The sequence below is a fragment of the Marmota monax genome, unplaced genomic scaffold (genome assembly GCF_021218885.2).
Source record: "Marmota monax isolate L192 unplaced genomic scaffold, Marmota_monax_Labrador192_F-V1.1 WCK01_AAM20220418_F8-fsc00101, whole genome shotgun sequence".
NCBI lineage: Eukaryota > Metazoa > Chordata > Mammalia > Rodentia > Sciuridae > Marmota > Marmota monax.
In genome coordinates, this window is record NW_026692786.1 from 708,329 (window position 1) to 845,859 (window position 137,531).

At 44.0% G+C, this 137,531-nt stretch overlaps 5 protein-coding genes, 1 long non-coding RNA gene and 2 pseudogenes across 8 annotated transcripts; 2 read left to right on the plus strand and 6 right to left on the minus strand.

Moving 5' to 3' along the window:
* Positions 1–9,000: 9,000 nt before the first annotated feature.
* On the minus strand, positions 9,001–17,052 carry Upk1a (uroplakin 1A). Its single transcript, XM_046448117.2, has 7 exons — positions 16,972–17,052; positions 15,680–15,880; positions 13,119–13,193; positions 12,914–13,021; positions 10,981–11,160; positions 9,463–9,546; positions 9,001–9,386 (listed from the first exon to the last, which is right to left on the minus strand). The coding sequence occupies exons 1-7, from the start codon at positions 17,050–17,052 to the stop codon at positions 9,342–9,344; spliced, it is 774 nt and encodes a 257-aa protein (XP_046304073.1). The 3' UTR covers positions 9,001–9,341.
* Positions 17,053–30,411: 13,359 nt separating this feature from the next.
* On the plus strand, positions 30,412–32,160 carry LOC124094918 (receptor-binding cancer antigen expressed on SiSo cells-like; annotated as a pseudogene).
* Positions 32,161–35,431: 3,271 nt separating this feature from the next.
* LOC124095022 (cytochrome c oxidase subunit 6B1) lies at positions 35,432–45,148 on the minus strand. Its single transcript, XM_046448138.2, has 4 exons — positions 45,006–45,148; positions 42,731–42,847; positions 41,358–41,458; positions 35,432–35,619 (listed from the first exon to the last, which is right to left on the minus strand). The coding sequence occupies exons 2-4, from the start codon at positions 42,834–42,836 to the stop codon at positions 35,566–35,568; spliced, it is 261 nt and encodes an 86-aa protein (XP_046304094.1). The 5' UTR covers positions 42,837–42,847; positions 45,006–45,148; the 3' UTR covers positions 35,432–35,565.
* A 5,216-nt stretch (positions 45,149–50,364) lies between these two features.
* Etv2 (ETS variant transcription factor 2) lies at positions 50,365–52,664 on the minus strand. The gene is made up of 6 exons (XM_046447927.1): positions 52,595–52,664; positions 52,420–52,494; positions 52,126–52,185; positions 51,415–51,876; positions 50,854–50,966; positions 50,365–50,565 (listed from the first exon to the last, which is right to left on the minus strand). The coding sequence occupies exons 1-6, from the start codon at positions 52,662–52,664 to the stop codon at positions 50,365–50,367; spliced, it is 981 nt and encodes a 326-aa protein (XP_046303883.1).
* Positions 52,665–55,963: 3,299 nt separating this feature from the next.
* Rbm42 (RNA binding motif protein 42) lies at positions 55,964–64,626 on the minus strand. Of its 3 annotated transcripts, none has more exons than XM_046448050.2 (10): positions 64,384–64,626; positions 63,999–64,143; positions 62,289–62,373; positions 62,110–62,184; positions 60,355–60,420; positions 60,100–60,254; positions 59,330–59,662; positions 58,955–59,072; positions 56,289–56,483; positions 55,964–56,196 (listed from the first exon to the last, which is right to left on the minus strand). In XM_046448050.2, exons 1-10 carry the CDS (start codon positions 64,509–64,511, stop codon positions 56,084–56,086), a joined length of 1,413 nt encoding a protein of 470 aa, XP_046304006.1. In that variant the 5' UTR covers positions 64,512–64,626; the 3' UTR covers positions 55,964–56,083. The 3 variants fall into 3 exon arrangements, with proteins under 3 accessions (XP_046304006.1, XP_046304005.1, XP_046304007.1); XM_046448049.2 differs by having other exon boundaries at positions 60,100–60,275; XM_046448051.2 differs by lacking the exon at positions 60,355–60,420.
* Positions 64,627–74,532: 9,906 nt separating this feature from the next.
* Haus5 (HAUS augmin like complex subunit 5) lies at positions 74,533–83,515 on the minus strand. The gene is made up of 19 exons (XM_046448003.2): positions 83,361–83,515; positions 82,843–82,905; positions 82,722–82,754; positions 82,562–82,586; positions 81,851–81,956; positions 81,617–81,776; positions 80,495–80,564; positions 80,328–80,404; positions 79,644–79,701; positions 79,370–79,494; positions 79,119–79,182; positions 78,905–79,035; positions 78,526–78,688; positions 78,260–78,340; positions 78,013–78,158; positions 77,682–77,793; positions 77,465–77,597; positions 74,964–75,096; positions 74,533–74,837 (listed from the first exon to the last, which is right to left on the minus strand). The coding sequence occupies exons 1-19, from the start codon at positions 83,492–83,494 to the stop codon at positions 74,720–74,722; spliced, it is 1,932 nt and encodes a 643-aa protein (XP_046303959.1). The 5' UTR covers positions 83,495–83,515; the 3' UTR covers positions 74,533–74,719.
* Positions 83,516–87,291: 3,776 nt separating this feature from the next.
* On the minus strand, positions 87,292–90,952 carry LOC131424302 (uncharacterized). The gene is made up of 3 exons (XR_009227086.1): positions 90,899–90,952; positions 90,232–90,337; positions 87,292–90,157 (listed from the first exon to the last, which is right to left on the minus strand). It is a non-coding gene; the product is annotated as an uncharacterized LOC131424302 (long non-coding RNA).
* A 19,343-nt stretch (positions 90,953–110,295) lies between these two features.
* LOC124095009 (ferritin heavy chain-like) lies at positions 110,296–111,225 on the plus strand (annotated as a pseudogene).
* The last annotated feature ends 26,306 nt before the right edge of the window (positions 111,226–137,531 follow it).

Consider the following 137,531-nt stretch of genomic DNA (forward strand, 5'->3'; position numbering starts at 1 on the left):
TCGCTGGGATTACTGGCCTGCGCCACCGCGTCAAGCTATTTCAAGTTTTAATAGATATCTTACTTGGGTAAGTGGCGCGCCACCAGCTGGGCTCAAAATGGCCATCACTTGAATGTGAAGAACTAACAGCCACTTACTAGTCACACAGTCCAGTAGGAATGAGAACAAAATGAGAATCAGGAAGCCCTAGGCTGAAGCAGCGTCCCTCCGGCGACCTCTACTGGCAAGGCCAAACATGACAAGTGGAACTGAAAGGAAGAAATCGGTAACTTGCTCAGGGGGCGGTGGGGCCTCTAACATCAATAAAAACAAGAGCGATGTCAATGGCTAACGCTGAATTCTTTCAGTGCTTTCCCAGTTATTTGTCACCCCGTCGTCTGGAGGAAGTTTGGCTGAGGGAGGGAGTAGAGGTCATTTCTGCGCCCCCCGCCCCGTGTGATCACCCGTCCCTAGTCTCAGGGTCTGAACATGCGCTGGTCACCGACAGCTGGGTCACCGCTCGCGGGCCGGACCAGGAGGATGGGACTGCCAGGGTCCTGAGGGTAGGTCAGGTCTGCGGCAGGGAATGGTCGCTCAGAACTTTCCATGGCCCCCCACACGGGGTTGGGAGAGTACTGGTTCCAACAGGGACGACAGGAACCGACCCACGGGGACACCGCACTGCTGGGATGCACAAGACAGGCCAGCAATAAATATCAGAATGACTGAGTCTAGGACCCTGGCGCTGGGCCAAAGCCTGCGACTCAGGAGATTGAGGCAGGAGCATTGCAAAATCAAAGCCAGCCTCAGCAACTTAAGGAGAACCTGTTTTTTTTTTTTTTTTTTTTTAAAGTCTTGGGATTTAGCTCAATGTCAGGGTGCCCCTGGGTTCAAGGGAGGTGGGCAGGGAATGAGTCAAGGATATTCACAATTTTGCTTAAAAGATATTCACAATTTTACCACCTAGGACCCGGACCTCACTTTAATAGCTCAAGCTATTAGTGATCTCTCTGCATTAGATAAGCTCTCTCACATCTGCAAAGTTCACTTCTTACCATAATATTGCTCTTAAATGGTCATGATTGACACCACCATTCTCAAAAACCTTACATAAAAATGTAAAATTTTCCATTTAAGGAGGTTGACCCCCTCTGGGCTCTCCCAGATCTCACTCAAAATTCTTATCTGCAAGGCCACCTACTGGGGCAACTGCGAGTCACTGGCCATATTTTCCAGAGAAATATTTCTGCCTCTAGCTTCCTATCCTTCTGGAAAGCCGGTTCCCTGCTCTCTGCTCTGTCTCTGACTCAGACTCTTAGCCTAGTGGTTTCCAGAGGACTACAATCAAAAATCCATTTTTTCTACAACTTGAAACCATTTGGTTAATGCTGTTGGAAGCATTTGATCAATTCCATAAGTTGGCCACTTGGTAACCTGAATGTTTGGTGAGTGGGCTTTTGTGAATTGTCCTGTTCCCTCTACTCCATTCCTCACTGTAAGGTCCTTCCTTAGCATCTGGAGGGCCATCTTAAGTGACAGCCGCCATTTTAAGGAAAATTTCACTTTCCTGCCCAAGGGCATTGCTGAGAAAGGCTCACCACTCCCTCTTACCAACCCCACCCTTCATGGCCCACATTAGGACCCTCCAGGCTCTAATCCCTGAGCCTGGCCCGTAACCCCCCACCCCCACCCCACCCCCAAGCCTGTTGGCCTCTCTCTATGGAGAGATGTGCCTTTATTTGTCAGCTCTAACGAATAAACTCTCCTGTGTATGTCTGCCTGGTCTCCATCTTTCATTTCTCACTGCCCATCTCCTGGTTCCTCACTTTCCTTTCAAAGACATTCTAAAATCATGTCATCAGATAAAAGGTTTCAAATAAAGATGTACTGGGGAATGAAACCTACCAGATTATGTTATGTCCTTGTATAAATATATATATATATATATATACATATGCATATATATACACACATATATTTTAATTTCTGTGACTATGTGTGTGTGTGTGTGTGTGTGTGTGTGTATAACACAATAGAAGAGAGACCAATAGAATAGCAGATAGGGAAGGGAAAAGGAAGGTTCTGGGGAATGAGATTGTCGAATTATGTGCATGCACAACTATGGCACAATGAATCCCATTGTTAAGTGTAATTGTAGTGTACCAGTATAGAAAAGTTTCAAATAAGGGCAGTGGGTCCTTTGAAAAAATCACAATACAAATGTAAGTGTAAATTATTTTTAAAATAGTCAGCATTTTGGGGCTGGGGTTGTGGCTCAGTGGTAGAGTGCTTGCCTAGCATGTGTGAGGCACTAGGTTTGATCCTTAGCACCACATGGACAACTAAAAAAATGTTTTAAAGAACGATCACCATTTTGTCAAACTAGGTGATCATTCTGGAAATTAAGGAAAATTAATCATCATAAAGATAAAACTATATTAAGAAAGGTTATGCATACACAAAACCTTCCTTCCCCCTCCCTCTCTTCTGGAGTTATAAAATCAGAAATATACCTTCAGCTTTTAAAAAATAAACTTTGGGGGCTGGGGTTGTGGCTCGGTGGTAGAACACTTGCCTAGCACGTGTGAGGCACTGGGTTACAGTCTCAGCACCACATAAATAAGCAAATAAAGGCATTGTGTCCATCTACAACTAAATTTTTTTTTTAAAGATAGAGGGAGAGAGAGAGAATTTTAATATTTATTTTCTAGTTATCGGTGGACACAACATCTTTGTTTGTATGTGGTGCTGAGGATCGAACCCGGGCCGCACACATGCCAGGAGAGCGCGCTACCGCTTGAGCCACATCCCCAGCCCCTAAAATTTTTTTAAATAAATAAATAAAAATAAAAATAAACTTTGGAAGAAATTTAGATTTACTGAAAAGTTGCGAAGATAATACAAGCTCTTGAATGTTTAGGTTACCAGAGATAATAAGAGCTCTTGTATATACTTCACCCAGTTATAGCTTCATTCAGGTACTCCTAATGCTAACATATTGCATAACAAGGCACGTTTATTAACACTAAGATTAACAGCAATGAGATATTAACCAAATGCCACGCTTTATTTAAATTGAACTTTTTTTTTTTTGCTAAGTCTTTTTTTCTCTCTTCCAGGATCCAATTGAGGATACCACTGAACTTAGAATACATTGATTTTTGTACTTTGCATTTTTCATTTTTCTCATTGAACAATGTACCTTGCAGATGATTTCATATCAGCAGATGTAAATGTGGTTCCTTTTAAACTTAGCTGCATAGTATTCTATGCTATGAAAGGAAATAATTATTTAACAAGCTTCCTTTCTCATTAATGTGATTTAAATAGTTTCTCAGTTTGTTCTCTCTCTCTCTCTCTCTCTCTTTCTCTTTTTCTTTAGTACTGGGGATGGAACCCAGGGCCTGGCACATGCTAGACAAATGTTCTAACTCTGAGCTACATTCCCCAGCCCAATTATTGTTTTTAATTCAGATTTTTTTTTTCAGTACTGGATACTAAACCTAGGCTCACTCTACCACTGAGTTACATTCCAGCCCTTTTTATTTTTTGAGTTTGGCTAAATTGCTGAGGCTGGCCTCGAATTTATAATCTTCCACCTCAGCCTCCTGAGTTCCTGGGATTATAGGAGTACACCACTGGGCCTGGCCCAGTTATTGCTTGTTTTATAGTTATAGATAGTGGCTGGGTTCATTCCAACAAACTCATAAATGCATGGAATTCAATTTCAGTTCATGATCCTCCCCATTCTCCTCCCCAGTTATTGCTCTTTAGTCATACTTGTAAGTAAATAGGTCTGTGCACCCACTCCTGAGTGCACATATACGGTAGATTCCAGAGATAGAACTGCTTGGGTCAGAGAGGTTTTACTTTAAGTCAAAAACAAAACACCAACTTGCCCTCATGGGAAGAGAGTAAGCAAAAATGAATACAGTCAGAGATGCATTTCCTGCTTGATTACTACAGAACATTATTGTTTATTCTTCCCAGTCTTTGATCTCAGATGGTGAAAGAGAGTTTGTCTCAGTGGATCAGGACAGGGAGAGAGAGAGAGAGAGATATGCCTGAGGAGGTAGATAGAAACCAAGCTACATGGGTCACTCAGTGCCAGGTAGGAGCGAGATCTTGTGCTGAGGGAGCTGGGGAATTGTGGATGGTTGGAAGTCAAGGAGGCCTGCGGTCATGCAGGGGTGCAGTAGGAATCACCACCGAGGGGCTGACTCTCCCTCATGTGATCCTGGCTCTTACCTTTCTGCTCCCCTCTCACCCACAGGCACTGGCCTCCCAGGGAGGGGGTCAGGGCAGACAAACTTGTCCTGCCAGCTGCTAGGCTGGTGGAGCCACGCTCTGCAGGTATTTGGCCAGATGGGAGATAGGGGCAGACCTGGGGCAGACCTGGGGCAGAGATGGAGGCCTGCCTACCTGACCACCTGGAGGCCAGCTCCACCCCAAGATCCTCCCATCTGGCAAGATCTGGCCTGTCTTAACTGCTCAGGGAAAGACGGATGTGTTTAGCAGAATAATTCTTGCCCCATGTTCATGTCCTGTCTAGCAGTGGCATTTTTATTGATATTTAATTCTTGACTTCTGTTGGAAGACAAAAGCAGTTATCATAAACTATTTGGAAAATACCCAAATACCCAAGAAATGAAATAAGAATTCCTTGTAAGTCCCCCTTTCCTTAATAATCAATGTTAACCTTATGGAGATTTTGTGTGTGTGTATGTGTGTGTTTTTAATTTTAGGAGCCAACATGCACATGGGTTTTTTTTTTTTTTCAACACAATGCCTTTATTATTATTATTATTATTTTTTATGTGGTGCTGAGGATTGAACCCGGGTCCCACCTGTGATAGGCGAGCGCTCTACCACTGAGCCACAATCCCAGCCCCGCACATGGGTTTTTAATCACATAAATTTTTAGTTCTCAATTTCTCAGGTATTTGCCATGCCATCAAATACTGATTTTCAGTGTGACTTTTAAGGGAAAACCGAATTTTATAATATTGATTTCTAATAACTTCATAAATATTCTTTAAATTTTTTCTGCCAAATATTTCATATTAATTCAAAATATGCTTACCCCAGGGGGTGGACATTTTTCAGTGAAAGCACTTTGAATTTCAAGTGTGACTTTACTTTCCTAAATGCAAATATTCAAGTCACTTCAATGATTCAGCTTCTGAAAGGTGAGGATGGGTGGAGGAACCCTAAACATTTGAAACTGGGGTTTACCAGAAATAGTTGCGGTCCCAACAGGCAGTTTCTTTATGCATTTTTTTTTTTCTGGTAACAAAGAGTGGAGAAAATCCCTGATTCGTAATAAAAAGGTTGACCATTTCTTGAGCTCTTAGGATGAGGCTTTCTGCCGTAAGCTAGGGACTGTTACACGTCATTATATAGAGGGGCACATGGAGGCTCAGAGAGGGTGTTGGGGCCCCTGAGAACCCAGTGCTGCCTCTTTGCTTCAGAGAATCCCAGCCACAGACTGTCACTGTAACCTTGCTCAGGAAGACACCTGACTTTAAAAGCAGGTTAAGATAGAATCCCCCCATTTCCTCAACTTGTTTATGAGCTGGACAAATATGTACTGAGGGACTGGGGACAAGTTTCATTCCAGAGACTGAAGAAAAGCCAGTTAGGCCAGTTAACCCTGAGAATTTTTTTTTTTTTGTACTGGGGATTGAGCCCAGGGGCACTTAACCACTGAGCCACATCCCCAGCCCCTTTTATATTTTATTTTGAGACAGGATCTCCCTAAATTGCTTAGGGCCTTGCTAAATTGCTGCGGCTGGCTTTGATCTTGCCATCCTCCTGAGCCACTGGGATTATAGGCATGCGCCACCACACCCAGCCTAGAGGGACTCTTAAGTGTTAAAAATATACCTTGTGTATCACATCTAGGTAGTGTTTTAGAAATTCTAGTTTAAAAAATAAAGTGGCATGTTATTTGGTATTTTAGAAATCCCTTTATTTTTGTTTCTAAAGAATAATAAATGATCTTTATAAAAATTGTTTCAAACATTATAAGCTTTATATTCCTCTCAGCCCCATCCCCACTTTACTCCTCAAAGGAGTCTCTCAAGGGAAATAGGTATGTATGTACTCTTAGTATAAAAACAAAACCACTTTAGCTCAGTGCTCCACTGCGACACCATCTATACTCTGGAATACATTGCAACAGTGTTTTTAAAAAGTGGATTCAGAACTGGGAATATTGTTCAATGATAAAGTGCCTACATAGCATGCATGAGGCTCTGGGTTCAATCCCCAGTACTACCAAAAAAGAAAGTAGATTCATATTCACTGACTTAATAATATATGGTTAGGTTGGGGGCTGGGGATATAGCTCATGCACAAGGTTCTGGGTTCAATCCCCAGCATCACCAAAAAAAAATTCATATATATATATATATATATATATATATATATATATATATATATATATATAGTTAGGCAAAGACAAAAGTTGTAAAGCAATATTTAAAGCATAATTCCAGGGCTGGAGATGTGGCTCAGTAGTAGAGTGCTTACCTAGCATGTACAAGGTCCTGAGTTCAATCCCCAGCACGGAACAAAGGAAAAAAAAACAACAAAAAAACAAAGACATGATTCCATAAAATGTACATATAAGCTTTTGAAAATTCCATTCTCTTAAACATTATTTTGAAAACATCAAACCATTTCTTTAAAAAGGTCAGTGCATACTAAGTTATAGTTAGAGAAGAGCAGGGAGTTCTGATGTGCTATTCACAGCTGGGTGACTAGAGATGACAATAATATGCTTTATATTTCAAAAAGCTAGAAGGAAATAATTTTTTAACATTTTTGCTACAAAAAATGATAAGCTGGGCATGGTGGCACACCTGTAATCCCAGAGACTTGGGAGGCTGAGGCAGAATGATCACAAATTCAAGGCCATCATGGGCAACTTAGCAAGGACCTTGTCTCACAATAAAATAAAAAGATCTGGAGGGCTGGTCATAGCTCAGTGGTAGAGTGCTTACCTAGTTTGTGAGGCACTGGGTTGGATTCTCAGCACCACATAAAAATAAATAAAGGTTTATATATATATATATACACACACATACACAAATATATATATATATACATATATATATATATATATATATATATATATATATATATATATATTTTTTTTTTTTTAAAGGTCTGGATATTTCTCAGTGGTAGAACACCCCTAGATTCAATCCCAGGTACTGCAAAAACAAACAAACAAACAAATATCTGAGGAGATGGTTATGTTTACCCTGATTTAAGCATCACACCATGTATATGTATCAAAATATCACATGGTATCCCATAAATGTGTACAATTTTTATGTTTTTTATGTCAGTTAAATTTTTTTTAATAAAAACAAAGAAAAAGGCTTAAGTTCTGCTGGACCAATCCTACATATGTATCTACAAGAATAAAAGTAATGTATATAATTTCCAATTTTTTTCTACTCTGTATTTTCTTTTTTGTTGTTGTTGCTAGTGGGGATTGAGCTCTGGGTCACTTTACCACTGAGCTACATCCACAGTCCTTTTATTTTTTATTTTGAGATAGGATCTCGCTGAGCTGCTGAGGCTCAAATTTGAGATTCTCCTGCCTCAGCCTCCTGAGTTGCTGGGATTACAGATGTGCCCAGGTTTTACTCTATATTTCTCAGAGCTTTTTCCATGCTAAAACACAAAGTTCTCATTCTTTATTTTGTACTATATGTGGTATTTTAGAAATGGACATAGCATACCAGTCCCCTACTAATGGTTACTTACGTTACTACAACAAACTTCCTTATATGTGCCTTCTAATTATTTATGCCATTATGACATCTTTTTATATCAACTCATAAAGAGCTGTCTTCTTTTTGACAGCCATAGAGAATTCCAGTCTAAGAAAATGAACTATATAAACCATTTTCTGATGATGGATGGTAGGTTGTTTTTTACTTTTCACTCTAATAAATAATGACCTTTTTGGTCATTACAATTTTTAAGGTACATATTTTTTTAAAAAAAATTTATAGACCATCTACAGACCAGTGGAGAAAATGAGGACGCAGAGAAACCTCATTTGATAGGAAAGGAAACCAGGCCCTTCTGCAAGATTGTAGTTGCTGCATAACAGCCAAAGTATGGAGCTGATTTAGAGACAACAAAAGAGAGATACTGAAGCTGATGCGGTGATGCACGCCTGTAATCCCAGCAGCTGTAATCCCAGAGGTTGAGGCAGGAGGATTGGGAGTTCAAAGCTAGCCTCAGCAATGGCAAGGCGCTAAGCAACTTAGTGAGACCCTGTCTCTAAATAAAATACAAAATAAGGCTGGGGATGTGGCTCAATGGTTGAGTGCTTTTGAGTTCAATCCCTGGTAACAACAACAACAAAAAAAGATACTGAGATTCTGTCATGGAACCTTTAGAGAATTGCTGGAAGCTACAGTTCCTAGGAGAAATATGTCTATCACTTGTATATCTCAACAGTCTTGTGATAAACAAATCCCTTCCCTATCACCATCATGGATACATCCTTAGCAGCATTATCAAGCAGTGCCTTCCCTTCCCCAGCTACAGGATGAGCCAATACCTAAACTAAGACAGTGAGATTTAAGTCCTGACTTTGGCTAAGGCTATTTGGAGAGAGGCCCTTCCTCAATCCTGTGTTGCTTAGCTATAAAGATAAAAATCTAGAGAACACAGCAGATCTTCTAGAACCCTTGATTGAGCTCCTGGATCCAGACATGCCTGAAGCCAGTGTCATGAACCAATAAATTCCACTTTATGCTTTCAGTCAGTGCGAGTTGGATTTCTGCCACCTCTATCTTTTTCGTTCACCCTCACTCCAAAAGAAAATGAAGCCATCAATCAATCCATCAGCATTTATTGAAAATCTGGTCCATGCTTAGTCCTGAACTGGGTAATGATGGGGACAGTAAAGCGATCATCATAAAACTTGTCCCTCCCCTCATGGCAATCCTAGTCTATCAGAGCTTCAACAGATAATTAAATAACAGCAGGAATCGCAATACACCCACTGGGAGAAGTTCGGGAGCTACAGGGGCGGCCTCTGTGAGCCGGTGGGCGTGGTCACGGAAGTCCTGGAGGACGGGACCTTTAAGTTGACACCTAAAAATGGGTCAGGAATCAGCCTGGTGATGTGAGGCCAAGGGCAAAGGGCAAGGGCACACAAACCCAGAGGTTTGGAGGACACACCTAGGGTCAGCAGGGCTTAGAAACCTGGAAAAGAGTCTTGGGATTGGAAGAGGGGAGGGGCGAGGTGGCCGTGGAGGCCCCAGCTGGAGGAGGCGGGAGCAGCAAGTTGGGGACACCGAGGTGCGCAGGTGGCCTCTCCTTGTTCCTCAGAGCGTTGTGTAGAAGTACATGGCTATCAGCATCACAGGGAGCTGGTGGGGAGGCAGTGAGGTGGGGGTGCCCCGCCGACACCCCCGTCCCCCCAGCCCGTGGGCTCCCGCCGCTCACCGTCCACATCAGGATCGCAAAGCCGAACCACGAGATGCCCCAGGTGTAGCTGTCGATGGCGTGGCCAATGTGCTCGAAGCAGCCCTGGGCAGGGGGACAGAGGGACTTGACAAGGTGCCCCCGGAGGCTGGCAGCTGAAGGACAGCCATTGTGCACCCTTGGAGAAGTCACTTCTGTCCCTGAGCCTTGGTGTCCCCACCTGGGCCATAGGATCACGGTGGTATCTACCTTCCAGGCAGGTTTTGGGGAACAGGGAGGGGACTTTGATCCCAGATCCTGTGCAAATAAGTTTCCCCCTGATGGTGGCCCTGAAGTGCCAGCCCAAGGTGATTTTGTATGAACCCCACTTTTCATGCTGCCCACAGGTCCCAAGAGTTTGAAACCCATCCTTAAGTTTAGTCTGGTTCTGACACCTGCCCATTTAGAGATGGGGCTGAGTGGGGCCAGAGCACCACACCAGCGTCACCTTCATGTAGATCCCCATCCCAGCCTGGCAGCAGCCAAGAACAAAGGCTCAGGGTGTATGCCCTGGAGTCAGAGCTGAAGTGGGGGACCAACTCTGCCATTTTTCCACAGTAGGGCCTGAGTATTATTCTGGCCCACTGAGCCTCGGTTTTCCCATCTGTGAAGTGGCAATCTGGAGAGCAGCCACAGAATCTCACAACGTGATGCTTCTAAGTGCTCTGCAGGCAGCTGGGGCTTGAGAAATGGTTGTTCTGTTCTGACCCTGGTAATGACTGGCACCCGGGCTCCCCAGTCCCTGATCCAGGACATGCCATTGTAGGGTCCCAGGCAGCCAAAAGCAGTCAGTGGGACCAGTTCTCTTCTTAGTCTACCCGTCTCTGTCCTGGTCTTGAGGTAGTTAAAGCACCTCATTGGTTTCTGATTGCCTGAAATCCATTCCCAGCTCACTAGTGACTGACGTCTCAGTTTTATCTTCCGTAAAATGGGGTAATTGTAATCTTTACCTCATAAGGTTGTCGTGAGGATTAAATAAGTCTGAGAGCCCTTGGAAGATTGTTTTGTACAAAGGAAAGGCTTGGGAAATGTGGGTCGTTACTGATGTTGGGCTGCGGTTCTTGTTGTTACTCTCATTTCTGGACAACCTGAGACAAGTTGCAGGTGCCGGGTCTGGGTCAGTCAGATCCCGTGTGCTTCCTGATGATTTGCAGAGAGAGTTGGGACAACGGGGGAGAGAGGAGAGAAAGAGGAAGCCAGAGAGGGGAGGAGAACAGATTGTGGGAAAGAAAGAATAAGAAGCAGAGAGGCTGCCAGGCTCTGGGGTTCTCGCCTCTAATCCCAGCAACTCAGGAGGCTGAGGCAGGAGGATCACAAGTTCAAGGCCAACCCAAGCAACTTAGCCAGTCCCCCATCTCAAATAAAATAAAAAGGGCTGGGCGGGTAGCTCAGTGGTGGAGTGCCTCTGGATTCTATCCCTGGTACAGAAGGGGAGTGGTGGGAGGGAGCAGAGACCAGAAAAGGATGGTGAGACAGGTACAGCAAAGGGAAGGGACATACCTTGGTGAACAGGTAGTCTACATGTCCTAAGCGGCAGCCATTTTCGTTGACGGGGATGAAGTTTCCGGTCCGGCGGCAGCACAACGGAGGCCAGGGGAACACCACCTCTGGAGTGGCCGCCCTGAAGGCTGATGTGTAGTTCACCCAGTCCATGGGGCCAGATGTGCCACAGCATTCTTGCTGGAGAGAAAATTGGGGATGAGGCAGACTGGGACTCAGAGAGGACAACCACTTGCCTGAGGTCACACAGCAGGGAGAGGCAAGCTTGGCCTTTGCCTCAGTGGGACTCAACTTGACTGTGTCTTGGGGATCAATGTGTGTGTGTGTGTGTGTGTGTGTAAGGATCACTGGTATTTGTTCCAGAGCCAGGAGACTGAAGGGAGATTTGGATCAAACACAAATTCATGATTTATTTTAAATTATTTTGTCAGTACCTCACAAGTGCACTTGCCTCGCACTTGTGAGGTACTGGGTTGGAGCCTCAGCACCATGTTAAAAATAAAATAAAGATATTGTGTCCATCTTTAAAAAAAATCTTTTAAAAAAAAACCTCAAGGGCTGGGGATGTGGCTCAAGTGGTAGAGCGCTCGCCTGGCGTGCGTGCGGCCCGGGCTCGATCCTCAGCACCACATACAAACAAAGATGTTGTGTCCGCCTAAAACTAAACTAAAAAAAAAAAAAAAAAAAAAAAAAAAAAAAAAAAAAACCTCAAAATATTTAACACAAAAAAACCCCACAAAAAACAAAACCCAATAAATAAATGTGCTAAGGTACTGAACAGACAGAAGAAATGCAATCGATCAACAAACATATGAAAAAATGTTCATCATCTATAGCAATTAGAGAAATTCAAATCAAAACTTCTCTAAGACTTCATCTCACTCCAGTCAGAATGGCATTTATCAAGAATACAAGCAATAATAAGTGTTGGTGAGGATGTGGGTAAAAGGCACACTCATACACTGCTGGTGGGACTTCAAATTGGTGCAACCATTATGAAAGCAGTATGGAGATTCCTCAGAAAACTTGGAATGGACTCACCATTTGACCCAGCTATCCCACTCCTCGGTTTGTACCCAAAGGACTTAAAATCAGCATAATACAGTGATGCAGCCATAGCAATGCCTATAGCAGCTCAATTCCCAATAGCTAAAGTATGAAAACAAGCGAGATGCAGTTCAACAGATGACTGGATAAAGAAAATGTGGTATGTATACACAGTGGAATATTACTCAGTTATAAGTAAGAATGAAATTATGGCATTTTCAGGTAAATGGAGCTAGAGAATATCATGCTAAGTGAAATAAGCCAACCCCCTCCAAAAAAAAAAAAAAAAAGACCAAACGTTTTCTCTAATAAGACAATGCTGATCCATAATTGGGGGTTGAGTAAGAAAGAATGAAGGAAATTTGGGTTGTGCAGAGAGGAGTGAGAGGAGGCGAGGGGAGGGGTGTGGGGATGGGAAGGACAGTGGAATGAAATAGACATTATCACCCTATATACATGTATGATGACACTACTGGTGTGACTCTGCACCAAGCACAGCCAGAGGAATGAGAAGTTATGCTCCATTTGTGTACAAGTGTCAACATGCATTCTGTCATGTATAACTAATTAGAGCAAATTTTAAAATCTTAAAAAACTCAAAGTTAGTGCTCAATTAATGACTGTTCTCATTGTTATTATCATCATCGTTATGGAGACAATATGGATTTAGGTTGCCAGGTTCACATCCCAGCTCTGCCACTTACCAACCTGGCCAAGTGACATTACCTTTCTGGGCCTGTTTACTCTCTGCAAGAGCAAAGCCGTCCCCTGGTAGTGATCCCGGGAATGGATGTCTCTGAAGCACTCATTCATCTACCCGTGGACATGACCATGACGGGAGCCCTGTCCACAGAGGCCAGGCCCGCTGGGGGCCCAACTCGCCCACCTCAATCATGATGCGATCCCAAAGGCGGGTCAGTTCCTGGCCCTGGTCGGAGTCTGCGCTGTAGAAGGTGAGCATCTGCTTGGTGATGAGGAACGGGTTGGACACCATCTGCGGGGGACACGGGAGAGCGGGAGCCAGCGGGGCTGGGTGGGGTCAGGGCGCCCTCCACCCTCCCGCCCCGCGCTGCGCGTCCGGGGCGGCTCACGTAGTCGCGGTGGGTGTAGGAGGTGATGCAGGAGGCGCACTCGAAGAGGTAGACGAGGAGCATGAGCACCAGGTACTGCGGAGACCAGGGGGACAGTCAGTCCGGCAGCCTGGCCGCCAGGCCACGGCCCTTGAGGGACCGGTCCTTGGGTAGAAAGGGCTTTTGGGGGCTGTGGGGTAGCTCAGTGGCAGTTGTGTGAGACCCTGTTCCGTCCCCAGCACTGCAGATGGGGAGGGGGAAGAAACAGGATTTCTAAAAACCAGTGTCAATGGCCACATCAGTGATGGGCGGGCCGGAGCTTACTGTGCAAGTCCTTCAGCTTTTCTGCACATTTAAACTATTTTACAATGAAATAGTAAGGGAAATGAATAAGTATCAATGTACAGTGTATTCCCCAAAGTTAACTACTGGCTTGGAATAAGTAAAATAAATGTCTACTAGGAAAAGAAAGAAAGAAAAGAAAGAAAGAAGCAAGCCGAGTGCTGTGGTGCACACCTGTAATCCCAGAGGCTCTGGGGGCTGAGGCAGGAGAATCACGAGTTCAAAGCCAGCCTCAGCAAAGGTCAGGCGCTAAGCAACTCAGTGAGACCCTGTCTCTAAATACAAAACAGGGCTGGGGATGTGGCTCAGTGGTTGAGTGTCCCTGAGTTCAATCCCTGGAAACCCCCTCCCCATTAAATTAAATTTATAAAAAACACTTAAAAATAAAAAGGGCTGGAGATGTGGTTCTGTGGTTAAGCACCCATCAGTTCAATCCATGTACAAAAATAAATAAATAAACAAACAAATAAATAAAAGTATATTATAAAGACAACCAGAGACATTTATTTAAGCATAGATGGGTAGTGGAAGGTAGGAAGGAATTAGGGTCAATTGTGCAGTGTGTACCAATGTCATAAAGTGGGAGGGGGATCCCAACAGTTGGTGTTTCATGAAAATCCTTCTCCTGCCCTCAGCCCTCACCCTTAAGGCAATAGGACATTGGGTGCTGATGTACCAGCTCCATTGCTGAGAAATGGGACGATATCACATAACACCCTTCTGCTTTCAGACAGTGTCCTTATCACATAGAGAAATGTGCACTCAGATATTTACAGGTAAGTGACTCTGTGTCTAGAAAGTGCTTCGAAATACCCCAGGAAGAAAAAAATGTGGCCAGGTGGAAGGTGGATGGAGGAGACAGTGTGGCGTCTGTTGCTCTTGGGGAAACCAGGGGATGGGTTCACGGGGCTCCAAACGCCATTCCCTCTCTATGTTTGAAATTTCCCAAAATAAAATTTTTTTTCAATTCTGTTTTAGTTAATAACAAACTAAAAGGGGAGCCAGACACAGACACACATATATTTTTTAACTGGTTTGGTGAACTTTTAGGATGTAGATTAAATTGTTATGCTAGAAAATTAAATATAGGATAAGAAAAAAAAGATAAAAGAAAGGGAGGGAGGGGAGGAGGAAAGAGGAGGAAGATGATGAGTCCATTTTACTCAGGATAATACCACAGTCCCATGAGGTCCAGCCAATTGGGCATCTTCTCAGGCCGCTCCCTGTCCCCCTGCCTGTCTGCCCACTGGCTCCCCAGCTTCCTCCCTCCTTGGCCATGGCCCCAGGTCCCTGTACCCCAGCCCCCTCTGGCCTCAGAACCTTTGCTCATGCTGTTCCTCCCTTGGAATGCTCTCCCTCTAAATGCTCCCTGGCTCACTCCCCTGCCCCCTCCAGAGCTTTGAGGCCTTGCCTTCCCTTTCCCCTTGGTGGAGGGCCTTTATGTTTTGCTCAGTACTGTACCCACAGTGCCTAGTGGGGGCTTAGCACGTGCTTCCTGCTCAAGAAACACTGAGGAAGTGGCTGCTCCTGAGGCTCCAGAAGACCCTGTGCCGTAGAGGAAGCGCAGCCCCCAGGGCCTGCATGGGGATCCCTACCCTCCCAATACCTGGGGCTCTCAGTCTCTCCATCTGGTAAAGGGATTGGAAAGCATGTACGTCCCAGGGCTTCTGGGCGGCTGCAGAGAGCTGATTTTCCAAACTGCTCCTTCTAACGTCAGGCCCAGGAGCAGCTCTTGGCAAATGTGCGTTATTGTTGGCAGAAATTCACCAGCTGCACCGCTCAGGCTTAAACCGACTGTGCCACCAACTGGCTGTGTGAGCCTGCATAAGTGACTTCACCTCTCTGAGCCACAGCTTCTATTTCTGTCAAGTAGGGTCATAGTGATGATGACATAAGGATGACAACAAGGATGACAGTGTCTCTTGTGGAGCTTGAGGAATGAATGATCTAATCCATCTGAGTCATTTAGCGCCTGGCTCGAGGGGTGGCTCATTACGTTGGGGTTCCGATCCTAGCCCTGCTGCTATGGCCACCTTGCTGTCCAGCTCCCCTGTTTTCTTCCCACAGTGGGGGTCACAGGGAGCCTGGGCTGGGGGACAGGACAACTAACGCCAGAGCAACTCTGAATGAGACACCATGAAGAGTCCCCGTAGGGGCCGTGGTGGTGGCAGTTGTGCTAATTCAGCAACGGTGCTCTCCACAACATCTGTCCCAGCTCCACCCCACTCCTGGGGTCTTACCGTGAGGATCATGGACCGCCGGCGGCAGAGTGCTGCTCCCACACCCAAACTGGCCACCACGAAGAAGGAGAAGCCGCAGAAGATGGCAATCCAGGCCCCAGCGAAGACATCATCCTTGCCTGAGACGCCCATCAGTGGGTACACCCTGTACTGGTCAGCTGTCACCCATACGGTCTCAGCAAACAGAGCCAGGCCTGACAGCTGGACAGGGCGGCTGGTGAGGAAGGTCTGCCCAGGGCTGGCGGCCCAGCTGCCCTCTGGGTCAAGTGGGTACACGGTAAGAGTGGCAAAGCCCTGGTCCCCCGTGAGCAGGGATGAGACTGGGTGGAGGCCAGGAGGCGAGGGAGGGCCTAGCCAGCCCCCGCCCAGCCCCCGCATCCCAGCTGCCAGTTCCTTCAAGGGTAAAGATGCCACTTGTGAAGCCCGGAGCACATGACTGGCACAGACAAGATGCCAGCCCGTGCTGTTATTCCCGGGGAGGGGAATTCATGGCCACGGCCCTAAAAATGCAACACTCCGCTGTGACCCAGGCCTTGTGCAGCTATACTTTATGATAAGCGCTATTGTCACCAGCTGTAGTGTCCTATGGTTGTTTGGTCATGCAAATAGTGACCCTGTGTGCCCAGCTCTATTCTAAGCATAGAATTCAAGAACTCATGCTATCCTCACAGCATTCCTGATTCCTCTCCATTTTACTGATGAGAAAACAGGTCCAGAGAGGTTCTGTCACTGGTCCCGGGTCTCAACCAGAAGGTGGCAGAGCTGGGATCTGAACCCAGGCTGTCTGGCTCTGGAGCAAGCAGGTATATTTAAAGACAATGTCAATGAAAAGGCATTATTATGGTTTGGGGTGCAGCTCTGTGCTTGAGCGCTTGCCTAGCATGCCTGAAGCCCTGGGTCCTGTCTCCGGCACCAAAAAGGAAAAAAATAGACATTATTCATTTTGGTGGGCCTCCTGTGCCAAGCAGTCACTTGATCATGGTAGCTAGCATTTGCTGAGTGCTTTTTTCTCTGAGTCGAGGGCCGTACATGGACTCATCTCTACAACAGTAATCCATACATACAACAAAGACACAATCTATCCATAAGGAGGAGGAGGCACAGAGAAGTCAGGTTGCTCCCTTGAGGTCACGTAGCTAGGGAGAGGCAGAGGTGGGTTTGGACCAAGTTGCTCTGACTTGAGACTAAACACAGGTCAACTGGAGAGTCCCGGGCCCTCAGCCTCCACCCCAGGCTCAGGGTTCCCCCCACCACACACCCACTTGGCTTCCCAACACTGGGGCTTGGCTCACCAGAATAATGATGTTGCCCACGACCAACAGCCCCACCACAACCGGAGATCCCTTCTCCCCGTCTGCTGCTGCAGAAGCCATAGTCCTGTATGACATGGGCAGAGATGAGGCCAGGAGGGGAGGGAGGGAGCAGGGCTCCCCATCTCCATCCCACACCCAGAGGCCTCAGGGCTACCAGAGGATGCCCTGCTCTCTGCAGGGGCGCAGGCTGGTACCCATGTGCCCAGCCCCCACAACCCTGGCAGTGAGCCCTTTTGCAGCAGAGAAAGCCTCGGTTCAGGCAGGGCAGTCACTGGCTAGAACTCAGCACTGGCCCTCACAGACCTCCCCCCTCCAGGCTCCCCCTGCCCAGTCCAGACTCCCAGGGTCCCCACCTCACCTTCTCTGCCCAAAGCCTCTCTGGTCAGCCCCACCCACAGCAGCTCCCTATATATGCTCAGGCCCCTCCTTGGGCCAGTCTCCAAAGAATGGAGGAGAGTTCTGGAGGAGGAGACAAGAACCCAGAGGGCAGACCAGGATGGGAGAACAGATTTTATGAGCTCCCGCCATGCAAGTGATTTATAGACCTGACATTCTAGATTGCGCTGATATCCGGCCACCTGGACAGGGTGATGTGCCCATGGCCGCTGGTTCCCAGGCTGCAGTAGGGGAGGAGGGAAGGTTGGGGGGCAGGGGAGGACACACCCTGATATCCCAGGACATGGGCTTTCTTGGGAGCCTGAACCAGCTTCTTGTCAGGGCCATCTGAGAATCCTGAATCTCAGAACTGCCTCCTCTCCTCTGGGTGAACTTGGGCAGGTGGCTTCACTTCTGTCAGTCAGGAGCCCAGGTGGAGACCCAGGCAAGGACCCAGGGACCCCCAGCTCCTATCCTGGCAGACAGGAGAGGAGGACAGAGCCAGACCAAGGCAGGGTGATGGAGGCTAGGAGGATGGGGGAAAGGTGGAAGGCATGCTTAGGAGGCTGGTTATAGAGGCCGTGGCTGAGGAGAGGATGATGAGTGAGAGGAGTGTAAGAGGGGAAAGAGGAGTGTGTCAAAAGAAAGGAGGGGAGCACATTGAAGGGGCTTAGTGGGAGAAAAGCAGCCCTCCCCCAACACACACTCACACAACCATAGCTAGAGGTTTCCTCGGGTTGTGGAGTCAAAGACATCTAGGAATGGCACACCAGCAATTCCAGGAGGCTGAGGCAGGAGGATTGCAAATTCAAGGCCAGCCTCAGCCACTTAATGAGACCCTGTCTCAAAATTTAAAAAATGTAAAGGGGCCAGGGTTGTAGCTTAGCCTGAGCTCCAGCCTAGTATGGGTGAGGCCCTGGGTTCAATCCCCAGCCCCGGGGTTGGGGCTGGTTGGGAGGGGGAAGAGATCTAGAATCAAATCCTAGTTCTGCCTCCTCCGTGGCGTGCACATCTGCAAAATGGGTGCTCTCAGACCACGTGCACGGGCGGCGGTGGGAATTGAGCGAAGGCACCTCTGCGAGGGATAAATGCGACAAGTGACCGCACCACCCCTCACGGCAGCGCTTCCCAGAGCCCCATGGTCTCTCCTATGGCGTCCTCTAGTGGCTCAGGGCAGATCCCGCAGGCGAAAACGAGGGCTTGGGGCCTCCGGACCTTCCCCAGAATTTCTCAGCCCTGATGCCAGGGCATTTGGGTTTTCTCTGAGTCTACGCTTCCCCGTTGCATGCGAACAAATATACAATTCCAATGTCAAGACTCAGAGACTTGGTGAGACCTTGGCTCAAAATGAAAAGGGCTGGGGACAGAACTCAATGGTAGAACACTTTGGGGTTCAAGTCCCTGTGCCAAGAAAAACAAAACCCCAAAACAACAACAAAATAAAAAGAAGACACTGACTTGGTTATTAAAGCATGAGATGCTTTCTAGTTAGAATGGTTAATTTGGTATGTCAATCCACTTTATAGATTTAAACTAGTTTTTCTCTTTTTTAAAGTTTTTTTTTTTTTTTTAGTTGTAGAGGGCACAATACCTTTATTTTATTTACTTGTGTGGTGCTGAGGATCAAACCCAGTGTCCCACACATGTGAGACAAGCACTCTACCACTGAGCCAGAACCCTAGCCCTAGTTTTTCTCTTTTGATTTTCATTTATATTAAGAGCTAACAAGAAAACTTAAATAATAATGTGCATGAACTGTCAAGTACATCTTACAAGTTTGGCTTAAATAATTTACAAAACAGCAGAGCCATGCCACTAATTTGAAATTCATTTTCAAATAGTTGGCAACTCTTAGTGTTTGCAAGATGTATAAAAGGTCCAATAAAAGCAAAAATGTTGTCATCAATGGGGCATTAATATGCCACCAGTCATAAAGGGTCTCATTTTGGTTTGCAACAGGAAGCAAGGGTTCTCTGATTTCAGGCTTGAGTTTTCACTATTATTTCTTGCTGTTCGAAAGTCAGTTTTCCAAAGAATGAATGTGACGTGTTAATTGTTGCCTTATAAAAACTACAATGCCATTCTCCTAGAGCTGAACATATGCCTACCTATGACCCAGCCATTTGTCCCTGGGAATTTCTCCACTTCTGTCTATCAAATGCAGTGAATGTAACTCAGAATATTCCCAAAATGGAAGTCACTGAAATAGCCCTCAATAGTATAATGGAGCCAGGAACTGTGGCAGACATGTGTAATCCCACTGGCTGGAGAGGCTGAGGCAGGAGGATTGCAAGCTCAAAACCAGCCTCAGCAATTTAGCAAAGTCCTAAGCAGATTAGTGAGACTCTATCTCAAAATAAAAAATAAAATGGACTGGGGATGTGGCTCAGTGGTTAAGCTCCTATGGGTTCAATTCCTGGTGCCATGGTACTAAAAAAAAAAAAAAAAGAAAGAAAGAAAAGAAAAACTACAATTGCCAGCTGCTCCGGGGGCCAAGGCAGGAGGATCACGAGTTCAAAGCCAGCTTCAGCAATGGTGAGGCGCTAAGCAACTCAGTGAGATCCTGTCTCTAAAGAAAATACAAGGCTGGGGATGTGGCTCAAGCGGTAGCGCGCTCGCCTGGCATGCGCGGGGCGCTGGGTTCAATCCCCAGTACCTCAAATGTTGGCAAGGATGTAGAGAAGAGGGAACTCATATATTCTTGGTGAAAATTAGCCCAGCCATGATAGAAAACAATATGGAGTTTCCTCAAAAATTAGAAACAGAACTACCATATGATCCAGCCGTTCCACTTCTATAAACCCAAAGAAAAGGAAATCAGCATGTCAAAGAGATAGGTGCACTCTCATGTTTATTGCAGCATCATTAGACTCGTGTGTGTGCGTGCGTGCATGTGTGTGTGTGTGTATGTGTGTTGCCAAGGATTGAACCCAGACCCTGGGGCATGCTAAGCAGGTGCCTACCGATCTGTATCCTCAGCCTGTTGTAGAATTATTTACAAGAGCTGAGATACGGAATCCACTGATTGGATATGAATGGATAAAGAAAATGTGCCCCCTGCACACTATTGAGCCTTAAAAAAAGAAATCAGTCCTGTTGTTTGTGATAATAGGGATGGGATGAAACTGGAGGACATTATACTAAGTGAAATAAGCCAAAATGCTGCATTTTCTGACTTATACGGGATTTTAAAAGATTGAACTCAAAGCAGCAGAGAAGTTGTTCTGTGGTTGACATGGCATGCTGGAAGGGGAGATAGAAAGATTTTTGTCAAAGGCTATTGAGTTCCAGCTAGACAGGATGAACAAGTTCTGGAGCTCTATCTACAGCCGGTGACTATAGTTAATAATATATACTTGCACATTGATATGAGAGCAGATCTTAAATGTTTTACCACAAAAAAAATAAGTATGTGAGGTGATGGGTATATTAATTAACTTGATTTAATTATTTTACAAAGTATACACATATCACAACATCATGCTATATACCATAAATATCTATATTTTTTATTTGTCAATTATACCTTAATCAAAGTTGAAAAAATAAAAATCAGCAAAGGATTTGAATACACATTTCTCCAAAGAAGATTTATGAGTGGCCAATAAGCACATTAAAAGATGCTCACCATCAGTTAGTCATGAGGTAAACACAAATCAAACCTATAATGAGATGCCACTTCATGCACCCATTAGGATGGCTATCATCAAAACAGGGAAAATAGCGGGGCTTGGTTGTGCTCACTTGTAATCCCAGCGGCTCGGGAGGCTGAGGCAGGAGGATGGGGAGTTCAAAGCCAGCCTCAACAAAAGCAAAAGGCTAAGCAACTCAGTGAGACCCTGTCTCTAAATAAAATACAAAAAAGGGGGCTGGGGATGTGACTCAGTGGTTGAGGGCCCCTGAGTTCAATCCCCAGTACCAAAATAAAACAAAAAACAGGGAAAATAACTAAAGTTGGTGAATTTGTTGAGACCCTGTAACCTTCATACATTGCTGGGGGAATGTTAAATGGTAGAGAAGCTATGGACGACAGTTTGGTTGTTCCTCAAATAGTTAACATAGAATTATCATATGGCCCAGCTACTCCGCTTCTAGGTATATATACAAGATCACTGAAATACACCTTCTCACAAATATGTATATATGGATGTTCAGAGCAGCATCACTCCTGATAGCCCCAAAGTGGAGCCAACCTAAATGTTGATCATCTTATGAATGGATTTAAAAAATTGTGATATATACATACAATGGAATATTATTCAGCCATAAAAAGGAATGAAGGACTGATTCTTCTATAACATGGACAAAACATTATGTTAAGTGAATGGAGCCAGATGGAAAAGGCCATATATCACACAATTCCATTTAGATGAAATTTTTAGACCAGGCAAATCCACAGAAAGTAAATTAGAAGGGCTCAGTGGTACACGACTATAATCGTGTACCTCAGCTTGGGAGGCTGAGGCAGGAAGATTGCAATTCAAATTCAGCCTCAGCTGTGGGAGGCCAAACTAGCACGTGACCGCATCTGTCTCCCCTTCTGATTGGTGAGGCATCATAGGTTGCTCTGTGATCTGGTTGCCTAGGGAAGCCGGAACATAGCCCCAATCTTTAAGGTGCGAGCGACTGTGTCTTCGTGCTAGGGCATGTGCCTTCCTACATCCCCATGGGTGGAGCTGTGCTCACCTGTTCCTTTGTAATATTACCCTTTGCCCTGTTTGGGATAGAATCTTCCATGGAAACGCCCTTTGTGTGTCCCCTCCTCTTACTGTGCCCTTGGGTGTGGCCTACCCAGGTGTCAGTCAACCTGCTGACAGTGGACATCATGAAGATAGACTCAGCCCCTCAACAAAAGGGGTCAGCAAGTGCGGGCTCTCTCTCTCTGTCTCTCTTGTTCTCTCTCTTTCTTTGGACTCTTAAGGTCAGAGGAACCATCACAGAGATCCCAAAGAAAAAGGTATTTGTGTCTCTTGTGTGGTTATTTCGCGCAGCCCAGTCAGCCCAGTTCCCCTGGAGTGATCCCTGAGTGTTTTAGTCGCGAGCAACCCTGCACTCAGCAACGTAGGGAGGCCCTAAGCAACTAAGCAAGACCCTGCCTTTTAATAAAATATAAAAAGGTCTGGGGATGTGGTTCAGTGGTTAGTGCCCCTGGGTTCAATCCTTGGTACCAAAAAAAAAAAAAAAGATTAGTGGTTGCCAGGGTCTGGAGGGAAGGGGCAGTGGGAAGAGACTGCCTATAGTTATAGGCTTCTTTCAAAGCGATGAAAATATTCTGGAAGTAGATTGTGATATGATTGCACAATCTTCTGAATAGACTAAAATTTGGACTACACACTTTGAAATGTTGACTTTTATGGTATGTGAATCAGAAATTCAATTAAAAACAGAAGTTGCCCAATTGTCCCAGATGGGGTATCCCAAATTTCTTTTAATTTATTAAATAATCGTTCTTTCCATCATGCCCAGTGAAATCAGCCAGACTCAGAAAATCAAGGGTTGACTCTTTCTCTCACATGTGGCAACTAGAGCAAAAGAAGGGACAGAAAGCAGGGTGAGGGGTTGGGTGGACATCGTGAAGACAGAGGGAAGCTCAGGGGGGCAGGAGGAGACAAAGAGGGAGGGAGGAGGCACGGGGAAGGCAGGAAATAAGGAATTAACTTAGCAAAAATCATGTTGTACGCATTAACATACCACAGGGAAAGATGTCCTTACCTGTGTACATAGAAAGTACCAATCAAAAATAGATAAATAAACGAGTAAAAGGAAGATTAGTAGAGGAAGGAGAAGAAGGGCAGGGAGAAGGAGAGGGAAAGAGGAGAAACAGGACTGAAATCTAATTCCATGCATGTAAGATTTAGTCAAAATGAACCCACGGGGCTGGGGTGGTGGCTCAGTGGTAGAGCGCTTGCCTAGCATGGGTGAGGCCCTGGGATCCATTCTCAGTACTGCGGATAAATAAACAAATAAACAAATAAATAAATCCATCCATCCATCAATCAATCAATCCATCAACAACTAACTAAATAAATAAATAAACCACAGAAATTCATAAGAAAAAGAACCCAACTACTGTGTATAATTATAATGTTCTAAAAAAAAATAACTGTTGGGCTGGGGATGTGGCTCAAGCGGTAGCGTGCTCGCCTGGCATGCGTGCAGCGATCCTCAGCACCACATACAAACAAAGATGTTGTGTCCGCGGAAAACTAAAAAATAAATAAATATTAAAATTCTCTCTCTCTCCCCACTTGAAGAAACTGCGACATTTGTCTGGTATAATATCATACTTTCTGCATTCTGCTGATTCTTCTGTAGGTCATTTACCTGGTTTCCAGTCCCCATGCAGCCTAGAAACTGCTCACTGGATCTAACCCAGGCTCCCTTGCTGTTCATAGTGTGGCTGTGACCCAGCAGCCTCAGCAGCAGCTGGGAGCTTGTGAGAACGGCTGAGTCTTAGGTACCACCCAGACCTGCCTAATCAGAATCTGCATTTTATTTATTTATTTACTTGTATATTTATGTATTTATTTTGGTACTGGGGATTGAACTCAGGGACCTTAACCACTGAGCCACATCCCCAGCCCTTTTTCATATTTTATTTAGAGATAGGGCCTCGCTAAGTTGCTGAGGCTGACTTTAAACTCATGATCCTCCTGCCTCAGCCCTCAGCCTCCTGGGCTGCTGGGATTACAGGCCCGAGCCACTGTGAAAGGCCCTAGAATTTTTTTTTTATATATAATTTTTTTTTTATATAATTTTTTTTTAAAGAGAGAGAGAGAATTTTTTAATATTTATTTTTCAGTTTTCGGTGGACACAACATCTTTATTTTATGTGGTGCTGAGGATCGAACCCAGCGCCCTGCGCATGCCAGGTGAGCGGGTTACCACTTGAGCCACATCCCCAGCTCCAGGCCCTAGAATTTTAAAAAGCTGCATTTTAACAAGCACTCCAGGCATCTTGAATGTGCCTCAGATCATTCTGCATCTTAGAATCCCTGGGGAACAAGAACACTCTCCATGTCTGGTTGCATCCCAGACTGAATATATAGAACTCTCTGGGTTTGGGCCTGGACTTCAAATTTAATAAAATGCCCCAGGTGATCCTCACATACAGCCAAACTTTAGAGATATTACATTAGAAAGATTATATTAAGGTTTTGATTTTTCAAAAATGTTTTTGTAAGGATATTTCATAGGTTAAAGCTTCATTTCCAAATGCATTTACTTCAACAAGGATGATATATTTAAACATCAATGGCCACAGTGATAGGCAGACTTAGCAACACCCTGAAACCTGAAGCTTGGGCATACAGTAGAGGCTGAAGACTCAGGGGGCTCCTTTGGGTCAGCTGAGCAGTGGAGGACACAAGATTAATGGGTGGGATGGGAAAGCTGAATGTCCTGCTCAAGAGAGCTGTGTGAAGGAGGAGAGGGGAAAGGTGAGTCAGGGGAGAAGTCACAGGGAGGCCAAAAGTTGGTGTGAGGGGGTGAAGCCAGGAGAGAAGCCTTAGTGTGGTGTATTGAGCACCAAGTGCTGCTCAGTCCTGAAGGGAGGTGAAGGGATGATGTACATAATGAGCTTTCTGCATGCTCAGCCCTGAGCAGGGCCATGCTGGGAATATAGTGGGGACCATGGCACCCTGTTCTTGGCCTCCTAGGCTCCCAGTAGAGAGGAAGAGACTGACATTGACCAGAGAGTGGCAGCCCAGCGAGGTCAGGGGGGAGTAACCAACGACACACCAGAATGATCAGGGCCATGACAGAGAAGACAAAGGTGAATGTGCAGGCCTAGAGGAGGTGCCTGACCTAGCCGGGAGGCTTCCTGGAGGAGGGGACATTGAAGGAGAGATGGGGGTTGGTAGGGAAAGACAGGGAGGAGTGGTCCTGACAGAGAGAGCCCGTGGGACTTGAAGTGGACAAGCACCTCGGGATGTTCACAGCCTCCAAGGGAGGCTGCCTCAGTTTCCGGTTGCTACCCCTGCAGACCAGGGACCAGGCAACTTGTGAAGAATAGAGGCTGATTTGGATTTGTGGTTGTGGAGCTGGGGAGTCCAAGAGCATGGTGCTGACATCTGTTTGGCTTCTGGTGAGGGCCTCATGCTGCCTAAACTTCCTGTGGGTCGTGGAGGGGGAGGCAGGGCTGTGGGAAAGTAGTAGAGCCCCAGGGGCTGCCTGGCTTTGTGACAACCCACCCTCCAGGGAACTAGCCAGTTCCAAGCCCAGGTGAACTCACACCAACAAGAAAGCCTTTTTAAAGGCCCTGTTGGCTTTCCCCACAGTTAGAAGGGGGACCAAGCCTCGACATGAGTTTTGATGGGGAAAAACCAGATTCAAACCATAGCACAGGCCGAAGTGCCTGGAGCAACTAATATTTAGAGAGCACAGCACACTGTTTTAGGCACCTGAAATGTATCAGGCACTGTCCTAGGCATCCTTCATGTACCATCTCTTTTTTTGGTGGGGAGGGTATCAGGGATTGAACCCAGGGGTGCTTAACCATTGAGCCACCTCCCCAGCCCCTTTTATTTTTTGAGACAAGGTCTCACTGACTTGTTTAGGGCCTCACTAAATTGCTGAGGCTGGCTTTGAACTCATGATCATTCTGCCTCAGCCTCCTGAGCCACAGGAATTACAGGTATATGCCACTGCCCCTGATTTTTATTACCTTGTGTTTTTTGGCAAGACTACTTCATGGGTGGTGGTGAGTGCTTCTGACCAGAGGCACATGTTGGTTTCTGTCTTTGTTTGGGCTGCCATAACAAAATATCAAAATCTTACAAACAGGGCTGGGGTTGTAGCTCAGTGGTAGAGCGCTCACCTAGCACGTGCGAGGCCCTGGGTTCAATCCTCAGCACCACATAAATAAATAAATAAAATAAAGGTATTGTGTCCAACTACAACTAAAAAACTTTAAAAAAAAATCTTATAAACAACAGAAATTTATTTTTCAAAGTTCTGGAAGCTGGGAAGTCCAAAATCAAGACACTGGAATCTTTAGTGTGGTGAGAGCCTGCTTTCTGGTCCATAGATGGTGGCTTTTGCTGCGCCCTAACATAACAGCAGAAGGGGCAAAGAATTATGGGATTTTTAAAAATTTTTTATTTATTTTTTTTTAGTCATACATGACAGCAGAATGTATTTTGACATCTAATACATACATGGAATGTACATACATCAATCATGTTGTCTATTCTATTCTGCTGCCCTTCCTATCCTCCCGACTCCTCCCCTCCTCTCCCATCCTTTCTCTCTATCCAATCTAATGTGACACACTTTTTTTTCTTTTTCTCATTACAACATCATCATATGTATTCTGTGTAACAATGAGGTTCTCCTTCCATTTTCTGTGTAACTCCCCTTCTCCCTCTTTTTACCTCCCACCTCTCTTCCCTGTTTAGTGGTAGTCTTCTTCTCATGCTCTTCCTCCCTATCCCATTTTGAGTCACCCCCCTTATATCAGAGAAGACATTCGGCATTTGTTTTTTAGGGACTGGCTAACTTCACTTAGCATAATCTGCTCTAATGCCATCCATTTACCTGCAAATGCCATGATTTTATTATTTTTTAGTGCTGAGTAATATTCCATTGTGTATAAATGCCACATTTTTTAATCCATTCATCTATTGAAGGGCATCTAGGTTGGTTCCACATTCTAGCTATTGTGAATTGTGCTGCTATAAACATTGAAGTGGCTGTGTCCCTGTAGTATGCTCTTCTTAGGTCTTTTGGGTATAGTCTGAGAAGGGGAATAGCTGGGTCAAATGGTGGTTCCATTCCCAGCTTTCCAAGGAATCTCTATACTGCTTTCCAAATTGGCTGCACCAATTTGCAGTCCCACCAGCACTGTATGAGTGTACCTCCCCCCCCCCCATCCTCACCAGCACTTATTGTTGTTTGACTTCATAATGGCTGCCATTCTTATTGGAGTGAGATGGTATCTTAGAGTAGTTTTAATTTGCATTTCTCTGATTGCTAGAGATGATGAGCATTTTTTCATGTATTTGTTGATTGATTGTATATCCTCTTCTGAGAAGTTTCTGTTCAAGTCCTTGGCCCATTTGTTGATTGGGTTATTTGCTTTTTTGTTGTTTAACTTTTTGAGTTCTTTGTATACTCTAGAGATTAGAGCTCTATCTGATGTTTGAGGGGTAAAAATTTGTTCCCAGGATGTAGGCTCCCTATTCACCTCGCATATTATTTGTCTTGCTGAGAAAAAACTTTTTGTTTGAATTCGTCCCATTTGTTGATTCTTGGTTTTAACTCTTGTGCTATAGGTGTCTTATTAAGAAATTTGGGGCCTGCCCCCACATGATGAAGATTAGGACCAACTTTATCTTCTATTAGATGCAGAGTCTCTGGTCTGATTCCTAGCTCCTTGATCCATTTTGAGTTTGCCGCAGTCCGGCTGCAGCAAAATAACCAGGGGGTGATGAGCAACTTGTGTACATTGATACAGCAGGAGTGTGAGCCATTTATTGTAGGACAGGAGGGGTATATATACATTCCACACAGCTTATCTTAATTAACATAAACTGGATACAGCAGTCAACCAATAAGGAATCTCCACACTTAATGGCTCGCTGGCGTGACTTTACAAACCACTCCCCCTGGCAAAATGCCAGGCGCCATCTTGACTTGTTTACAGACCTTAACAGAGTTGACTTTTGTGCATGGTGAGAGAAAGGGATTCAATTTCATTTTGTTGCATATGGATTTCCAGTTCTCCCAGCACCATTTGTTGAAGATGCTATCTTCATTGCATGGTTTTAGCAACTTTGTCTAATATAAGGTAGTTTTTATTTTGTGGATTGGTCTCTGTGTCCCCTATTTTGTACCATTGGTCTACCAGCCTGTTTTGGTGCCAGTACCATGCTGTTTTTGTTACTATTGCTCTATAGTATAGTTTAAAATCTGGAATCGCGATACCACCAATTTCACTCTTCCTGCTTAGAATTACTTTAGCTATTCTGGGTCTCTTGTTTTTCCAGATGAATTTCATGATTGCTTTTTCTATTTCTGCAAGGAATGTCATTGGGATTTTGATAGGAATTGCACTGAATCTGTAAAGTACTTTTGGTAGTATGGCCATCTTAATAATATTAATTCTACCAATCCATGAGCAAGGTAAATCCTTCCATCTTCTAAGGTCTTCTTCTATTTCTTTCTTCAGGGTTCTGTAGTTTTCATTGTATAGCTCTTTCACCTCTTTTGTTAAGTTGATTCCCAGGTATTTTATTTTTTTAGGATATTGTGAATGGAGTAGTTGTCCTCATTTCCATTTCAGAGAATTTGTCACTGATATACAGGAATGCCTTTGATTTATTGGTATTGATTTTATATCCTGCCACTTTGCTGAATTCATTTACTAGTTCTAGAAGTTTCTTGGTTGAATTTTTTGGGTCTGTTAGGTATAGGATCATGTCATCGACAAAAAGTGCTAATTTAAGTTCTTCTTTTCCTATATTTATGCCTTTAATTTCTTTTGTCTGTCTAATTGCTCTGGCTAGTGTTTCAAGAACTATGTTGAATAGAAGTGGTGAGAGATGGCATCCCTGTCTTATTCCAGATTTTAAAGGGAATGCCTTCAATTTTTCTCCATTTAGAATGATGCTGGCCTGAGACTTAGCGTATATAGCTTTTACCATTTTGAAGTAATTTCCTGTTATCCCTAATTTTTCTAGAATTTTGAACATAAAGGGATGCTGTATTTTGTCAAATGCTTTTTCAGCATCTAATGAGATGATCATATGGTTCTTTTCTTTAAGTCTATTGATGTGGTGAATTACATTTATTGATTTCCGTATATTGAACCAGCTTTGCATCCCAGGGATGAATCCCACTTGGTCATGGTGCACGATCTTTTTGATATGTTTTTGTATCCGATTTGCCAGAATTTTATTGAGGAGTTTTGCATCTAAATTCATTAGGGATATTGGTCTGTAGTTTTCTTTCTTTGAGGTGTCTTTATCTGGTTTGGGAATCAGGGTGATATTGGCCTCATAGAATGAATTTGGAAGTTCTCCCTCTTTTTCTATCTCCTGAAATAGATTGTAGAGTATTGGTATTAGTTCTTCTTTAAAGTTCTTGTAAAACTCTGCTGTATATCCGTCCGGTCCTGGGCTTTTCTTGGTTGGTATATGGGATTTTTTTGAAGGACATAAATCTCATTCGTGAGAACTCTACTCTCATGACCTAATCACCCACTTCCTAATGCTATTGCCCTGGAGGTTAGAACTTCAAAATATGAATCCCAAGATGCATTCAGACCACAGCAATTGTCTCTTTTGGTGATGTTCTTAGCCATTTCTGCTGAATGCCCAGTACCAATGGGGGTTGCAAATGCCAATATTCTAATTATCTTTCCTCCTTTATTTATCGACTGGAATCAGGTATTTAAAAAGTAATGTAAAACCCTACTGTAAAGCTACCTTCAAACCTGTACAATGTAGAGTCATGTTGAATTGAATACAATGAAACAAGAATCTGAGGCAAGTTAATTACGTTATATCCAAATTCATGTCATCATGGGATTTTAGTGCCTCAAATTCCTCCTAAAAAGACACTCCAAAAGGAAACCCACAGCTGCCTGACCTGGGGGAGGGAAGCTGTCAGTTCCCTCACTGTAACATGGGGCTCATCGTAATGCAATGCCGGAAGGCCTGGGATGTGCGTGGCAGTTCTATATCTTAAGAAGAAATAGGTAGGAAGTGGTGTTCAACTGACCTGAAGGAGAGGATGAGAGGGTCTGTGACTGCCTCCTTCAAAAGAAGCAATGGAGAAACCACCTCGTGGCCACCTTTCATGAGATTGCTTATTTCCCTTTGTGTCAGGAGAAAATTCCAGGCACTCTGTCGAGGTTCCAGTCCGACCCCAGTTAGGACTGGCCTGTGTGGCTCATGTGAATATGTACAGGTTGTGGAGTGCTGTGAGGAGCTGCTCCCCATAATATCACCCCACAAGTTGTGTCCATTGGCAAGGAGGGAAAGCAGACCTTTCTAGAGGATATAGCTATTGGCCATCATCTTTCCCAAGGATTAGATGGCCATGACGAATGGGCAACCTGGCATCGGGTACTTCCTGTTGGGAAGCAATAAGGCGGTTGCACACAGGAAGGAGCCTTGCAAAAACTATTTAACCTGCAAATGGTCTGTAGAATTAAGTTCCAGTTCATATGATGGTAGAGGAAGAGAAATGTCAGCATGAAGAAAACAGCAAAACAGTCCAGAGTGAGGTACATTCTACAAGACAGCTGGCTTTGAAGACTCCCCTTTAAGCTGAGCATGGTGGTGCATGACTGTAATCCCAGTGACTTGAGGCTGAAGCAGGAGGATCCCAAGTTTGAGGCCAGCCTCAGCAATTTAGCGAGGCCCTAAGCAATTTAGCAAGATGCTGTCTCAAAATCAAAAATAAAAAGGGCTGGGGATATGGCTTAGTGGGAAAGTACCCTGGGTTCAATCCTTCCAACTAACTAACTAAATAAATAAACAAACTCCCCTTTATATGGCAGGTGGTAGGTGGGGTGTGAAGCGCTATTGTAGAACATTAAAAATCCTAGAGGCCTAATAACCACATGCAGATATGAACCTCAATTATATCCTGGTTCAAAAAACAAACTATTTTGGTACAATTTGGAAAATCTGATTATGAACTGAACAGGAGATTTTAAGGAATTAACTTTTTCTTATGAGTGATAATGGCATAAAGAAACATAACATTTCTCTGAGATACATGCTGACATATTAGGAGTGATGTGAAAGGTATTTGGAAAATATTTTCAAGCAGTTTGACAAAAACACATGTATACAGTTAACATGACAAAATGTAAACAATTGTTAACCTCAGGTGGTGGGCATCGGGCAACCCTTGTACTATTTCTGCTGTATGCTTAAATTTTCATAATAAAAGTTAAAAGGGGGAACAGTTTTTGTTTTGTTTTGTTTTAATCCCTGCTGTCACGGAAATCACTTTCTAGAGGATGATTGAGGATGAATAAGAAAACCACTTGGGTGAGGGAGGGGCTGGGAGAAGGTTTCCTGAGCGGGAGCCGCCAGCAGGCTGTGAATGAGCGGGGCTGGGACTGGAAAGGCGGAGCCGGGCTCCAGAAATGCCCGGCAGCTCGGAGCCAGCCTCCACTGGGCGGGGACAGGGACGGGCAGGTTTTGATTCCCATCACGGCCATCACTCAGTTTCGGCTAATTTAAAGTTTGTACCTGCCTAGCACAGTATTCTCAGTCCTAAAGAGATCAATATGCAGATCTGGCAAAATAAGTAAATTAAGTGGAGACCAAATAACTTGGCCAACTACAGGTGATTATTCACCAGTTCCTAAGCAGGCTGATGTGGAAGAGGAGCTTCCTGGGATGAAGATGCACCCACCGTGCGAAGGCTGAAGGCAGGAATGGGAAGGTGGCCGCACAACAAAATGCTTTGGAACAAATGGAACCTGACTACTTTAAGGACATGACACCAACTACAAGGAAAACTCAGAAAATGATTATTAAGAAGAGAGAACCATTAGATTTTAGCGTCCCAGATGGTGCACAGGTTTCTCCAGTAGATTAGCTGCTACACAAGATATGCCTCTTATTTACCAATCTTCTGAATTAGGTGACTTGGATACCTGGCAAGAAAATACCAATGCATGGGAAGATGCAGCCTGGCAAGCAGAAGTTCTGAGGCAGCAGAATAGCAGACAGAGAAAGAGCAGCAGAGCTGCAGAGGGAGAAAATGGAAAAGGAAGCACAGAGGCTCATATAGAAAGAACGAAATAAAATCAGTGTGAAACTTTCATAACAAATGTTCTTCAAATGTCATAGTGTCAGTAGGAGAAATCTGAGCTCCTGAACCCACAAATCATTTATTTGGATTTAAGAGTATTTTGAGAATACAAACTCTGCTTTATTTCAGGCCATCCGGGACACTAGAATTCTCCTAAAGTATCTTGAACTTGTGATAGTAGGAGCAAATGTGACTCCATTTTGTTTTATGACTTCATCCTGTAAAACAACCATGCCAAGTAGAAGAGTCATAACTGGGGCAAAATGTTCTTTTCCTTTTGCTATAGAAACCTTTAAGAACACGGAACTACCTAATGGAGCATTGTTTCTGTAACTAGGGTAACGGGGTTCTGTTTCTGTAACTGGGGTGACTGGGCTGTGATTGGTTAGGCTTCCCTCTGCTTGACTGCACTGTCCTGGCTTGCTTGCATTGGCTAGACCTCCCCAAACATCCCTTTTGCGGTTTTCAGGCTTATAAGGAGTGCCCTTGCAATTGTTTGGGCTGATCAGGTCAGCCACCACAGGTGTGCTTCAATAAAGGCTTGATTCGATTATACGTGAGTGGTCTGGAAGTCAGTTTATGAAACTCTGGGATGAAGCTTTAACTATAACAAACTCCTAGTAATTAAGACTCAAAAGAACAAAAAAAGAACTTACGAGACAATATTTTCTTCAACATGCTCCAAATATAAGACTGTAGAGAAATTATTATGAACGGAATATACCAATACCTTTCTAGCTAGTGTTTCTAGCTAAATTAATGATTGTAAATAATTTTATGATGGAAAAGAATTCTGCTATTATGCTTTCCTTCAATGTGCATAATTATAAAATAATTTAAAAAATACACTTGGAATGTGACTGATAAATGCTTTAGAAATAAACTGAGTAAAGGGGTTCAATGTGTGGGAGGTGATGCTGCAGGCTGAGTGGTCACGGAAAGCCTTACTTTTATCTGAGACCACAAGGAACCACAAGGGAGTGGGCAGCTGGTTATCTGATGGAGAAACATGCCAGGCTGTGCGGCCAGAGCCAGCTGGTGTATTGAGACATCTCATGTGCTCCATCCTTCCTGCCACACCAAAGAGGTCAGTGTGGCAGGAAATGAGAGAGCCCACAGCAGATCAGCAGATCGGAGGGGAAATGGGAGGGTTGTTTTGTCTTTATCAAATCAAATACATCTCATTATATTTATGAATGCTCCTAAGTGCATGGACTGTCTCTGGAGGAAAACAGGAAAAAGACCTGGGACAGCCTTGGGCAGAGATGGGCAGCTGGAACCAGGGAGCTCTACACCTTGACATTTCACTGCTTGTCCTAGTGCTTTGAAATTTTGGTGTTTCTTTGCTAGTTCCGATGCATGTCATAGCTTCTGTGGCCCCTCAAGGTCCCCATGCATGCACAAGGACCTGTTTATAGGTCCTATGACTGGGCAGGTGCTTCACAAGATCGTTCCCTAAGGCCACTTCCCTCAATCCAGGAATCACCTCTTTGCTCACTCGGAGGAAGTGCATCAGACAAGTTTTTTCACACAGGCATCTGTCTTGAGGACACAGCATTTCAGCCACAAGATGGTGCTCCAGCAGCCCTGCTGTCAGTTCCCTGTTGATAGGTTTGGTAATCATTTTGAACTGTTAATGTGTGGCAATTCCTTCTTTGGGGGTACTGTGGAAGTTCTTTTTTTTCTTTTGGATGAAGGATTGAACCCAGGGGTGCTTAACTATGAACAACACCCCCAGCCCTTTTTTGTATTTTATTTTCAGACAGGTTCTAAGTTGCTTAGGACCTCACTAAGTTGTGGGCGCTGGTTTGAACTCAACAATTCTCCAGACTCAGCCTCCAGAGGGGCTGGGGTTACAGGTGTGGGCCACCACGCCCAGTTGGGAAAGTTCTTTATTTGACCTACTAAAATGACTTTCAATCACTGTGATCTACATGACAAAGGCCCCAAACACAGGGAGAAAAGACCCATTGTGGCGAACACTGCTCAGAGGATATTAAGAATCTATTGTTTCTCAGGTATAATGAGAATGTGACAGTTTTAAAGATCAGTATCCCACTGGGTATGCAGCTTCTAGGGAAGTGGAGGTAAGAGTAAAGGCCAGCCAGGGCAACTTAGCAAGACCCTGCCTTAAACAATGGAATGGGCTGGGGATGCAGCTCAGTGGAACACTTCTGGGTTCAATCCCCAATACTGCATAATAAAATAAAATGAAACAAAATTTAAAAATCTGATACACACACATGCTCTGGAATAAAATATAATTTCTGAGACTTGCTTTAAAATTATCTAGAAAGGGGTAGTTAGTTAAAGATGAAAGAGGTCATTTGTTAAAGCTAGGTAAGGTATGTGTAAGAATTATCTTATGGTTCAAAAATGATACATAAGAAAAGTTAGCTGGGTGTGGTGGCACATGCCTAGGATCCCAAGTTTGAGGCCAGCCTCAGCAACTTAAGGCCCTATAAATAATTTAGTGAGACCCAGTATCCCTCCCCCCACCAAAAAAAATCTACACAGGCAATAAGAGTAAATACAAAGAAATACAATAAGGGTAAATACAAATCAATTTTTTGGGGGGAGGGGTACTGGGGATTGAACCCAGGGGTGCTTAACTACTGAGCCACACACATCCCCAGTCCTTTTATGTGTGTGTATATGTGTGTGTGTGTGTATATATATATATATATATATTTTTTTTTTAATGGGCACAATACCTTTATTTATTTATTTATTTTTTTTATGTAGTGCTGAGAATTGAACCCAGGGCTCACATGTGCTAGGCAAGCGCTTATCCTTTTTTAAATTTTATTTAAAGACAGGGTCTTACTAAGTTGCTGAGGCTGGCAAATTTGTAATCCTCCTGCCTCAGTCTTCTGAGCCACTGGGATTATAGGCATGTGCCACCAGGCACTTGAAGATTTTTAATAGCTATTTTGCATAAATACCCATTCTATTAATTGTCTGGCGTGGAGGAAGTGGCCAAAGTTCAATTAAGTTAAAAAGTAAAACAAATGGAAAAGAGGGCTGGGATTGTGGCTCAGTGGTAGAGCGCTCGCCAAGCGCGGTCCGCCTAGCATGGCCAAGCCTAGCCTGGGTGGGACCCAGGCGAGACCCAGTTCGATCCTCAGCACCACATAAAAATAAAGGCATTGTGTTGTGTCCATCTACACCTTAAAAAATAAATATTAAAGAAAAAAAAAGAAAAGAAAATTATCCTGAGGCCTCCTACTTGTTGGGGCACTGATTGAGCTTCTTGCTCTGCTGTCCAGCTCTTACACACACAGTCTTGGACTTTTCTGGTGAATTTTTATTAGTTAAGTCATGATTCAGGGTCCCAGGGTAGGAAGAACCAAGCACCCAGGTCCCCCTTTACCACCCTGGGAGAAGGACGGAAGACAGGAGAGGCAGGGTGGAACCAGTTCAGATCTTCCCGGGAAATGTGCCTTCTGCCCGGCGGTCATCCCAAGTTGAGACCTGTGGAAAGACAAGTCTGTGTCACTCCATATTCTGTAGGGAAGCCAAATGGATGGATCTGTCTCCCTGCTTTGTCCATCTGTATATTTAGTCAACAAATAACCGCAGGTGCCTGCTGTGTGTCAACCACTGCCACAGGAGCCAGGGAACCAGAAGTTACCCCAAAGACAAAAATTGCCTTCTTGAATGAGCTGACACACTGGGGGAAGTAATGGGCAGAAACATCCCAGACTCACTGCAGGGATGTTCCTGGGGAGATGTCACTGCTCAGATGTCCCAGAGTGTGGCAGGGCCCTGCTTACTTAACCCCAGAGGCAATGCTCAATGCTACTTATCAGAACAGAAGAAAGATGGAATACTAGGCAGCTGCATTACAATGAGGCTGATTTATGTCCTGGCACAAAAGGATCTCCAAGGATGCCTAGAGGTGGAACTGGCAGATCAAAGGATGATTTTTTCATTTCAAAAGAGCCTGTCAAATGTGTCATCAAGTTCAAAAGGGTCCCAGAGTGCAAAGTAAAATCCTAAGGTTGATCACAGATGTGGCATGGGTTAAAAAAATGATGGAGAGGTCTGTATCCAATTGTTAACACTCTCCATAAGTGCTCTCTGCTTTGGGGACCTTTCTATAGCAGTTACATGCATACTCCTTTTGATATACCTACCAACCTACCTGCCTACACTCACATACTCCCCAGCTTTTGCTCTCTTATATGTTAGATATTAGAAGAGGTGAATAAAAACATGGACAGTAGAAAATAAGTCTGAGTCCCCACCCATTACTTCCTAGTTGTGTGACCTTAGGCAAGTTACTCCACCTATCTGGGTCTCAGTTTCCGATTCTGTAAAATGAGGATACTGATCAAGTATTTACCTCATATGTTCAACAAGTGCTTACAAAGATCTGGCCCATTTTATATAGACATACAGTATTGGACTTTTCCAGTGAAATTTTTATTAGTTAAGTCATGATTCACACACCCACACACCTTAGATCTCTTTCTGTATAAAGGTTATAGAGCTCACATTCTCTATAAAGGTTATCAAGACAATTCTGCATCATTTATGTAACTCTGGCTGTCTCTGAATGTCCCCCATTGAAAACAATTCTGCAATGGGCATCCTTACTTTACAAAAATTTTTGTAGGATGCCTAGATGTGGAATTGGCAGATCAAAGGATGATTTTTTCATGTGAAAGAGCCAGCCAAATTTAACCTCAAAAGTGACTGGACCAGGCCGGGTGCAGTGGTGCACACATGCCTGTAACCCCAGAGGCTTGGGAAGGTAAGACAGGAGGATCACGAGTTCAAAGCTAGCCTCAGCAAAGGTGAGGCGCTAAGTAACTCAGTGAGACCCTGTATCTAAACAAAACCCCAGAATGGGCTAGAGATGTGGCTCAGTGGTCAAGTGCACCTGAGTTCAATCCCTGGTTTAAAAAAAAAAAAAAGCGACTTGATCAACTTATTGAACCAACAGCATTCTGCAACAAAACCTATTTTGCCAAATTTACCTGGTAACATTAACCTTTAGTAACTTTTGGTCTGGACTGCAAGGTTAAAACAAGTACCTCTCGTTTTAAGCTGTGTTTCCTTGATGACCGGAGTGGAGATGAACACCTTCTCACGGCGGGGGTCCATCTGGATCCCTCATGCCAGACTTGTATATTGTCCACAGTTCTTTCTCTTTTTGAATCCCTCAGCTGAATTTACCTTTTTCCCCCCTTTTAATTGTTCAAACTGGCATTTAAAAAAAAAAAACACACAATGCTTGAGAAAGATGGGCAATGACTGGCTGATCTGACCTCTTAGCAAATTCCCTTTTGCCCCAATAATCTCACTTCATGGAAAGGAAACTAAGGAAATCATCCAAATACAGGCAAAACCTTTCCTGTCAAGGTATTACAAAACACTAAAACATTATTTAAAATAGGGAAGAAGGCTGTCTCTTCCTCTGGAGATACTCCATATTCTCCCTTGAAAATGCCTGTTTTCCTAAACAAACCTCTAAATCTCCGACTGGTACATGCTGAAACTCTTTGGTCACACACGTCAAGTTTCCCCTTCTCTCCAGGAACTCCTTGGACTCTGCTTTAGAGACCTCTCTTTTCCCATAACGCCTCTTGGTGGCCCACACAGGGAACTTTGGAGGCACTGGCTGACTGCAGCGATTCCATGGTTAAGATTGTAATGTGAGGATTCCAACTAATCCCAACAAGAGACCAGTCTCTGTCCTCACTAGATTACACAGGCAAAGGTTTAAATCCCTGGTAGGGAAGGTCTTCACCCTTTGCCAGCTTGAAGCAACCACAGAAGATGGATCTTTGCTCCTCATCAACAGGGATTTGGGAATCAAAGGAGAAACAGCAAGTGTCCAAGGAATCATCCGTGAACCAATGAATGCAGGAAATACCCATGAACTGCTGCAGCTCCTGAGAGCTTGCTCCCATCCTTGACCCATACCCCTGCCTGCAAAGTAACGAGTACAATGTACAAGTGCAGGGAAAACTGGCACAAAACCATGCAGCTCTACCCTGACTCCACCTCTAGTCTGGCCTCTAGCAACTGGCCCTCTATTAACACCCCAAACTAACAGGCTGCCGTCTCTCTGGAGATGCTCGGCCTTCCCTCTTGAATGTGTAGTCCTTGCTCTTGGAATGTGTATTCCAAATGCTTCTCATCACCAAGAGCCCACAGAAACCTCAATGTCTCTAAGAAAAAATAAAAAAGTAAAGAGGGCAAAAGAATGAGTCCAGTTCAAGGGGCAGAGAAGTTTTTCTAATTATTAAAGATGACAGGATGGCGGCTACCTAATAATGGAGGAGATTGTGTTGGTGTGAAAACAGGTATATAATGCATGTTAGACTAAAAAGAAAAGTGCAAAACAGTATCTAGTGTATTTATAGATATAAAAAAGAACACATATATGCTAGCACACAGAAAAGGAGTATATGACTTACACTCAATTGCTAGGGGGCTCAGAAAGGGTTAATAGAGAGACCAGGGATATAGCTCAGTGGTAGAGCACTTGCCTAGCCTGTGCAAGGCTGGAGTTTGATCAGAGTACTACAAAACAAACAAACAAAAAACAACTGGAAGGTGCCACAATATTATCAGCCAGAACAGGAAAATGAAGAAAAATTTATCTGCCCCTTTTCTTTTTTCTAATTAGTTACACATGACAGCAGAATGCATTTCGATTCATTGTACACAAATGGATATCTGCCCCTTTACTAGTTATTAAGATTTTGTGAAGTGGTTACACAAACATTTATTTTTATTTATATCAAGTTTTTGGAATAAAGAAGCCAGGGCTTGGAGAGTAATCTGGGACACCTTTGTTCCCCACCCCCTTCCGTTTTTTTTTTTGGGTGGGGTGTTTTTTAGTCTTTTTTTTTTTTAATTCATCAACTCATGGACAGCCCTTAGGAGAGGAAGAAGAACTGACTACACATTTCACTTCCTACATCTAGTTTAGAAAATGTGTTCCCCATTTGGTGCTCTTAGGAAGGAATATAGTTAATGCCTCATTTAATAATATATTCCTTTTTAAAGTTGCTTTTTCTCTCCACCCTTGAGTAGATCTAGTATTTGATGAAATTCATAAAAACCGGTGGACAAAAGCTATCTCGCCCCTCCTCTTTTCTAGGATGCACTCTATATGACTGTGATTTTCAAGGAAAATTTGTTGCCATTTGCTGTTTTTTTTTTTCCAGAGGGTGTTCATTTCTAACTTCTTTCACTGAAAAATGAAGAAAAGCGTTGCACCTTTTGACATACACCAAATAAATCTGGTTTGTAAAGGGAGAAAAGTGAGTATCCAAAGAGTCATCCATGAACCACTGAATGTAGGAAATACTCATAAACTGTTGCAGCTACTGTTAAAAAACAAACAAACAAAAAAAAAAAACAACAATCTTCCCTGTCTGGAAAAAAAAAAGTCCAGGACTGTTGGGCAAAGAGGGTCCTGTCCTGTGCAGAATGCATTTATACCCAGCCTTAATGGGGCAGAGAGAGGGGATGCCTGAGTGGAGGAGCCATACAATCAGATGCTCTCCATGTAAGGGGCAGGACTAGGGACCTGCAGGCTCGGGGGTAGGGCAATGACAGGACCAGAAATACACTTCCTAGGACCCTGGCCAATTCACACCTAATGCAGGCCCCAAGGAGGGATGAGGGATATTATAGAATCACACACTGTATTATTCAAGATAACCCCGGGGAGAAATCCTGGGCCCAGAGTACTCAAGACTCTTAGGTGAGAAAAAAACCGAGAGGAAAATATGCCTTTAAGGCATTTTGTTCTAAAGAAATAAGACCCAAAGACTGTAGGTTTAGGATGCTTAATATAGTCAAAAAATACAACATAATCTCCATTAAAAAAGAACCAGTTACATAAAACTATCTACAAGTTATTAAAATAAATGTATTGTCACAATACAAGGCTCCAAGACACACTGATATGCCAAAGCAAGTCATAGAATAGAATATACAGAATGAACCATTCATATATAGAAAGTTCCACAAGCTTATTATGTATAGTAAATCTATACTGAGAAAAATTGAATCATTTAGTAACTGTTACCTTAGGGGAAGGAAACTGGAGAGTACAGAGGGTTTTTGCTTTTTATTTTACTGTTCTGCTTCCGCTTGTTTTGTTTTTTAAAATGAGCACTATTATTTTCATAATAGTACCACATTGTGATTGTAAGACACATAGGCTTTCACTCATATCTGAAATTAGCATGATCTATTAGTTTTCAGCAATTTAATAAAAGATTCAAGCCAGTTATGTTGGTGCACGCCTGTAATCCCAGAGGCTCGGGGGGCTGAGGCAAGATGATCACGAGTTCAAAGCCAGCTTCAGCAACTTAGTGAGGCCTTAAGCAACTCAGCAAGATTCTGTCTCTAAATAAAATGTAAAACAGGGCTGGAGATGTGGCTCAGTGTTTAATCCCTGGTACCAAAAAAAAAAAAGATTCAAACATCTTTCAACATGTCTTACAGTCAATGGGTCAATAGAGTCCTTTGATTTGATGAAACAGGAGAATGCTGAACATAAATTCTTTGCATTAAAAAAAGAGGACATAACTAAAGGTATTAAAATATTGACAAAAGGTCTTATCAGATCAGGGGTAAAGAACTGCCTTATTGTACCGTTATTCTTTGGAGAGTCCAATCAAGTAGGTAAGGATGAAATGACCTCAGATTTACTCTAGAATATTTCAGCAAAGGAAAGAAGGAAAAGAAAAGAAATATATGAAGAAAATGTGGAAAAATCTTGGTAGCTATTCAAATTTGGTTGATGAATATATTTGAGTGATTCAAAAATTTAATTATATATAAAATTTTAAAAATGAGGGCTGGGGATATAGCTCAGTTGGTAGAGTACTTGCCTCGCATGTATAAGGCCCTGGGTTCAATCCCCAGCACCACAAAAATAAAAAAGTTCATTATGAACAACAGACAGGGCTGCGTGATATATCTGTAGAGTGCATGACAAAAACTGATCTAGCAAGATAGTCCTGGTTGCCTTGGCAGAGGGTCAGGACTGGTTGAGCCGTCAATGAGAGAAGGAAGGGAAACAATTCTAGGCTGCAGAATAGGCATGAATCCCATGGACAGTGCGATGCCGTGTCCTCCCTTTATCCCCCAGAGATGAGTTCCCACTGAGCCACCAACATCCCCTTCTGCTAAGTCACCTCCCCAACATCACAAGAGCCCCAGTGGGAGGCACATACCCAGGAAATGGGGCAGAGGGACTTGTACACACGCCGGTACCACTCACATACAGAGATATCGCCCCCTTTTGCGGTCATTGCCTTCTGGCAGCGGTGGAAGTCTGTAAAGAAAGGGGATCAGGGTCAGCCCAACCAAGGCCTGCAATGTATTTTTGATCAAAATTCACCTTTTTACCTCATGAACAATTAATACTATGTATTTACATACACAGGAAACACAAATGTACAAGTGTACTGAAAGGGACTAGATACACCTCACTAAATTGATTTTGCAACCTTAAGAACTGCTGTTTAATTTGAAAATTCTGGAGTCAGCATGTAAGAGGATGAGGGAAGTCTAGAACCAGGGCAAGCAAGGGGAAGATGGGCTTGATGCCAAGTACTAGAGAGGAAGGGGGGGGCGGGGGCAGGGGTTAAAAAAAAAAAAGCAGGCAATTTAAAAAAATAAAATTCCTCCAGGCATTCTGTTCCTACTAGGCACACTCCCTAGAGAAAAAAGCACTTATATCGACATAAAATAACATTTAAAAGAATATTTACAGCATCAACATTTGTAAGAACCCCCAAATGGAAATCACACAAATGTCCATGAATAAATTGTGATGAACTGCACAACAATGATAATGAGCAAACCATATGCCATAGCACAGGTCAATCTGAAGTGCTGAATGAAAAAATCCAAAGACAGAAGGAGACATACAAAAGGAGACTTCATATTCATGAAGTTCATAAAGAAGCAAACCTAAACGTGATGGTAAAACAAAAGCATGGGGCTGGGGATGTGGCTCAAGCAGTAGCGCGCTTGCCTGGCATGTGAGTGGCGCTGGGTTCGATCCTTAGCACCACATACAAATAAAGATGTTGTGTCCGCCAAAAACTAGAAATAAATTTAAAAAATTCTCTCTCTCTCTCTTAAAAAAAAAAAAAAAAAAAGCGTGATTACCTAAAGTTGGTGGGGTCACATCTCTAGTGGGGAGTAAGATATGGCATTCAAGACAGGGCACAAAGCAGGGAAGGGAAGCCAGCATACCGGCAATATCTATTTTCTTTGTGGATTATGGCCTCACAGGGTTCACTTTAGAATTATTAATTTAACTATACATGTTTTATTTATTTCATGTATGTTATATCACAAAGAGTCCACACACACATGCTACTTAAATTAAAAAAAAAAAAACAATCATTATAGGAACCCAAATTTGTAAACCTGGCCCATATCCTGAATACAGTTGGTGATGAGGACCTTCTGAGATAAGATGTCCAGAGTAAGAGGGAAGAGGGTGGGATGCCCATAAAATAAGGCAAAAGGTGAGTGACTTGAGGTATGGGACCAGGGAAAGGTCTGTGTTCCTCCATCACCACGCCCTGCTTACCCACGTAGTTCTGCCAGCAGTTCCTGGTCTGGTTCTGGTTGGGGAAGCGGCTGTCAAAAGGGGCAGTCTTATAGTTCTTGATTTTGGTCTTGATGTCTTCAGCCATGATGCTGACTCCTAGAGACAAAGGGAATGGGTGTTGGCAGGGGTCTTCAGGAGGCCTGAGCATGGAGATGTCAGACCAACCAGGGCCAATGGAGGAGACTCAGATATATAAAATGGGTTGGGTGAGAACAAGTTATAGGGAAACTCCTTAGTACAACCAGGCCTGCCCGGTCCCAAAATAATACTAGTAACATTCACTAGGTGCTTACTATATGCCAGGTCCTGTTCTACACATTTTACTCTTATAATCATACTAAAAGGCAGGGCCAGGCACAGTGGTGCACGCCTGCAATCCCAGCAATTTAGGAAGCTGAGCAGAAGGATCACAAGTTTAAAGCCAGTCTCAACAACTTAATGAGACTCTGTCCCAAAATAAAAAGGACTGACAGGGGAAGACAATAGAATGAATCAGACTTAACTTTCCTATGTGCATGTATGAATATACAACCAGTGTAAATCCACATCAGGTTCAACCACAAAAATGGGATCCTAACTGCAATGGGTTGCACTCCATTTATGTATGTCAAAATGCACCCTACTGTCATGTATATCTAAAACAACAAATAATACTCTCTTTTCCCTCCTCCCAAAAAGGTAGGAATTATTTTACTATTCCTGTTGCCCACACCAGGAAGGGTCAGAGTGTCTAAGTGTTTTCCCAAGGTCATATAGCATACAAATGGTGGTCTGTTTCAGTCATTGGCAGAACCTACACTGAATAGGTTCTCTTAGTCTTTTTGGTGCCACAGACTCCTCAGGGGTCTGACAAATCCCATAAACCTCTTTCTTGGAATGTTTAAATGCATTTAAATTTTGCAAAAGATGACAAAGAAAAGCAGTAAGCAGTTATGTCTAGCTGAGGATTTGCTGAGTTTTAAAATTTTGAAGAAATTATGACTGAAAATGATATTTGTAACATTTGCAACAATGACCAAATATAAGAATATTTGTGATTGTTGGGTACAGAGGTGCACAACATGCCTGAAATCCAAGCAACTCAGGAGGCTGAGGCTGGAGGATCACAAGTTTGAGGCTAGCCTCAGCAACTTAGCAAGGACCTAAGCAACTTTGAGAGCCTGTCTCAAAATAAAAAGAATTTGGGATGTGGCTCAGTGGTTAAGTGATATTTATACCAGTATAAAATAAAATTTAAAAAAAGGACTGGGGATGTAGTTCAGTGGTAAAGCACCACTGGGTTCAGTCTCTAGTACCCTCCCCCGCCCTACAAAAAAAATATTTGATTTTGATCCCTGATAAAGTTATAGCTGCTGCTAATACTACTAAAGCTGTTCCCTCCATACCTAACTGAAAGAAATTCTTACTACATTTCAATTACGAGGTTAGTACAACTAAGGATGCAATCTCCCCTCCCCTATATCATCATCCATTCAAGAACTGGCACGCCTTGAATTCTATCAACTCTGTGCACCCAGGGTTGAAGATCTTTGATATATCTCTGAGGATTTGACACACAGTTTTCATCTGAAATCTGAGAGAAAGTGCCTATGTTCCAGATAATCCGAGAAGCCATAGCGCCACACAGAGGTGCACCAAAATACAAGCGGCCCAAAATAGTGGCAGATGTCTGGACTACTAGAATAGGCTTTGGGGGGTCCTGGGGGGAAATGAGGAGGACGGATGCGGAGGACCTCTTGGACTCAGTTGAAAGAGTAGTTTTGTGCAAGATCTCAAGTTTATGTTAAAGGATAAGGGTAAATCGAAAATGTTGCGACCCCTCCAACGTCCAAGAGGGAGAAGGGACGAGACAGGTTGAGGCCCAAACAAGCCGCATGAGGCCACACCTGTGCACTGCAGTCCCAATTAGTGGGTCCAAACCCTGACCACTGTATAGCCTCGGCTGAGCAGCTTAAAATCTCTGAGCCTATTTCCTCGTGGTAAAAGGGGATAATCACAGGACCTACCCCATAGGCCTGGACGTAGAATTAAATGAAATTATATAAATTGCATGGACAATTATTACCGGCATCAAGAAAGAACTATATAACCGTCAGCTCTTACTATTACCAGACCGACAGGACCACAGGACCCCAGTGTCAAAGGCGGGCGGCCGCCGCAGAACGCAAGCTTCGCCCGGTTCTCCGGGAAGCTGGAGTCGGGGTCCTCAGACCTCCTGGATGGGGTCCCAGGTTCCCGAGCCCTCCACACTCACCTAAAGACGCCCCTGCAGCAGCTCGCAGCTCAATGTGACCCTTAGCAAAAACGCCAATGTCAGACAGGAAGCGGAATTAAGACCGGCCGGAAGCTGGGTGAAACGGAAAATAAGGGAGTCTTTCCAGCGGCTAGAGCGCCTCGGAGAAGCCACTCAGGCCACGCCCACACAAGAGAACTGCGACCTCCTATTGGACTGAACACCTATTCATCATCCCTGCCTGCCCAATGGTGAGCTTGCTAGGCATTTTGGATTGCCCTGAACTGAGGCTCGCGAGGTCAGGTTACAGATTCTACGCTCTGCCTTTAGCCTGGAAGGTCTTACATCTTGGGACTGACGGGGGAGTGGGCTTGGGGATAAAATCCTAGCGAAAGTACTTTTATTCATGCCAGAGGTATTTATTGGCACTAATATAAGGGTTGAGAAGGCATCGCTGAAAAAAAAAATCCATACCCTCATATTAAAAAAAAATTCCATACCCTCAGGGAACCACAAGGGCAAAAGCACTTAAGGGAAAGCCAGACTGTATGTTTGGGAACAGCTGGAAGACTAGTGTGCCTGGAGTGGTGAGGATGAGGAAGACAGGGGACTAGATGAAGGGATCATTTGAAAATGAACCAGTCCCTCTGCCAGAATCCCTAAGTCACAGTGTGAGGAATGCTCAAACGCCACCTCCTTGATCATTCATATATTTTCTCAAACCTCAAAAAGCACAATTTAACAAAGATTTGAATGACCGAGGGCTAATAAACTAAAGTCCTGCATCACAGAGAAAAAAGGGTTTGTGATGGATCTGGCGGAAATTGTTTCATCTGGGAAAATGGCAACTATTAATAATCTTTCTACTCACGTTTTGTCGTTGATGCCTAACTTTGTTTCACAGTACATAGCTAATCTAGTTTACAACAAAATCGTGTTGCTTCTGCCTTAAAAGTATAATCAGAATCTTCCTCTGAAACATGTAGTTCAAGCTATAATTTTCTCCAGCCTGGACTAAGCCCTGGCCTCCTGGCTTCCCTGTTGCCCTCTTTAGTACCTCCGTTTAGCCAAAGAAATGTTGTTCTCTTAAAAAAAAAAAAATGTTCTTTTTAGATATACATGACAGTATACATACATGGAGTGCAACCCATTCCAATTAGGATTCCATTCTTGTGGTTGAACATGATGTGGAGTTACACTGGGTATATTCATATATGAACATAGGAAAGTTATGTCTGATTCATTCTACTGTCTTTCCTATTTCCATTCCCCCACCTTTCCCATAATTCCCTTTTGCTAATCCAATGAACTTCTGGTCCTCCCTCCCTACAACTCCTTATTTTGGGTCAACATCCACATATCAGAGAACATTCGGCCTTTGTTTTGGGGTATTGGCTTATTTCACTCAGCATGACAGTCTCCAATCCCATCCATTTATTGGCAAATGCCATAATTTCATTTTTATTTATGGCTGAGTAATAAGGAATTCTGTTAACACCTCTGTCAGAAGGAGTCTCTTCCTCAGCACAGAACTTCCCCCACCCCAGGTTTTGATCTGACTCTTAATCTAAAGCCAAGCTCCTTACAATTTGGCCCCTTTATACCTTCATCTAGTCCCCTGTCTTCCTCATCCTCACCACTCCAGGCACACTAGTCTTCCAGCTGTTCTCAAACATACAGTCTGGCTTTCCCTTAAGTGCTTTTGCCCTTGTGGTTCCCTGAGCTTGGAATGCTCTCCCTAAATAGCTCCCTCTCTGCCCTCCTTCAGTTTGCACAGATTCACCATCTGGATGAGTCCTTCTCAAACCCACTATTTAAAATTGCCATTTTGTCAGTCTCCATCCTCCTTCCCTACTCCACAGCTCTTTTCTTCTCCTTTCTTTAAATCATGTTTACTCCTTTTTGTCTGTTTCAATAGAATAGAGGCATCGTAAAGAAGCAGTTTTTGTCTTATTCACCAGCCCATCTAAAATAGTGCCTGACACATAGGAGGTGCTCTATAAATATTTTTAAATAAATAAGTGAGTGGGACAGCTGAGGACTAGTAGAGGGAGGTATTAAGAGAATTGTTTTCTCCCTGTCCTTAGTCTGGCTTCTGAAGTTTTCCACATATTGTCTTTGAAGCAGCATTAAGTTCTAACTGGATCAAGGACCTCTTGTTCTGTGCCCATCAACAATGCAATCATTTGTGGAATTACCTATTTGTATGCTGCATCCCTCCTCTTCAATAAGATCTTCCTAAAACCCAAATCCCTCTCCTGTTCAAACCCCTCTATGGCTCTCCAGTGCTCTGGAGACAGAGTTCAGACTCTTCATCATGGCTCATGGATCCTTGGTGAACTCTTTGTGAACTGGCCCATGCCGCAGTCCGGCTGCAGCAAAATAACCGGGGGTGACAAATAACTTGTGTACGTTGATACAGCAGGAGTAGGAGCCGTTTATTGTAGGACAGGAGCAGTATTTATACATTCCACACAGCTTATCTAATTAGCATAAACTAGATACATCAGTCAACCAATAAGAAATCTCCACACTTAATGGCTCGCTGGTGTTACTTCACAAACCACTCCCTCTGGCATTTTGCCAGGCACCATCCAGACTTGTTTAGGAACTCTAACATTCCCCTGGCAAAATGCCAGGTGTTATTTTGACTTGTTTACAGACTCTAACAGGCCCACATTCCTCTTTCTAGCCACACCGGTATTATTGAATGGTGCTGTGAGATTTTCCACCTCTGAGCCTTTGCTCTTGCTGTTTATTCTGCCTGAAACATTCTTTGCCCACCTACTTCTCAAATCACTTGTTTCTTCCTCCAGAAAGTCTTCCCTGTCTCCCCTGCTCCTGGGTGGGTCAGTTGCCTCCTTTTGGGCTCTCGTATTCCTCTGGAGTGCTTCATCCCAGCCCTGACCATTCTGGTATGTCCCTATCTGATGATGGGTCTGGGATCTGTCTTCCTGGAGCACTGTGAGCTTCCTGAGGGCAGGGTTCAGGGATGTTTTGATGGTATATCCCCACTATCACGCAGGAGGACTATACAGTAGGTTCTCTGTAGGGGCTTAGAGTTCTCAGAAGGGATGGGTTCTCAGTAAATTCCCAGTAAGCTCTCATTAGGGTCTAGGTCTTGGTTCTCTGTTTTCCAACTTGGAACAGGAAATCAGAGTACCTTTGGTGTTGGGGGAGGCAAACATTAAGTCTAATTCCTTGATGATCCCTAGCACTGGGAAGGCATTAAGTAAATCCTTTTTGTAGTCTGAGTCTTATCTTCAAGGGTACACGGCCAATGAACTTCTATAATTGGGTCTTGTGTTAATCAGATTTTCATTACTATAAGGAAGTACCCGAGGTAGCATAATTTATGAAGAGTTTTACTTTGGCTCGCCATTCTAGAGATATACGATCCAAACAGCATAGCTCAGGCTCTGTCCAGGGCTTCCCATTGACTATATCCTTTATGATGAATGACCTTCTTGTTGGCAGGTGTTTTGTTTTGTGATACTGGACATTGAACCCAGGGGTGCTCTACTATTGAGTATATCCCCAGCCTTTTTTTTTTTGTGGGGGGGACAGGGTTTTGAGGCAGCCCATAGCATGAGAGACAGGGAACACTCCTGTCGCATCACACAACTAAACTGGTCAGAGTTACTCCAAGTGAATTTGGAGAGTAAATAAAGACATAGATACAGAAAGTAACTTTTCTTTGGGTTCAGTGACTGCTCCTTAGCCGCAGCTCCCAAAAGGGGTCAAGGCAGGCAAGAAAGAGCCAGGAGCACATGCTGAACTCTTTTACTGGGGAGAAGCCATTCAAATGAGGCAAGGGGTCAGGTTTCAGGGGGTTGAGTCTAGCTTCCTGACATCTTGCTGTCAGCAGGTTGACTGACATCTAGGAAGGCCACGCCCATCTCAGAGGCTGTGTGGGGATCTTGGGCAGAGCAGGAGAAAAGACCATAAGTCACCTGCCCAGACAGAAGAGCAAATCGGTTCAGTCCACCCTGTGCACTCAATGCTCATAGTTCATACACACAGCCCATGGCTGGCTTGCCACAGCTCCACACTCTCATCACTCAAAGCTAAGGGGCGCTCGGTTCCCAAGTGGCAGCACCTGACCTACTCCTGTCTGTGTCTCCTTTTCTTCATAAAGCCACAGGATTCAATTGTGGGGGTTCTGCTATAAGGACCTTATCTAATCTAATCAATTCCCAAACTGGCCACCTCTAAACACCATAATTTTTACTCTCCTAATACCATTAATGTAAGACTTTGGGAATTAAATTCCCACATATATTGGGAGAACAAACCATATTCAAGCCTTATGCTATGGTTTGGATGTGAGGTGTTCCCCAAAAGCTCACATGTGAGACAATGCAAGAGAGTTCAGAGGAGAAATGATTAGTTTGTGAGAGCTTTAACCCAATCAGCCTTAACCCAATTCCTTGATAGGGATTAACTGAGTGATAACTGAAGGTGGGTAGGGTAGGGTATGGCTGGAGAAGATGGCATTGGGGATGTTGCTTGGGGTATATTGTGTATGGGGGGAGTGGAGTCTGTCTCTGATCATCATGTGAGCTGACTCCCTTTGTCACACTCTTCTGCCATGATGTTCTGCCTCACCTGGAGACCTGAGGAATAGAGACTCTGTCTATGGATTGAGACCTCTGAAATCATGAGCCCCCAAATAAACTTTTCCCCCTCTACAATTGTTCTTGTCAAGTCTTTTAATCACAGCAGTGAAAAAGCTGACTGATACACTGTATCAGGTCTGATTCCTTTGAAAGTCCCTGCCCATGGCAGACACACAGTAGACCTTGTGGATACTAGGTTGGATTCTTTTGTATGTCCCAACAGGGTGGGCACACAACTGATTCCCTAAATTAGATCTGGTTCTCAAAGTCAGGGTTGTGTCTTGGGATCTTGCAGCTGGAAAAGTGGGTGGCTTCTTAACTCCAAAATTAATCGTTGAGGTGAGCTGTGTTTAGGCTGCAGGAGGAACCAAGGTATATTGGTAAGGAGGGCCTATGGCCTAAGGGGGACTGTAGCAGAGGGGTAGTGCTTAGGAGCTAAGAGCTCTCAAAAGAAGGGGCGGGTATTGGGGCTAAACGGATAATTAAAATAAAGGTATTGTATCCAACTACTACTAAAAATACATATTAAGAAAAAAAAAAAAAGAAAAAAAGGAGGGGAATACCTAGACCCTGGTAATCTAGGGGCCAAAGGGATGGGGACCCAGGATGATGTGAGATGAGGATCCGACGCTTGAAAACTCCGAAGTGGGGAGGCCAAACTCCTAAGTGTGGGGGTGCACACTTAGGCTTTCTGGCGGGTCTAGTCAGTGTCGTGGGAAGGACACAGACAAGCACGCGCTAGGAGGTTTGAGCGGATATTTTTATTGGATCTCTGTTCCTTGACTGTCCTCGGAGCAGTCCCGACAGGGTATACCGGGCACTCGGCCCCCGAAGCGGTACGTGTACTTGCGCCCACCGCTCTTACGCACGATGTCGCGGCGGTAGTAGTAGCGTAGACCTCGGCTCAGCTTCTCATAATTCATGCCGGGCTTCCTCTTGCGCTCGCCCCACAGCCGGGCCACCTAGGTCGGAGGGGGGACTTCGTCAGGGGACGGGTGGGGCGGGGCCGAGACAGGATGGGGGAGCGGACTTGGGGACCCCGCTCGGGTGGTTTGGACGAGGGTCTGGCACCGCCTAGGTGGATTGAATGGGGTTGGTTGAGGCTGGAACCCGGACTCGTTTTAAACCCGGTCTAGAGAGGGCGGAGGTGGGGGCGGGGCCGAGGATTAGGCACAGTGAACGGCAGGATTAGGTTAGATTAGAGTCGACCCGGGGTTTGGCGGGCTAGCGGGGTAGGGGAGCTGCCCTACCTCTTTGGGGTCGCACAGCTGGAACTCGCGGCTGTTGCCAGTCCAGCGGATGCAGCTGCTACGCGCCTGGTCGTGGAGCAGCTCCAGGAGGAACTGCCACAGCTGAATGGGACCTGAGGGGGGAAGGCAGGTGAACACTCAGGCTTCTTAGCCCCAGACCACGCGTTTTGGATGATCTAAGACTCCACCAGGAGTCCAAATGTCCCCTCCTTGGGGATCCTTGAATTCAGACCCCTCCATATAAAGGAATCAAGTGTCAGCCTCAGAGACCCAGAGGTCCAGAGTCCCCATCTAGGAGATTTAGGAGTTTGGCCTTTCCATCCTGGAGATTCGGGCGTCCAAATCCTTATCTCTTTCCTCTGATATAATCCAGGAGCCTGGATCCTCGTCCCCTTGGTCTTTAAAAGATCAGAGTCTTAGTCCTCTCGGCCCTCCCCTCGAGTTCTCGGTACCTAAATCCCTCCTTTCACTGCCAGTTTCCTGGGTCTGCCCCCTTAGGTGCCCCGGCACAGCCACGTTACTCTGGCTTCGCTACCTCTTCAGTCTTCCAGGACCTCTCACCTCGGTGGTTAGTTTTGGGGTAACGAGCCAAGGCATCCCGGTCAGACTGCTGACTCTGTTCGGAGGGAGTGGTGACAGCTGAACTCTGGTATCCCTTCGAAGAGATGCTGCAGTCTGCATGCAGCCCCGGATCCCACGAGGTGGCACAGTTCGAACCCACAGGCCCACTCCACGAAACGGCACAGTCCGCGCGCGGTTCCCCGCTGAGGCCATTGCCCCAGTAGGTGGCGCCGTGGGAGCCCACAGAACAGTCCCAGCTGATGGTGTTTCTGGCAGCCTGGACGTGCGACCACGTGGTGTCACAGTTCTGGCCCACCGTCCCTTCGGAACCAGTGAAGGGGACAGGACCAGGGGCGGGGCCCAGGATCTGGGAGGCGTGGTTCCAAGGGTCCGAGGCAGTGCAGGTGGTGCGGGACAGGTCTGCCCAGTCTCCTGACCACGCAAGGGCCTGAGGGGCTGGCTCTGTGAGGAGGTACAGACCACAAGTGAGGGGAGCTCAGGGGTCCTGGTACCCTGACCCCTTGAGAGTTCTAGCTGTCACTCCTGGTGCCTCCTGTCCAGGATCCCCCGATCAAGACCATGCCACCTTGAGGATGCAGGCATCTCCAGTCCTAGCCCCGATCCGCTTAAAAGAATGGGGAGGGGGATTCTAAACCTCCAGACCCAGCACCTTCGGACCCCTTCTCCCATCGCCCCTCTGCATACACTCACCTGCCCCCCATGAAGCTTCTGGATGTGCTAAGGAGGGGCTCCAGTCCAGCTCTGGAAATCCTGTGAGGGATTAGATCGCAGCCGAGTTCAAGAAAGGGCGGAAGATTTGGAGACCTCTTCAACCACCCACCCATCCACTGGTCTTTACATGTCAGGGGTTGGGAGTTATTCACTCAGGACTCAGGACCCTCTCTTTCTTTGACCTCGGGAGTCCGGGAGTGCCCCCTCTTCCCTTAGTCCTAGGAACCCAGCCTTCCTCCTCCAGGACACAGGGCTCCCAACCAGGGAGCGAACCTTTCCAGCATGTCTCCGCTGTCGGCGCTTCTCCTCGGAGTGCCAGTTCAGGGAAATAGAAGCCAAATTCAGCGCCTTCTGCAGACAAGAAGGATGTCAAGGCCGGTCAGGAGTCAGCAGAGGCCCTTACCCTCGCACCCTTCCCACACACAGTGTCTCAGTCCCAGCCGCCTACCCAACCCTGACAGCTGGTTCCCCGGAGGCACTTCCTGTGGTGATGCTTCATCCCCATTCCACAAGTCCATGGATGCTCCTTCTGAATATTCTGGGTAGGGAAAAGTGCAATGGGCAAAGGAGGACCCTTAGGGACCCTGGAATATGGGCCCCTGCCCTTGCCTCCCTCAGACCCAGGATCCAGCTTTTGTTCCTTCCTTCTATAGGAGTCTTAAGTCCTTTTTGTCACCGAGGCCCAGGAATCCAGGCCCCGTACTTCTCGGGAATCTAGAAACCCGGGTCCCTCCCTAACCCAGACACCCAGGCATCCATCCAGTCCCCAGTTCGTGGCTCACCTCTGGTGGGTTCCTCTGCCCGCAACCGGGGGTCTCAGCTCCATTTCATACCATGCACCCCCTCCCTCGGGAGCCTGGGCAGGGGGGAATTTTCCGCGACGTCAGAGCAGGGGGTCGCAGCTTGGGTCAGGTTGCAGGGGTTGGGGCGGGGCCGCGTGGCGCCCCCGGCCTCAGGGATGCCACTGGCTCTGAAGCTGTTTCATTGCCAGGGTGGGCGTTTTGAGCTTGGACGAGAGCTTTTGGGGGACAGCGGGTTGGGCAAGTCCCATCAGAGAGGTGTTTACGGGGTGATGAGGGCGGGGCGAGGGGCTTAGTGGAGAGGTGCTCAGACTTGGGGATTTGATCCTGCGACACGTGAGGTGGTGGGGGAGGAGGACCTGGGGTCAGCTGGGCTGCACCGGGCTTATCTGCAACAGGAAGAGGGATTTCCGGCCAGATACCCCCTTCCCAGCTGACGTCACAATTGGCAGGGTGAATGTGGGTTGGGGTGGGGTGGAAGGAGGAGAACCTGAATCCGAATCCCCCAAATCCCACCCCCCCAACAGGCTCAGCGGGGGAGGGCATCCTGGAGCTGCTCCCCAGGAGTGTCAATCATAAGAATAGTAACATCAACAACTTTAATGATAATCGCTAGTAATAACAATAGCTAACCTTAAGTGAAGGCCCGTTGTATTTTATATGCCAGAGAATCACGTGCAAAGGTCCTTCATTTAATGAAGGTCCATTTTATGAGGTAGATACTGTTTGTCCCTGTTTTATGAAGGAGGAAATTGAGGCAGACATCCTCCCACTTCTCTTTCCAAAGCCCATGTACTTCCATGCTCTAAGTTTGAAACTGGAAGATTTTGAGTATAAATTCAATGAGATATCACATGGAGTTATTAGAAGTGAGGATGACATTTTATGAAAGATGTCTCTGTGAAGAAATAAACACAGATATTCAGGGTTGAAGAGCTATAATGCCTGTAACTTGCTTAAAAAAATTAATACACATGAACATGTTTATCTGAAATTCATAAGTAGGTATTCCATATTGCTATTTGCTCTCTGGCAACCCTAAACTCAGGTAACCTGGCCTTAGATACTGTGTTTGTGCCAGACCGCCTATACAAATAAGTAAATATTTACTGCTAGAAAGAATCTTTTTTAATATGGAGTTACCAATATTCATTCAGCTTCATAAAATATTTGCCATTCTGGAGGTAGGAGTTGTGTGGAGAGCACTGCTTTCCTGTTCATTTTACAGAAGGGAAACTGACCTCAAGAGGGAGAGTCACTTGGAACTGGGATTAGAACCCAGTGGGAGCAATCCATTGAGCCCTGGGGTATAACTCCATCCATTCACTCCATGTATCTGAAGGGAGTCCTGGCCTCCTTTCCCTGAATTTTGGCCTCTTTCCTGTCTGTCTCCATGTGCTTCTCCCCTGGTTGGTGTCCTTAGCTGTGGGTCTCTGTTGCACCAGGACTGAATCCAGTGAGGTCTTGTCACTCAGTATCTCAGACAAGTCTTGCTCCCTCCCTTCTCTGAGTGTTCCCATCTTCTCCATCTCTTGGAGTTTTCTCCCCACCTCCCTTCTCATTGCAGTCTCTAATAGTTCTTATCACTCTGCCTGAGCTTTCCCCTCTCCCTCCATCTCTGTATCTTTGCCTGCTCTTCCTCTCCATCTCTGTGCATATCTCTCTGGTTCCTTGACAATACTCCTGTGCTTACTTTAACAACCCTTCTTTCCGGAATCACTCTCTCTTTCCATGTCCTTCCTGTCCCAGAGGTTGCAGTAAGCAGATCAGGGATAGGAAGGGCTAGTGATAGGGAAAAGGGGTTTGAGGGTCCTGGAACTGGGAGGTCCAGCCCAGGTGGCAGGGGGCTAAGGGCACTTCCTGCCAAGGAGGGAGGCCCTCACCTCTCAGACCAGACTGGAAAATATGACGTCAGAGAGCGGGCAGTAAGAGAGGGGAAGACAGGAACAGAAGAAATTTGATACCTCTCCTGGGTGATCTCCTTCCTGAGAGGCCTTGGTATTGCTGCTCCCAGCCCCCAGCCCCAGTCCTTCCCTGAGTTACCCCCTAGCCCAGGACTCTATGGCTGCATCCCTGGGAGATTTTCATTCCTTTCCCGCAGTCTAACCCTGCAAGCCCCTTAGAACCTACCCTAACCTCCTTCCAGACCTCCAGTGCTCAGTGGTGGTCCCTTGGTTTTCTAAACCCATAGTATGTGATGCCAGTCAGTTCCTGCTTGCTGCCTGAACTTTGTCCCAGCTTCTCGGGTTCTCTGCTGCCTTTAGGGTAAAGCCTAAGCTCTTAGCCTGGTGCTCAAGGTCCTGCTTGGACACCTCTTCAGCAGGTGGAGGCAAGCTCCAAGAAGGAAAAAGACTCAAGAGATACAGATATCTAGAGACAAGAAACAGAGGGCACTGAGAGACCCACGCAAGACAAGTTGGCTGACATATGGCAGAGTGAAGAAACTAAACAGCGAACCAGAGTAAGAATGGCAGGAAGAAAACCTGAGTGGACAGTTCTTTAGGAAGGTCTCCCTGACCCCCAGGTAAACACCCAGGGATCCCCCCTGCTGGCCCTGGCCAGTCTGGGCCTACTCTCTGACACTGAACCATGAACTCTGAGGAAGCAGGATACAGGACTGTTTGTCGTTTGTCACTGCTAATGATGCTGTCACCCAGCATCATCCAGGTCCTTGATGAGAGTTTGCTGACTGCTTAAAGCCTAAAGGCTGTGAGCTCCAGAAGGTAAGGTCTAGGAGACCTCCTATCTTGATGCTGATAACACAGGCTGGTGTGTGGAAACTAATCTGAAATCTGAGCCTCAGTTTGGCTGTTACCTTCCCAAAGCTTTCCTTCCTGCTCTGGAATAGGCGGCACTCAGTATGCACTTAAGAGGTTTTAAGTGGAGGTAATGGGCACATAGTAGGGGCTCAAAATGCTCATCTGGATGTCTGCCTGGGTAAAACTTCAAGGCTACTCACATTCTTAGGTGAGGGAAAAGCCTGGTACCCAAAGAGTTCTTCCAAGCACAGCCAGGGATGGAAATGAACGTAAATTTATTGAAACTGGTTTTGGGGCAAGTGTGTGGATAGTTGAGGGTTCTCCTCTGGGGAGGAGACAGCGCCCGGCCGGATGGGAGCGGGTGCCCAGCCACAGACCCTATCTCAGTCCCAACTTCTTCTTTTCCTTCTGCTTCTTGCGGACCACATCCAGGTTCCGGTCCTTCCACATGCTCTTACGAAGCTTGATGGGGCGTGAGCCCACGTATTTCCCTGTGGGACAGGAGGACTTAAGGTCAGGCTTGGGGTAAGGCTTAGGCCAGATGCCTGCCATACCCACTGCCCCTAGGGAAAGCCTCACCCACCATTCATCTCACGCATGGCGCGCACATAGTCACTTGGGTCCTTGAAGCTGACAAAGCCATAGCCCTTGGTCTTGCCTGTGCGCTTGTCACGGATCACCTTAGCCTTAAGGAAGGATGGGAAGCGGCTGAAGGCACGTGCCAAGATGTCATCATTCACCTCATTGCCCAAATCCCCGCAGAAGATCCGGAAGTCATCTGGGGTTGGGAGAGAGAAGTCAGAGGAAGCAGATGCTGGCCCCTGTCCACCCTATTTTAATGACCCCATCTTCTCTGATGCATCCTTAAGCTCTCTTTCCTCTATTCCCAAAGTCTCTACCCTGGGATCCTTGGTGATAACAGCCAACATCTTTGTAGTATTTACCCTGTGCCAAGTACCCTGGGGGGTTTACATATCTGATGCTCCCAACAGCCCTTTCACACTGAGGCACAGAGAGGTCAAGCGGCTTCAAACTTACACAACTAGAAGGTGGCAGATGGGACATGAGCTCTGGCATCTGGCTCCAGGGTCCTCACTTTTAACCTCTAACTGTATTGCTTTTTCTCACCCAGGACTGTCACACATTCCTATGAAGAAGCCCTGAATTCTGACCTGGTCCTGGCCTTCCCTCTGAGACCCTGTTGTTCCTTGGTCTTCTGGACACCTCTCCAAGGATGTCCCCTGGGCCCGACACTCACCAGCCTCCCACCATGGCACCTCAGCACCACAGGCTTCACCTTTCTTCAGCTATGCAGAGGCTGCTCTAATTCTACCTTGAAATTAGAAACTGTGTGACTTTCTCCAAAGCTGATCTCAGCTGCCACTCTTGGGACTATCCCTGGGCAATATCCTAGGCCTGAGCCTAGACTGATCATGCTCTACCCCAATGAATCACTATCCCCAGAAAGCACATATCATTATTTTCTTTTTGGAGATAGGAAAATGAGGCTTGAAAGGCTAACTACCAAGGTCTCAGATCTAGGGTCCCAAACCAACACTGGACCCATCTGGGTCAAGGCTGCTTGGCCCTGACCTGGGGCAGGTATATTGTCCCAGGATAGGAGGCAAAAGTCAAGGACTGGGTGGGAGGTAAGTTTATTTTCTTCCTCAGCTATTGCTATGATTGCCCCAGGCTTCTGTGATGGTTAAGGACACTTTGAGAACAAGCTAGGCCATCCCAGGAGGAAACAATCTGACAAACTAAGAGGGTAGAAGCTTCTAAGACATTTGGCCTGGACACTTGAAAAAATTATACATAACACAAGGAGGTGGAGCATGCCTGTGATCCCAACAGCTTGGGAGGCTGAGGCAGGAGCATTACAATTTCAAAGTCAGCCTCAGCAACTCAGCAAGACCCTGTCTCAAAAGACAAAAAGAAAAACAAACAAAACCCCAAACCAACCAACCAACCAACCCCCCCAAACCAAACCAAACCAAACCCAAAGAGGTGGGAGGAAGACCATTCGCATTGAAAGTTAATACGTGGCTGCAGAGGTGCCTCCTGAGGCCAGTCAGTATGCAGGCTGGCTTCCCCTCCCAGCCAAAGCATCTCCGTGGACAGGCCTCTTCCCACCACTCTCTAATCACTCTTGCTGCTAAGGGTGACAATCCAGGGAAAGGGAAAGGTTCACAAGGGGCTCAGCAAGCAGAGGTACCCCCTAAAGCTTCACTTGCCCAGCTGGATCTATAGCTACCACCTGGGCCAGTGGGCAGGGTGCTGGTTGAAACCTAGACATGCCACTGACTTCTACCCCACCATGCCTCCCAGGCCTTATTTTATATGAATGAGCACTCATTTCTCCTGGGTTTGAGACTTGGTCAAGTGAATCCCAGGATCTAACTGTGCTTAGCCCAGATTATCTATAATTTATTTATTTAGGGTTGCTGGGGATGGAACACAAGACCCTGTATGACAGGCAATTGCTCTACCACTGAGCTGTGCCTCCTCAGCCCTCTAAGCCCTATTTAAACAGAACAAAACAAAAAAAATATAATGTAGAGACATAAAACTACATGTATCCTGGCTTGGGAGAAATAGCTGTAAGAATGTTTTGAGAAAACTGGGGATATATGAATACAAATTGGCTATAAGATGTCATGAAATTACTGTTACTTTTCTTAGGTAATGGTATTATGATATGAAAGCAAGGGTCTTAGAAGAAGATGAATACTAAGATATTTAGAAATGATGGAATAACTTCACTTATAATTTGCTTCAAATGACTGAGAAAAAGACAAGGGGCTGGGGTAGCTCAGTGGTAGAGCACTTGCCCAGCATGTGTGAGGGTTCCATCCCCAGCACTGCAAATCAACAACAAAAAATATACATACACAGGAGTAAAGTGAATGTAGCAAAATGTTAACTGGAATCTAGGTGGTAGATAAATCATTCATGTCATTCTGTACTTAAAATTTTTTTCATAAAAAGTTGGGGAAAAAAGAATGCTCTTTTTTGACTTTTAGCATGGCAGGTCTGTCATGAGTAAAAACAGGGGCCAGAAGGCCCTAGGTATCTATCACCCCCACCAAGTTCTGGACTGTGGTTGGGGAGGGACCTGCCCCTCAGAGCCTCAGTCTGGGTTAACTACAAAGAGCTGTGGAATTATCTGGCTCCCCTTCCCTGCCTACAGCCCAAAGAGGCAGCATGGCCTGTCCCTGGTTGATCAACACTCATGCTTTAGCCACTTACCTGCATCCCACTCCAGTAGGCTGGGGTCCTCCCAGCTACTCCCAGCTGCTGTGCGAATGCAGCGTTTCAATTTCTCTGGCTTCCCTTTCTTCTTGTCTTCACCCAAGGGTTCTGGGACCTGCAGAGGAAAGGGGGTGAGGTACCAAGGGCTTGGTGTTAGAGTGTCCTACTCTGCTTTGCCCCCAGCTGTCCTGCCTCCAGTTACAGGACTGGATACGATTCTAGGTATGGAATACTTGGGTCTACCTCCCTTTTCCCAGAGTCCTCCTACCCTCTGGAGAGAGGACTACGTGTTTTCCTGTGTGTGAAAACTAATGGGCTTCTGCCTATCCTCCTAGCCCTTTCTGTCCCCTTGTTGTTATGCTCTCTGCTTACCTCAAGAGCCATAAGGCCAGGAGGTGGCTCAGGCCGAGGGGGCCTGGGTCGTGGACGCAAGGACAGGAGCTCAGGAATGCGCAGTGGGGGCAGCAGGCCACGTACCACCTCCAGTGGGAGGGGCAGGGGCTCAGGTTCCGGCAATGGCATGGCCAGGGCCAGTGGTAGGCTGGGCCCAATGACTGCAGGGCCAGCTGGAGCACCTCCTGCACCCACAGCCACTGCTGCACTAGCCTCTTCCAGCCCAGCTGCTGCCGCCACCACTGCTTCTTCCTTCTCTTTCAGGCCCAATCCCAGGCCTAGGCCCAGCTCTCGGGGTGCTGCTGGCTCTTCCTGTGAGCAAGAGGAGGGCATGAGGGGGGTCAGATCACAGATCTGTATCTTACTTCCATTCCCATCCCACACAACAAAGTAAGGCCCTAAAGCCAGAGAGCAGGCAAAAAAGGGAAGTCTCTACTCAGACAGAAATGGAGAAAAATAAGCAGAGAGGAAGAGACAGGCAGACATAGGTAAAAACATCGAGACACAAAAACACGGACATCAGAGGAAAAATAGAGACAGAGACAGAAATAGACCCTCAGCCTGTTTCTCTCTACTCTTCAAAAAGGTTTGGCCATGGAAAAAAACCAGAGAAAGACAGAGGCAAACAAAGATTAAGAGAGAAAGTCAAAGAAATGAAGCCAGGCAAACTTAGACCTTTCACATGGGGTCAGGATCGAGGGTATCCCTGCCCACTGCACCTCTGATATTAGTTCCCTGTCCACACTTACCAGGGGAGGCCTCAGAGCAGCCATAGAGCCCAGGGGGGGTCCTGGGGCCCGAGCCATTGGTGGCAGCATCATAGGTGGTCCAGGGGGCCCAGGAAGAGGGGGTCCTACAAGGGCCTGGTGAGGGGGCCGCAGGGCCATTGGACGGGGAGCACCAGCTGCGGGAGAGAGAGCAGAATCTGTCAGGGTGTTAGTGGGGGAGTTGGAGGGCTTGGGGGAAAAGCTGTGTGGCAGGGATGATGACCCTGGCCCCCTCACCTGCTCTCTGTAGCACGTGGGGGACGAAGGCCGGACGCAGGATAGGGGCCCTCTGAGGGGCCACAGCTGTGGGAAAGAGAGATGGGGGTGTGTGTCATGGGGGACAGGGGCAACTGGGGCAAGGTGTGTGTGAGAGTACTCTCAGCATCCAAGAAATCCTGGAGAAGAGTCTGGGGACTCTTCTGGAAGATATGAAGGTTTTTCCATGGGTTCATTCAGCAAAAATGTATCCACAAGGATCTCTTGTGGGCCCCAGCCCTGTGGTGGGCAGTGCTAAGGACCCACTAATAGACCAAGAGTTCTCAGGGAGCTCCTGTTTCAAAGTAGGAGAGAACAGATGCATCACTAGAGACTGATAGCCCAGAATGGTCAGGGCTGAAATGAGGGAATGCTCAGGTGGAGGGATCAGGGATAAGAGAGGGAAGGCCAGGGAGCTGTCAAGAGTCCAGACGAGCCCTTTGAACCAGCCTAGACTAGATTAGAGGTTTCTTGGAGAAAGAGACCTGTGAGTTGAGACTTAAAGGATAATGAAGAGTTAGGCCAAGAGTTGAGTGGAACTGTTACTGGCAGGCAGAACTTTTATAAGCATACCTTTTTCCCTTTTCAGTTTAATGGGATTGTCATAAGGAAGTGGAGGGCCGGAGAGCATCATGACAAGGGTTGAAGGATCAGCAAGCTTTTAAACACAGCCTTCTTGGCTAAGCCACGGATGTCTTTTTGAGGATACGGGGGAGCCACAGTAGCGATGGAAGGAGCGGGAGGTGATTAAGTCAGCCATGCTTTTTTTTTTTTTTTTTTTTTGCCAAAACCATAGTAAAGGGTAAGAAATGTCAGCTTTGGACACAGAGGCAGGAAGATTTCAAGTTCAAAGCCACCCTCAGCAATTTAGTGAGGCCCTAAGCAACTTAGTGAGACCCTGTCTCTAAATAAAATACTAAAAAAGGGGTGGGGATGTAGCTCAGTGGTTGAGTGCCCTGGGTTCAATCCCTGGTACCAAAACAAAAAAGAGTAAGAAATATTAATACTTTTCATGTCATATAAAAAAAAGTGTAATAGATTTAGAAAACATTATTAACAAACTTGACTTAACAGAGATCATACCAAAATTTTATATCTAAATGAAAAATAATGTCACAAAAACTGACAATGAACATAGGGGTTACCTGAAAAACAAAAGGTAGAAAATGGTAGAGTGGCCTGTGGAGGGGACAGGTTGGAAGATCACAGCTGAGTTACAAGAGGCAATGGAAAGAAGGGACTGCAACAAAAGCATGGCTGGAACATCTCAGCAATGTTCAGGGATCTTGGGGAAACAGAGGGGATCTCTCTCTGCAAGGAAGCAGGCCACATAGCGTCTGACTACTGGAGGAGGAGCTTGATGTTTGACTTGTTCATCCCCTCAACAGATAGTGTGTAATGCTTTCTGTGCCACAGGTACCAAGACTTGTTCCCCTTGTGGAGCTGACATTTTAGAAGAAGCAAAAGATGATGATGATAATCACCAAAATAAGTAAACTGCATAGCTTGTTGTAAGGTGTTAAATGCTGGGGAGTAACAGAGGGGGGTTGGTTTGCAGGGACCAAATTAACTTGAGAAACTCAGAAAGGAAGTACATAGTAAGGTTTGTGCTTTAGAAAGATGATGATGTCAGGTGGGGATGAATGCAGAAGATTTAAAGCAGTGATTCAGGCAAGGGGCTGAACTGCCTAAACAATTATGCCTGGATATATGTGGGCGTCCTGGCTCCTGACTTACCTGCTCGCCGTAGGAACATAGCTTCTCGAGCCTCTGGACTGTCCAGGTGACTCCGATCAGCAGGGCCAAAGCCAACTGTTGGGAGGGAAGAGATGAGGATGGAGGGAGGAGTCATGGGCATCCCTTTTTGCTACCCTGTCTGATCTCCTGACCCCTTTATTTTGCCATTCTTTACTTACCTGGGCCCACAAAAGGAGGGCCACCAACCATGGGAGGAACTACTGTGGCTGCAGCAGCTGCCCGGGCCTCCAGAGTCTGCTGCACCTGTTGGGGAGGAGATTGGAGTGAGAGGCCTGACTTAGTGCTCCCTGGCTGGCCACTCTAGGAGCCAAGGCTTTCATCCTTCATGTTCTGTGTGGGGCTGGCTCTCTGTCAGTTCTCAGTTAAAATGTCACTCCTCAGGGAGGCTCTTAGAATCATGCTAGATAAAGCTGTCTTAAGCTTCTTCTAGCAGCAACTTCTTTCGTCACCCAGCTTCATACTCTCCACAGCACTTGGTACTATCTAAAATTATTTCCAATCTGTCCCCTGCATCTACCATGTCACCACCCTGGTTCCGGCCAACATTATTATCTTGCTTAGATTATACAGTAACCTCTTCCTCAGTTTCCTGCATTCTGCCCTTCTCTCCTACAGTCTATTCTCTAGACATACAGAGCCACCTTGTTATACCTAAGTTGAACGACATCATCTTTCTGCTTAAAATTCTCCAACAGCTCCCCATCTCAGAGTAAAAGCCCAGGTTCTTTTTTTTCCCTTCCTGTGGGGTGGGTGCCAGGGATTGAACTCAGGGACACTCCACCACTGAGCCACACCCCCAGCCCTATTTTGTACTTTATTTAGAGATAGAGTCTCACTGAGTTGCTTAGTGTCTCACTGTTGCTGAGTCTGGCTTTGAACCTGTGATCCTCCAGTCTCAGCCTTCATAGCTGCTGGGATTACAGACATGTACCACCGTGCTAGGCAAAGCCAAGATTCTCATGGTAAACCACGTGGTCCTACAAGATCTGGCATCAATCATCTCTGTCTTTATCTCCTCCCACTTACCTCTCTGCCTATTCCACTTTAGTCACTGATCTCTCTGCTGAACATGATCACTCACTTCACTAGCAGTTCTCTTCCTCCAGATATCTGCATGGTTCCCTCCCTTGTTATCCTTTATATCTTTGATAAATGTCACCTTCTCAGAAAGGCCTTCTCTGGGCTAATAAAATACTACTTTTCTTACCACACTTTGACTTCTCTCTCCCTAGTAAAACAAATTCCAAAAAGGCAATGATTGGTTTTGTTTTGTTCTCTGCTAAATGTCCAAGGCCTAGAATAGTGCCTGGTACACAGAAGACAACCAGTAATTGTTCTTTGACAGAATGGATGACTTTCACAGAATGAATGATGTTTACTTAGTTTTTTATTGTTGTTTTGAGGGTGCAGGGGATTGAACTCAGGGCCACTCAACCACTGAGCCAAATCTCCAGCCCTGTTTTGTATTTTACTTAGAGACAGGGTCTCACTTAGTGCCTGACTTTTGCAGAGACAGGTTTTGAACTCTAGATCCTCCTTCCAAGATGATGGGATTACTGTGCCCGCTTAGTTTTAACAGTCCCTTTCCACTAGTCATATTTAGCTAGTTACTAAGCCCTTGAAATTTGACTGAGATTGACAAGAATTAGTTAACTTAAATATAAATTTTAAATAAGTACCGAACATAACCATCATTGCAGAAAGTTCTATTAGCTAACATGCTCTAAATGTAAGCTCCCCCAAAAAACAAATATTGTGCGTCGTGGCACTTGAGATATTTGACATGCTAATTAAATTCACAAGCCAAAACGTCAACACCTATCTGTGTTCACACACTTGCTGCCTTACACGCCTTAGCTCAGCCTTACCTGCTGGTATGTGTTGGTCGCGATAATTGGGCGGATCACAGGAGCTGCTGGGACTTGCATCGCTTCGACCGTGGGGACCGTGGGCACCGCAGGCACAGCGGTTGGGATTCCAGTTACTGGAGCCCCCAGAACTTCCTGCTCAAACCTAGGGGAGCAGAACAGACACCAAAGATCAGGTCCTCGCACCAATTCTGGAACGCTGGGTACATCGCGACAGCGCCTTCATCCCTGACAACATCTCCATTTCACTACCCGCCCCTCCGCCCCGAAGATTCCACTTCCCCATGACAGAGTTATATCTCGAGCCTATCGCAGCCTGGAGGCGCCAAGGTTCAGTAGCTCTAGTTCTGGCATGGCTTTTATCACCCCCTCTCGCGGGCCTTACAGGGCCATCTCCGCCTCCATTTCCTTCAAGCGTTCCTCGCCGCTCTTGCCCGGGATGCCGGCACCAGGGCCCGGGACCACGGGTCCTCCTGCACCCGGGAGCCCCGGGGCTGGCATCGCCCCGGCCATTGCTGCAGCCGTCCTTGTCGCTGCTACTACTGTTTCTGCTCAGTGGTCGCAGAGGTTCCTGCCGTCTACTCTCTGGCTTCGTCAGGATGGGCGCCTGCGATGACGTTCAGCGAAAGCGACGAGCGCCAGGACGTGACGCCTCACGTCCGTGAGCAAGGGCCAATGAGATATGGCCACACCCCCAGGAAGGAATAAAAGCCAATCAGAGCGCCGAAAGGATGAACTAACGGAAGAATCTGGGTCAATCGGAGAGCTGTGAAGAGAGGCGGCCACCCTTTCCAGGAGGAGCGCGGGCAAATGAGAACCAAGCAAAGTCAGTTGGTCCCGCCCTAATGTGGAATCTGGACCTTTGAGAATACAGGAAAGTTAGGAGGCCCCACCCGTGCCATAACCGAGTCCTACGCCAAGTTTGCAAACACGCTGAGATCCACGTCGGTCCCGGGACTAGGCAAGGCTGGAGACCTAGCCAGGGACTGAGAACTCGGGCTCTGGATTAGACAGTCACACGTCTGTGACTTCCAGAAAAACTAGTGACGTCATGGGGGGGAAGCTCTGGGAAAGCGCCTGACCCGGAGACTTCCTGGAGAAGACATTTGCTAGAGAAAATGGGGAGATATTTTTTTTGGGGGGGTAGAAGGAACAATTTATGCCAAGGCCCAATGATCCAGAGTGTCAACTCAGAAGTGCATCGTGGGTTTGGTCTCTACGCCCTTTCTTGTGACATGGTTGACTTCTTCCTCTTTTAACTCCTCCTTTCCTCAAATCGTTTTATTATTTTCAAACATACACGACATTAGAACAGCATCACGAACCTCTCAAACACTACCAATATTCTACATTTCGGTTTCATTTATAGTTCTATCTTTATTTTTGTGGTACTGTAGATGGAACCCATAGCCTCGTGCATGTTAGTGCAAGCTCTCTACCACTGAGTTACATCCCCAGCCCAATTTAAATTATTTTTGCTAGAGATGTTCAAAGCGAATTCCAGACATCATTCATAAATGCACCAGTATGTCTAACAAATAACTATTTTAAAACAATTACATTAATTATGCTATTATTAGTTAATACCATCAAATTAATTCCTCGGTATCACCTAACATCCCGACCATTTTCAACTTTCCCTGTCTTGAAAATATCTTTGTATAATAATATTGTAAAATCAGAATCCAAATAAGGCCCACACAATGCATTTTTTTCCTGTCAAAACTATTAGTTGCCTTGGTTTTTTAAGAACATTGTTGTTACAAGTCCATACTTTATTCAGATTTCCTTCGTGTTGACCTATTCTGTTCCAGCACCTTATTCAGGATACCATATTACATTTAGTTGTCATACCTCCTTGGTCTTTTCTTGTCAGTTTCTTGTAGTTTCCTTTTTTAAAAAATTTTTATTTCTTAGTTGTAGTTGGACACAATACCTTTATTTTATTTATTTATTTTTATGTGGTGCTGAGGATCGAACCCAGGGCTCCACACGATGCTAGATGAGTGCTCCACCACTGAGTTACAACCCCAGCCCCATTGTAGTTTCCTTTTTTTGATGATCCTGACAGTTTTTACGAGTGTTGGCTCAGGTTATTTTGTAGAATGTATTTTCATTTGGAATTTGTCTGATGTTTTTTTCAAAATTAGGCTGGGGTTATGGGTCTCTTGGTGAAGGACCATTAAAAATAAAGTGTAATTATCATATATCAAGGGTGCATACTATCCATGCAACTTACCACTGTGGATGTTAACTCTGATAACTTGGCAGAGATAATGTTTCTTATGCTTCTTCACTATAAAGTTAGTTAAAAAAAATGAAAGAAAACAAAACAATAAACTTTTCCATGTTCTTTAGAAAAAAAGTCACCATATGCAGCTGTGCTTAGAGTGGGGAGTTACGCTCCACCTCCTTAAGAGAGGGATAGTTACATAAATTATTTGAAATTCTTCTATAATAGACTACATATTGATATTACACTAGTATATAATAATATAATAATACATTAGTATTACATGAGTATATAAGACTGCAGTTCTTATATATTAGATGAAGAAAAAGACATTTTTTAGTATAAATGAAAGATACAACTATAAGTGGATATCCTGGGGCTGGGGTGTAGCTCAGTGGTAGAACTGAACTTGTTCTGACCTGCACAAGACCCTTGGTTCAACCTCTAGTACCATGAACACACAAAGTAATCACTGTTATTTGAATTGGAAATATCAGAATCAACTTGTGATTTTTCTCTTTCTAAAAAATGTGTTTCCCTATTGAAGATCTTAATATAATGACAACACAGTAATAGTGAGCAACCCTAGTGTTGGGCCATCTCTGACTAAAAGGAACCAGGGTCCCTTGGGACAACAGCCAATTCTAGATCTGGAGGAGGAAATGTGCACAATGTTTAAGGGTGATCTTGTACCAAAAAGAAACAAGTCCTCCAGGACTACTTTGGTAGAGTCAGAAGGAACCAGGAGCCAATCTGAAAGTGCTCTCACTGATAAAACATAGAATTGGGGGGGGGGTTCTGGGGATTGAACTCGACCACTGAGCCACATACCCAGCCCTATTTTGTAGTTCATTTAGAGACAAGGTCTCACCGAATTGCTTAGTGCCTTGCTTTTGCTGAGGCTGGTTTTGAACTCCCATCCTCCTGCCTCTGCCTCCCAAGCAACTGGGATTACAGGTGTGTTCCACGCCTAGCAGATAGAATGTTTTGAACAACAAAGAGTATCTGCAGATAAATAAAAAATAACTGTAATAGTTTGAAGCCCATCGAATATACTTGAATGTGTAAATTCATAATGACACAAATATTTCATCAAAGATTCTCCAAAGTGTGATTGTCTGGGCAAAGGTAAATGCTCATGTGCCGCAGTCTGGCTGCAGCAAAGTAACCAGGGGGGTGACGAATAACTTGTGTACGTTGATACAGCAGGAGTAGGAGCCGCTTATTGCAGGACAGGAGCAGTATTTATACATTCCACACAGCTTATCTAATTAACATAAACTAGATACATCAGTCAACCAATCAGGAATCTCCACACTTAATGGCTCACTTTTGTTACTTCTCAAACCACTCCCTCTGGCATTTTGCCAGGCACCATCCAGACTTGTTTACGAACTCTAACATTCCCCTGGCAAAATGCCAGGTGTTATTTTGACTTGTTTACAGACTCTAACATTTCCCCCTTTTGTTTAATTTAAATAATGACCATAGTGGTTTTTACAGAAACACCATAAATAACCTGCTACAAACAGAAAGGGAGGATACAAAATGCCACAATACCAAGCCAATTGATGGCTCCATGCAAGAAGCCCTTGGAAAAATTATACCAGCAATGACACTGTTAGCAAAGATACCAAGTTACAATTTGTTATAGATTACAGTTTGTTGTCTCAGTCCAGGTAAAGCAGTGTCTCAATAGATTAACTCACAGTCCAGGTAAATCACAGTCCAGGTAAGTTCTGCAGGCAGCTAGCTTAAATCACAGTCCAGGTAAGTTCTGCAGGCAACTAGCTTGATCTCGTCTGTTTCTCAGCCGAAGTCTGGACCGGTTTTCAGCAACACTGGAAATTCTTCCACCTTCGTCTTCACCCGCACCGGGAGGAAGGCAGGAACTCCGGATGGCTAAAGAAAATCCTGTAGCATTCCACTAAGAAAACAACCTTCTGAACAATTTAGTACATTATCTCAAGGTTTTTTTTGCATTTGAAATAAGCATTAATAGTGCTCATTACTCATCAGCTTCCAGGTGTGGGAGAACCATTGTAGCTTAGTTTTTGGCATTGAAAATGACCAAACATCAGGGACACCAGTAGTGTCTTCTGCTGACTGTAGTGCCTGGGCAGCCCCAGATGGCCCTGGGGAGTGTCCCGGACTCAAACTGCTACTGGGCACAGGGAGCAAGAGCCTGTGAGACTGTGCCTCCAGGTCAGGTCTAGATTTGGGTTCGCGGCAGTGGAAGAGCCAGCTCCCCGGCCAGGAGGCGGGGAAGGGCCAGTCGCCGCCGCCTCTTGGAAAATCCTTGCTGCGCTGTGACCGGCTTGCACACTCGGCAGCCGCCTCGCCACTTCACGCACCCTCAGGTAACGAAAAGTATTTTCAACGAAATACGCACCCTCAGGTAACGAAATGCCTTTTGCTGCAACTTTTTTCCTGATAATCTTTCTTCTTCTGAACTTTCTTTTTCTTTCTGATTAGAGTTCCTGGGCTTCCATCAACACATGCCTTAAATATTCTTGGTTCCACTGGGGTGCCTCCTTCCCTTAGTAATTTACTTCTCACCCCTTCCATATTTTCATCATAAAGACAATACAATACACGGAGACAAAACAAGACACAAACATACTGCATCAATCTTCTCCATTTTCTCGAAATGGTCATTTTTCCTCTCGCCCTATCTGCCTAGGGACGAGCAGATTTGCTCCTGTCCTATGTATGGACGGGCAGCTTTTTTTTCATCACTTACCCCCGAGTGTCCCGGGGCTCCCCGTAACGGGCCACCATCTGCCGCAGTCTGGCTGCAGCAAAATAACCGGGGTGTGGGGGGGGTGATGAACAACTTGTGTACGTTGATACAGCAGGAGTAGGAGCCGTTTAGTGCAGGAGAGGAGCAGTATTTATACATTCCACACAGCTTATCTAATTAACATAAACTAGATACATCAGTCAACCAATCAGGAATCTCCACACTTAATGGCTCGCTTTTGTTACTTCTCAAACCACTCCCTCTGGCATTTTGCCAGGCACCATCCAGACTTGTTTACAAACTCTAACATTCCCCTGGCAAAATGCCAGGTGTTATTTTGACTTGTTTACAGACTCTAACACTCATGTAATTTTTTTATGGTGATTACCCAAGAGGTGTTGCATGTTGCCTATGAACTGATGTATCAGTGTCCTTTTTCCCACAGCCTTGTCAACAAAGTTAGCTGTCAAAATTCTGGGTTTCCTGCAGTATGGAGATTCCTTAGAAAACTTGGAATGGAACCACCATTTGACCCAGTTAACCCACTCCTCAATATATAACCAAAGGACTTAAAATCAACATAGTGTAGTGATGCAGCCACATCAATGTTTATAGCAACTTAATTCACAATAACTAAGCTATGGAACCAACCTAGGTGCCCTTCAACAGATGAATGGATAAAGAAAATATGTTATATATACACAATGGAATATTACTGAGCCATAAAGAATGAAATCATGGCATTTACTGGAAAATGGATAGAACTGAGATTATCATGCTAAGTGAAATAAGCCAAACCCAAAAAACTAAAGGCTGAAATGTTCTCTCTGATATGTGGATGCTAACACACAATAAGGGGTTGGGGAGAGAAGAATAGAAGTTCATTAGATGAAGGGAAGGGAGGGGACATGGAAATAGGAAAAACAGCAGAATTAATTGGACATAATTTTCCCATGTTCATATATGAACACACGACCAGTGTAACTCCACATCATGTATAACCACAAGAATGGGAACTTATACTCTACATACCTTTATTTTATTTATTTTTATGTGGTGCTGAGGATCAAACCCAGGGCCTCGAACGTGCTAGGCAAGTGCTCTACCACTGAGCCACGACCCCAGCCCCTTGGGTTGATTTTTTGCTGGTTTGGTAGATGGGAAATATATCAAAGCTTGGTTTCAATTTGCTTTTTTAAAAAAATTTTCCTTTCTTTTTAAAAATTTTTTATTATTTATATATTTATTTATTCATTTTACAGTAGAATGCATTTTGACATATAGTACACAAATGGAACACAACTTCTCATCGCTCTGACTGTTCATGGTTTAGAGTCACCTTAGTAGTGTAACCATACATGTATATAGGATAATAATGTCTGCCTCTTTCTACTGTCCTTCTCACCCCCTCAACTCCACCCCTCCCCTCTACACAAACCAAGTATCCTTCATTTTCCCCTATCTCCTTGTCCCACTATGGCTCAGCATCCATTTATCAGAGAAAACATTTAGCTTTTGTTTTTTGGGGATTGACTTATTTCACTTAGCATGATATTCTCTATTTCCATTCATTTACCTGAAAATGCCATAATTCCATTCTTTTTTAAGGCTGAGTAATAGTTCATTCTGTATATGTACCGCATTTTCTTTATCCATTCATCTATTGAAGGGCATCTAGGTTGGTTCTATAGTTTAGCTATTGTGAATTGAGCTGTTATAAACATTGATGTGGCTCTTACTGTAGTATGCTGATTTTAAATCCTTTGGGTATAAACAGAGGAGTGGGATTGTTGAGTCAAATAGTGGATCCATTCCAAGTTTTCTGAGGAATCTCCACACTGTTTTCCATACTAGTCGCACTAATTTGCATTCCCACCACCAATATATGCATGTACCTTTCCCCCCCACATCCTTGCCAACAGTTATTATTGCTTGTTTTCTTGATAATTGCCATTCTGACTAGAGTGAGATGAAATCTTAGAGTAGTTTTGATTTGCATTTCTCTAATTGCTAGAGATGAACATTTTTTCATGTTTGTTGAACAATTGTATTTCTTCTTCTGTAAAATTTCTGTTCAGTTCCTTAGTCCATTTATTGATTGGGATTGTTTGTTTGTTTGTTTTTTGATGTTAAGTTTTTTGAGTTCTTTATATATCTTGGAGATTAATGCTCTGTTTGAGGTGTGTGTGGTAAAGATTTTTCTCCCATTCTGTAGGCTGTTTCCTTTGCTAAGAAGAAGCTGTTTAGTTGAATCCATCCCATTTATTGATCCTGATTTACTTTTTGTGCTTTAGGAGTCTTGTTAAGGAAGTCAAGTCCTAAGCCAACATCATGAAGATTTGGGCCTACTTTTTCTTCTATTAGGCTCAGGGTCTCTGTTCTACTGTGTATTTGATCCACTTTGAGTTGATTTTTGTACAGGGTGAGAGAGGGAGCGGTTCAATTTCATTCTGCTGCGTATGGATTTCCAGTTTTCCCAGCACCATTTGTTGAATATACTATCTTTTCTCCAATGTGTGTTTTTGGCATCTTTGTCTACTATGAGATAACCATATTTATGTGGATTTGTCTCTGTGCCTTCTATTTTGTACCATTCATTAGTCTACATGTCTATTTTGGCACCAATACCATGCTGTTTTTGTTACTATTGCTCTGTAATATAGTTTAAGGTCTGGTATCGTGATGCCTTCTGCTTCACTTTTCTAACTAAGGACTGTGTTGGCTATTCTGGGTATCTTATTTTTTTCAAATGAATTTCATGATTGTTTTTTCTAGTTTTGTGAAGAATGTCATTGGGATTTTTATAGGAATTGCATTAAATCTGCATAACAGTTCTGGTAGTATGGCCATTTTGACTATATTAATTGTGCCTATCCAAGAGTATAGAAGATCTTTCCATCTTCTGAAGTCTTCTTCAATTTCTTTCTTAGTGTTCTGTAGTTTTCATTGTAGAGGTCTTTCATCTCTTTTTTTAATATTTGTTTTTTTTTGGGGGATGTAGATATACATAATACCTTTATTTTACTTATTTATTTTTATGTGGTGCTAAGGACCAAACCCAGGGCTCTGCACATGCTAGGTGAGTGCTCTACCACTGAACCCCAGCCCCAGCCCTCTTTCACCTATTTTATTAGGTTAATTCCTAAGGTTTTTTTTTTTTTTAGGCAATTGTGAATGGGGTAGTTTTTAGAATTTATCTTGCAGTGGATTCATTGCATATGTATAGAAATGCATTTAACTTATGGGTATTGATTTTATATCCTACTTTGCTGAATTCATTTAATGGTTCTATAAGTTTTCTGATGGAATTTTTTGGATCTTCTAAATATAGAATCATGTCATCAGCAAATAGTGGTAGTTTTGAGTTCTTTTCCTTTTAAAAAATTAAAGAGTATCCCTTTAATTTCTTCCGTCTGATTGCTCTAGCTAGAGTTTCAAGGACTATGTAAAATAGAAATGGTGAAAGAGGACATCCCTGTCTTGTTCCAGTTTTTAGAGGGAATGCTTTCAATTTTTCTCCATTTAGAATGATGTTGGCCTTGGGTTTAGTATAGACAGCTCTCACAATGTTGAGGTATATTCCTATTATTTCTAGTTTTTTTAGTGTTTTGAACATGAAGAGGTGTTGTATTTTGTCCAGTGCTTTCTCAGCATCTATTGAGATAATCATATGATCCTTGTCTTTAAAGTCTATTGATGTGATTAATTATAAACATAAGTTTATTGATTTCCATATGTTGAACCAACCTTGCATCCCCATCAATTTGCTTTTCCCTTATTACTCTGGGCATCTTTTCTGAGAAATATATTTTGTGCATTTTTCTACAGACTTGGAATTTTCCTTCCTAGTCTGATACTATAGACACACACACACCCATTTATGATATAAGTTATAAATAGTTTTTCCAAATTGTCATTTCTTTATTTTCCTCATTTTTTTTGCCATGAAGTTTATAATTTATTTATTTTTGGGGGCACTGGGGATTGAACCCAGGGGAACTCTACCCCTGAACTAGATCCCCTGATCTTCTCATTTTTATTTTTGAGATACGGTCTCGCCAAGTTATGCAGGCTGGTCTTAAACTTGCAATCCTCCTGTCTCAGCCTCTGAAGTCTCTGGACTACAGGTGTGCACCACTGTGTCTAGCGCAAGTTTATTTTTATGTAATCAATTCTGTTAATATTTTCCTTGATTGTGTCTAGATTTTGTCATATTTAGGAAATTTTGATCAACTTCTAGTTCATAAAGGAATTCACTGTCTTGAAGCTCATATTTCTATCTGAGGGAGAAAAAGGATAAAGTAAAATACATTGTATGTTAGAAGACGTACTAAGGAAAAAAATTAAGTAGGATGGGTGGATAAAGACCCTGGTGTTTAGAGTTCATGAGGGAGGTGGGGGTTGGTTCCTGTGATAGGAGGGCGTGCCAAGACCCAGCTGTGGCAGGGGCATGTTAAGGATTGTGAAGAGGAAAGCGACATGTCATGACCAGGAAACAGTAGCCATGGAAAGGAGGAAAATTGGGAATGGGGTTGCTCTGGAGAGGAGTTGTGAGGAGGAAGGTGAGTAGCAAGTTTCAAGATCATAAAGGTGTCAAGTCTCCCTAATTTGTAAATTAGTGCACTACCAATGAAACTACCAGCTGTTTTTGTTTTTCTTCTGGCACTCGACATGTTAAGTATAAAGTTTGTTTTATTTGGAAGAAAAAATTAGCAAGAAGAGACAGGGAAACCTTGAAAAATAAAAGCCCAAGAGGACAATCTCTTGTTTCAGAGACTAAAATGTATTACAAAAACTTTATAATGAAAATCCCGTGGCAGTGGCACAATAGGGTTAGATACACACAGGTCTGGAAAGAACCCAGACACAATTTGATTAAGTGTGGAAATTTAGTGTATGGAAAGGTGATGTTTCAAGTCAGTGGCAGGAGTTTTACTTTATCAATGGAAGAATAATCCACACAGCAAAATTCCCGGGCTTTAAGAGAGCACAAATCCTGCTACCTAGGAAGTTTCCTCATCTCCACATTTGGTCGCTGCCACCTGCCCCTTTTTCAGAGGCAACTGCTTCTCTGACTGGGAATTTTTAGCAAGTGCTAAAAATATGGGATATATGCAAAATAAGACCATATTGAAGCTGTTTGCCAGGATAAATTCCAAATGGCTCAGATTTAAATGTGAAAGAAAAAAAAAAAGAAATTTTAAAAACTTAGACTATCTTATCTCCTGACCCCATCCCCACTCCCATGGCACTGGGTTCCTCAGTGGCCCTCACACCAGCACATTCTAGTGGACACTGCAGCCTCCACCTGCAAACCCTTCCTGAGGCTCAAGTGACTCCGCATACCACAGTGCAGTTCCCTAGCACCTAGAGAAGGTGCTCAGTTATATTTTCTTGAGAGGGAAAGTGATGGACGGACTTTAAAGGGTACCTGGAGTATGGTCCATAGTATGCTATTCTCTTAGCTTTGGTTGAATGAAAGGACAAGGACAAGGGAATTGAGAGGAGCATTGGAGCAGCCTGAGGGGAACTACGGGATAGAGACAAGGGGCTACAAATTCTGGCCATGCTTTCTTTTCAATGTTTTATTGGGGGATGTGAGGTGTTGGGGTGAACAAATGTGAAATTCTTGATTCTGGTTTGAAGCCCCTCTTTTTTTTTTTAATACCTTTATTTTCCGGCCCCGCTGGTGCTAGGCGAGCGCTCTACCGCTGAGCCACAATCCCAGCCCCTTGAGGCCCCTCTTCATCTGCACAGCTGTTGCAAAGCTCCCTGGGCCTGGACCCAGCGCAGCCGCCACTGGGACAGGGACAGGCCCTGGCAGAGCTCCCCGGAGAGGGAGGCTTGGCCTGGCTGCTCCCACCTGGGAAACGGCATAGTGTCAGAGGGAAGGCCAGCCTTCTGACCCGCTCTGGCCTTCCACCATAATGACCTGCGTCTTCACTTTCCACCAGGCTTAGTTCCCTCCCTCTCTGTGCCCGCCTCTCACCAGTCTGCCAGGACTCCCTGCAGTTTAGGGACTCTCTCCAGTGCCTGTTTCAGCAAGTTCTCCAGCCTGTTCAGAGCCTGCCCCAGGTTCTCCTTCTGTTCCTTTTCCTGGGATGCCTGGATCTGCAGCAGCTCTGGAGGTTAGAAACCAGGGAGGCAGCTTTGAGGCCTCTGGCTTGCCGGAGCCTTGCAGCCAATAGGTCACCAAGTCTGCAGTCACCCAGTCTTGACCCCAGCATCTCTCCCAAACCTGTCCCTCTTCCTAGGTCCTCATGTCAGGGCAAAACCCCCCATCTCCACCAGGTCTCGTCCTGGATGCCTTCTTCCCTACCTTCATCAGGTCATGGCCACCCATTCAGCTTCCAAAGTTCATGTTTTTTGTCTCTCATTCTGTTTTTTGTTTGTTGTTTTTGCAGTACTGGGCATGGAACCCAGGACCTCGTGCATGCTAGGCAAATGCTCTGCCACTGAACTACAACCTCAGCCCATGTTTACTGAGTTTATTTCTCCTGTCTTCTTACTCCACTCTCAGCCTCCCTCATATTCCAGGCCTCAGTCTCTTACTCTGGTCACATTTCAGAGCAGCAACCTGGCACCCATGACCGGGCAGTCATAGTGATCTTTCTGAAGCCTGAACCTGATCCTCTCTTTCTCCTGCTTAGAACGTTTCCCTAGGCCCCCCAAAACAGAGTCCAAGTCTTCAGCCTGGTATTTGAGTCTATATTATGTGGCCCCTGCTCACTATCCTTGGAAAAAAATCTGACCCAATCCCAAGGCCTGTGTGAGATACCATTTTCCCTTAGGCAGCCCTTTTTCTTTAGCATCCCTCATTGCAAGGCTTTCTCCTCAGCCTTCTCCAGTCTTAACTCTTGTGGTATTTCTCCCTAGGACTATGACTGGGCCTAGCCCCTCTTCATGTGCCCAGCTCAGAGCAGTTATAGATTATTAGCATGAGCAGATCTCTTGAGCCTGAATCCTGACTCCATCCTGCCTTACCTATGACCTTGATCATGACTCTTGTCCTTACTTTAGCTATATCTGTTGGTAAGTGGACTTAACTGAGTCATAGGTTTGTGGGGCAGGAAGCAGATTGGAGAGAGCTCTGGCAATTGGACCCACAGGGCTTGTTGACAGGTTTGAGGGCAGGTTGGGATCTGGGAGGAATTAAGGACAACTGCTCTGTTTTTAGCTCAAGCACCTGATGAGGAGGGTGGAATAATATACTGACAGGAGGAAACCAGGAAGAAAAGAAATAGAATTGCTCTTTGGAGTAGAGGGAAGTTATAGATATAAGGTTCAAGATGACCATGAAGTTGGGCATAGTGGCACATGTCTGCAATCCCAGTGGCTTGGGTGGCTGAGGCAGGAGGATCACAAATTCAAAGCCAGCCTCAGCAACTTAGTGAGGCCCTAAGCAACTTAGTAAGACCTTGTCTCTAAATAAAATATAAAAAGTGGTGGGGATGTGGCTCAGTGGTGAAGCACCCCTGGGTTAAATCCCTGGTACCAAAACAAATAAACAAACAACAACAAAAAACCCCACAAAAAACAAAACCCCAAAACAACAACAAAAACAATGCTCATGAAGTAGGGACATGCTCTGATGTGTCTTGAACTGTTCTTATTTTTCCTATACACTGTTCCTTTTCCTTGGGGTGAGATGGAAGGCAGGGAGACCCAAACTCAAGGGTCTGAAAATGGTTTCTTCCTACTTGCCTGATGGTGTCCCTAATTCATCTCTCATCAATTCACCTCTTCCACTTATTTATATTTTGATTCCTTGCTCTGTGCTTCTACCATGGGTTTCTTGGGACTGGCCAGCTGTCTCCTTACTCCCCATCAAACTATTTGGGCTGGCATCAGGATATCTGTGAGTTTCTGTTTTCTTATCTGCAAACTGCGGGTCTTAATAATCCCTTCCCTCACAGTGAGGAGTCAAAGAGACGATGTATATACACACCCTACAGACACCAAGTGCTTGCTGCCTGCCAGGTACAGTTCAATGCCGTATTTGGGTCACCTGACTGAATCTTCCCAGCAACTCTCTATGACACTGTTACTTTGCTTACTCCACTGAGGAGGAAACTAAGGCATGGGGAGATCATTCGACAAGGGAAAGGGTTGACAAGAGAATCTTGGTACTTTAACTCCATAGCCTAGTTTTTAACCACTCTATTTGGGGGTGATGAGTGAGTACTCGGCAAATGGATGGCAGTGTGGTCTAGTGGTCAGGAGCACAGGCTTACGTCAGACTACCTGGGTTCAAATCCCAGCTCTACCATGTAGGCAAACTACTAAGCTCTCTGTACCTCAGTTTCCTTCTCTGTAAAATGGGGAGAACAGCGCATTTACTACACGGGCTTGCCATGCAGCAAACAACTGGATGTGCTTCAGCACACAGGAAGCACTGACTAAGCAGTGGGTGTTGTCTGTTATTACTTGGGAGGCTGACGTGCTAAGAATGCTCGGGGAGGCTGGATGTGGGAAGCAGTGGAGGCCTACCCTGGGGGGATGGTCCCGATGGCAGATGGGTCTTCATGTGGAGCAGATCCCCACAACGGAGACTCTGCTGGTCCTGGAAGAATAGAAGGTCCTGACGAAGAGAGGCAGCCTTTGGGAGGAGCAGCTCTGGTGCCTGGAAGGAGGGGGAGAACAGTCACCTTGGGGTGAAGATTGGAGAGGGCAGGGGGCAGATAAGTCATAGAGGACAGGCACTTACCTTCCCTGTGGGCAGCCCCAGTATGTGGCTCAGCGCTATGAGGCTAGAGCCCTTTGGGCACATGGGGTGCAGCTGGTGGATGGATGGTAGGATCGTGGGCAGGGGCTTCAACCTGGGGTGGGGGAAATTCCAGATTGGATAGAACACTGAAAGGCAGGTTTGAGTTCTAGAAGTCTGGGGGCCTAAGAACTTGAAGGCAGACTAGATTGGGGCTGGTGACCTAAGAGTGAGGTCTGAGCAGCCTGCAAACATTGAAGCTACATTTTTTTCAGGAGGTGAAGGGAGTGACAGTCACCCATGGCAGGGGAGACAGGGATGGCCTCAGTCTTACCCTTCAGGGCTGTGCCGCAGCAGGGTGCCCAGCAGAATGTGGGGCAGATGTCGGGCTTCCTCCTCCAGACAGCGAAGCAGCTCCTGGCTCTGAGGTACCACGGCCTCAGAGGTGGGGACAATCTTTCGCTGAACCAAAGCCAGTACCTGTTGGGAGGGAGAAAGTGGATGGGCAGCTTGCTTCCACCCAGCCTCACCCCTAGCAGATTTAGTCCCCCATTCTACACCTTCCCCCACACCCATCTCACCTCTCCAGGACTGCTGCATAGGCGTGTCTTGCTGGCTGAGTTGCCCTTGATGAGCAGGCGGATCTGTTCCTGGGTTTCCTCCTGGGGAACCAAGATGCCCTTCAGAATAGCTGTGTATCCTTCCCTCCTCAGACCCTATGCAAAGGGTCCTGCTTCCTCTTGGGAGTTTCACCCTGAGCTTCCTCCCCACTGGCAGGCCCAGTTCCTGTTCACAGGCTCTAAGCCTCCAATCTGGCCCTCCACCAGCTCCAGGCCCTGCCTCTCACCACCAGCTGGCGCCAGTGCAGGATCTGCTGCTGCTTGGCCTGCAGCTCCCTCAGCAGAAGCTGCCTCTGCCCAGCTGCATCCTCCAGTTCCTTAATCTGGGCCCTCAGGGCCTTGAGCTCTGCCCACAGTCCACAGCATCTAAGTCCCAGTATTAGCACTTTCCTGGGGGACAAGCAGAGAAAGCAAAAGAGAGAAAGGGGACTGAGACCCACACTGGGAGGAAGAGATCCGCAGGGATGCACAAGGAACCACAAACACTGGGAGACAAAGTGTGAGGAAAGGGAGGCAGGGGCAGCCACAGAGGTAGGACATATCCCAGGTCTACGGATGCCAGGGAGAGAGATGGTCTAGAGGCCTCTGCTGGAGGAACCCCCTTACCTCTCACTGGATCCCAGGGTACGTCTCTCTATCTCCTCGACCAGGCCCTGGAGGTGGCCAGTCAGGATTTGACGCTCCTTCAGGAGAGCACCCCGCTGGGTAACAAGTGCACCCACAGTCTGCCAGCCCTCCTGGGGTGGGTACAAAGTTTGTGTGGGCATGATCCATGGGGATGAGGGGACTAAATAGGTCTTGGGAAGGTACCTAGGGTTACCTGGATTAGATGCCCCATGGATGGCAAGGCCTGGCTGGAATCTGACTGGTCCGGTGCCTGGGGACTGGGGTGGGAGCAAAGCTGCTGAGGGAACAGCCCTGTATCCTTGCCTTGGTACTTGGAGGGAGCCAGTGACACCCACCTGCCACAATGGCACTGGGCTGCAGTTCTACCCCATGCCTGTTCCTGACCCTGTCCCAACTCACCCACCCACAGTCCTGCCCTGAATGTAGGAACATTGTACTCCTTACCTGGACAGCTCCATATCTCTGAGCCCATCCCCTCTGCACAAGGATCGAATCTCTGCTTCTCGCTCTGCGGCCAGGTACTCCAGGGCAGCCAGGACATGGCCTGGAGGGTGGTTTGTCAGTAGGGTCTGGTGGATAAAGGTGAAGTCAGGGCGGGGGCAAGCTTGCATGATGGGACCCCATGGGAATGAGGTAGGGATGAAGACTTATGAGCAGGCACCCGATATTTTCACAGGTCTGGAGGGTGTGGCCTTTCCTGATGGCCCTGCCATCTCACCTCCACTGAGCCAAGCCACTGCTGGTATGAAGTTCCAAAGTGGTCATCCTGAGGGCTTCTGTTGGGGTGGGTTAAAGGGATAGAGAATGTTATAAGACAAATCAAATACCTCTGTGATTATTACCACCCCACACTAAAGTAGGGACTGTCCCCATTTTACATATGAGAAAACTGAGCCCATGTAGGCATGCTAGACTGGAGATCCTTAATTCTACAGTTTACAACCCTTGGGGCTTTTACATGCATGCTAAACCTGGGATGCCTTTGTGACCCCAGCTAAGCCTCCGTGTCAGAGAACCCCTCACCTCCCTGCTTCCTTAGCTGGGAAAGGGTCTCTTCTGGTTACTTTGAGCCTCCCAGGCTTCCCCAACCCCATAGCTGTGACTATCACTTTCTGCTTCTTTTTCTAAAAATTTTTAAAGTTGTAGATGGACACAATACTTTTCTTTATTTTTATGTGGATCAAACCTAGTACCTCACACATACTAAGCAAGCACTCTAATACTGAGCTGCAAGTGTGACCATTGCTTTCTATAAGGGGTCATGGCTTGGGAACCGTGTCATGGTAGGGCCTGGACTTGATACAGCACAGAATCCCAGCAACCAAAGAATTAATACACAAGTGACTTTCTGCCTTTAAAGTAAAAGTTCTTTGGAGGGTTCCTGGGTCCTGGGAACACTTACAGGATGCTGCCACCCCTGGCTTGGAGAAGATTCTGCAGGAACTGGGCCCGGAGGATGCAGGCTGTTCGGACATCACGCTTTGGAGAAGAGGACAGAACATGATAGGGACCCAGATGCCAGACTGACCCCAGTCTTCTCACACCTTCTTCTATGGCCTAGGGTCTTACCAAGACAAGAGGCTCCAGGGCCACAGATGCTGATGTCAGGGGTCCAAAGGTCACATCCACTGTGGCCTTCCTGGAGGAAGAGTGCAGTTGGGGCAGGTTGTACCTGGGAGAACAGGTGTCTGTGCCCCACCCTTCCTACTGCCAGCCTGGCTAGTCACAGGTTTTGCTGAGCCTGGGTCTTAGGGGCCACCTCCAAGATTAAGCCACGGTTATGTCCTGGCAGGACTACTGCATGAGCCCCCTTCACTGGTCTTTTTGCTTCTCACCCCTGTAGTCTGTTCTCTACCCAGTGGTCAGAAATCATGTTTCATACAATCTGGGGAAGATGAAGTCACTGCTCAAAACCCTCCACGACAGTGGGGCCTTTCCCTGACATGTTCAGAACGACAACGTGAATAACAGGCAGTCTTTCTAGCACTATACATAGCTTACCACATATAACTATCATATCTTCCATAAAAGGGTGATATAAATATTATCATATTCCAACAAATCTTAGAAATTGAGGTACAAAAAAGTTAAGTCCCTTGCCCAAGCTCACACAGTTATAAATGGCCAAGGTGGGGCATGAATTCCATCTACCAGTAAAACTCCTATGCCTCTAGGGCCCTCTGACTGCTTCTCCTATCTCACCTCTTCATCTAGTCCCTCCTGTCTTCAAATACTGAGCTGTATTTGCCTCTTGGCAGCTCTTCCTGAAGGCCAAGATTGGAGCCTGGCTGTTCCCTCTCCATGAATATTTGTGCCCCAACCCAGGTTACCTCCTCAGAGAGGCCTGTCCTGAGCATCCTAGCTCAGGTAGCAAACACCTTTCCCTCGGTCACAGTCTTTTCTTCATTGAACTTATTTCTCCCCAAAATGACAGGATCTGTTTCCTAGTTTGCAGTCAGCCTTCTCTGCATCAGAGCATAAGGTCCAGGAGCATAAACAGGGGCCTGTCCTATGTCTATTGTTGTTACCCAAGAGATGGTGCAAAACTAACTGGGCTTATGGGCCTTAGATCCTAGGGTTGGTTGTGCAGAATTCTGGAAACCAGTAAGGATCAGGTAAGAACATTGGGATCTCAGAGGTAAATGTGTGACCACCTGGTGAAAGCTGGTCTCTTGGGCAGACGAGGCCCACCTCTCTATGTCCTGTAGGCGCCTGAGCTGATTCTGCAGCTGCTGTGTGGGGACTCGCAGTCCGTGCTGCTGTCTTCGCAGGTTTCCAGTTTGGGCCCGGAGGAGGAGAGCTCGATACTGGGTGTCCCGTGTGCTCTGCAGCATCTGCTCCACAGCCAGGTCTGTGGGAGACACAGGGGTCAGCACTTTTCCCACCCAGCATTACAATGCCCACCTTCCTGGCTCCATGGGTCACCCTGAGCCTCAGCCTCTCGCTCCATCAGCTCCAGGTTCTGGTCTAACTCTTGGATCTCTGTGCGCAGGCGTGCCACTGCAGCTTCCAGCTCCAACTTCCGGCTGACCTGGTGAGATCAGGTATAGAGTCAGATGCTCGTCTGAGTGTGGCTTAGCCTGGCCTCTCTACCTTTTGGGAGGCACCACATTCTTATCTACCAGGGGAGTGGTTAAGGGGTTTTTCTATGCAGATTCCTTGTCTGATATGAAGCACTGGTGTACCCTCTGGCTCCTCTTTTCCTCATGGATTGTTTCACTTATCCTCCCTGCAGGTTTTATTTTATTTTACTTTTTGTTTGTGCTACATTTCTGTCTCAGTGGTGATCTCCTCCCTGAGTCCCACACCGAGGAGTCCTGAGGTCTTCTGAAAGTATCCCCCTGGGTGTCATCTGGGTTCCTTGCACTAACTGGATCACAAACTGGCCTTTGCATCTCTTCCAAATCTGGCCCATGCTACTTCTCCCCTTATCAGTTTGATGCGGAAAACCTTCAACTGTGCCTTTGCACCAGTTCATTTCTGGCTTCCCCTGGACTGTAAGCCTAGGAATGCAGATATTAGGGCTGTTTTGTGACCCAGTGACCCCAACATATCCAGCACCAAGCAGGGCCTAGAGCAGAAGATGTACAAGTTCTTTCTTGGGTGAAAGGGAATCTTACAGCATAGGCTTCTCACCTCTGGACTGTCCTGGTGGCCATACCTGAAGAAACCATACCAGAATTAGGATATGTGTGGGGCTTGCAGAGGGAAGGACAGGAAGTGTGAGGCTGTGGGTGGGGACAAGGCCAGATGGGATTGGAGAAGATAGGATGGGACAGCATTGAGAATCACTTACCACAGTAAGTTTCCCCGGATCTTCTTGACAGTGCTATAGTGGAGAAGTGGAGGAAGAGGAGTTACTGTGAGACTTGTCTGTGCCCTCTTCCTGGCACCCTCCCCTGATCCCACTGGCTCACCTCTGACTATGCACATGCTGCAAGATGTAGGCCCAGATGTCAGCCCCCTGGCCCAGACACAGCCTGTGGGGACAGGGTGTAAGTTATGTCTGGGGCACAACCCAGGTGAAGGATGCTTATAGCTAGGGTGATGGTGAAAGGGAAAGTCTTTGCTAAGGAGTTCTTACTTCTGGGGGAAGGAAGGCCCTTCTTAGTCACAGAAAGGGTGATTTATCACTAAGTATGGGGGCATCCTCATTCCAGTAACTTCCAGAGGAGGATAAATTTGGTCGGCCCTGAAGAGCTCTCATGACTAGACAGGGTCCTCACTCCTACAGATTCAGTCCATTGTGGTGGTTATTGCTAAGGGGTGGGGTGGGAATGTGGGATCACGATCAGGGCCTGTCCCTCATATACAAGATGCTCTACTAGAACTTAACACTGCCACGATAGGAAGGAGCTGGCGGACTCAGCTGTTGGGTCCTCCCCGGTGGCGACTCTCTGAAGAACCGGAAGACCCAACGGCCCGCCCGACTCACCTGCGCAGGGTGGACTCCGGGGCCCGGGACGCCGCGGGCACCCGCATCTCTTCGGCCGCCCAGCAACCGAGTTCCCGCGCTTGCGGAACTAGCTCCATGACAGCGCCCAGCCGCGACCGCCGCCTCCGGCCCATTCTTTCAAGAGTGGCGCCCTCCTCTGACGTCACGAGTGCGCCGGCAGCTAGGCCCCCGGGGCCGGAAAGCCCGAGCCGCCGGCTGGAGAGCGGTCCCGCTGGTCCCGCAGCGCCCAGTGCTCCCGCGTGGGCCCCACTGAGGGAGGCACTGGCGCCCATTCATCATAAATAGGGATTTGCTGCCAGGTTGTTATGGTATAGATAGATGTGACGTGTCCCCCGAAACTCATGTGAAAGACGCTGAGGTGAAATGCTCGAGTTATGAGAGCCTTAGCCAACAGTGCGCTGATTAACTGGCTGGTAACTGCAGGCAGGAAGGGTGTGTCTCCAGGAGATAGGTCTCTGGGGTCCCTGGTGAACAGAGCCCTCTCTCTGCTTCCTCTTGCCACACTCTTTCCTGTCACCATGGGCCCAGAGCAATAGATTTGGCCATTTTCAGACTGAGACCTGTGAAACCAGGAACCCCTCTTCTGTGGGTTCTTATTGGATCTTTAGCTCACAGTGACAAAAAAGCTGACTAAAACACAGTGTTTAGTTACATTGTTGCATGTATTTGGTGGTTTGTTCCTGAGGCAAGAATGAGGTCACCTTATCAGCAATGATATGAAGAGAAAAACGATGAATGGTAATACGGACAGAAAAATGCCTATGATGGCCAAGCAGAGGGTTATAATAGAGGTCTTGGATGCCTTGTCATATTCTCTGGCTTGATTGTAGCGTATCGTCTGAGTTTCAGAGGAGAGGGAACAGGAAATGATGAGTATGAAAGGGTACTTGAAGTGGGTGATCTATGGGACTGTAAGGACCCAGAGTGGGGTCTAAACCATAGCTCAGGTTCCCCGGCACAGGAGGGAGAACAGGGAAGAAGCTGAGAGAGGGTCAGGGCCAAGAGGGAGAGGGAGGATGAGGATTGGCATCATGCAGATTCCCACCCAGTAAGAACAGATTATTGATGGAAGGCCTAGTGGGCAGCAGCAGAGGAGGGCTATGAGTGCTAAGCAAAAGTGGTCGCTGGCTGCTTCATTTTCTGAGCTCTCATCACTGCTTTGATGAGCCATTTATTCAACTACCTGGTGGGCAGAGAGTGGGTTGGGTGAGTATGGCTTCTGGAGTCTGCCATTCCTTCCCATTCCCTCCCTTTTTACCCTAATGCATTTCTTCTTGGTTCCTATAAAATCTTCATTGACTCCCTTTAAACTTCTCATTGACTCCCTGAAATGCCCACTATGTCCTCTCTAACTTCTCTCTATGCTTGTTTAACAACTATACATGCCCTACTTCCCACCTTCTGGTCCTATAATTAGTCTCTCTCTCTGTAACCTATTTTCCTGGGTCCTAACACTTCCTCCGAGTTCTCCACAATCACTTTTAAGATTCTATCCATTGTTTCTATTTGTCACCTTCTACTGTCCCCCAACCCAAATCCCTGTTTCTGATGAGTCTTTCTCCCCCAAACATCAATTGATACCTTTTACCATTTTGGGGGGGGGACCAGGGATTGAACTCAGGGGCACTCAACCACTGAGCCACATCCTCTGCCCTATTTTTTGAATTTCATTTAGAGACAGGGTCTCATTGAGATGCTTAGCACCTCATTTTTGCTGAGGCTGGCTTTGAAAGTGAGATCTTTCTGCCTCAGCCTCCTGAGCCAATGAGATTACAGGCTAGCACCACCATGCCCAGCTCTTTATAGCATTCTGTTCCTATAATGCTGCCATTGACCCCAAAGCAGCTTCCTCTTTTCCCTTTTAAAACACACATGAATAATATCCTCATATTATCACTTTTAATCTGACAAATCTTCATTATAAATTTTCTTCTAAACATCTCACACTATAAAATAATGCTCTCCAAATTCAATTATAATCTGCCCCACTTTTCCCTATGGATCATTCATTGGTCCTGCTCTAACCCTTTACTGTTCACTCATAAACTACTCAGTTGCCCCATCCAAACTCTCAGGTGGCTCCTCTAAGATTTTTTTTTTTTGACTACTCTACCACCCTCCCCCGTCCCCTGCCATTTTTTTTTTTTGAACTGGGGATTGAACCCAGGGGCAATTCACTATGGAGTCACATCTGCAGCTCTTTATATTTTTCATTTTGATATAGGGTCTCACTAAGTTGCTGAGGTTAGTTTTGACCTGGCCATCCTCCTGCCTCAACCTCCTAAGTCGCTGGGATTACAAGTGTGAGCCACCGAGCCCAGCTTCCTTTTTCCTTTTTCTCCATAGTTTCTTCTTTGTCCCCTTACAAATTAGTGCCCCGTGTCCTTCTGACACCTTCTTCCTACCTCCACCAGCTTCCTAATCTTTTCAACTTCTTCTCCATCCACTTTGAACAGCCTCCCTGTTCTCCTAAATCTCCAAATAGTTTTCTATCCACTTGTAACAAACTCCTGCCCCATCATTCCCCCTCTACCCCTCCTCTCTTCTCACCTTAAACATGACCAGTAGGGCAGGTGGCTCTGGTATTGCTAGGACTACACAGAGGTTCACAGGAGTCACCAAGGATTGCCTGGAGACCAAGAAGACCCGCCTCCTATCCCATATTTCTACTTCCATTGGCTGATTCGAGGTGTAATGACGCTCAAGCCTAGAAGCTGATTGGTATAATGGCCTTATGCACTCACGTGGTTGGTCAATACAGGATTCTGCGCTTTCACCTTCAAAATGGACGTATAATAGGCTTCATCTTCTCCAACCTTGGCTAAACCATCTCACCAGAGAACCCCTTCCCTACTTGCTTCCTTAGCCGTGTAAGGGGGACCTTCTTTGGCTGCACTGAACCACTCAGGCTTCCCCAAACTCAATGGCCCTGACACCTGGCTGTCCCTGTCTAATGGGGCCCCGCTTGGGAGCCCAGTTATGGCAGGGCCTGGGCCTCATAGCCCAGAATTCCTCATGTGAATAAGCAATAAAGAAGTGAATTCTGCCCCAAATCCAAATTTTTTGCAGGGTTCCTGGTTCCTGGGAACATTCACAGGTTGTGTGCTTCCCTGACTGGGAATCAGGAGGTTCTGCAGGAACTGGGCCCGGAGGGTGCAGGCTGCCCGGATATCACCCTTGGGAGGGGACACGATCAGGAACAGAGGTGGTCATCCTAAGAGCTTCTGTTGGGGTGGGTAAAGGGATAGAGAATGTTATAAGACAAATCAAATACCCCTGTAATTATTACCACCCCACTAAAGTAGGGACTGTCATTGTCCCCATTTTACATATGAGGAAACTGAGCCCATGTAGGCATGCTAGACTGGAGATCCTTAATTCTACAGTTTACAACCCTTGGGGCTTTTACATGCGTGCTAAACCTGGGATGCCTTCGTGACCCCAACTAAGCCTCCGTGTCAGAGAACCCCTCACCTCCCTGCTTCCTTAGCTGGGAAAGGGTCTCTTCTGGTTACTTTGAGCCTCCCAGGCTTCCCCAACCCCAATAGCTGTGACTATCACTTTCTGCTTCTTTTAAAAATTTTTTTAAAAAAGTTGTAGATGACACAATATCTTTCTTTAGATTTATTTATTTTTTTCAATGTCTTTCTTTTTTTTATTATTAGTTGTTCAAAACATTACAAAGCTCTTGACATATCATATTTCATACATTTTATTCAAGTGGATTATGAACTCCCATTTTTACCCCGTATACAGATTGCAGAATCACATCGGTTACACTTCCACTTATTTACATACTGCCATACTAGTGTATGTTATATTTTGATGCCCTTCCTATCCTCTACTATCCCCCTTCCCCTCCCCTCCCCTCCCATCTTCTCTCTCTACCCCATCTACTGTAATTCATTTTTCTCTCTTGTTTTTTTTCCCTTTCCCTTCACTTCCTCTTATATGTAATTTTGTGCAACAATGAGGGTCTCCTTCCATTTCCATGCAATTTCCCTTCTCTCTCCCTTTCCCTCCCCCTCTCGTCCCTGTTTAATGGTGATCTTCTCATGCTCTTCCTCCCTGTTCTGTTCTTTGTTGCCCTCCTTATATCAAAGAAGACATTTGGCATTTGTTTTTTAGGGATTGGCTGGCTTCACTTAGCATAATCTGCTCTAATGCCATCCATTTCCCTGCAAATGCCATGATTTTGTCATTTTTTAGTGCTGAGTAATACTCCATTGTGTATAAATGCCACATTTTTTTTATCCATTCATCTATCGAAGGGCATCTAGGTTGGTTCCACAGTCTAGCTATTGTGAATTGTGTTGCTATGAACATGGATGTAGCTGTATCCCTATAATACACTCTTTTAAGGTCTTTGGGGAATAGACCGAGAAGGGGGATAGCTGGGTCAAATGGTGGTTCCATTCCCAGCTTTCCGAGGTATCTCCATACTGCTTTCCAAATTGGCCACACCAATTTGCAGTCCCACCTTTTCCCCACATCCTCGCCAGCACTTGTTATTGTTTGACTTCATAATGGCTGCCAATCTTACTGGAGTGAGATGGTATCTTAGGGTGGTTTTAATTTGCATTTCTCTGACTGCTAGAGATGGTGAGCATTTTTTCATGTACTTGTTGATTGATTGTATGTCCTCCTCTGAGAAGTGTCTGTTCAGGTCCTTGGCCCATTTGTTGATTGGGTTGTTTTCTTATTGTTTAACTTTTTGAGTTCTTTGTATACTCTGGATATTAGGGCTCTATCTGAAGTGTGAGGAGTAAAAATTTGTTCCCAGAATGTAGGCTCCCTATTTACCTCTCTTATTATTTCTCTTGCTGAGAAAAAACTTTTTAGTTTGAGTAAGTCCCATTTGTTGATTCTTGTTTTTAACTCTTGTGCTATGGGTGTCCTATTAAGGAATTTGGAGCCCGACCCCACAATATGTAGATCAGAGCCAACTTTTTCTTCTATCAGACTCAGTCTCTGTTTTGATATCAAGCTCCTTGATCCTTAACTTTTGTTCATGGTGAGAGAAAGGGATTCAGATTCATTTTGTTGCATATGGATTTCCAGTTTTCCCAGCACCATTTGTTGAAGATGCTATCTTTTCTCCATTGCATGCTTTTAGCACCTTTGTCAAATATAAGATAGTTGTAATTTTGTGGATTGGTCTCTGTGTCCTCTATTCTGTACCATTGGTCCACTCGCCTGTTTTGGTACCAGTACCATGATGTTTTTGTTACTATTGCTCTATAGTATAGTTTGAAGTCTGGTATTGCTATACTGCCTGTTTCACTCTTCCTGCTTAGAATTGCTTTTGCTATTCTGGGTCTTTTATTTTTCCAGATGAATTTCATGATTGCTTTATATATTTCTATAAGAAATGCCTTTGGGATTTTGATTGGCATTGCATTAAACCTATAGAGAACTTTTGGTAATATTGCCATTTTGATGATGTTAGTTCTGCCTATCCATGAACAGGGTATATTTTTCCATCTTCTAAGATCTTCTTCTATTTCTTTCTTTAGGGTTCTGTAGTTTTCATTGTATAAATCTTTCACCTCTTTTGTTAGGTTGATTCCCAAGTATTTTATTTTTTTTTTGAGGATATTGTAAATGGGGTGGTTGTCCTCATTTCCTTTTCAGAAGATTTGTCGCTGATATACAGTGATGCCTTTGACTTATGCATGTTGATTTTATATCCTGCCACTTTGCTGAATTCATTTATTAGCTCTAGTAGTTTCTTTGTAGAACCTTTTGGGTCTGCTAGGTATAGGATCATGTCATCCGCAAATAGTGATAATTTAAGTTCTTCTTTTCCTATCTTTATGCCTTTAATTTCTTTCGTCTGTCTAATTGCTCTGGCCAGTATTTTGAGAACTATATTGAATAGAAGTGGTGAGAGAGGGCATCCCTGTCTTGTTCTAGATTTTAGAGGGAATGCCTTCAATTTTTCTCCATTCAGAATGATGCTAGCCTGAGGCTTAGCATAGATAGCTTTTAGAAATTGAGGTACAAAGAAGTTAAGTCCCTTGCCTAAGCTCACACAGTTATAAATGGCCAAGGTGGGGCATGAATTCCATCTACCAGTAAAACTCCTATGCCTCCAGGGCCCTCTGACTGCTTCTCCTATCTCACCCTTCATCTAGTCCCTCCTGTCTTCAAATACTGAGCTGTATTTGCCTCTTGGCAGCTCTTCCTGAAGGCCAAGATTGGAGCCTGGCTGTTCCCTCTCTATGAATATTTGTGCCCCAACCCAGGTTACCTCCTCAGAGAGGCCTGTCCTGAGCATCCTAGCTCAGGTAGCAAACACCTTTCCCTTGGTCACACAGTCTTTTCTTCATTGAACTTATTTCTCCCCAAAATGACAGGATCTGTTTCCTAGTTTGCAGTCAGCCTTCTCTGCATCAGAGCATAAGGTCCAGGAGCATAAACAGGGGCCTATCCTATGTCTATTGTTGTTACCCAAGAGATGGTGCAAAACTAACTGGGCTTATGGGCCTTAAATCCTAGGGTTGGTTGTGCAGAATTCCGGAATCCAGTAAGGATCAGGTAAGAACATTGGGATCTCAGAGGTAAATGTGTGGCCACCTGGTGACATCTGGTCTCTTGGGCAGATGAGGCCCACCTCTCTATGTCCTGTAGGCACCTGAGCTGATTCTGCAGCTGCTATGTGGGGACTCGCAGTCCATGCTGCTGTCTTCGCAGGTTTCCAGTTTGGGCCCGGAGGAGGAGAGCTCGATATTGGGTGTCCCGTGTGCTCTGCAGCATCTGCTCCACAGCCAGGTCTGTGGGAGACACAGGGGTCAGCACTTTTCCCACCCAGCATTACAATGCCCACCTTCCTGGCCCCATGGGTCACCTTGAGCCTCAGCCTCTTGCTCTATCAGCTCCAGGCTCTGGTCTAACTCTTGGATCTCTGTGCGCAGGCGTGCCACTGCAGCTTCCAGCTCCAACTTCCGGCTGACCTGGTGAGATCAGGTATAGAGTCAGATGCTCCTCTGAGTGTGGCTTAGCCTGGCCTCACTACCTTTTAGGAGGCACCAGACTCCTTATCTGCCAGGGGAGTGGTTAAGGGTTTTCCTGTGCAGCTTCCTTGTCTGATGCAGAAGCACTGGTGTACTCTCTGGCTCCCCCTTTTCTCCTGAGATTGTTTCTCTTATCCTTCCTGCAGTTTTTTTTTTTCTGTGTTAGTGATACATTTCCATCTCAGTGGTGAGATTTTCCCTGGGCCCCACACCAAGGAGTCCTGAGGTCTCCTCAAAGCCTCCCATGGATGTCATCTGGGTTCCTTGCACCAATTGGATCACAAACTGGCCTTTGCATCTCTTCCAAATCTGGTCCATACTACTTCTCCCCTCACCAGGTTTGATGGGACAAACATTCAACTGTGCTATTGCACCAGCTGATTCCTGCCCCCCCCCCCACCACCACCACCACAGCATATCCAGCACCAAGCAGGGCCTAGAGCATAAGATGTACAAGTTCTTTCTTGGGTGAAAGGGAATCTTACAGCATAGGCTTCTCACCTCTGGACTGTCCTGGTGGCCATACCTGAAGAAACCATGCCAGAGTTAGGATATGTGTGGGGCTTGCAGAAGGAGGGCAGGAAGTGTGAGGCAGGAAGTATCAGGCCAGAGACCTCCACCCAGAAGACCGTTGTCATAAATTCAAAAATTCTGTTTAACATAATTGTTCTTAGAGTATCAGTGTGAGGCTGTGGGTGGGGACAAGGCCAGATAGGACTGGAGAAGATAGGATGGGACAGCATTGAGAAGCACTTATCACAGTAAATTTCCCCGGATCTTCTTGACACTATTATAGTGGAGAAGTAGAGAAAGAGGAGTTACTGTGAGACTTGTCTGTGCCCTCTTCCTGGCATCCTCCCCTGATCCCACTGGCTCACCTCTGACTATGCACATGCTGCAAGATGTAGGCCCAGATATCAGCCCCTTGCCCAGATACAGCCTGTGGCGACAGGGTGTAAGGCTATGTCTGGGGCACAACCCAGATGAATGATGCTTATTGCTAGGGTGATGGTGGTAGGGAAAGTCTTTGCTAAGGAATTCTCACTTCTGGGGGAAGGAAGGCCCTTCTTAGTCACAGAGAGGGTGAGTTTCTCACTAAGTATGGGGGCATCCTCATTCCAAATGGGGTGCTCCATTTCTCCAGTTACTTCTAGAGATGAGGTGAGAGGTGGTCTGCCCTGAAGTGTTCTGATGACCAGACAGGGTCATCACTCCTATAGATTTAGTTTCCAATGTGGTGGTTATTGCCAAGGAGTGGGCAAGGAGTCAGTATCTGCTGTTGTCCCTGAAATCTGGGATGCTCTTCTTGAACTTAATACTGCCAAGATCGGGAAGCCCCAGTAATGTGGTGCTGGGTGAGGGTGAGAACCCTCAGTGAGCTGTGGGGTCCTGTCAGTGACTCTCTGCAGAACGGGGAGACCCTATGCCCACCAGATTCACCTGGGCAGCATGGATTCTTTGGCTGCCTAGCAACCCAGTTCCCACGCTTCCTGCACTAGCTCTGAATCAGGCCAGAGACCTCCACCCAGAAGACCCCTGCCATAGCTAAGCTTCAAAAGTTCTGTTTAACATAATTGTTCTTATAGTATCAGTAAGAATTTCTACAACAGAGTTTTCAGGTGGAGGGTGTGTTTGCAGAGACAGAGTGGACTCAAGGTCTTCAGCTGGGGTCTGGAGCCTACACAGAGGCGTTTGCATCTCAAAGGACTACTGTCAGATCCTGCAGAGCCAGCCAGTGGAAAGAAAGGGGAGAAGGACTCTCCCTTTCCCAGACACTAATTTTCGGAGTGTCCTTGATTTGAATTGGGTACCCAGAACAGTGAAAAAGCTGCTTTTACGTGAACTTCTACAGATTGTGAGCCTCTGAGCTCCTCCCCTTACACATTGGATATAAAGTTTTAAAACTTTCTGAACTCAAATTTCAAAGGGGTGCTTTGACGGAGGCAAAAAAATAAAAATAAAAATAAAAACCTTCGAACCTGGCTGCAGCCAATAAACCTGCTTCCTGCTATTCCTAGGAGACCTGCCTCTCCTGTCCTTCTTCAGCTCTCTGACAGCGCCTGGCCCCGGCCGCCTCCTCCCGCCCCCTCTTTCGAGCGTGGCGCCCTCCTCTGACGTCACGAGTGCGCCAGCAGCTAGGCGCGCGGGGCCCGGAGGACCGAGAGTCCTGAGCCGCGGGCTCGAGGGCGGTCCCGCTGGTCCCGCAGAGCCCAGTGCTCCCGTGTGGGCCCCACTGAGGGAGGCGCTGGCGCCCGCTGGCCTCCCGTCCGCTCCGCTCACCGCCAGCTGTTGGTGAAGAGGCAGAGGGTCCTCAGTGCCCTCTTCAGGTCCTGGAGAAACGGGGCTGGCATTCGCAGAGGACCCGGCACTCACTGCTCCCGAGTTTCAGAAGCAGCGAGTCCCAAGGCTGAGCGCAGGTAGAGCAGAGAGCGTGGCCCCAACCTCCCCGCGCTACGCAGCCTTTCAGGTCCTAGCCTTTGCTCCCCGAGTCATTAGTGTTCCAGGAGCTGACCCTGTGCTGCGCGGTGACCAAGACCGCCCTGGTCCCCACCGTCAGGAACTCACCGTTCAGTGGGGGAGGTGGGCGCTTCCCTAGGTAGGGATGGTAGAAAATGAGCAGCAGGGGTGGGTCATTTTGCGACAGATAGAGCTCTGGGCGTTCTGGAGGGCGCAGAAGCCTAGAGCAGAGATGTGGCAGTTCAGTGGGAGCTGGCGCGAGGTCCAGAGCAGAGAGGAACACAGGATTTTGGGATTCTGGCAAATGGTTATGTAGTGGGAAAGGAGGGCAGGACACAGCGAGATCTGGAAGCAGCACTTTATTAGTGGGCATGGCTCAGAGGGCTAATTCCCAAAGTCTGGCCCCAAGTGCAGTAGGGCTTATGGTTTATACATAAGCAGGTTTGGGGCAAATCGAGGCAGTGGATTGGTGCAATTCTACTGGAGGATGCACCTTAGGTTCCTTATGTGGGTACAAGCTTGTCAAAAGACTAGGGAATTTCAGCTCATACTGCTTGGTGACTTCCACTGCATTAAGCCTGGGCGGGGTGGGGGTTGGTTCTTTTGTCCCAGTTATTTTGTTTTCTGCTTCTGCAAATGTGGTCATCTTGTTATAGCTACCTGACGGCCACCTCAAGCCTCTCTGGTTAAATGCCAGTAAGCAGAGCTGCTGTGTACCAATGTGTGAAACCAGAGCCTTCAGCTCTTAAGGCACTAAAGTTTCCATTTTGTTCTACTGTATTACCTTTTTAGGGACCTACCTCTTTCTCATCCATTATGCTTACCTAGGTTGCCACTCTGTCCTCATTGTCCAGGACAGAGCCTGACTCTTTAGTTATTGGCGAAATAAATGGGGGTAAGGTGACGGCATGTGACTACAGTTGGATACCCAAGGAGGAGGCTAGGCCAGGATGAGAGGTGTAGAACAAGGGCAGGGCTCGACCAGCGTAAGGCTGAGAGGCAGGTCAGCGGACACTGCCTGGATGGGTCATGAGGCTGGACTGTAGTGGTGGGGGCATCAGGGAGAGGCTCAGAGGTTCAGGGTTCCTGGATGAGGTGAACCTTGAAATGGGGTCCTGAGAGCAAGAGCAGCTTTGGGGAGAAGCAAGGATCAGTGTGTGACCCTGTGGGTTACAGGTGTCATGGAGACATCCAAGGCTCGGGCCTCTCAGATCTAAGGACAAGGGACCTTGCTCGCCACTGATATAGCAGGTTTGAAGAGAAGCTGAAGATTCCTTTGAATGCTTCTCAAAGATTGAGGAGCAGAAGAGAGCGTCAAAGGTTGATGTAATTTGGTGGGCTTCCAGGAATAAAAATTGGCAGTGTTGACTCCTGGATGTCTGCTTTCTCCACAGCTGTCATTCCCCACAACCATCTCCACCCTCAGTCCTGTGTAGTGTTGACTACTTAAAAATCAGTCAGTTATACACCATGTCTGCCTTGGGTCTATGAGCTTTTCTGAGGGCTTTGAAGATGAGTGAGAACTTTCAAATGTATTGGCTGTTAAAAGAATGCAAAGAGAAGTCACAGGGTTGGAAGAAATATTTGCAAAACTCATACCTGATAAGGGATGTGTATCCTGAATATCAAAGAGCTCTTGAATTCAACAGTAAGAAAAAAGCAATAAAACTAATGGGCAAAAGATATAAACAGATACCTCACCAATTGCATTACATATGGCACATAAATATACAAGATTCTCAAATTCATCAGGGAATTGTTAGTTAAAACAATAATGGGATGCCACTAGATATCAATTAGAGTAGCTAAAACCTAAAACATTGACAACACCAAATACTGGTGGGGATGTGGAAGAACAGGAATGCTCATGCAGTGGTAGCAGGAATGCCAGATGACATGGCTGATTTGAATGAGGGTTTGTAAATTCATCATAGAACTAAACAGTCTGACCACACAATCCAATGCTTCTGAAGGATATTAGTCATATGTTATGGCATACTCTTTTTTTTTTGTGTGTGTGTGTGTGTGTGCGTGCTAGGGATTGAACCCATGGCCTTTGTGCATTTGAGGCAAGCACTCTACCAACTGAGCTATATCCCTAGCCCCATGAACTGGCACAGTCTTGTTCCCTTTTTGGTTTGTTGACAGAAGCATAACACCAATTTCTAGAGAAACTTTTTATTTTTTATTCTTTTGGATGCCACGGGAATTAAACTAGTGTTAGGCAAGTGCTCAACCACTGATTTTACATCCCAAACTCAATAAAATCTCTTTTTAATATACTAGCTATATACATTATATTTCATGTGTTATGTGACTGCATATTAAATTTACTTGATTATCAGAGAATGTGGTCATGGTAGACTCTTGTGATTCTTGGGTGGCCTAGTATCTAACTTTCCCCCTACCTGGGAGGTCTTCATCTCCTAAAAGAAAGCCCTCCTCATCCTGTCAAAAGAGATAATGGTTAGATCCTCTTTCAGTTTTCCATGTACCAGCTTAACTGCTCTAGCCTGGTTGTTCCTATATCTGATTAATCTTGTAATTATACCCAATTTATAATAAGATTCTTAAACATCTCTTAAAGTATTATTGTCAAAAGTATTATTGCAGAAAAGAGAATGGTAAAAGTTGTAGAATAAAAACAACTAAAAATTTTTGGCCACTTACACTTCTGCTTAAAATGGAGTAATAGGGATCAAATTAAATTGTCTGTACAAATTTGTAAAATGAGCTAAAATGTATGACACAACAGTCTTGAAGCAATGCATAGCAGGCAATAAAGGATGGTGACCCTTGAGAAGAGAAGCAGAGAAGGGTGAGCCTCGGCTGACTGCCTGTAGAGGTTCTAGGCTTCAGTGCAAGGAGCAGAGACTGAGCAGACCTCATCTTCCTTAAACTGAGAAGGAGCGAGGAGTGCACAGAAGGCAGGACCATTTGAGTTCACAGGGTGTAGTCCTGGAGAGGAGAGAACAGGCCTGGAAGGGAACTGCACGGAGTTCCCCACCAGTATTCTGTAGAGTGTGTAATGATACAAGCATGTGCAGGAGGAAACTCCCTGAGGGGAGAGGAAGAAACATATGAGACTAGTAAAGGGAGCAATCTTCAGAGCCACAATGGCCAAGGAACATGGATGATACCACCTACCGAACCTTGTAGTCAGTGGGTACTGGGAAGAGATTGTTACTTTAGTTGCAGGGAAAGATTAACCCTAGAACAAATCCTTCTTTGAAACTGACTAAAAATGATTAAAGGTGTGAGGCATGGTGGTGCAGGACTGTAATCCCAGCAGCTTGGGACGATGAGGCAGGAGGATAGGGAGTTCAAAGCCAGCTTGGGCTGGGGATGTGGCTCAAGTGGTAGTGCGCTCGCCTGGCATGCGCGGGGTGCTGGGTTCGATCCTCAGCACCACATAGAAATAAAATAAAGATGTTGTGTCCACTGAAAACTAAAACATAAATATTAAAATTTTTTTTCTCTCTCTTTTAAAAAAAGAAAAAAGCCAGCTCCAAAAACTTGGTGAGGCCTTAAGCACCTCAGTGAGATCCTGTCTCTAAATAAGATGTAAAAAAGTGCTGGAGAACTGGGTGCAGTGACCTAAGCTTGTGATCCTAGCGGCTTGTGAGGTGGAAGCAGGAGGATCTTGAGTTCAAAGCCAGCCTCAACAATTTAGCAAGGAGCTAAGCAATTCAGACCATGTTTCTGATGAAATATAAAATATGGCTGGGGATGTGGCCCCGTGGTTAAGTCCACTGAGTTTAGTCGCTGTTACAAAAAAATTATACATACATTGATGGGGAGGAGACTTAGAAGAATGAAGCTATTAGTTACGTGCATTCTTGAAAGAATTTTCAAGAATATCTATAGAAATGTATATATTCCATTAATGCATTCCACTATTGTTGTGTATTTTTAAAAATTTTCAGTTTAAGAAAAAAAAAAAAAGAAATGTATGTATTCCAGAACCCAACAACAAAATTAACATTATCTGTTAGCAACACTTAGGATGTGGCTCAGTGTTGGAATACTTGCCTAGCATGTGGAAGGTCCTGGGTTCATTCCCCAGCACACACACACACACACAAAAAAAAAAAGAAAACAAAACATATCAGTAAAAATCATAAGGCATGTAAAGAAGCAGGGAAATATGTCTCATAATGAGGAGAAAATCAGTAAATTAAAACTAAGCCATAATATACATAGATGATAGAATTGTAGGCAAAGATATTAAAACAGCTCTTATAACCATATACTATGTGATGTAAGTGCTAGAGGATATTAAACATTTATGTATAGGCACGAAAGAGAAAAATACATGTATTTCCACTTTAACTTCTGGCAGTGAAAAGTCAACATTTGAAGTGAAAAAAAAAAAAACAATGGCTAGGCATAATAACAGATTCCTGCAGAAGACAACGTTAATGAAGATATACATATTATTTATCTTTTCATCCCTTTTATGACTAAAATATGTGATGAGAACAACTTGGTGGAGGAAGGGTTTATTTTGTCACATGGTTTCCAAGGTGCCCATCCATGGTAAACAAGCACCCTTGACCTGGGCCTGAGGTGAGGTTGAACATCATGGCAGGAGGGCATTCCTGAAGAAAGCTGCTCAGCTGAGGCAGATCAAGAAGGAGAGAGAGAGAGAGAGTGAGCACGTATCTAACAGGTGCCAGACAAGAGAGAATCCCTAGGGACACACCCTCAGTGACTAACTTTCTCTAGCCATGCCCACCTGTCTTCAGTTACTACCAAGTAGTCCATTGAAATTATGAATCCATCAAGTGGATTAATCCATGGAGGACGTTACAGCTCTCAGAATCCTATCTCTCACCTCTGAACATTGCTGCTTTGCCCAACACATGAGCATTTCAGTGGACCATTCCTAGATGCAAACTGTAACAACACATAAGAATAATAAAAACTACTCCAATTGAAATATTGAGATGAAAAGATTGAAAAAGAACAAAGAGAGGAAAAGATTGCAAAAAGTATCAGCTAACTGTGGGAGAACTTCCACCTGCCTAATACACATGTAATTGGAATCCCCAAAGGAGAAGGGAACACAGAAAGATATTAGGAGAAATATTGACTCACAATATTCCAGATAAGATGCAAGTTACAACCCTACCAAATCCAAGTATCCCAATGAATCCCATGCCCAAGAGAAACAGTTCACTACATATGGTGATCAAATTCTCAAAACCAGGGACAAGAAGAAAATCTTAAAAGCAGCCAGAGGGAAAAGGAGATTACAAGAGACAATGACAGCACATTTTTAATTGGAAGCAAGGCAAAGAAGAAAGCAGTGGAAGCTTGGTGGCGTGGCGGCGCACATCTATAATCCCAGTGGCTTGGGACGCTAAGACGGGAGGATCACGTGTTCAAAGCCAGCCTAAGCAATGGCCAGGTGCTAAGCAACTCAGTGAGATCCTGTATAAATAAAATATAAAAGAGGTGTGAGGATGTGGCTCACATGTATTGGTTGAGTGCCCCTGAGTTCAATCCCTGGTACCCCCCAACCCTCAAAAGAGAAAACACATGTTGAAAGTACTAGAAGAACTAAAAAGTTGACAAAAATATCTTTCAAAAATGAGGGGAGAAAAAAAGAAAAGACAATTTCAGATATACAAACCCTAAAAGAATTCATTATCAGCAGACTTGCATTAAAAAAAAAAGTTTCAAAAATCTCTCCAAGTCGGAGGAAAAAGATGTCAGATTTGAATCTATAAAAGGGAATGAAGAGCACTGGAATGGGAATAAGTATATCCACATTTTAAATTATTAAAATATCTCTGAAAAGATTATCGGTCAGTTTAAAGCACAAAATTGTAGTATGATATATAATACACATAGATGAAAAATATGTGAAACAATAGCACAAAGGCTGGGAGTGGAAGAATGGAAATACATTCTCTAAGGTTCCTACACTGTTGGACAGGGAAATATGACAGATTTCTGAGAAACCTTGGTCTGATCCAGTTTTTTCCCTTTTTAGGTTTTCATTCTAGGGAATGACTGTAGCATGTATTGGGATTGCACCATCCTGAGAGAAGGAGGAACCAACCAGAAGAAGGTGTGTTTCTTTTAGCGGCCCCTTTGGAGCAGGGTGTTCTTCAGGGCTTTATCCCCTTGAGTCATGCGCCCCCTGTTATAAAAGCTGGAGTGAGAGGCTTTCTGGGCTTCCTCCTCGATGGTGCAATTGGGGCACACAGACAGGACTCCACTACCCAGGCCAGCTTTCCTGAGCCTTGGGGACTGTTTCACAATGACTCTTAGGCTTCTATTGTTCCTTGCTGCCTATCTGCAAGCAGTACGTCTACTTCATGTAACCCGTCCGTGTGTGGCAGTGTCTGAGTTTAACAGTGCACAGTGAACGTGCTTTCCAGCTCTGTATGAAGTGTCACAAAATTACTTGAAACACAACTGATAATTTCAAGAGTTAAAAATACTACAACAGGGGCTGGGGATGTGGCTCAAGCGGTAGCGCGCCTGCCTGGCATGTGTGCGGCCCGGGTTCGATCCTCAGCACCACATACAAAACAAAGATGTTGTATCCGCCGATAACTAAAAAATAAATATTAAAATTCTCTCTCTCTCTCTCTCTCTCTCTCTCTCTCTCTCTAAAAAAAAATACTACAACAGCCACAAAAATGGTGAAACAAAGATGTATAGTCAATAAGCCAACAGAGGAGGAAGGAAATGAAATAAAATAATATTCAATTGAAAGAGAGATTGAAAAAAATGGAAAAAGAGAACTAAAGATACATGCACTGAATAGAAAACAGGAAAACAGCATATTTAAATTGGACCATATCACTGAATTACATAAGAGGTAATGGCCTAAACATCCTAATTAAAAGACAGAAGTATTCCAATGAGATAAAAAGTATATGCTAATCATAACAAGCACGTGGAGTTTAAAAGCCAAAAGAAGGGGGCTAGGGTTGTGGCTCAATGGTAGAGCACTCACCTCACATGTGCGAGGCCCTGGGTTCGATCCTCGGCACCACATATAAATAAATAAAATAAAATTGTTGTATCCAACTACAACTAAAAAATAAATATTAAAAAAAAGTCAAAAGAGGGGCCAGGTGTGATAGCCCATGCCTGTAATCTCAGCACTGTGGGAGGCTGAACCATGAGGATTGCAAGTTTGAGGCCCACTCTCAGTAATGTAGCGATGCCTGAAGTAACTTAGTGAGACCCTGGTGCCGCCCTGTCTCAAAATAAAAAATAAAAAGGACTGAGGATGTGGCTCAGTGGGTTCAATCCCTGGTACAAAAAAAAAAAAAAAAAAAAAAAGTAAAAAGATAGAAAAAGGTGAACTATTCCTTTCTTAGAGAATTGTCATATTATCAAGCAATCCTACTTCTAAGTGTGTGTATATATATATTTAAAAATAGGGTATCTAAGAGATACTTGCACATCCATGTTTGTTGCAGCATTATTCACAGTAGGCAAAAGGTAGAAGCAACTGTACATTAATGTATGAACGGATAAACAAGATGTGATATATACATACAAGGGAATATTATTCAACCTTAAAAATAAGGAAATTGTGATACATTTACAAAATGGATGAATCTCCAGGATAGAATAGTAAGTGAAATAAGCCAGTCCCAAGTAGACACATACTATGTACTTCCATTTTATGAGGTACCAGAAGTAGTCAGATTCCTAGAGATGGAATACAGAATGATGCTTGACAGCGTCTTGGGAGTGAGAGAAACAGGAACTTGTTTTTTTTAATAGGCACAATATTTCAGTTATAAAAGATGAAAATGGAGGGCTGCTCAGTGGCAGAGTGCTTGCCATGAACCAGTGAAGCACTGGGTTCGATCCTCAGCACCACATAAAAGCAAAATAAACAAAATAAAGATACCATGTCCATGTGTAACTAAAAAATTTAAAAAAAGAAACAAATAAAATAAAGGTATGCTGTCCAACTACAAAAAAATTTTTAAAAAGATGAAAATGGATCTGGAAACTGGTTAAAAATATTAATATATTTAACATTATGCAGAAAACATGGCTACTTCTAGACTATAGAACCCATTTCTTTTTTTTTTTTAATATCTTTATTTACTTTTTTAAAAAAATGTAGTGCCGAGAACCCATTTCTAATTCTGGAAATATGTCTCCAGGCTTAAGAAGGATGCATGGGATGAGTTATGCTCTTCCTAAATCTGTATGTTGAAGGCCTAGTCCCAGTACTTCAGACTGTTGTCTGTATTATAAGTAGGGCCTTTAAAGAGGTAATTCAGTTAGAGTTTTGTAGGGTGGGCTTTAATCCAATTAGTCTTGTGTCCTTATAAGATTTTAGGACACAGATAAAACAGAGGGATGACTGCAAGATGGTAGTCATCTGCAAGCCAAGGAGATGGACCTTAGAAGAAACCAAACCTGCTGATGCCTTGATCGTGGACTGCCTGTCTCCATAATGGCAAGAAGTTAAATTTCTGTATTTTAAGTTACCTAGTCTTAATGTTTTCTATTGGGAGCCCTAGCAAATGAACAGTGTTCCTGTTCCTGAATGATTTCTGGACACCACTCCAGTTGCTACAAAGCCCTCAGGGTGAACTGGAGCAGAAAATCACCATTCACACAGCAGGGAAATAAGACTCATCAGAAACAGTGACCCACAGCTTGCCCAGCCTTCTAGTTGGACAGCCCTGTGAGATGGGACTTCCTGCTACTAAGCTTGGGGAATTTCTTATTAACTTTTTTTTTTTAGAGAGAGAGAGAGAGAGAATTTTAATATTTATTTTTTAGTTTTCGGCGGACACAACATCTTTGTTTGTATGTGGTGCTGAGGATCGAACCCGGGCCGCACGCACGTCAGGCAAGCGCGCTACCGCTTGAGCCACATCCCCAGCCCTCTTACTAACTTTTGATAATAAACACTTGATTAGCCTTTACAAATCCCAACAGACCTGCCAGCAGTCATCACAAAAAGCCATTACAGGCCTCACTGACATTTAAGGATACCCTGAAGGTTCCCCATCACCCCACAGTGACCTCATGCAAGACTTTCCCTTTATGTTCACCAAGGCCAACTAATCTCCCTCTGTCCTGCTGATGTGCTCCACACTAAAACCCTGACTTGCTAAATCAAATATGATGTCTCCTTAACATTCTACAGGCAGCTGAAAGCATCCTCCCCAAACGCACATGAGAGAGAGCCTTCAGTGGTTCCCAGTGAGAACACATGTGCCCCATGACACAATCCAAGACCCTCCCTAACACCTGCAGTGACTTCTTATTCCATCCACACTGCCATGTGTAAGATCTCCTTGGCATGGAAGAGGAGATTTTATAAATCTGCAATTACTTAGGGACTGGTTCCTGTGATCCTCTCCCTGACCACCCAGGATACCCTCAGTGATCCACTCTGACAACCCCAGCTGGTCCTATCTGGTCTGCATGTTGCTTAAAAAGGTCCCTGACAACCCTTAGTGAGCCACTTTAACAGCCCACTTGCCCTGACGTAGCCAGTGTCTGCCAATGTGGCTTTGTCTGTCCTGACATGGCTCTTCTGTCTCAACCAGACCCCTTCGCCCATTACAACTTCACCATTCTTCCATAATAACCCCAAATATTCTAGCATATCCCAAAACATCCTTCCTTGCCCTCCTCAGTGTGATGGAATCATCTCCTCACCCTCTTGTCAGAATGCCTGTCTGCTCTGCCCAAGTGTTATTTCTTCCCTCAAACTGTGCTTGTCCCAGTATACTCTGAGCAACAGAGCCAATTATCTCTGTACCCCCTTTACCCATGACACCCTGTCTCTCCCTCACCCCTGCACCATTCTTCCTGTCTAGTGATGGTGCACATCAGGGGATAGAACTCATCTCCCAGTGGAGCTTCTGCCCTCTTAACTCCTGGACCAGGTCTCCACCCAGCATCCATATTAGCTGGATACTGCTTGAGGCATTTGGCTTTTTGCTGCCAAGCCTTGGCTTTGTGGGTTTTTTTTTTTTAGTCATTGATGGGCCTTTATTTACTTATATGTGGTGCTGAGAATCAAACCCAGTGCCTCACACATGCTAGGCAAGTGCTCTACCACTGAGCCACAACCCTTGGCTTTGTTCTTGGTCTCCTCCATGAATATCCACAATCCAGGAGGAAGTGTACATACCAAATAGACAGAACTGAATCAAATTTAGGTACCCAATTGGTGTGTTGGAGAATCAGGTTGTCAGAATTGCTTGGTTGGTGTGTGGAGCAATCTCCCCACATTTCCTGGTGTCGGGCTGTTGTTTGAATAGTGAGCAAGAGTAGGAAGAAATCTGTTTTTCCTGATCTCAAATGATTTGTCTCTTCAAACACTGAGGAGCAGGTGTCTCATTCATCATCAATAGGTATTTACTGCTAGGTTTTCATGGTATAGATAGTTATGACGTGTCCCCCCAAACTCATGTGAAAGAGGCTGAGGTGAAATGATCGGGTTATGAGAGCCTTAGCTAATCAGTGCGCTGATTAACTGGCTGGCAACTGCAGGCAGGTAGGGTATTTCTCCAGGAGATAGGTCTCTGGGGTCCCTGATGAACAAAGCCCTCTTGCCACACTTTCTTCTGCTACACTCTTTTATGTCACCATGGGCCCAGAGCAATAGATTTGGCCATTCACAGACTGAGACCTGTGAAACCATGAACCCCATATAAACATTTCCTCTTCTGTGTTGTTCTTGTTGGGTCTTTAGCTCACGGTGGCAAAAACAAAAACAAAAAACAAAAAACTGACTAAAACACAGTGTTTAGTTACATTATTGCATGTATTTGGTGGTTTGTTCTTGTGGTGAGAATGAGGTCACTTCTTTAGCAATGACATCAAGACTATAATGAAGAGTGGCACAATCAACAAAATAATGGCTGCGATGGACAAGTAGAAGGTTATTTCAGAGGTCTTGGCTGCCTTGCCATATTGTCTTTTTTGATTGTAGTTTGCTGTCTGAGTTTCAGGGGAGAGGAAACAGAAAAAGATAAGCATGAAAGGGTATATGAGGCTGTGGGACTGTCAGGACCCAGTGTGGGGTCTGAACCATAGCTCAGGTTCCCTGGATGCGATGGAGAACAGGGAAGAACCTGAGTCAGGGTCAGGGCCAAGAGGGAGAGGGAGGATGTGGTTTGGCATCATGGAGATTCCCACCTTGTATGAAAATATCAAGGCTGGAATTCCTAGGGGCCAGAAGCAAATGATAGCCACGATTGATAAGATTAAGTAGTCATCGGGCTTCCTTCCGTCATGTCCTGCCATCCTTGAGATTATTGGTCATTTATTCAACCACCTGGTGGGCAGAGAGTGGGTTGGGTGAGTATGGCTTCTGGACTCTGCCATTCCTTCCCATTCCCTCACTTTTTACCCTAATGCATTTCTTCTTGGTTCCTATAAAATCTTCATTGTCTCCCTTTAAACTTCTCATTATTGACTTCCTGTAATTCCCATTATGTCCTCTCTAACCTCTCTCTATGCTTGTTTAAAAATCTTCATGTCCATTAGTACTCCCCACTTTCTGGTCCTATAATCTGTCTCTCTCTCTCTGTAACCTATTTTCCTATCACTTCCTCTAAGTTCTCTACAGTCATTTTGATGACTCCCACCATGGTTTTTCATTTGGCTCCTTCTACTGTCCCCCACCCCAAATCCCTGCCTCTGAGGAGTCTTACTCCCTCAAACTCAACTGATCTCTTACAGCATTTTTTATCTATAATGCTGCCATTGTCCTGAAGGCAGCCTCATTTTCGCCCTGTAAAACAAACTGTAAATAATATCCACCCACTATCACTTTTAATCTGTAAAACCTTAATTATAAATTAATTACTCCCCTCTAAATCTCTCCTGCTATAAAATAATGCTCTCACTGATTCTTATATAATCTCCCCCACTTTTCCGGGTGAATCCTTCATTGATCCTGCTCTAACCCTTTCCTACTAACCCACCCAAATCTTTGTCTACTCTAAGACTTTCTTTGAATACTGTAAACTCTGACTCCTTTCCCCTTATTATCTATCTAGTCTATTCTCTGACCCCTTATAAATTGGTGTCCCGTGTCCCTCTAACAACTTCTTTCTACCCCCGACCAGCTTCCTGATCTTTTCAACTACTTCTCCACCTACTTTGAATAGTCTCTCTGTTCTAAATCTGTGCCCCTTCCTAATACTTTTCTATGCGCTTGTTAACAAAATCCTGTCCCCATCATTCCCCACACCCCTTCCCCTCCTCCCCCTCCTGCCTGCTCACCTTAAACGTTACCATTAGGGCAGCTGGATCTGGCCTTACTTGGACTACACAGAAGCTCGCATAAGTCACCGGCAATTGCCATGGAGACCAGGCAGGCCCCACCTCCTATCCCGTTTTTCTATTCTATTGGCTGGTTGCAGGTGCAGTGATGCTCCAACCTATAAGTTGATTGGTACAGTGGTCTTGTGCACTCACGTGATTGGTCAATACAGGATTCTGCGCTTTCACTTTCAAAACGGACGTATAAATAGACTTCATCTTCTCAAACCTTAGCTAAATCTACTCACCAAAGAACCTCTTCCCTACTTGCTTCCTTAGCTGTGTAAGAGCCTCTTCTGGATGTTCAGAGATTCTGAGGTTTCCCAAACCTCAAAAGCCTGATCACCTGGCTGTCACTATCTACAACGGGTCCCAGCTTGGGAGCCCTGGCGGGGTTGGGCATGGGCCTCGTATACCCCAGAATTCCTTGTAGGAAGAATAAATAAATGACTTTTTGCCCCCCCACCCCCCCGCCACCAATCCACGTTCTTTGTAGGGTCCATGGGGCCTGCGGATGCTCATGGTAAGATTCCTTCTCTGGCCTGGAGAATCAGGAGGTTCTGAAGGAACTGGGCCTGGCAAAGGCAGGCTGTTCACATATCTCTCTTAGGAGTGGAAAGGATGTGGCCAAACCCAGGCATCTGCCTGGCCCCAGACTCCTTACTCCTACTCCCATGGCCCAGGACTCTCACCAGGATCACAGGATCCAGGGCCACAGCTGCTGATGTCATGGGCCCAAAGGAAACATTCACTTTGGCCTTCCTGGAGGAAGGAGTGCAGTTGGGGCAGGTTGTACCTGGGAGAACAGGTGTCTGTGCCCCATACCCTCCTACTGCCAGCCTGGCTAGTCACAGGTTTTGCTGAGCCTGGGTCTTAGGGGCCACCTCTAAGATTAGGCCACCCTTATATCCTGGCAGGACTACTGCATGAGCCCCCTTCACTGGTCTCTCTGCTTCTCACCCCTGTAGTCTGTTCTCCACCCAGTGGTCAGAAATCATGTTTCATACAACCTGGGGAAGATGAAGTCACTGCTCAAAACCCTGCACAACAATGGGACCTTTCCCTGACATGTTCAGAATGACAACAGTGGAGAACAGGCAATCTCTTTAGTGCTATAGGTGATTTAACTCACCTCATTATCATACCTACTCTAAAAGGTTGGTGTGAACATTAGCTGATTCAATCAATCTTAGAAATTGAGGTACAAAAAAGTTAAGTCCCTTGCCCAAGCTCACACAGTTATAAATGGCCAAGGCGGGGCATGAACTCCATCTACCAGTAAAACTCCTATGCCTCCAGGGCCCTCTGACTGCTTCTCCTACCTCACCTCTTCATTTGTCCCTCCTGTCTTCAAATACTGAGCTGTATTTGCCTCTTGGCAGCTCTTCCTGAAGGCCAAGATTGGAGCCTGGCTGTTCCCTCTCTATGAATATTTGTGCCCCAACCCAGGTTACCTCCTCAGAGAGGCCTGTCCTGAGCATCCTAGCTCAGGTAGCAAACACCTTTCCCTCGGTCACAGTCTTTTCTTCATTGAACTTATTTCTCCCCAAAATGACAGGATCTGTTTCCTAGTTTGCAGTCTGCCTTCTCTGCATCAAAGCATAAAGTCCAAGGGGTTAGGGGCTTGTCCTGTGTCTACTGTGTTCCCGAAGACATGGTGTTCTTGATGTACAGTTGGTACTATTCCTGGCACTGGAAATACAGGTATGTAAGATGACCAAACTCCCTGGTCTTATGAACCTTAAATCTATGGTTGGGTGTTCAGAATTCTGGAACCCAGTAAGGATCTGGGAAGAACACTGGGATCTCTAGGGAGAATGTATGGCCACCTGGTGAAAGCTGGTCTCTTGGGCAGATGAGGCCTACCTCTCTATGTTCTATACGTGTCTGAGCTGATTCTGCAGCTGCTATATTGGGTCTCGAAGTCCATGCTGCTGTCTTTGCTGGGCCCCAGTTTGGGCCATTAGGAGAGCTTGATGTTAGGTGTCCCATGTGCTCTGCAGCACCTGTTCCACAGCCACCCAGCATTATATTGCCCCTCTTCCTGGCCTCAGCTGTCATCGTGAGCCTCAGTTTCTTGCTCCATCAGCTCCATGCTCTGGTGTAACTCTTGGATCTCCGTCTGCAGGCAGGCTGCAATGTGGCTTCTGGCTCCAACTTCTGACAGCCCTCGTAGGATCAGGTGTAGGGTCAGATGCTCGCTCTGACTGTGGCTTAGCCTGGCCTGACTACCTTTTGAAAGGCACCAGGCTCCTCAACTGCCAGGGATGAGGAGTTTTCCTGTGCAGAAGTACTGGTGTACTCTTTGGCTCCCTCTTTCCTCCTGAGCTTGTTTCACATCCTTCCAGCTTGTTGTCTGTCTGTGCTAGTGATACATTTCTATCTCAGTGGTGATCTCTTTCTAACTCCTACATTGAGGTGTCCTGAGGTCTCCTCAAAGCCTCCCCCTGGATGTCATTTAGGTTCCTTGCACCAATTGGATCCCACCCTAGCCTTTTCATCTCTCCAAATCTGTCCCATTCCCCTTCTCCCCTCACTAGCTTTGATGGGGCATACCCCCAACTGTGCCATTACACCAGTTGATTTCTGGCTCCCCCTGGACTGATGGCCTAGAAATGCAGGGATTAGGGCTGTTTTGTAACCCTTTGACCCCAACATATCCAGCACCAAGCAGGGCCTAGAGCAAAAGATGTACAAGTTCTTTCTTGGGTGGAAGGGAATCTTATAGCATGGAATTTTCCCTTCTGGACTGTCCTGGTGGCCATACCTGAAGAAACCATGCCAGAGTTAGGATATGTGTGGGGCTTGCAGAGGGAAGGGCAGGAAGTGTAAGACTGTGGGACAAGACCAGATGGGACTGGAGAAGATAGGATGGGACAACATTGAGAAGCACTTACCACAATAAGTTTCCCCGGATCTTCTTGACACTGCTATAGTGGAGAAGTAGAGGAAGAGGAGTTACTGTGAGACTTGCCTGTGCCCTCTTCCTGGCACCCTCCCCTGATCCCACTGGCTCACCTCTGACTATGCACATGCTGCAAGATGTAGGCCCAGATATCAGCCCCCTTTCCCAGACACAGCCTGTGGGGACAGGGTGTAAGTTTATGTCTAGGGCACTACACAGATGAAGGAAGCTCATTCCTAGGGTGATGATGGTAGGGAGTGTTTGCTAAGGAGTTCTCACTACTGGGAGAATGAAGGCCCCTCTTAGTCACAGAAAGGGTGAGTTTCTACAAAAAATGGGGGCATCCTCATTCCAAGTGGGGTGCCCATTTCTCCAGTTACTTCCAGAGGTTGGGTGAGAGGTGGTTTGCATGGGGAAGTGCTCTCAGACAGGACCCTCACTCCTACAGATTCAGTCTCCAATGTGGTGGTTATTACTAAGGGGTGGGGTGGGAGTGTGGGGTCGCTGTCAGGGTTTGTCCCTCAAATCTGGGATGCTCTTCTTGAACTTAATACTGCCAAGGTGGGGAGGCCTCAGTGAGCTGTGGGGTTCTCGCTGTCGGGGACCCCTGGCCCCCCTGACTCACCTTTGCACCGTGGACTCCGGGCCCGGGACGCCGTGGGCACCCGCATCTCTTGGCTGCTCCGCAATGCAGTTCCCGCGCTTCCTGCACTAGCTTCATGAGGCACCCTTTCAAGTGTGGCGCCCTCCTCTGACATCACGAGTGCATCATTCACGTAGCCGATAGTGTGTTGATATGTGTGTTGACACACACACAAGGTACTGCTCAGCCTCAGGAGAGAAGGAACCTTGCCCACCTTACCCCATCGATGAATCCCAGGGCAGAATATGATATAAGCTAGTCACAAAAAAGACAAATATTGTGTATTTCCAATTTTACGGGGCACCAGGAGTAGTCAGAGTCCTAGAGATGGATTGCAGAATGGTGCCTGTCTGGGCCTGGGGTGTGATGGGGAGCCGCTTCAGAAAACGCTCTAAGTGAGAATTCAAATCAATGAGAGCTTTATTTACCTGGCCAGGGACTGTCACCCACCTGTAGAGACTGAAGCTCTGAGGGAGAACAGCAATTTCCTGGCCTGTATCCTGGAAACTTAAAGCCGAAAAACTTAAAGCCAAGAAACACAACCACAGGGGTTTTCCTTAGCGTCACATAAGCAAGCCAGTCGTCGAAGCTAAGACAGCACTTAGCACAGCAACTCACAATTGCACCTTGGGTTTGAGCAGGTGTTAGACAACTGTATCCTGAGTTCAAGCAGGTGGTTAGTGGGGGCTAGAATCTACTTCAAAGTCTTGGGTCATCAAGACCACCATATCCTGGGTTGAGTACATTTTGTGGGGTACAAAGTACAGAAAACAATATAAGAAAACAGCTTTCATTTCAGTTTCTCAGAAACAGCTCTTGTAACAGTTTTTTTTAATAGAAGGAAGCAAAGTCTTGGGCCTGTCTACGACAGTTCTTGCTTTATAATTGTCTTATGTCACTTATCAAAATCTTATATCAATAATCTGTATTTTTTTACTAATATCTATAATCCATAACTTACATTCTTATTGATTGTATTTATCAGTTCACACCACAACAAGGGATGGGGAAACAGGGACTAGTTCTTTAACAGGTATAGTGTTTCAGTTTTAAAAGATGAAAATGGATATGGGAACTGGTTGCATAACAATATTATGTATTTAACACTGTGCAGAAAATATGGCTTCTTCTAGTCTATAGAACCCATTTCTAATTCTGGAATTGTGTCCCCAGGCTTAAGACAGATTCTTTGGACCCAGTTATATTCTCCTCAAATCCGTAAGGTGAAGTGGTAAACTCCAGTACTTCAGATTATTGTCTGTATTGTAGGTAGGGCCTTTAAAGAGGTAATTCAGTCAGAGTAGAGTTTTTAGTATTTGCTTTAATCAATTTTACTTGTATCTTTATAAGAACATTAAGACATAAATGAAACAGAGGGATGACTGTGTAGGGACACAGCAAGATGGTAGCCATCTGCATACCAAGGCGATGGGCATTAGAAGAAAACAGACTTGCTGACACCTGGATCTTGGACTGCCAGACTCTATAATGGTAAGAAATTTAAGTTCTGTGTTTTAAGCTACTAAGTCTGTGATGTTTTGTGATGTGAGCTCCTGCAAAATGAACAGTATATCTGTTCCTGAATGATTTCTGGACACCTATCCAGCTGCTGCAGAGCCCTCAGGGAGAACTGGAGCAGAAAATCACCATCCACACAGCAGGGAAATAAGACACATCAGAAACAGTGACCCAGACCCGCAATTTCCTGCTTCAACAGTGCTTGGATGGAACCCGTTGCTCGACCCTCACCCCGGCCGGCTGCTCACAGCCAGCAGCCCTTCGCCGCCTCTTCACAGCTCCCTCGGACCGCCCCAGGCCTCCGCCACGGCTCCAGCACTGCGCCTCTCCTCAGCTGTCCCCCATGACTATCATGTTCCCCTCGAAGGTGCGCCAGCACTACCACCAGGACTCGAAGGCCGCCATCAACCACCAGCTCAAACTGGAGCTCTAGGCCTCCTATGTCTACCTGTCCATGTCTTACTACCTTGACCGTGATGATGTGGCTTTGAAGAACTTTGCCGAATATTTTCTGCACCAATCTCATGAGGAGAGGGAACATGCCGAGAAACTGATGAAGCTGCAGAACCAACGAGGTGGCCGAATCTTCCTTCAGGATATCAAGAAACCAGACCGAGATGACTGGGAGAGTGGGCTCAATGCAATGGAATGTGCTTTGCACTTGGAGAAAAGTGTGAACCAGTCACTTCTGGAACTGCACATACTGGCCACTGACAAAAATGACCCCCACTCTTGTGACTTCATTGAGACTCTTTACCTGAATGAGCAGGTGAAATCCACCAAAGAACTGGGTGACCATGAAACCAACTTGCACAAGATGAGAGCCCCAGAATCTGGCACGGCAGAGTATCTCTTTGATAAGCACCCCTGGGAGAAAGTGATAAGGAGAGCTAAACCTTAAGCTGACTTACCCATAGCCATGGAAGTGACTTCCCTGGTCACCAAGGCAGTGCATGCATGTTGGGGTTACCTTTACCTTTTCTATATGTTGTACGAAAACATCCACTTATGTTCTTTAATTTGTACCATTTCTTCAAATAAAGAAATTTGGTACCCCCCCTCCCCCCCAAAAAAACGGTGACCCACAACTTGCCCACCCTTCTAGTTGGACAGCCCTGTGAGAAGGGACTTCCTGCTACTAAGCTTGGGGAATTTCTTATTAACTTTTGATAATAAACACTTGATTAGCCTTTACAAATCCCAATAGACCTGCCAGCAATTGTCACAAAGAGCCATTTCATGCCTCCCTGTCTTTCAAGGACACCCTGAACCCATCACCTCACAGTGACCTCATGCAAACTTTCCCTTTATGACAATATGTCCACCAAGGCCAGCTAACTCCCTCTGTCTGGCCAACACTTTTCACACTAACACCCCTGCAGATGAAATCATCAAACACACATGAAAGACATGTGTGCCCCATGACACAACCCCAGACCCATTTATAAGATCTCCTTGGCATGGACAAGCATTTACAAATCTGCAATTACTTAGGTTCCTGTGACCCTCCCCCTGACCACCCAGTATACCCTCAATGATCCACTCAGACAACCCCAGCTGGTCCTATCTGGTCTGCATTTTGCCTTAGAAAGGTCCCTGATGACCCTTAGTGAGCCACTTTAACAGCCCATCTGCCCTGATATAGCCAGTGTTTGCTGATGGGGTTTTGTCTGTCCTGACATGGCTTCTCTGTCTCAATCTGACCCCTTCACCCACTAAACTTCACCATTCCTTCATAATAACCCCCAATGCTCTGACATTCCCCATCACATACTTCCTTGTCTTCCTCAGTGTGATGGAATAATCTCCTCATCATTTTGTCGGAATGCCTGTCTGCTCTGGTCAAGTGTTATTTCTTCCCTTGAACTGTGCTTGTGCTGGTACTCTGTGATCGACAGAACCCATTATCTTTGTACCCTCTTTACCCATGACACCCTGTCTCTCCATTAGGCCCTCACCTCTGTCTCTTTCTTCTTGTCCAGTGATGGTGCACAACAGGGGATAAAACTCATCTCCCAAGGGAGTTTCTGCCCTCTCAACTCTTGGACCAGGTCCCTACCAAGTGTCCTTACTGGTTGGACACTTTGGTGGTATCTCTTCACTGCAAAGAACTTATATCCAAATATCAAAATATCTTAAAACTCAAACAGTAAGCAAAGAAACAACTCAATTAAAAAATGAGAAGATATGAACATGTACTTTACCAAAGAAGATACACATAAGGCAAGTGAATTTATGAAAAGACTCATGTCATCTGTGAATTACTAATTAAGACAACAATGGTATATCACTAATTATTTTAGATTTCAACTATTCTAATTAGAATAGTTGAAATCTAAAATAGTGACAACACCAAATGCTGTTTGGAATGTGGAATAACATTCAATGGTAGTGGAGATGCCAAATGACATGGCTGCTTACAGGAGGGTTTGGAAATTAATTGTAGAACTAAACAGTTTTACCACACAATCCAAGATCTCACTCATTATCCAATTAAGAACTTTATTTGAAAAAAAGAAAAAACAGTTCTCTAGGTAAACATTCTGCTTTTGAAGGATATTAGTCATACATTATGAAGTGGCATACTTATGTTTCCTTTTTGGTTCATTACCAGCATGTTGGTGAGTTTTGACAGAGCATAACACTAATTTATAGAGAAACTTTTTATTATTTATTCTTTTGTGATGCTGGGAATTAAACCAGCTTGCTAGGCAAGTGCTCATCCACTGAGCTACATCCCAAGCTCAACAAACTATTTTTTAAACAAACTGGCTATATGTATTATATTTCATGTGTTATATGAGTGCATGTTTAAATTTACTTGATGGGAGAGAATGTGGTCATAGTAGACTCTTGTCATCCTTAGTGGCCTACTATCTGATTTTCCCCCCTATGCCTGGGAGGCCTTCATCTACTAAGAGAAAGTCCTCCTCATACTGTTAAATAGTTGATAGTTAAATGCCCTTTCAGCTTTCCATATACCTAGGGCCCTAGCCCAGCCTATCTGCTCTAGTCTGGTTGTTCTGATATCTGATTCACTTATATGCTTTTCTTGTAGTTGTACCCATTTTATAGTAAGGTTGTTGAATATCTCTTAAATTACCAAAATATAATTGCAGATGAGAGAGCAAGGGTTGTATAATAAAAACTGATTAAAAAATTAACAGTAACTTCCATGTCTGGTCATAATGGAATACCAGGGATCAAATTAAATCATCTGAACAAATTTGAAATGTATGGAACAACAGTGTTAAAGACTATGGATGGTAGGTAGTCAAGGACAGTGTCTCCTAAGAAGGGAAGTGGACAGGTATAAGTTTCTAGGCTTCAGTGCAAGGAGCAGGGACTGAGTAGAGCCCACATTTTCCTCAAATTGAGGAAATGGAATTAGGAGTGCAGAGAAGTAGGATAGCTTGAGTTCACAGGGTGTGGTCCTGGAGAGGAGACAACAGGCCAGGAAGAGAACTTCAGAGGTCTTCACAGGATTTCCCACCAGTATTCAGCAGAGATGTAATGATACATACATGCGGGGGAGAAAACTGACTGTGGGTAGAGGAAGAGACATCTGAAAATGGTTAATGGAACAACCTGCCAAGCTCATAGTGAGTCAAGCAACACAGATAATTTCATCTTCCAAACTGGAAAACCTTATTGGTTAGGAGGAGATTCTTCCTTCAGTAGCAGGGAAAGATTAACTCTAGTCTAAATCCTTCTTTGACAGTGACTAAAGAAGCTTAAAAGCAAGACCTTGAAGGATCATGCTATTACTTAACTTCATTCCAGAAAAATTTCAAGAATATTCATGGAACTATGAAGGCTCCAGAACCTAACAGTGTAAAATTAACAATATGTGTCATCAGAACTGGGATGAGGCTCAGTGGTAGAACATTTGCCTGGCATGTGGGAAGTCCTGATAAATCCCCAGGCACCACAAAAAAATGGCATCAGTAAAAAAATTATAAGTTATATATAAAGTAGGGAAATGTTGTGATAGACAGCCAACTTGATAGAGTCGAAGGAAGGAAACTGTTTGTTTCCTGTAACGTTCGAAGTGTTGATGAGAAGACCTTACACTCTGAGGCATCAGCCTTATTTATAAAGCTGGATCCTGATAAAAGTTTAAGGAAAAGAGCTGATGATGGATTCCACATCACATATTCAAAGCCCAGGCCATTCTCAGGGAAATATGGCTCATAATGATGAAAAAAAATCAATAAATCAAAACTGAGCCAGATTGAACACAGATGATAGAATTGATAGGCAGAATTATTAAAACAGCTCTTATAACTCTATTCCACAAGAACAAAGTACTAGAGAATATTAAACTATTATGTAGAGGCATGAAAGAAAAAATACATATATATCTCACAATTGAACTTCTGGAGGTGAAAACTCAAAGTCTGAAATGAAAAACAGAATGGATAAGAATAAGATTCTTGCGGAAGAAAACATTAATGAACTTGAAGACCTACTTGTTATTCATTTTTTTCTTGTTATTCATTTTTTCTTTTCATCCCTGTGATAAAAATACCTAATAAGAACAAATTGAAGGAGGGAAAGTTTTTTTTTTCTTTCTCATGGTTTCAGAGGTCTCAGTCTATGTAAAAGGAAAGTGGGGAACCAAGAGATGAGTGACTGAGAAATGAAAGACAGACACCAGGCAGAGATACACAGGAGAGTTTATTGTCAGAGCTGACAAATAAAGGCACATTGTTTCATAGAAGGAAAGAGGCAAAACAGGCTTGGGGTTTGGGACTTTTATGGAGAAGCCTCAGGGATTAGATCTGGAAGGGTCCTAATGCAGGTGGTTAAGGGTGGGGTTAGTATGAGGGAGTGGTGAGCCTTTCTCAGAAACGCCCTTGGGCAGGAAAGTGAAACTTTTCTTAAAATGGCCATCAGGATGCTAAGCAAGGACATTACATGATGGGCAGCTGGCTCATGAAGGGTGCTGAGGAAGAAAGCTGCTCAGTTTATGAAGGTCAGGGAGGAAAGAAAGAGTGAGTACATGTGCCAATGGTGCCAGACAAGGTGGATTCTCCAGTGACATATCTCCTCCAGTCATGCCCACCTGTCTACAGGTACCATCAAGTAGTGCATTGAAATTATTACTTCAAATGAATTAATCCATGGAGGAGGTTCCAGCCCTCAGAATCCTCTCTCTCACCTCTGAACGCTGCTGCTTTGCCTAACACATGAGCATTTCAGAGGACCATTCCTAGATCCAAACTGTAACAACACATAAAAACTCGTCCAATTGAAACATTGAGAAGAAAAGATTGAAAAAGAACAATGAGAGGAAAAGATTGAAAAAAGTATCAGCGAACTGTGGGAGAACTTCCACCTGCCTAATACACATGTAATTGGAATCCCCAAAGGAGAAGGGAATACAGAAAGATATTAGGGGAAATATTGACTCAGAATATTCCAGATAAGATGCAAGTTACAACCCTTCCAAATCCAAGTATCCCAATGAATCCCATGCCCAAGAGAAACAGTTCACTACATATGGTGATCAAATTCTCAAAACCAGGGACAAGAAGAAAATCTTAAGAGCAGCCAGACGGAAAAGGCCGTTTACAAGAGACAATGATAGCACATTTTTAATTGGAAGCAAGGCAAAGAAGAAAGCAGTGGAGCACATCTTGAAAGTACTGTAAGAACTAAAAAATCAACTTTGCAAAAATATCTTCCAAAAATGAGGAAATAATAGACACTTTCATACATATAAACCCTGAAAGAATTTGTTATCAATATTACAGGTGCTGCATGATGAAAAAATATTTCAAATATTTCTCCAAGTAGGAGGAAAAAGATGTCAGATTTGAATCTGTAAAAGGTAATGAAGACCACTAGAATGGGAATGAGTATATCCACATTTTAAATTATTAAAATATTTTTAAAGTTTAATGATCAGTTTAAAGAAGAAAATTGTGGGGCTGGGGTTATGGCTCATTGGTGGACGCTCACCTAACACATGCAAGGTGCTGGGTTTGATCTTCAGAACCATATAAAAATAAATAAAATAAAGGTATTGTGTTCAACTACAACTAAAACAATTTTTTAAAAAATGTAGTATGACATATACTATACATAGATGAAAATGTGTGAAACAATAGCACAAAGGCTGAGAGTGGAAAAAATGGAAATATATTCTATAAGGTTCCTACATTATTGACAGGGAAATATGAAGGTTTCTGAGAAACTTTGGTCTGATCCAGTTTTCTTCCTTTCTAGCCTTTCCTTCTCAAGAATAATTGTAGCATGTGTTTCAATTGTACCATCCTAACAGGAGGAGGAACTAACCAGAGAGACTGTGCTTCTTTCTATCACCTCTTAGGAGCAGGGTGTTCTTCAGGGCTTTATCCCCTTGAGTCATGCGCCCCCTGTTATAAAAGCTGGAATCAGAGGCTTTCTGGGCTTCCTCCTCGATGGTGCAATTGGGGCACACAGTATGTCTACTTCATGTAACCCGTGTGTGGCAGTGTCTGTCTCACCAGACACAGGCAAGAGTTTAACCAGTGCACAGTGATTGTGCTTTCCAGCTCTAAGTGAAGTGTCACAAAATTAGTTGAAAGAAAACTGATAATTTCAAGAGTTATATTATAAACCCTAAAATAGCCACGAAGATGATAAAACATTTAGTCAATAAGCCAATAGAGGAGGAAGAAAAAGGAAATAAAAATATTTAATAGAAAAGGAGATAGAAAAAGAGGTAAAAGAGAACTAGAGATATATTCAATAGGTAGAACATATAAACATAGTATATTTAAGTTGGAGCATAACATGAACTTACATTAAATGTACATGCCCTAAATACTCTGATTAGAAGACAGAAATATTCTGATGAAAAATTACAAAGTAAAAACCCAAGTATATACTATCCGCTATGAGAAACTCATGTTAAATGATAGAAACACAAGGAGTTTAAAAGTAGAAAGATGGAAAAAGATACACAATTTCTTTGGTAGAATAGAATTACTATTTGATCTAGCAATCCTACCTTTGGGGATATAAAAAACATATATATATATATATATATATATATATATATATATATATATAGTCTCTAAGAGATATTTGCAAATACCTATTCATTGCAGCTTAATACAAGGCCAGTAGGTAGAAGCAACCACATGTCTATTTTTGTATGAATGGATAAACAACATGTGATATGGCTTAATGGGTTCAATTCCTGCTATCCAAATATTAATAAATAAAAAGAACAATCAAAGTGTAGAACATTCTTATTACTCTCAAAAGAAATTCTCTGAAAAGAAATACTGAACCCTTTACCTTACTCTCTCCTCCTAACCAAGCCCTAATCTCATTAGCTTTTGATGTTAAACTCTTGCTTAGCCTTTACAAAATCCTAACAAACCTGCCAGCAGTTGTCACAAAGAACCATTTCATGCTTTGTGAAACCATTTCATGCTTCCCTGTCTTTCAAGGACACCCTGAACCCATCACCTCACAGTGACCTCATGCAAACTTTCCCTTTATGACTATATGTCCACCAAGGCCAGCTAACTCCCTCTGTCTGGCCAACACTTTTCATACTAACTCCCCTGCAGATGAAAGCATCATCCCCAAACACACATGAAAGACATGTGTGCCCCATGACACAACCCCAGACCCATTCATAAGATCTCCTTGGCATGGACAAACATTTATAAATCTGCAATTACTTAGGTTCCTGTGATCCTCCCCCTGACAACCCAGTATACCCCCAGTGATCCACTCTGACAACCCCAGCTGGTCCTATCTGGTCTGCATTTTGCTTAAAAAGGTCCCTGACAACCCTTAGTGAGCCACTTTAACAGCCCACCTGCCCTGATGTAGCCAGTGTTTGCTGATGTGGTTTTGTCTGTCCTGACATGGCTCCTCTGTCTCAATCTGACCCCTTCACCCAATCTGTGAGCAGTATGTCTACTTCATGTAACCCGTGTGTGGCATTGTTTGTCTCACCAGGCACAGGCAAGAGTTTAACCAGTGCACAGTTCACCCATTACAACTTTACCATTCTTCCATATTAACCCCAATGTTCTGGACATTCCCCATCACATCCTTCCTTGCCCTCCTCAGTGTGATGGAACCATCTCCTCACCGTCTTTTCAGAATGCCTGTCTGCTCTGGTCAAGTGTTATTTCTTCCCTTGAACTGTGCTTGTCCCAGTGTACTCTGAGCAACAGAGCCAATTATCTCTGTACCCCCTTTACGCATGACACCCTGTCTCTCCATTAGGCTCTCACCTCTGTCCCTTTCTTCCTGTCTAGTTATGTACAACAGGGGATAAAACTCATCTCCCAGGGAGCTCCTGTCCTCCCAACTCCTGTAACGAGTCTCTACCCATCATCCTTATTGGTTGGACACTACTGGAGTGTGTGACTCTTTGCTGCAAGGCCTTAGCTTTTTTCTTGGTCTCCCACAAGAATATCCAGAATCCAGGAAGAACTGTGGGTTCCAGGTAGATAGTGTCAGACTTAAGTCAAAATAGGATACCCAATTGGTGCCTGCTCAAGAATCTGGTGTCAAAATTTGCTGGTTGATATGTGGAGCAAACTCCCCACATATCTGAGTGAGACTGTTTGAGTAGTGAGCAGGAGTAGGAAGGACACTTTTTTTCCTGATTGCAAATCATTTGCCCCTCCAGACACTGAGGAGCAAGTGTCCTATTCAGCCCAAGTAGATATATACAGCCAAGGTGTTATAGTTTAGATATGAGGTGTCCATCCAGAAAGCTCATGTTAGACACTGCAAGAATGTTTAGATGTGAAATGACGGGGTTATGAGAGCCTTAAACTAATCTGTGTGCCACTCCACTTGAATGGATTAACTAGGTGGTAACTGTAGACAGGCAGATTTCTGGGGTCCCTCGGGGACAGAGCCTCTCTTTGCCATGTCCTTAATGCCATGTCCTGAGCTGCTTTCTGCGATCCCACTCTTCCACTGTGGTGTTCTCTCTCCTCTTGGGTCCAAGCGGTAGGATCTGCTTTCTATGGACTGAGACCTCTAAAACTGTGAACCCCAAATAAACTTTTCTTTCTCTATATTGTTTTTGTCAATTCTTTTGGTCACAATGATGAAAAAACTGGCTAAAACACAAGGTTAAGTTGCACTGTTGTATGTATTTGCTGACTTGCTTATGAGGAGAGAAGGCGTTCACTTCATAAATGATAGGAGTAATAACGCGTGTAGTGGGACCAGGCCGAAAATAATGCCAGCGATGGCCCAGCAGTATGCTCTTGCAGAGGCATCGGCTGCCTCGTCATATTGTTGATTTTGATTGTAGCGCATTGTCTGAGTTCAGGGGAGAGCAAACAGGAAAAGATGAGCTTAAAGCGTTATTGGATAGGGGTGAGCTATGGGAGTATAAGGACCAGTATGGGGATCTGAACCTACAGGAGGTGCCATAGCTCAGGTTCCCAGCGCAAGAGGAAGGAGGAGGAAGAAGCTGAGTCAGGGTCAGGGCCAGGAGGCGGGGTGGGGGGGGGTGGTGGGAGTTGGCATCATGCATATTCCCACCTTGAGAGAATAGTTTAAGGATAGAAAGCCTACAGGACAGCATATAATGATAGACAAGAGTGCTAAGAAACAGTAGTCATCGGATGGATCATTTTCTTGGTTTTCAGAGATCTCATCATCAACCATTTATTCAGCCACCTGGGGACAGAGAGTGGGTTGGGTGAGTATGGCTTCTGGACTCTGCCACTCCTTCCCATTCCCTCCCTTTTTACCATAATGCATTTCTCCTTGGTTCCTATAAAACCTTTAAAATTCTCATTGATTCCCTATAACTCCCACTATGTCCCCTCTAACCTCTCTCTATGCTTGTTTAAAACTTTCATGGCCATTAGAACTCCCCACCTTCTGGGCCCTATTATTCTCTCTCCCTGTAACCTATTTTCCTGGGTTCTAAGACTTCCTCCATGTCCGATACAATCGCTTTGAAGATTCCCTTCATTGTTTCTCATTTGGTGCCTTCTACTGTGGCCCATCCCAAATCCTTGCCTCTAATGAGTCTTAACTCCCCTAAGCCTCAACTGATCCCTTACAGCATTTTATTCCTGTAAGGCTGCCATTCTCAAAGCAGCCTCCTCTTTTCCTCTGCAAAACCCCCATGTATAAGATTCTCACAATATAACATTTAATCTGTAAAGCCTTCTTTATAATTATTTGTTCCTTTCTAAACTTCTCACTATATAAAACTTCTAATTCCACAATAACTCTCTCACTGATCCTTTTACAATATCTCTCACTCTTACAATATCCATCCTTATGAATCCTTCATGATCCTACCCTAACCCTTTACTATTTATTCTCTCATAAACTCTTTGGTTTTTCCACCCAACCTTTAAGTTGGCTGCTCTAAGATTTTCCTTGATCACCTGTAAACCCTAACTCCTTTCCCATTTTTATCTGTAGTCTCTTTTCTGACCCTTATACATTCATGCCCTGTTTCCCTCTAACAACTTCTTTCTACCCCCAACCAGCTTCCTGATTCTTTCAACTTTCTCTATTCACTTTGAACAGCCTCCCTGTTCTCCTAAATCTGTCCCCTCTCCAAACACTTCTCTATCCATATGTAACAAACTCCTGTCCCCATCATTCCCTGATACCCCTCCTCCTTATCCTCTCTGCTCACCTTAAACATGACCAATAGGGCTGCTGGATCTGGCATTACTAGGACTACCCAGAAGCTTGCAAGAGTCACCAGAAATTGCCATGGAGACCAGACAGGCCCCGCCTCCTATCTATTGGTTGATTGTAGATGCTCAAACCCAGCTGCTGATTGGTGTAATGCTACTCTCTCAGATGATAGGTGTATCCTTGTTTATCCTTGGTTTCACCTTCAAAAGGAACCTGTAAATAGACTCTATCTTCTTGAACTTTTTATTTTTTTATTTTTATTTTTAGTTGTAGATGGACAAATGCCTTTATTTTATTTCATTTTTTAATGTAGTGCTGAGGATCATTTTACTTGAGTTTTTATTGTTTTTTTAAAATATATTTTGGGTACAAGCCTAGTTAGATGATATGCTAATGTTTTCTTCTGGTCTGTAGCTTCTTCTTTTCTTTGCTAACCATAAAATCTGTAGAGCTAAAAGTTTTTAATTTTGATGAAGTCCATTTTTTTTTTATTTTATAGATGTGCTTTTGGTATTGTGTTTAAGAACTGTGCTTAACCCAGGATCAGAAAGATTTTCTCCTGTTTTCATCTAAAAGTTTAACAATTTTCCATGTTATATTCAGATCCATGATTCCATTTTGAGAGAATGATTGTATTAGATGTGATGTTTAGACTGAGACTATATTAGTTTTTTTGCATATCAATGTTCAGTTACTCCAATACCAATTAAATGATGATGCTTTCCTTGATAAATTGTCTTTGTACTTCTCTTGAAACTAAATTGACTATATTTATGTGGCTCTATTTCTGCACTCATTCTGGTGTGTTGTGTTTTTATCATTAGCCACTGTCTTATTAGTAGCTTTGTGGTTAATTCTTAAAATTGGGTATTTTGAGTACTCCAGCTTTATTCTTTTTTTTTAAGAAAAAAATATTTATTTTTTAGTTGTAGTTGGATATAATACCTTTATTTTGTTTACTTATTTTTATGTGGTGCTGAGAATTGAACCCAGGGCCTTGCACGTGCTAGGCGAGTGCTCTACCGCTGAGCCACAACCCCAGCCCCCAGCTTTATTCTTTTTCAGAAAGTTTTGATAATACTTATATAGATCTACAAATAATTTATAAATAGTCTAATTTAACTCATATTAAAATCCTATAAATTTTTAGGATTTTAATATGAATTAAATTAGACTATTTGGGGAGATGTTGAGGCTTCAAATATATGAACATGATAAGTCCATTTATTTAGGTATTTTAAAATTTCTTTAATCAGCAGTAGTAGTTTTAAACATACATTTTGTATACATGATATTTTTAGGTACAAACACAAATATTTGACTTTGGGGGAGCTAATGAAAATATTATTATTTAAAAATTTAATATTAAATATGTAATTTAAATATTAGAATTTAAAATTATAATTTTAAAATTTTAGATTTTTTGTGTGTTGATATCACATCATACAATCTTGCTAAACTCATTAACTCTAGAAGTGTTTTTATTTTTTTAAATTTTAATTTGTTATAAATGACAGCAGAATGCACTACAATTCATATTACACATATAGAAAGCACAATTTTTCATATTTCTGGTTGTACACAAAGTAGAGTCACACTATTTGTGTCTTTATTCATGTACTTAGGGTAATGATGTCCGCGTCATTCCTCCATCTTTCCTATCCCCATGCCCCCCTCCCTTCCCCTCCCTCGGCTTTGCCCTGTCTAGAGTTCATCTAATCCTCCCATGCTCCTGCCCCACCACAATATGAATCAGCCTCCTTAAATCAGAAAAAAACATTCAGCATTTGGCTTTTTGGGATAGTCTAACTTCACTTAACATTTTATTCTCCAACTCCATCAATTTACCTGAAAATGCCATGATTTTATTCTCTTTTAATGCTGAGTAATATTCCATTGTGTGTTGTATTCCTAACGACTAAAACACTCAGGGTCACTCCAGGTGAACTGGGCTGCATGAAATAACCAACAAGAGACAGAGACACCTTTTTCTTTGAGGTCCTGTGACAGCTTCTCTGACCTTAAGGGTCTGCAGAAAGACAGCAAGCGAGCACGTGCTGAACCCTTTTATTGAGGAGAAGCTATTCAAATGAGGCAAGGGGTCGGGTTTCAGGGGATTGAGTCTAGCTTTGTGATGTCTGCTGTCAGCAGGTAGACTGCCATCTAGGAAGGCCACACCCAAAGGCAGAGCAAGAGCAGGGGACACACAATGGGTGTTTCCATGGAACATTCTACCCCAAACAGGACATAGGGGTAATATCACAAAGGAACAGGTGAGCGTAGCTCAATCCATGGGGCGACACACCTACGTCTGAAGATGCCAAACTTCCGGAACCAGGGCAATGTCCAGGTCACTACGAGATGTAGTGACAATCAACTCCAGGATGGAAGATGTGAATCATTCAGAGTGGCTTCCCACAATTGTATTTATATACCGCATTTTCTTTATTCAATTGTCTATTAAAAGGCATCTAGGTTGGTTCCATAGTTTGGCTATTGTGAATTGTGCTGCTATAAACATTGATGTGGCTGTGCCACTGTAGTATGCTGTTTTTAATATATATATATATTTTTATATATATACACACTAGATATTAGTGCTCCAACTGATATGTGTGTGATAAAAATTTGTTCCCCAAATGTAATCTCTCTGTTCACCTCACTGATTGTTTCTTTTGCTGAGAAGAAGCTTTTTAGTTTGAATCCATCCCATTTATTGATTCTTTTTTTTTTAAATTTTGTTTTTAATGTTTATTTTTTAGTTTTCGGCGGACACAACATCTTTGTTTGTATGTGGTGCTGAGGATCGAACCCGGGCCGCACGCATGCCAGGCAAGCGCGCTACGGCTTGAGCCACATCCCCAGCCCCCCATTTATTGATTCTTGATTTTAATTCTTGCGCTACAGGAGTCTTTTAAGGAAGTCAGGGCCTAATCCGACATGGTGGAGACTTGGGCTTACTTTATCTTCTAAAAGGCACAGGGTCTCTGGTTTTTCTTAGGTCCTTGATCCACTTTGAGTTGAGTTTTGTGCATGGTAAGAGGGGCTTACTTTCATTTTGTTGTATATGGATTTCCAGTTTTCCCAGCACTGTTTGTTGAAAAGGCTATCTTTTCTCTAATGTATGTTTTTGGTGCCTTTGTCTAATATAAGGTAACTGTAATTATGTGGGTTAGTCTCTGCGTCCTCTGTTCTGGGCCATTGGTCTACCAGTCTATTTTGGTGCCAATACCATGCTGTTTTTGTTAATATTTCTCTGTAGTATAGTTTAAGGTCCGGTATAGTGATGCCACCTGCTTCACTCCTCTTGCTAAGAATTGCTTTAGCTATTCTGGGTCTCTTATTTTTCCAGATGAATTCCATGACTGCTTTTTAAAATTTCTATGAGGAATGTTATTGGGATTTTGATTGGAATTGCATTAAATCTGCATAGTGCTTTTGGTAGTATGGCCATTTTGACAATATTAATTCTGCCTATCCAAGAGCAATGTAGATCTTTCCATCTTCTAAGGTCTTCTTTAATTTCTTTCTTTAGCATTCTGTACTTTTTGTTGTAGAAGTCTTTCACCTTTGATTGTATATTAAGTTGTATAAGATTGTATATTAAGCTTGATTGTAGATTAAGTTGATTCCCAAGTATTTAATTTATTTTATTCGAGGCTATTGTAAATGGGTAGTTTTCCTTGTTTCCCTTTCAGAGGATTTGTCACTGATTTGCCTTTGATTTACGGGTGTTGATTTTATATCCTGCTATTTTGCTGAATTCATTTACTAGTTCTAGAAGTTTTCTGGTGGAATTTTTTTGGGTCTTCTAGGTATAGAATCATATCATTAGCAAATAGTGCTAATTTGAGTTCTTTTTTCCTATCCATATGCCTTTAATTCTTTCATCTGTCTAATTTCTATGGTCAGTGTTTCAAGAACTATGTTAAATAGAAGTAGTAAAAGAGGGCATCTCTGTCTTTTCCCAGTTTTCAGAGGGAATGCTTCCAATTTTTTTCCATTTAGAATGATGTTGGCCTGGGGCTTAGCACAGATAGCTTTTATGATGTTGAGATATATTCCTGTTATCCCTAGTTTTTTCTAGTGTTTTGAACATGAAGCAGTGCTGCATTTTGTCGAATGCTTTGTCTGCATCTATTGAGATGATCATATGGTTCTTATATTTAAGTTTATTGATATGATGAATTACATTTATTGATTTCCATATGTTGAACCAACCTTGCATCACTGGGACAAACTCCACTTGATTGTGGTTTACTATCTTTTTGATATGTTTTCATATTTGATTTGCCAGAATTTTATTGAGAATTTTTGCATCTGTGTTCATTAGAGATATTGGTCTGAAGTTTTCTTTTTTTGATGTGTCTTTGCCTGGTTTTAGAATCAGGGTGATATTGGCCTCATAGAATGAGCTTGGAAATGCTCCCTCTTTTTCTATGTCATAAAATAATTTGAAGAGTATTTGTATTAGTTCTTCTTTAAAGGTCTTGTAGAACTCAGCTGTGTATCCATCTGGTCCTGGGCTTTTTATGGTTAGTAGGCTTCTGATGGCATCTTCTATTTAATCACTTGAAATTGATCTGTTTGAATTTGTCGATGCCTTTGATATTTTCTATTTTATTAGAGTACAAGTTTTCAAAATAATTTCTAATTGTCTTTTGTATTTCTGGAGTGTCTGTTGTGTTATTTTCTTTTTTATCACATTAGTAATTTGAGTTTTCTCTCTCCTTTTCTTCATTAGCATGGCTAAGGATTTGTCAATTTTATTTATTTTTTTCAAAGAACCAATTTTTGTCAATTGTTTCTTTTGTTTCAATTTCATTGATTTCAACTCTGATTTTAATTGTTTATTGTCTTCTACTGCTTTTGGTGTTGATTTGTTCTTCTTTTTATGGGGCTTTGAGATGTAATGTTAGGTCATTTATTTGTTGACTTTTTCTTCTTTTTTTTATACCTCTATTTTATTTATCTATTTTTATGTGGTGTTGAGGATCGAACCCAGGGCCTCACACCTGCTTGGCAAGTGCTCTACCGCTGAGCCACAACCGCAGCCCTGACTTTTTCTTCTCTTAAGGAATGAACTCCACGCAATGAACTTCCCTCTTATTATTGTCTTCATAGTGTCCCAGAGATTTTGATACGTTGTATCAGTGTTCTCTTTTACCTCTAAGAATTTTTTAATCTCCTCCTTGATGTCTGGCAACCAATTGTTCATTTGGTAGCATATTATTTAGTCTCAAGGTGTTGGAGTATTTTTTATTTTTTATTTTATCATTGATTTCTAATTTCATTCCATTATGATCTGATAGAATGCAGGGTCATATCTCTACTTTTTTATATTTGCTAAGAGTTGCTTTTTGGCATAATATATGGTCTGTTTTAGATAAGGATCCATGTGCTGCGGGGAAGAAAGTGTATTTGCTCGTCGAGGGATGAAATAGTCTATATATGTCAGTTAAGTCTAAGTTATTGAATGTATAGTTTCTTTGTTCAGCTTTTGTTTGCAAGATCTATCCAGTGGTGAAAGAGGTGTGTTAAAGTCACCCAGAAAGTTCATTGCGTGGAGTTCATTCCTTAAGAGAAGAAAAAGTCAGGGCTGCAGTTGTGGCTCAGCTTATTGTGTTGTGGTCAGTTTGACTCTTAAACTTGAAAAGAGTGAGTTTGATGAATGTAGACGCTCCATTGTTTGGGGAATATATATTTATAATTGTTATGTCTTGTTGATGAATGGTTCCCTTAAGCAGTATGAAATATTCTTCTTTATCCCTTTTGATTAACTTTGGCTTGAAGTCTACTTTATTTGATATGAGAATGGAAACTCCTGCTTGTTTCCGCAGTCCATGAGAGTGGTATGATTTTTCCCAACCTTTCTCCTTCAGTCTGTGGATGTCTATTCCTATGAGATGAGTCTCTTGGAGGCAGCATAGTGTTGGGTCTTTTTTTTTTTTTTTTCTTTTTTTCATCCAATCTGCCAGTCTATGTCTTTTGACTGGAGAGTTTAGGCCATTAACATTCAGAGTTATTATTGAGACATGATTTGTATTCCCAGCCATTTTTGTTTATTTTTCTTATTTAACTTGACTTGTTTTCTCTTTTGATTAGTTTTTCCTTTAGTGTAATACCTCCCTCTGCTGATTTTCATTGTTGTTTTTCATTTCCTCTACATGGAATATTTTGCTGAGGATGTTCTGTAGTGCAGGATTTCTAATTGTAAATTCTTTTAACCTTTGTTTATCATGGAAGATTTTTATTTCATCATCAAATCTAAAACTTAATTTTGCTGGATTATTGGTTGGCATCCATTTTCTTTCAGAACTTGGTATATGTTGTTCCAGTATCTCTTTGCTTTGAGGGTCTGCATTGAAAAATCTGCTGAGATACCAGTTGGTCTCCCCCTATATGTGATCTGATTCCTCTCTCTCTTGTGGCCTTTAGGATTCTGTCCTTATTCTATATGCTAGACATTTTCATTATAATGTGCCTTGGTATCAACCTGTTGTAATTTTGTACTTGGTGTCCTGTAAGCCTCTTGCATTTGATTTTCCGATTCATTCTTCATGTTTGGGAAATTTTCTGATATTATCTCCTTGAAGAGATTGTGCATTCCTTTGGTTTGAAACTCTATGCCTTCCTCTATCCCAATAACTCTTAGATTTGGTCTTTTGATACTGTCCCATAATTCTTGGATGTTCTGTTCATGGTTTCTTACTATCTTAACTGTGTGGTCAACTTTATTTTCCAGGTTGTATACTTTGTCTTCATTATCTGATGTTCTGTCTTCCAAGTGATCTAGTCTGTTGGTGATGCTTTCTATTGAGTTTTTTTTTTTTTTTTTTTGGTTTATTGTTTCGTTCATTTCTAGGATTACTGATTTTTTTTTTCAGAATCTCTATGTCTTTCTTGAAGTAGTCTTTTGCTACCTGTATTTACTCCCTTATCTCTTTGTTAGAGTGATCAATTTTTGCCTCTATTTGCTCATTTAGGTCGTTCTTTAATTCGCAGATCATTTTAATGATGAACATTCTGACCTCCTTCTCTGAAATTTCATCAACTGCACTGTCCATGGGTTCTGGTATTGTAGTATCCTGGTTTGTTTGGGGCACTTTTCTCCCTTGTTTTTTCATGTTGTCTATGTGACTTCCTTTCTTGCAGTGTGGATCTGAAGTATTACAGTTTCTATCCTATAATCTTGTAGTATCTTTGCAGATTATCTGTACCTCACCTTGGTATTGGGCTTCCAGACCCTGTCAGTGTCCCACTGCAACTGTAGGTGGTGGCAGCGATAGCTGGAGGTAACTTGAGATAGTGGTGGGGGTGTCCCAAGACGGATGCAATGTCTTTCAGAGATGGAGTTGAAAGGGTGGGCCTTACACTGGTTTTGGGATGCCTGCTCCAAGATGCAGCTGCTTCTAGGCCCTGTCTGTTGTCCCAAGGTAGGGGCTTCTACTTGGGGAAGGCTATGGGGATAGCTGCAGTGTCTCAAGATGGAAGTAGATTTAGTCCTGGGCTCCCAGGTGGTCGTGGGGTGAAACCAGGCCTATGCTGGGCCTGGGCTCCTGTGCATTTTGGTGGAGGGGCCTGAGCTCTGGGGAGTCTGCCAGTGTCAGAATGGACCCAGGCCTACTCTGGGCCTGGGCTCCTGCGCAGGTCACCAAGGAGGATCTTGGGTTTTTCTTTCTACACAGAAAATCCTGTCATCTGAAAATAAGCATAGTTTTATTTCTTCTTTTAAAACCTGTATGCCTTTTGTTTCTTTTTTCTGACTTGTTGTGCTGATTAGGACTTCTAGGCAGAGGCTGGATAAAAGTAGTAAGTGTAGATAACCTGGCCTTGCTGTAAATTGCAGAGAGAGACCTCTACTCTTTCACTTTTACATATTATGTTAACTGTAGGTTTTTTGTAGATGTCATTTATCAGGATAAGGAAATTCCTTTTAGTCCTAATCTGCTGAATTTTTAATGTGAATGACATTAAATTTTCCCGAAAACTTTGTTTGCGTCCATTGATATGATCATCTGATTTTCCTTCTCTAGAGGGTTAACACAGTGGATTTCATTTTTGATTTTTCAATATTGAACCAGCTTTGCATTCTTGGAATAAAAGTCCAGTTGGTGATGGTATAGTCTGTTTACATACTTCTGATTTGTTAATATTTCACTGAGGATTTTTATATCAGTCAGTAGTACACTGATATAGTGCTTAATCTCATTTTAGCATTAGGATAATACTGGCTTCAAAAAATGAATTGAGAAATATTAAGAAATATTCCCTCTTCTATTTTTCTGGAAAAGATTGTGTGAAAATGGCATTAGTTTTTGGTATAATTTGCCAATGAAACTGTCTGAGTCTGGAGTTTTTTTTAAGCTATAAAATCAGTTTCTTTAATAGAGCTAAAATTATTTATATCATTTATTTCTCCATGGATTAGTGTAGGTGGCTTTGTTTTTGAAGAATGGGTCCAATTCACCTAAGTTGTAGAATTTATATGTGTAGAGTTGTTTATAATAGACTCTTATTTTCCCTTTAATGTCTGAAGGTATGTAGTGATTTTCACTTCTATTTGTGCCTTCTCTCTTATTTTGTAAGTCTTACTAAAGGTTTATCAATTTTATTGGTCTTTCAAAGAACTGGAATAATGACTGGAATGCCCCTTTGATGCTCCTGTGTTGAAGCTTTGGTCCCCACCAATGCAGTAATGTTTAGAAGTGGGTCTTTTAGGAATTGATAGGAACAGGAAAGCTCTGATCTCAACAGGAGTTTAATCGATTGGTTTGTAATTAAATAGACCATTGGGAGTGGTGGAAACTGTAGGTGGCAGGGCCTAGTTGGAGGAAGTAGGTCACTGGGGGTGTGTCCTGGAAGGGTGTTTCTTGTCCTTGGCCCCTTCTTCTTTGTCTGCTTCCCAGCCTCTGTGGGCTGAGCCCCACTGTTCCACTAGCCCTCGCCATCGCTCAGGGCCGCCTTGCCACTGCCCACATGGAGCCAACTGAAGATGGACTGAAACCATGAGCCCCAATTTCTTCCCTCTCTAAAATCTTTCTCCGAGATATTTTGTCATGGTGACAAAAAGATGACTAACACAACCAGCTTTTTGGTTTCATTGACTTTTCCTACTGTTTTCCCTTTTGGTTTGTGTTGACTTCCACTCTTTTCTTGTTTGCTTTGGGTATATTTTGCTCTTATTTTTCTAGTTTCTTTAATTGGGCAATTTAGGTTGTTGATTTGAGACTTTTCTTGTTTTCTAATATGAACATTTAAAGCTATTTCCTTCTAAGCACTGCTTTAGCTGTATCTTACAAATTCTGACATATATTTCATTTTTGATCAGTTAAAACATATTCCAGTTTCTCTTGAGCCATGAATTATTTATTAAAAATTCTTTTAAGTTGTTGAAGGATCTTTATTTTATTTATTTATATGTGGCACTGAGAATTGAACCCAGTGCCTCACACATGCTAGGTAAGCATTTATACGGAGCCACAACCCCAGCCCAAGCCATGAATTATTTTGACATACATGGCATATTTCTTTTTTTTTTTTGATTTTTTTATTAGTTGCTCAAAACATTACAATGATCTTGACATATCATACATTTGATTCAAATGAGGTACGTAATCTTAATCTTATTTTTCCACGTGTACAGATTGCAGGATCACATTGGTTATACAGCCATGTGTATACATAGGGCCATACTAGTGTCTATTGTATTGTGCTGCCCTTCCTATCCCCCCCTCCCCTCTCCTCCCCTCTTTCTACCCAATCTACTGTGACATGTTTCTCTCTCTTTTTTCTTCCCCCTCACACCATCTTTTATGTAATTTTTCATAACAATAAGGGTCTCCTACCATCTTCCGTGCAATTTCCCTTCTCTCTCCCATTCCCATGCACCTCTCGTCCCTATTTAATGGTAATCTTCTTCTCATGCTCTTCCTCCCTGCTCTGATTTGAGTCGCCCCCCTTATATCAAAGAAGACATTCTGCATTTGTTTTTTAGAGATTGGCTAGCTTCACTTAGCATAATCTGCTCTAATGCCATCCATTTCCCTGTAAATGCCATGATTTTGTTGTTTTTTAGTGCTGAGTAATATTCCATTGTATATAAATGCCACTTTTTTTTTTATCCTTTCATCTATTGAAGGGCATCTGGTTTGGTTCCACAGTCTAGCTATTATGAATTGTGCTGCTATGAACATTGATGTAGGTGTGTCCCTGTTGTATGCTCTTTTTAGGTCTTTTGGGTATAGTCCGAGAAGGGGAATAGCTGGGTCAAATGGTGGTTCCATTCCCAGCTTTCCAAGGAATCTCCATACTGCTTTCCAAATTGGCTGCACCAATTTGCAGATCCACCAGCAATATACAAGTGTACCCTTTTCCCCACATCCTCGCCAGCACTTGTTATTGTTTGACTTCATAATGGCTGCCATTTCTAAGTGTTTAGAGATTTTTCCTGTTATTTTTTGCTATTGATTTCTATTTTGATTTTATTATGGCTGGTACATTAGTTTTAAATTTATATATAGCAAATCATTATGCACTTAATGGCTTAAGTTAAAACCCATTTATTAGGTCACAGTTCTGTAGGTGAGAGTTCCAGGAGTGTGTTTGAGCTCTCTGCTCAGCTCTCACAAGGCTGAAGTCAGTGTGTCTGTAGAACTGTATTCTCCTAAGAAGTCTGGACCTTTCTCCAAGCTATGTGCTTGCAGCAGAATTCAGTTCTTTGCATTTCGGGGTTGAAGGCTCTTTTCCTTGCTTGTGGTTAATGGGGATCTATTTTCAGCTTCTAAAGGCTCCTTGCTTTCCTTACCATGAAGTCCTCTCTGTTTTCAAATCATGAAAAGAGGATTTCTCTCACAGTAAAGTCCCTCACACTGAGTCTCTGACTTTTTTTGTCTCTGGTATCTAGATCCAGATTTAAAAAGCCTCCTATGATTAGATTAGACCCAACCAGAAAAATCTCTTTCTTAAGATTAACTAGACTATAAATGTGACCTAACCCCACTGCATTCACAGTTCCAGGGATTACGTAGAGTATATAAACCAGGGATCAGGAATTTTGGAGGACATATTACAATGCTCCCCAACATGCACATGCACACACACACAATCATGCCATCTACAGATAATGGAGATAATTTTGTGCCAGTGTTGTATCTTGGTGATAGAGTGCTTGCCTAACATGCCCAAGGCCCTGGGTTCAATCCCCAGCACTGTAAAAAAAAAAAAATAAACAAACAAAAAAAACATAGGCAGTTTTATTCCTTCCTTTCAATCTGTATGCCATTTTTGCTTTATTGCAATGACTAGAACTTCTGGCACTATGTTAAATAAGTGCTGAGAGCAGACATCTTTGCCTATTTTTTAACTGGGGATTGAACCCAGGGACACTTAACTACTGAGCCACTTTTTAAAACATTTTTTTTTAGTTGCAGATGGACACAATACCTTTATTTTATTTATTTTTATGTGGTGCCAGGGAACAAACCTAGTGTCTCATACATGCCAGGCAAGCGCTCTACCACTGAGATTAGACCCACTGATTAGACCTCAACCCCTGCCCCTGTCCTTTTTTTTTAAAAAAATATTTTATTTAGAGATAGGTCTCCCTGAGTTGCTTAGGGCCTCGCTAAGTTGTTGAGGCTGGCTTTGAACTTGTGATCCTCCTGCTTCAGCCTCCCCAGCTGCTGGGATTACAGGCATGCAACACCATGCTGAGCTTGTTCATGTTCTTAGAGGGAAAGAATTCAGTCTTTTATCAATTTGGTGTGTTCAGGTCTATTGCAGTCATTATTCTTCCCCTACACTTTTTTTTTGCAAGTACTATACCACACCTCTAGCTATATTCCTAGCCCTTTAAAAAATATTTTTTAAAATTTTGATACAGTCTTGCCAAGTTGCCCAGGCAACTTGACATGGCCTTGAACTTGCGATCCTCCTGCCTCTACATTCTAAATGGCTAGGGTTACAATTGTGTACCACAAGCCTAATCATCATCCTTTTTGGTGCTCAAATTGTACAACTCTAGGCCAGTGGTTCCCATGTTGAAAATGATTTATTAAGGAAAAAGTATGTTATTTAAAAAGCGACCCAGAAGAGAACAAAAGCATTAATTATTACTAATGGTCAATAGGAGGCAGTGTTGCCCAGCCAGTGGTTCAGAACATAGTCTTGGGAGGTAGACTGCTGATTCATTGTGTGAACTGCCCCTTGTCGTCCATCATCCTGTGCTTCATTCCTCACTCTGTAAAAATGCAGGCCACAGGGTATGGAGAGTGAAAGATGAATGCCGAGAAGGTGGTAAGAACAGTAGCTAACACTTGACTCTAACAATTACTGCTTTTACCATCACTGTGGAGAAGAAAAAGTAGTCAAAATCTACCACCTAAAAAGGAGCACAGGCCTGGGACATTTACAGGTATGTTCATGTCAATTCTGAAGAAGTAGCTAATTCCTTTCGCAGACATGACTCCAGAACACACAAACACATGGAAACTTCAACCCATTTTATGTTGTTTCCCTGGCCCAATGCAAAATGGAAGACAACAGCCCCAAATAGAAACTACAGACCTTATAAAGAGCAATATGAGATATAAGGAAATAACATCTGTCACATATTAAAAGAATAATAGATTGAGATCAATAAGGTTTCCCCAGGAATGTAAAGCTGACTCATCAGGAATATTTTTGTCAGTGGGCTGAATTAAAATTCCATATGATTACCTTTTTTTTTAAAAAAAAATATTTATTCTTAAGTTTTAGGTGGACACGATATCTTTATTTTACATTTATGTGGTGCTGAGGATTGAACCCAGTGCCTTGTGCATGCTAGGTGAGCACTCTACTACTGAGCCACAATCCCAGCCCCCCATATGATTATCTTAATAGATACTGATTATCTTAATAGGTACTGAAAAGTATTTGATAACATGATTTTCTAACTTGAAAAAAAATCTTAGTGAGCCAAGAATAGAAGAAAACGTAAAATTGATAGAAAGTTTATCAGAGACCTACAATTATTGTGTGACTGAATAGTAAAATATTAGACGTGTTCCATATAAAGATGGAAACAAGATTAGGATGCCTGCTATTACTTTTTTTTTTTTAATATCGGAAATTGAACCTGGGGCACTTAACTACTGAGCCACATACCCAGCCCTTTTTATTTTTTATTTTGAGACAGGGCTCACTAAGTTACTGAGACTGACTTTGAACTTGTGATCCTCCTGCCTCAGCCTCCTGAGTTGCTGGGATTATAGGTGTGTGCCATGGCATCAGCTAGGATGCCTGCTAGTGCTAATACTAATTTATATTGTATCAAAAGGTTTAGATTTGGAACTAAAAGAATAATATAAAATGAGATATTAAAATTGTACTAGAAATTCAAATTTCACATAGATAATCCATATACATAAAATAATGGATTACTACACCAAAAATTTCAGTAAGATGGCCAAATAAAATATCAATATTAGAAAATTGTCCCAATAATAATTACTTAGATTATCCCAATAATGACTTAGATTATGAGATATAACAAAGGTTTATTTATAATAAATAAAGCCAAACATGTATAAGCCCAACTTGATATACCATGTTTATGAACAGGAAGACTTACCATAAATATGTTAATTCTTCCCAAATAGATAACAAATTAATTGTAATACAATCAAATTCAGATAAGATTTTTAAAAAATGGAATTTGGTAAGCAGATTCTAGAGCTCATCTAGAAAATAAAACACTTGAAAATTCCTAAGAAATTGTTGAAAAATGACAATCAGAGAATAACTTGACTAATCAGCTAGCAAATAAAGTGATAAAGCTGTAGAAATTTAAAATTGATTTTGTATCCAAAATACCGTCTAGGAGTGTAGTGGTACCCCCTTTCTCCACAAAAAAGTCCTAACTGGGCTTCTCCAGAAATCTCCACCATGGCTGATTTTAGGACTGTCAGCAAAAGAGTCTCTATAAAAGAGTTCAATGTAGATAAACTTCCTATTTTCGTGTTGCTCTGTCTTACTTGGCCACTGGCTGGGAAGAAATCAGCTGGACACTCCTTTACTAGTTTTTCACAAACATGTATCCAGCATAGTAGTTTGTAGAAATGTGTAAACAAGGCCTCTTGCCTTGAGCTGGGCTTCACAGAGATGTCTACATTTCTAAGATGAGAGAAGTTACAATTGGGCTCCATGGTAACAGCTGGCAGGGAGAGGCAAGAAATGGAGAAGAAGCTCTCCCCTTCTCAGGTGTTGTCCTTGAAGGGTTAACTTGGCCAGAACAGTGAGAGAAAAAGCTGCTTTTCTGTGAACTTCTGCAGACTGGGAACTTCTGAGCCTCTCCCCTTACATGCTGGGTATGAAATTCTGGAACTACCTGAACTCAGGGTTCAGAGGATTGATTGATTACAACAAAAGCTATGCCCTCGGAACCTGGCTGCAGTCAAATAAAACTGTTTCCTGCTGTCTTTGGTGTCTTGCCTCATCTGTCCCTACAACACGAGCAGTCACACATTGTTAAGAAAACCTTATATAGGGCTGGGGATGTGGCTCAAGCAGTAGCGCGCTTGCCTGGCATGTGTGCGGCCTGGGTTCAATACTCAGCACCACATACAAACAAAGATGTTGTGTCCGCTGAAAACTAAAAAATAAATATTGAAAAAAAATTCTTTCTCTCACTCTCTCTTTAAAAATAAAAAAAGAAAACCTTGTATAAAGGTGACATTTAAAGTTGGGAGAAAGGATACACAAATTAATGTTGTTCGAAGTAGGTATCTAATTGGAGGAATAAAATCTGATGATAATTGCCTAAAGTACAAAAATTAATAAATGGATAGAATCTTGATTTGATTGAAAAACTAATCTTTAAATAATGTATAAAATGTCAGAAGAAATATAGGAACATATTTTAACGTTTTCCAACATAAAACATGAAACTAAACATAAAAGATGAATTTTGATAAATTTTACTTGATAAGAGTTAAAAATCTGTCTTTGAAAGGACAGCATAAACTATATTAAAATACATGAAAAAAATATTTGTAACATTTAACTGAAAAAGGATTAATTTCCATAACATAAAAAACCCTACAAATACATAATAAATAGATAAACAGCTATATTAAACTGGGCAAAGGATATCACAAATGATTTATGAAAGAAATGCAAAGGATTAGTAAACATTTGGAAAAAATACTTGTATTAGTCAACTTGATCTACCATAACAAAATACTATAGACTGGGAGGCTCGAACAACAGAAATTCTTTCTTCACAGTTCTGGAGGCTGGAAGTCTGAGATCCTGGTGCCATCATGGTCTAGTCCTGAGGTCTCTTCCTTACTTGCTTTCTCACTGTGTCCTCACATGGCAGAAAGCACAAACTTTCAGATAACCCCCCACCCCCTCCAGGATCGAACCTAAGGGTGCTCTACCACTGAGCTACATTCCCAAACCCTTTTCATTTTTATTTTGAGGCAGGGTCTTGCTAAATTGCTGAGGCTGGCATTGAACTTGTGATCCTCCTGCTTCAGCCTCCAAAAGTAGCTGGGATTACAGGTGTGCACCATTATGCTGGTCTTTTTTTTAATAAGAGCACCAATCCTGGCATGAGGGGCCCACTCTCCTGGCCTCATCTAACCCTAAATATTTCCTAAAAACCCTATTTACAAGTTCATTGGGAGTAAGACTTAAACATATGAATTCAGGAGAGGAGGGACATAATTTAGTCCATAGCAATGATCAAACTCGCCACTCATCAGGGAAATGCCAATTAAGAGCAATAAGAAGTTATCGTTTCTCTACCATCAAATTGACAATATCTCATGAGAATTGATGATATCATTGTCCTGGCAAGATAACAAGGAATGATCCTTTCTAACAAGGGGGTTGGGAATGTGACTTTGTGATGTTTTTGCAGAAGTCATCAAGGGATTACCATGAAAATACACAAAGCCCTTAAACCTTTAATCTTGCAATCCTATTTCTTGGATTTCATTCTAGAGCAATACTTGTGCTTGTGTGCAGAGTGGCATGATCATGGATGTGGAAACCAACAAATAGGAATAATCTAAATCCATCAACGGGAGAATCCCAGTAGTAAAATCTCTAATCTCTGATGTGACACAACCAGGCAGTTATTAAAAAGAGAGAAAGTCATCGCAGAGTTTATCCTTCATGGAGAAGTGACTGGAAGGGGGCTCAGGAGTCTTTGGGGGTACCAGACACAGTCTCTGCCTTATTTAAGGTGCTGATTACATAAATGAGTGTATCATTTATGCATTTTTATGCACTTCAGTAAAAAAAATTAAGGAGACTGTGTACTATTTATTTAAATGAGATTCTGATTTTCAAGCTCTTCATTTAAATAAGAAGTCTAATACTCTCCTGGGTTCTTGGAGAATATTTCTTAGATAGGGTATTTTTTTTTTTAACCCACACACCTTTGGGAGAAAGAGGAAAAATACCAATAATTTTCTTAGAACAAAAAAAAAAATTAAAACCATGTATACCTTCCAGAAAACAAGAATGTCAATCTAAGTTTTTAAAAATAAGGTTGACACATTGAAAGTAAGATATCTCATCAGAATTGAAGACTTCTAAGAGTTTGGGAGTAACAATGCATGTTTTAAAGCGAAAGATTTCTGGAGTTAGAAATAAAACTCACTAGAGCAGTTTATGGTGTGGGA

Bases quoted from the DNA above. Each gene is read 5' to 3' on its own strand.
- Upk1a (XM_046448117.2), bottom strand. From the start codon at position 17,052: ATGGCTTCTGCAGCAGCAGACGGGGAGAAGGGATCTCCGGTTGTGGTG. The intron at 13,022-13,118 runs GTGAGCCGCCCC...TGTCCCCCGCAG, and splicing joins CCTACACCCACCGCGACTAC to ATGGTGTCCAACCCGTTCCT. The intron at 11,161-12,913 runs GTGGGCGAGTTG...TTTTCTCTCCAG, and splicing joins GGGATCGCATCATGATTGAG to CAAGAATGCTGTGGCACATC.
- LOC124095022 (XM_046448138.2), bottom strand. From the start codon at position 42,836: ATGGCTGAAGACATCAAGACCAAAATCAAGAACTATAAGACTGCCCCT. The intron at 41,459-42,730 runs GTAAGCAGGGCG...CTTTCTTTACAG, and splicing joins CTGCTGGCAGAACTACGTGG to ACTTCCACCGCTGCCAGAAG. The intron at 35,620-41,357 runs GTATGTGCCTCC...GTCTTTCCACAG, and splicing joins CCCTCTGCCCCATTTCCTGG to GTCTCAACTTGGGATGACCG.
- Etv2 (XM_046447927.1), bottom strand. From the start codon at position 52,664: ATGGACTTGTGGAATGGGGATGAAGCATCACCACAGGAAGTGCCTCCG. The intron at 52,495-52,594 runs GTAGGCGGCTGG...TGTCTGCAGAAG, and splicing joins GAACCAGCTGTCAGGGTTGG to GCGCTGAATTTGGCTTCTAT. The intron at 50,967-51,414 runs GTGAGAGGTCCT...TTCCCCCCTCAG, and splicing joins CCCCAAAACTAACCACCGAG to GTCCCATTCAGCTGTGGCAG.
- Rbm42 (XM_046448049.2), bottom strand. From the start codon at position 64,511: ATGGCCGGGGCGATGCCAGCCCCGGGGCTCCCGGGTGCAGGAGGACCC. The intron at 62,374-63,998 runs GTAAGGCTGAGC...CCTCCCCAACAG, and splicing joins CGACCAACACATACCAGCAG to GTGCAGCAGACTCTGGAGGC. The intron at 60,276-60,354 runs GTGAGGGGGCCA...ACACCCTGACAG, and splicing joins CCACGTGCTACAGAGAGCAG to ATTCTGCTCTCTCTCCCGCA.
- Haus5 (XM_046448003.2), bottom strand. From the start codon at position 83,494: ATGGGCCGGAGGCGGCGGTCGCGGCTGGGCGCTGTCATGGAGCTAGTT. The intron at 79,495-79,643 runs GTGAGATGGCAG...TTTATCCACCAG, and splicing joins AGTGGCTTGGCTCAGTGGAG to ACCCTACTGACAAACCACCC. The intron at 79,036-79,118 runs GTAACCCTAGGT...TACCCACCCCAG, and splicing joins CCATGGGGCATCTAATCCAG to GAGGGCTGGCAGACTGTGGG.